At 45.9% G+C, this 144,179-nt stretch overlaps 2 protein-coding genes across 4 annotated transcripts; one reads left to right on the top strand and one right to left on the bottom strand.

Moving 5' to 3' along the window:
• The first annotated feature begins 23,328 nt into the window (after positions 1–23,328).
• Rassf8 (Ras association domain family member 8) lies at positions 23,329–99,667 on the top strand. 2 transcript variants are annotated; one of them, XM_021165006.3, is made up of 5 exons: positions 23,329–23,633; positions 87,081–87,259; positions 93,641–94,530; positions 95,111–95,255; positions 95,682–99,667. In XM_021165006.3, the coding sequence occupies exons 2-5, from the start codon at positions 87,157–87,159 to the stop codon at positions 95,801–95,803; spliced, it is 1,260 nt and encodes a 419-aa protein (XP_021020665.1). In that variant the 5' UTR covers positions 23,329–23,633; positions 87,081–87,156; the 3' UTR covers positions 95,804–99,667. The 2 variants fall into 2 exon arrangements, with proteins under 2 accessions (XP_021020665.1, XP_021020666.2); XM_021165007.3 differs by lacking the exons at positions 23,329–23,633; positions 87,081–87,259 and adding an exon at positions 89,134–89,316.
• A 7,172-nt stretch (positions 99,668–106,839) lies between these two features.
• Bhlhe41 (basic helix-loop-helix family member e41) lies at positions 106,840–138,488 on the bottom strand. Of its 2 annotated transcripts, XR_015047544.1 has the most exons (6): positions 138,145–138,488; positions 137,937–138,000; positions 137,516–137,623; positions 137,071–137,182; positions 135,652–136,676; positions 106,840–107,118 (listed from the first exon to the last, which is right to left on the bottom strand). XR_015047544.1 is itself a non-coding variant. In XM_021165517.3 (5 exons), exons 1-5 carry the CDS (start codon positions 138,204–138,206, stop codon positions 135,790–135,792), a joined length of 1,233 nt encoding a protein of 410 aa, XP_021021176.1. In that variant the 5' UTR covers positions 138,207–138,488; the 3' UTR covers positions 132,612–135,789. The 2 variants fall into 2 exon arrangements, 1 of the variants encoding a protein (XP_021021176.1); XM_021165517.3 differs by lacking the exon at positions 106,840–107,118 and having other exon boundaries at positions 132,612–136,676.
• Between the last annotated feature and the right edge of the window lie 5,691 nt (positions 138,489–144,179).

Genomic DNA, 144,179 nt, shown 5'->3' with positions numbered 1-144,179 from the left:
TCGATACCCTCAGGCATGGGCAGAGACGGGAGGAGTGGGGATGGCAAAACTGGTCCCCCCCGTGGTGATTGAACTTAAGTCCGGGGCCACCCCTATAGGGGTCCGACAATATCCCATGAGCAGAGAAGCTCAAGAGGGTATACGCCCCCAAATCAACAAACTGCTCCAACAAGGGATTTTGGTTCCATGCAAATCCCCTTGGAACACTCCTCTACTTCCAGTAAAAAAACCAGGGACCAGTGATTACCGTCCAGTCCAGGACCTTAGAGAAGTCAATAAGAGAGTTCAGGACATACACCCCACGGTGCCAAATCCTTATAACCTCCTCAGCACCTTGCCACCTGGTCGGACATGGTACACAGTCCTGGATCTCAAAGACGCTTTTTTCTGTTTGAGGTTACACCCCAACAGCCAGCCCTTGTTCGCTTTCGAATGGCGAGACTCCGAGAGTGGACAAGCCGGACAGCTCACATGGACGAGGCTGCCTCAGGGATTCAAGAACTCGCCCACTTTGTTTGATGAAGCCCTACACCGAGATCTTGCTCTTTTCCGAGCCAATAACCCACAGGTGACTCTTTTGCAATATGTAGATGACCTGCTCCTAGCTGCAGAAACACGCGAGGACTGTGAAATTGGGACCCATAACCTCCTGGGCGAGTTAGGTAAGCTGGGGTATCGGGCCTCTGCTAAAAAGGCTCAGTTATGCCAGATAGAAGTGACCTACCTAGGATATGTCCTGAGAGATGGACAACGGTGGCTCACAGAAGCCAGAAAGCAAGCTGTTATGCAGATCCCGGCCCCAACTACTGCTCGCCAGGTAAGAGAGTTCCTGGGGACTGCCGGGTTTTGCAGACTCTGGATTCCCGGATTTGCCTCACTGGCAGCTCCCTTGTATCCACTAACCAAAGAGAAAGGGGAATTCACCTGGACCAGGGAACATCAGCTAGCCTTTGAAACTCTCAAAAAGGCACTGCTGCAGGCTCCAGCATTGGCCCTGCCAGATTTAAACAAACCTTTCACCCTATACATTGATGAAAGAAATGGAGTGGCAAGGGGAGTCCTTACCCAGGTTTTGGGACCATGGAAGCGCCCGGTAGCCTACTTATCAAAGAAACTGGACTCTGTGGCCAGTGGATGGCCCTCCTGCCTGCGAGCGATAGCAGCCATGGCTGTGCTAGTACTATGGGCCAAAATGTTACCATAGTGGCCCCACACTCTCTTGAGAGCATCGTCAGGCAACCACCGGACCGCTGGTTGACCAACGCCCGAATGACGCATTACCAGAGCCTATTGCTGACAGAGCGAGTAAGTTTCGCACCCCCAGCCATTCTCAACCCTGCCTCCTTACTACCTGAGGCTGACGAGGCCCCTGCACATAAGTGTGAAGAGATACTGGCAGAAGAGACTGGAATCCGGCCAGACCTCACAGACCAACCTTGGCCAGGGGCGATGACTTGGTTCACAGACGGAAGCAGCTTTGTGGTAGAAGGTAAGCGGAGGGCTGGGGCAGCAGTAGTAGATGGAAAGTCTGTCATATGGGCCAGCAGCCTGCCGGAGGGTACATCAGCTCAAAAAGCAGAACTAATCGCACTAATTCAAGCCTTAAGGCTGGCAGAAGGAAGGACTCTTAATGTCTATACTGACAGCCGGTACGCTTTTGCCACGGCTCATGTTCACGGAGCAATATACCGACACCGTGGACTGCTGACATCTGCCGGCAAAGATATCAAAAATAAAGAAGAAATTCTCAGCTTATTAGAAGCTGTTCATCTGCCCCGTAGGGTGGCAATTATCCATTGCCCAGGACACCAGAAGGGAACTGGGCCCGTTGAAAAGGGAAATCAAATGGCAGACCAAGAAGCTAAAAAAGCAGCCCAAGGGCCAATGACTCTGGTGGTGAGAACCCAACTGCCCGCTGCTGAGGAAATAAATAAAAGAACCCTCACAGAAGAAGAGGGGCGAGATTACTTAGCTAACATACACCATCTGACTCATTTAGGAACTAAAAAAATACTAAAATTGGTTAGTAAGTCCCCCTATTACATTCCTGGATTAAAGAGAATTGTGCAGGAGATAGTAAAAAACTGCCGTGCTTGTGCACTTACCAATGCTGGGTCTAGCAGGCTCCAGGAAGGAAAACGACTGCGAGGAGACAGGCCTGGAGCCTACTGGGAAACCGACTTCACTGAGGTGAAACCGGCTAGGTATGGAAATAAATATCTCCTAGTTTTTATAGACACCTTCTCGGGATGGGTCGAAGCGTTCCCCACCAAGAAAGAAACAGCTAATGTAGTGGTCAAGAAGATACTTGAAGAAATCCTTCCCCGCTTTGGGATACCTAAGGTAATGGGGTCAGACAACGGACCTGCCTTCGTCTCCCAGGTAAGTCAGGGATTGGCCAGGCAACTGGGGACAAATTGGAAATTACATTGTGCATACAGACCCCAGAGTTCAGGACAGGTAGAGAGGATGAACAGGACGCTAAAGGAGACTCTGACTAAAATAGCCTTAGAATCCGGCGGAAGCGATTGGACAGCCGTTCTCCCTTATGCCTTGTTCAGGGTTCGGAATACACCAGGACCCCTTGGCCTAACTCCATTTGAATTAATGTATGGGGCACCCCCACCCATTTTTATGACTGTAGGGGATAGGAATCACCCGGATGTGTCTTTCTCTCCTTCTTCTAGTCTTTTGGCTCGATTAAAAGCTCTCGAAATAGTAAGAAAAGAGGTCTGGGAACAGCTAAAAGAAACCTATGTTGCTGGTGACACACAGGTGCCGCACCAGTTTGAAGTAGGAGACGCAGTCCTGGTGAGGAGACACCGAGCGGGAAACCTAGAACCGAGGTGGAAGGGACCCTACTTGGTGCTACTGACAACGCCCACCGCGGTCAAAGTGGAAGGAATCCCCACTTGGGTCCACGCATCCCACGTCAAGAGAGCACCCCCTGGAGTCAGCCATGATGAGTGGACTTTGGAGAAGACTACTAACCCTTTTAAGTTGCGCCTGCTTCGTAAGAGCGATCCCAAAGGACTTCAACCCCCACAGTCCTGTTCAACAAACGTGGGAGGTACTCAATGAGGGGGGTAGGGCTGTATGGACAATCGCCGAGGTACACCCTCTGTGGACTTGGTGGCCTGATCTTTTCCCTGACATCTGTAAGTTGGCTATAGGAGCCCCTCCTGGATGGGACTTGGAGGGGTACTCTGACATTCAGAGGGCACCTTTAACACCCCCTCCGTACGTAGAAAAACATTCGAGAGACCCATGGGGTGGTTGCTCTAACCAAAGGGATAGAAGTATGCTTCGAACCCATCCCTTCTATGTCTGTCCCGGGCCCCACCGAAGTCAATCCCTTAATCCAACATGTGGAGGTAAGGCTGACTTCTATTGCAAGAGCTGGGGTTGCGAGACTTCAGGTACAGCCCACTGGAAGCCCTCCTCAAGCTGGGACTATATTAGAGTAACAGCCAACTATTCCCTAGCGTCTTATGTACCTGGAGGATTCGACCTAGACGAGTGTACTGACTGGTGCCATCCGCTCCGTGTCACCTTTACTGAACCAGGGAAAAGAGCTCTGGGATGGACAAAAGGGTATACCTGGGGTCTTAGGATTTACAAGGAAAGATATGATGAGGGATTATTGTTCACCATCAGACTAAAAATAGAGACCCCCTACAATCCTTTAGGCCCCCCAACCAAGTCCACACCCCTCACCCATACTATTCCTCAGCCTACTCCGGTGATTGCGGACCCTCTTAGTATGGCTGCTATCACCCAACCTCCCACTCCTCAGGTACCTCTAATTATTACCCCTGAGATTCCTTCAACAAGACAGAGGATGTTTAACCTAGTGAGAGGAGCCTTTTATGCCCTTAATAGAACTGATCCAAGGGCTACTGAGGACTGCTGGCTATGCCTGACCTCGGGTCCGCCTTATTATGAAGGAATTGCTTTCAATGGAGATTTCAACAGAACCAGCAGCCATACTTCCTGCTCTTGGGGAACAGGACAAAAACTGACCCTGACTGAAGTATCTGCGAGGAGTCCAGGTCTCTGTATAGGCACCCCACCTTCCACTCACAAACACCTATGCGGACAAATTCAGTCCGTGTCCAGAACGGAAGCTAATTACTATCTTGTACCTTCCCCGGTTGGATGGTGGGCTTGCAATACAGGACTTACTCCCTGTGTATCAACTAAGGTTTTTAATTCATCTCATGATTTTTGTGTCATGATCCAGCTGTTACCCCGCGTATATTATCACCCTGCATCCAGTTTAGAAGAAAGCTATGCTGGCCGGCGGTCTAAAAGAGAACCAATTACTTTAACCCTGGCTGCATTCTTGGGAATAGGTATGGCAGTAGGAGTGGGGACAGGAGTGTCAGCTTTGATAGAAGGAAGACAGGGAATTCAGTCTTTGAGGGATGCTGTCAATGAAGACCTAGCGGCAATAGAGAAGTCCATTGACGCTTTAGAAAAATCTTTGACCTCCCTGTCTGAGGTAGTTTTGCAGAACAGGAGAGGTCTTGATTTGTTGTTCCTAAAGGAAGGAGGACTGTGTGCTGCCCTTAAAGAAGAGTGCTGCTTCTATGCAGATCATACAGGAATAGTTAGAGACTCTATGCAGAAACTGAGAGAAAGATTAGAGCGAAGAAAACGGGAACGGGATGCTCAACGGGGGTGGTTTGAGTCGTGGTTTGAATCACGACCATCTTGGATAACTTCTTTGATTTCCGCTGTAGCTGGACCAATCCTTATGATATGCTTAGCTTTAGTTTTCGGCCCCTGTATAATAAATAGAGGAATGGCTTTTATCCAGAGTAGAATTGATACAGTAAAACTCATGGTTCTTCAAAGGTAATATCAACCTATAGTTCAGGTAGATGAAGAGTTAGGGGACACCAATCTCTAAAATTCTATGATTAGAATTAGTCTAAACAGAAGAAGAGGGGAATGAAAGGAAATAAAACTTGAGACCTGTGATTCATGTAATGTATGTCAAATAGCCCAAAGAGTTGTTTGTGAGCTTTGAAACCTGGGGCTGAGAACATAGCAGAACAGACCAGGACATGCCCGGGCAGGCCCATCGCTTCCCTATCTCCCACCCCTCTGACCTCAGGCTGCTGATGTTTAAATGGACCAATCATGTAAAACCGCGCCAATTCCTCCCCCAGCCCCACTCCTTTTCTATAAAAACCCCTAGCTTCCAAGCCTCGTGGTCGAATCCACTGTCTCCTGTGTGAGATACGTTTCGACCCGGAGCTCCGCCATTAAAATACCTCGTGTTGTTACATCAAGGTGTTGTGTTCTATTCGTGATTCTTGGGTGCACGCTGAATCGGGAGTTGGGTGGGGGTTTCCCCACTAGGTTCTTTCACCTATAAGTTGTCTTCTGGTTTCCACACATGCCCCATATGTACCGACAAAATAAACAAGTGCAAAACAATTCAAAAGCAAGATGAATTGTCATTACAATATACGAGGAATCATTTTTTTTTATTCTTGATGCTTATTTTATCCACAGAAATGCATTTTCTTAGATCTCATTAAGAATTCAGAGTTCCATTAAGAATATTCAAGTATTCACTTGGCTTTTATGAGCTTATTAGAGACAGATTCCCCTGTTCCCCTTCCTTCCCCTTAGAACTTAAGGCTATGAGAATGAACTCAGTCCTCACTCAGCCAAAGCCTGCATGTACACCCTTTGATCCTGGACCAACTTGGGCTGTGTGTTTTAATCCTCATTTGCTATATTGTTTTGATCTTATCTATTTTAATTTTTAAAAAAAGTTACGAGAAATTAACAGCTATGTTATTTTGATGTGTGAGAAAACCAAAGCAAACCAATAATTATATAAGCAAAATGTTCAGCTGTCTCTAAGACAAACCATCAGCCACAACCAAGTGTGAATGTAAATAAACCCACAAATTTGCCTTCATTCCAATTTATACTTCATTTTGAGAAAAATCCCTGAGCCCCCAATGGAGAAGCTAGAGAAAGCACCCAAGGAGCACCTATACAACCCTATAGGTGGAACAACAAATGAACTAACAAGTACCCCCAGAGCTCGTATCTCTAGCTGCATATGTATCAGAAGACAGCCTAGTCTGCCATCACTGGGAAGAGAGGCCCCTTGGTATTGCAAACTTTATATGCCCCAGTACAGAGGAATGCCAGGGCCAAAAAGCGGGAGTGGGTGGATAGGGAAGCAGGGCAGAGGGAGGGTATAGGGAACTTTCGGGATAGCATTTGAAATGTATATAAAGAAAATATCTAATAATAAATAAATGAATAAACCCTATGAGATGCCTTTATTTTTAATTTTAAATTGATTTTATTTACATTATCTCTCTGTGTGCTTATGCCTGTGAACATGTGTATATGCCTATGTGCATGCATGCCACGGCCTGTGTGTGGAGAGCTGAGCACAGTTTTGGGGAGTTGTTCCTCTCCTTCCATTGTTGGTTCTGAGTATCAGACTCAAGTGGTCAGTCAAGGAGTCTTTTACCAGTCAAGGAGTCTTGCTAGCCCTACATGCTAGCTTCTTAGACTCACTGGAATCAGTCTTGCTTTCTGTGTCTTTTTGCTACTCGGTTTATATGTGATCTGTTATGAATGTTGTTTCAGGAGGGCACATTTTATCCTAAGGAGAATCTCACCCTAATTAAACCAGGATTCTTATGGGACGCTATGGCTGAGAAATGAGACTCGAAGTGTATTTTGTGCCTTTCAGAGACACAGGGAATGGCAGAGGAGGTACCCATGCAGATTCCAACTCCTTGGAAAATATTCCTGGCTCTGGTAAACATGCCTTTATGTCTGGATACAACCTTAAATTAATCTTCAGTGTTAATTTAATTAATAATTAGTTAATTATTAATTAATTATTCTTAGAATTATTATTAATAATATATTAATATATTCTTAGAATGATTAATATATTCTTAGAATAATTAATTATTAATTAATTATTAATTAATTATTAATTAATTAATCTTAGAGAAAATCACTCTCAGAACCAAAGCCAAGTAGCTGGTTATATCCAGAGTTCTGTTTTCTTTTTCTTTCTTTCTTGTTTTTTTTAAAGAGCTTTTAAAAATTATTCTTATATTTAGTTTTATTTCTCTGTGTGTGAATAAAGGCCATGCGTGTGCTGGTGCCTGAGGTGGCCAAAACAGGATCATAGAACACCTGGAGTTGTAGCTACAGGCAGTTGTGAGCCACTTAACATGGGTGCTGGGGACTGAACGCAAGTCCTCTGGAAGAACGGTAAGAACGTTTAATATCCAGGAATTAGAGACAGGAGACTCTCTTCAGTCCTGTGGAGTTCTATTTTCTGGAAATTAATTTTTTGCTTATATAGTTTGACCATTCTTATTGAGATAAAAATACAAGATATTTCATAAACTATTTTTGCAGTAGTAGTGTGGATTAGGCCAAGGTTTTGTAAGAGCACTCCAAAAGCTAATGGCTCAAAAAAATAGAGTCAAACAAGTCACATGATGTCACCCACTAAAATGTGATGTCATCCATCTAAGTGTAAAATAGGTCTCAGGAGAGAGGGGGAAGGGCATGGGGAGGAGCCAGAGCGATGCTGGTTCATCAGGAGAAGGAGGGAGGTCCTCAGGGGTTGTCTCTGGTTAGTAGTAGCTCATTGTGCATCTCACAACGGTTAGATGAGAGCAACAGAATCTCACCACATAGGCATGGTAACTGTTTGAGGCATCACATATGCTATCAAGCCAATCTGATCATTACATAGTATATTCGTATATGAAAATGCCCCAGGAATGTGATAACTATTATGTAGTAACTAAAAATAGAATATTTTCTAAACAATGAAGTTTACTTGTCTCCTTGGTAACAGCCCCAGTTAAGTCTGGCAGCTGTAGTCCATGGAAACCCAGGCTGGTCCTACCTCTGCTTTACCATAGCTGGCTTCTAGGCTGGCTCTGGTGGTTAGACATCATAAGAGCTGACTGGCACTATGAGCTGCTGGCTGGGGGCTTGCTTTACACAAAGATGAGGCACAAGATCCTTAAATTACTCACATTCTAGCGACAAATATCTGGTCACATGACCACGCCAGGTCTCTAGAGGGAATCCTGAAGGTAGCTTTTTATGTCCGCACAAGAGAGGACAGGCAGAATGGAACCTGCTGGGCCCTTATGCTTGACTGTGAGCGACTATCAATAACCAACCTGCAGGTTGCCAAGTATCGGAGAAGCTGTGCCAACATAGTGAGATACAAGAAACAAACCGGTCCATTTCTCTCCATAATGAAAATATTCAGCAAGGCAAAGCCTGAGGCAGGCCTGTCTGATTTAATGTCACTACATCAAAAGATTTTAGTTACCAAACGCTCAGAGGATATAGCCGACTTTAAAACGGACCATGTTCCAAAGGCTGGGAATTCATTTTCTCATAGAAAACTGGCTGGGTTCCAAAGTTGTTTCAAACAGACTCCTTTACCTCGTGTGGTTCATCCTCAATGTAAAATAAAAGACAATGTTGCGCTTTAGTGCCCCAAATGGAAAAGCTGTTAAGTAGTAATCATTGCACTATGTTTTTTAGTACTTGAAGATCAGAGAACTACAGAGGGCTGTGAGGAGGCAATAAGGCGCAGTGACTCTTCAGAGAGCTGAGGCAGAGCCCGTGAAACCAGAACATATGGCTCCCTCCTTTAGAGTTAATCACAAGTCCAAAGTGGTTGCTTCTATACCAACTGCCTTCTTAAATGTTTATCCTTGTACCCATCCATAGAGCAAGGTACTGTTGACACTCTCATCAGACGACCTTCTTGTGGAGCCGAAGATGGTTAATGCAGAGGCTCACAACTAGCCAAAGTGCAGAGAGTAAGCGACCATGGAGGGCTCTGCACTAAAGTTACCTCTGTATCACCCCAGCCCCTGCCGCATTGCAGGAGGGACCATTGCAGAAGAAGGGGCTAGAAGAATGTGAGAGCCAGAGGTGGGGCAAGACTTGTGAAACAATGTTTTCTAGACAGGGCAGTTGGACCGACTGATGGGCTGCAGGGAGGAGAGGAGAAAGGTTCATCAGACCCCACCCTAGCTGAGCAGCCATTGGCAGATACCAGCTACTGAGGAGAGAGGGTCAGTTTTTCTCAACTACGTGACCCCTGATAGGTTCCCCATATGCCAGTGGATGGACCAGCACCTGAGCAGCACTAATTAGATGCAGAGGGGTTTGGGGCATGAAGTAGGGAGTGGGACTTGTGCAGTAGAGTTGAAGGGAGAGCAATATGGTATAAATGTATATTGTATTCATGTACCAAAGACTATTTTAGGTTTGTTTGTTTGTTTGTTTGTTCGCTTGCTTGTTTTTTGTTTTTTGTTTTTTTGTTTTTGTTTTGTTTTGTTTTGTTTTGTTTTTAATGTGATTGCTTCTAATAACAAGTAGAGCTGAGAAACGAAATGCAGGAGGTGACTGGAGAGATCCCAGCTGCCCGGCTGCCTTTTCTATGTGTCCATGTGAAGAAAGAAGAAAGGACAGAGTTCAGAGTGGGGAAAGGGAGCCAAGACTGATGCAAATGACCTCTTTCAGGCAAAGATGAGACAGCGGTGGGACTGAGCTTTTCCTAGTCTGGGACCACAGGGAGTCTGATTACTGCCTACACAAATTGGGCAAGGCAGCATGTGAGGGGTGTGGAGAGGGAATGGCCATCTGGGAGAGCAGTTCAGACAAACAGCCTCTTTCCTTTCTCAATCAGCTCCCAGAACATTCATAGAACAACGTTAGGGGAAGAGAAATACCTCAGCACTCCAACTGGAAGACTTCTCACTGTACTGGTTTATAAAATCAGTTAGGGAAAGCAAAACTCCCTCTTCCACAGGCCAACAATGTACAGAACGTCTTTGCATCTTTCAAACATACTTTGGTGCCCTTCCCGTGGTTTTGCTTCAGTTCACTGGGTAATCCCTCTACTGCTTTCAACATGATTTCTGAAGATGCCCGTGCTTGAGGAAAAAGCTTCCTGGGGACCTCAGGGGGGTGAGTCCTGCCTTAATTACTGCACTACGGACGGCTGTTCTCTGTTGAAGCTGGCTGCAACAGACTCCGGCTTCTCTCTTGACAATTGAGCCTTCTATAATCAGGGACTTAACAGTTGGGCTCCTCAGAAAATGGCCTCCAATTGCTTTCAAAGCTGTGCTCAATCTAACCATGCATGGAAACCCACCAAGTGTCGTCAGGGTCAGAAACAGTCAACCTCTGAACCCCAAGGATGGAACAAAGATTCCTTTACATGTAAAAATAAACACTAACTTTCCCATTGGCTGCAAATTACTTAATCATATGCTCTCTATGGATACAGAGAATGCTAAGATATCCCAGATTCTCCAGGCAACGTCTCTCATTTGAGCTGTTATAACATTATTTTGCAAAAGAGATAAAAGTTAGTAAGACAAGGCATAAAAGTTGTATGAATTGAGAGAAAACAGTAAAGAAGTTTTTAATTTTTTATTTTTTTAATTTTTATGTGTATGAATGTTTTACATACATATATATGTATGTGTATATATATGTATATGTGTATATGTATATGTGTATATGTGTATATGTATATGTATATGATGTATATGAATATGTGTATATATATGCCATGTATAGCCCTGGTGCCTGCGGAAGTTACAAGACAGTGTCAGATCCCCTGGAACTGAAGTTAGAGAGCCACTGCGTGGGTTCTAGGAACTGAACCTGGGTCCGAATTGAACCTGTGTCCTCCGCGGGAGCAGCTAGTACTCTTTAGCTGCTGGGCTCTTTCCAGCCCCAGGCTGGGTTTTTGGTTATTTCCATTCCCTCTTAGGTAAATTCAACTCCTAATTAGAAGATGTATGTTGAACAGATTACTATACAGTTGCTAGAACAATCTGAGGACACTGTTTATCAATGGAATGCCCTCCTCCCTAGAGAATGAAGAAGTGGGTGCCATGGGCTCTAAATGTCTTCCCCAAATAACATTTGATCCCAATGTTCCCAGCTTAGGGTTGTGCTGTTACAAGGAACGTTATTGTCAGCTTCTGGCGTCTCAGGAGCAGAGCACATGCATGGTCCCTGTCTCTGTGGTCCTTTGCTTTTATTCCCCACTTAGCTGCTCCACTTCGTGATCATGGCTACATAGGCCAATCTTTGAAATTCCATACTGCTAGGCCTCAGCCTGTTCATATGTCTAGAAATGAGCTCAAGCTGGACTATAGAAGGATTTATGGCAGTTGGATGAAAGTCAGCGTTTCTTAGGAACTTGCGAAACCAAATAATTTTCCATCTGCCAAAGGAGCAATTTCTCTAACCTCTGAAAGGGGCACATGGCTACCTGTGGCGCCTGTTAACATAGCAAAGCCAATTCTGGCCTCCAGGCTCTCTCTCAGTCCCTACTCACAAGCACATCTTATAAGTTATACATTTCAAAGTCCACCATTAGCCTGTGGCCCGGCCCTCCCCTCACCCTCCCGGAAGCTACTCCTCTCCTTACAATCCAGCTACTCTTGAGACTTTCTGTGTCCCCTGTGCCCCCCGGCCCCCCACCGTATGTATCCCTTGCTATCTCCATACCCCCACTAACCTTCCCCCTCTGCCTGCCTGTCCTGGTCATGTCCAGTTTGCTTCTCTTTCTCTTCGCTCTGGACTCACTCGGACACCTTTGGATAGCTTCTCTCACTTATTTTGTTAATAAAAACCTTTCCCCAACAGCGGAGCACCATGTCAGACATTCTTCACTGTGCTCACACACATACACACTCTCACCGGCTCTGATTTTTTTTCATTTTCAGTATGACTTTTCAAGTTTCCCCATATGATCTGACACCCTAAGCCAACCTGACACAAGGAGAAAGAGGCCTTCCTCTCTTCAAGGAGAGGAACCCTCCCTCATCACCCTTGCCCAGCAACTGTCCTGCCACACAGAACTCTTGCTCAGAATAGTGGTGACACATCTGAGCTTAGATTCCTCGGAAAGCATTGTTTTTCACAATATGGGTGATGACACACAGCAGAACTCGCTAGCTGGTTTTTCACTTTTCATTGAAATGAACCAAAAAGAAAAAGAACCCCAAACAAGCACATACAATGTTTCAGTCTAATTGATACAACATGGCTGCTCTGGAGAATGGAGGTGGAAATGACAAACATCTGCACTGCTGTTCCCCTGTCACCAGGGTGTGAGTCTGTTCTCCCTGGTCCTCACTAAGATGCTTGATCTCTGGTCTTGCCTCCAGCCCCTTGTCCCACCATTAAGTAAGGGACAGTACCTCTATAAAAGTACAGCTTTCAACCAGAAATTACAGGCTGCAGTTGATAGACTGAGGACATGCTGGGCTCTTTGTCTTTGTGCCTGGCTTGAAGAGCTTGGAACCACCTGGGAGATTCACCTTTGTGTGACTCTGTGAGGATGTTACCAGGGAGGATTGATTGAGGATGGAGATCCACCCTAAATATACGCTGCAGCCTCCCACAGGCTGGGGCCTCCCCTGAATTAAAAGGGGTAAAGGAAGTGAACTGAGTGCGAGCAATGAGCTCTCTCTCTCTGCTTCCTGACTTCAGAAGCAATGTGAGCAGCTGCCTTACATTCCTGCTGCCATACCTCCTTGCCATGATGGCTCTGTCTGCTCACACTGGGAGCCATGTTAGACCACCCCTCTCTACAACTACCTAATGTCAGTATTTAGTTGTAGGACTGAGGGATGACTCACATGCACACACCAGAAGCACCAGTTACCCTTCCCAGTACCCTCTGCTCATTTCCATCATCCACTTTGCAGAAACCCAGGCCCAACCAGATCAAATTGCTCAGAGTCGGCACGGGAGCTTCCAGGATAAGCATGCACTGTCCAGTCTGGTGGTATCTTCCTCCTTCAAGGATGGGCTTCGGGTAGCTGGGAGGGACGGAGGGATAAAAGATGACAAACAGCATCCTCAGATGCCAGAAGTTTTCATCCTCAGACATTCTGTCCTCCTGCTGTCCATCTTGCTCAGGCTGGGGTCTCTGGAGAGAGCTCTGAAATATTCATGGACTTGCTTTTATCTATTTAGCCAAAAATCTTACTGAGGCACCTCTCATTCTTATCACCCCTCTGGGTATTGGAAAGTCAGTTGGAAAGAACAGTAGTATGCCCATGCTTAGGAGCGATGACGGTCCAATGCTCACGGCCTTCCGACCTCTTCTGAGCTCATGTGCTCTCCTCATTCATGCCCTCGTCTTTGTACATGCCTGTGTCTGCTAGCAACTTGGGGGATCAAATGCAATCAGTTTTCCTTCACATCTGGAGGTTTATGTTCTATTCATCCATATTAACCCTACACAATATCTAAAATACATGCTAAATGCATTCATGGGTTCATGTAGTAAGATGCCTATATGCAAAAACTTCTCTTTCCACTTCCAGTGATCCTGAAATACCTCAATTCAAGCCCTCTTCCTGAACAGCACAAACCATCAGTCTCCCAGGTTTTCCTCTGCACAGGGTTGAAGATATTCAAGCCTGAAATTTCAGGTCCCTTGTTATATTTTATCTCTCTCTTTTTTAACTTACAAAACTTTTCTATAGCTGCTTCTTATCCCCTTATTTGCATCTGCATAGTGTGACCTGTTGGTCAGGATTCAATCTCACTCATAGGGGTTTCTGGAGCCTGGATATAAGTGCTCTCTTGTTACAAAAGAGAAGAGGAAGAGACACCTGTCCCACTCTCTTTGTTTTCTGAGACTTGCATCCCAATAAATAATGGGTTTGTTTGAACTATGATGTCCCCTGAGAATATCAAGTGGCAACAATTTTGAAGGCAAAAATGAAAACTGTTTTTCTTTGCCTTGAGAAAAAAAAAAAATGTTTCCTTTGCTTGGCTCCCTTCCTGAAATCCCACTGGGCAGAGGTGACTTTGCCTCCATCGAGAGCCAAGCAGAAGTGTTCTGTTCTGCCTCTGCTTCTTATGCTCTCATGACCTGCAAGTCTGTGAGTGTCCCAGGATTTCTTTTGTAAACTGCTTGTTTTTATTTGATGTGAATGTATGTATGTATGTATGTATGTATGTATGTATGTATACTGCATGTCTGCATTGCACGAGCTGGCCAGTAAGAGGGTGTCAAATCCCCTGGAACTAGAGTTAAAGGCTGATGTGAGTGGTCCTGCTGGTGCTGGGCCTCTGAAAGAGCACCAAGTTCTCCTAACCTCTGAGCCAGCTCTCCAGCTCCACTTTCCTATTTGCACTGCCCAGGTCAACATGCAACACGAGGCAGCTGTGTCTTGGGCTTTTGGCTTCCTTCCTTCATCTGCTGTAAAGCTCTAGTGGCTGTTAGAACTCAGAAGTTAATGTCGTTGTTGGAAAGAAATGCTCAGCAACTACCACAGAGGCAGCACCCCCAGTCCGAGATGAGGACCCCGAGACCAGAGCTTCCTAAGCTTAATGTGATTATAGAAGGGATGTTTCCTGATTTTTCAGTTACACAGACTGTCTCTCGTTCAAAGCTGTTCACAGTACTGTCTATGGTTGTCTCCAGGCCAATGCACCTCATGTTAGCATGTGGGTTCCCCCCCCCAAGATGATATGCTATTATATACATGCAAATATTACAGATTTCCCCAAACCTGAAATAGGAAACACACAAGAAATTCACTCACTCTGTCCAGGAAGTGAACGGCAGGAGTGAACTATGTAACAGAATCAGAAACTGTGTGTGTTATGTGCCTACGGCAGGTCTGTCCTAAAGCCTTATGTAAATGCCCCTGATCATTGTGATGGGAGACTTCTTAGGAGACAACACACAGCTCTACTCATCCAAGAAAGGGAACCCGGGACAGATCGAGGTAATGACTGCACCAAAGTCCCACTTGGCAAACCATTGAGTTTTTATTGGGGTGCTTACAGGAGCAGGCTGGCTCCAAAAAGCTGCATCACCACCCGGCATGGTCAAAGCACTGTGCGCATGGTCAGAGCACCATAGGCGTGGTCAAAGCACTGTGCGCATGGTCAGGGCACCATAGGCGTGGTCAAAGCACTGTGCACATGGTCAGGGCACCATAGGCGTGGTCAAAGCACTGGGCGCATGGTCAGAGCACCATAGGCGTGGTCAAAGCACTGGGCGCATGGTCAGAGCACCATAGGCGTGGTCAAAGCACTGTGCGCATGGTCAGAGCACCATAGGCGTGGTCAAAGCACTGGGCGCATGGTCAGAGCACCATAGGCGTGGTCAAAGCACTGGGCGCATGGTCAGAGCACCATAGGTGTGGTCAAAGCACTGGGCGCATGGTCAGAGCACCATAGGTGTGGTCAAAGCACTGGGCGCATGGTCAGAGCACCATAGGCGTGGTCAAAGCACTGTGCGCATGGTCAGGGCACCATAGGCGTGGTCAAAGCACTGTCGTAAGGCTGTTCGAGCATTTGGAAAAGGCTAAGCACAGAATGTACTGAAATAGCAGACTTTAGTCACTCTCATCGGTAAAGACATCTCACTTAAGAGCATCCAGATAGTAGTGATTCTTGTGACAGGAAAGTGGACGCTCCAGGTCTCGCTTTCCCCACATCCCTACAGCCCATCTTCCCAGTCAACTGTTTTACTCTTCTATCTCTGCGTTTATTAAGGGTTTTAACGTTTTTACCCATGTGTCTATGTCTGTGTGACTGCTTACAAAACATGTGCATTTAAAGTGCATTTTAAAAAATGTTCCTGTTGTCCCTCATGACAACACATGACATGTTATAGTTATTAAAGCAATCTGCTACCTGACACGCTACTAACAAACACACCAGTGACAATTCCTTAAAAATGTGGTGGGACGATTATGTCCAGATAATGGCTCTTGTCAGAATAATGCTCAGATTTTAAAATCTGTTGTGCTGTCCTGGCTTTTTGCTTTTTCCCTCCATGATCTGTAGACGTGGCTGGTGGAGACGGCTGGGCTTCTGACAAGAAGGCTCTGGTCAGTCTAGCAGTGCTATAAGACAGATGGATTTCCTAGCTTGCAACTAATAAAACTATAATTAAATACACGAAGGCAAAGCAGAACATAATTCAATCTTCCTGCTGTGACTCAGAAGTCATACCAGGGCCATCATTATGAAACTACAGTTACAGTATTGCAGAGGTGCAGGGAGATTTGAGAGTGGCATCTGGCTTGAAAGAATGCGGCAGAGCTCAGATTTGACCATGTGTGCTTACGAGGATGCAACTTCATAAACATCTGGTCCCTGCTTTACTGTTTCCCAGTATTCTGATCCTAAAATAAGCTCTGGCACAATCTTAATCTCAGCTGCCCAAATCATTCTCCAGCTCGTAATGAAAGAATCAAGACCTTTTAATTTTCATGGGATTATCTTCTTTAGTAACTTCCATCTAAGGAAGGGCCCACTATTTTAAATCCTATTTTTTTTTATTATATTTGAACAGGTTCCTCCTTTTAGTTTAAGCTGCTACAGTTTCCACTTGTAGCTTATGCTTTCTTCCCGTGTCGTACTTAATTGATTGACAAAATACATATTGATTATCTTTCTGTCCTACTATTAGTGGGGGAGGGGTCATTAAAACTATTGTAATTTTGTAATTAAGAAAATTCTCTTGAGACAGAGTCTTCCTATGTATCTCTGGTTGGCCTAGAACTGACTATCTAGACCAGGTTGGCCTTGAACTCTTAGACATCTGCCTCCCTCAGACTCCTGAGTGCCAAGATCAAAGGCATTTGCCATCATGCCCAGCACTGAACTTCTAAGAAAACAAAACAAAACAAAACAAAAAAAAAAACCCTACTTTTCAATGTTAAAGTCCTAGATATGAGAGCTATTGGTTTTTCTCCAAAGAGTTTACATTGGTTACGTACACAACAACAGTCAGAGGTTACTGCAGCCCACCAGGGAGGCTTTCCTGAGGGCTGGTAAGATGCCACAGTTACTCGTTTAACACATTGACAAATGTAGGAGATGTGATTCCTTTCTCTTCTTAGTTACAATCACTGTTTAGAAGGCATAGCAGTTCTGGCTGAGGACCGAGGATCTCTGAATGTCCCCATTTATGCTCTCTGAACAAAATGACTTGATTAATTGAATTAATCAAATTCATACAGAAAAAAAAAACTATTATTTTCTTTTCAAAGCAGGAAGAACATATAGGAAGGCAAAAATTTACAACTGGCTCCCCAGCTAGAGTGCTGACCTAACATGTCTTAAACCCTGGGTTTGAGCCTCAGCACCATATCAAATCAAATATTACACACGCCTGTGTCCCCCACACAGGAGGCAGGGTCTGAAGGACCCTCTTTAGTCTTTAGCAACACAGCTGAAGCTCCATGAAGCCATACAGAGCGTTATTAACACTGCTCCAGATTTCAAAGCTTTCCATAATTTATCAAGCTTAATGTCTTTCTAAATCAAAACCAGGAACTTTTAAGCTACCGTCCATCTTCCCAGACTCCTCAGCTTCACCTCAGGCATTTACAGAGCATAAGACTTCGTCCTCCTTTGCCAGCCTGTTGAACACCACTCAGCTCTTCAGTTATGTCCTCTGGGAATCCCTTTCCATCTTCCCCTTTCCAGACAACAATCCATCTTTCTTTAAACTGTCTGTACTTCTTATGCCCCTAATGCCAACACATTGTAATTAGCTGTAGTATCTGTTGGAAGCTTGGCTAATAACAAGAGACCTGATAGTTCTCTCTCACATACCACCCAGAGATAAGTAGTTTGGGATTCTTAGATCGGCTCTTCTTTTCATCCTCTGTTGTCTTCTTTAGCAGGACTTTGAGACTCTATGATGCCACAAGACTGTCAGGTAGCCACAGCTATCACATCCATGTTTTGGTCCGTAACAAAGCCCGAGGCAGCCAGCGGACCACTACCAGAATGCAAAGGAGTTGTTTTTCTAGACAACTCTCGTCTCATCTACACATCACAGGGCTAACCAACTATGCACATCTATAAAGGATATAAAAATGAAAACATTTCAGCTAAGCACATGTGGAGAGCTCTTGGGGCCATTTATATATATACTTGGCAAGAATTTGACATTGGGCTAGGACAAAGAAGTAAGCTCAGGCAAGAATTTGACTTTGGGCTAGGACAAGGAAGTAGGCTCAAGATCTTGATCATCTTGATAAATCCCTGGGTACCACAGGACTTTGTTTATTGCCTTGTTTGTTCCTTGACCTAGAACTGACCTTATCCTTGCATGTACTTAGAATGGTATAAAAGCAGACTGGAAAAAAAAATAAACCCACTTCAGCCTAAGCCCTGGCTGGAGTCCTGTTATAGTGTTGTCGAATTGTCTTTTTCTTTTCAATCCTTACTCCTTCCCTTGAGACCTGGTTGGTTGACTGACTGAGCTGGCTTCGTCAAGCACAAAACCAAGTTTGGGTTGTCAAGATAGAAAGTAAAAAAGGAGAATAAAATAGACAGCCACCAGCATCTGCCTCACTTTCCTTAAAAATTGTTTTAAAGATTTTATTTTTAATTATGTGTATGTATGTGTGAGTCTGTGCACATGTGTGCAATGCCCATGGAGGACAGAAGAGGGCAGAAGATCTCTCAGAGCTGTAGTTAAGAGTCTGTAGTCCACCAGTGTTAGTGCTGGGAACAGAATTTGGGCTCAGTGCAAGAGTAATATACTCTCTTAAGTGCTGAGCTCCCAATCTTCAGCCCCCAAGTCTCTTTTAAAAGCGTGTTTCCTTAGACGGCGTATGAGTTCCTGAAAGCTTGCCATCATATAGTGTTCATTTTGTAATCTCGGTACCACGATTTACTTAATGACTAATTGAAAGAATGTATATCTCACATGTTAGGGGGAGACCAAAGAAAGGAGCAGAGGGAAGAGATGTTACTAGTTACTTGGTTTAAATCACCATTTACTCATTTGTTACTGGTTGAGCTCCCAGTCTGAGTGAAGCATGGGATGATGGAAGAACATGCCAGGATCCTGGCGTTAAGATGGAGCTAGGCTCAGGATGGCAGGGGACCCTGGGGTTCCTTAGGCAAACGATTTGAGGGATATGAATGAACCATGATCTGAGGTTGGAAAGTTGGAAGTTTACTCTGCCTTGGAGTAAAAGTTGAGGGAAAGGAAGAAAGAAACCTGTACGTTACACTCAGTTAGGTAACTGTCTCCTGACAGTGCTACATACAATTTCATAAGTTACACTCAGTTACATAACTGATTCCTGACAGTGCTACATACAAGTTTCACTTCTCAAATGCTACCTAGAGTCCCTCACAAAGGGATTTCCTAGGGATTTGCCTGTAGTGGATTCTGACCCACTGATACCCCTGTTTAGGTGTATGAATACGACTGCCAGTTTAGAATGGTTTCACAACTGTGTCACCTCGATGACTGTCTTGGTTAACTGTCAATTTGACATAGCTTAGTGTTATCTGGGGACGGGGGGTACTAGATTGAGGAATTGCCTAGATCAGATTGGATGTGTGCATATCTGTGATGACATTGTGCCGATTGTTAATTGACATAGGAAGGCTCAGTCTACTGTGGGTGGCACCACTCTCTGGGCAGGTGGTCCTGCACTGTATCAGAAAGCCTGTAAATGAGCCAGCAAGCAGCATTCCTCTATGGTGCCTGCTTTCAATTTCACACTTAAGTTCCTGCCTTGACTTCCCTCAACGATAGACTGTGTCTTGGAAGTGTAAGTCAAATAAGCCCATTTCTCCCCTAGGTTCCTTTTGGCAGAGTAGTTTATCATATCAACAGAGAAGTAATGTGTGGACAAGTGACTTCCTAGAACCCTGTCTTACAGGTTGCTGTTTTCTGGTGGGCTAATTTGGGAAATGCTGTTTAGGCTTGTACCATGTAAACTTGGCAAAAGGACTCCACTAGCCACAGTTCCCAGGGCTTTCTCAAGAGAGGTGAACGTTCTCTAAGAACTGGGTATAAGTCTCCTGCTCCAACCTTTAGAAGGAACATAGGAACCATACCCTGTTAAGATTTCTAAGCTTCAGGACTGTAAGATTATACATTCTTCTTGTTTTAAGCCATCAAGTTTGTGACTGTTTCCTATAGTAGCATTAGGAAACTGTCCACAGAGATGGAGGCAGGGCCATTGTTTCAGGCTACCAGCCAACAAAAGCTGTAGAGGTTGGAGAATTCACTCAGGTAAAGCCAGAACCCTGACTTTGACACAGGAAAGAATTTCAGGACAAGCTAATATAAAGCAGAAATGGAATTTTTTATTAAAACATATTTTGACATAGATTTTAGACAGGAAGGGGGTGGTCAACAGAGGGGCATCCAGGAAAACAGTGAGGCACACTTGGGACAGCATGGGTGTGGACAGATCAAAGGAGATTTGTAATTCATTGTCTGTACAATAGGATATTGTACAAATCTCTGAAGTTTTCATTGGCAAAGGGCTGCTAAGAAATTTAAAGGAGATGGCAATGAGGTTCCTAAGGTGACCCTGATAGGCTTACGTTTAGCCACACACTGGATGTCAGGAATGTAGAAAGTTGAGCTATCTTATGATCGCTGTGAATAAAAGTTGGTAGTTTTGCTCATGAGAGTCCCCAAAAATGTCTGGGAGAAAAGTGAGGGCCTGTCCAAGGTCATACGGATCCATGCCTGAAGCCTGATTTATTGGCATTTTAACATTTTTACTTGAAAGTGTTGTGTGTAAGATAAATATGGACCCTGTGTCAACAACATTCACAATATTAATTGTGTCAGAATTATTGATTCTCAGCTGTTGTGAGGCTTCACAGACTGCAAACTGTGGGGCTCCTTTGTTAGCCGTGTCCCTTATCCTTCCTTCCTGCCTTCCTTCAGAATGACTGAGTTTTCGATAATGAATCTCCAGGGGTAGCCCCTCTCTTCTTCCCACTGTTCTTCTTCCTGTTGGCTGCTCTTCCCTATCCGCAGTTGCCTGTTTTCTGAAGTCTTCCTCTCAAGTTGTTTTGTACAATCAGACTGTGTCACAGAGTTTCAAGTGTTCTCTCCCGTCTGGCTGGGTGCTTTTCCAGGAATAGAATCAGAAGCGGGAAGTATGGGAGGTTTATCAATCCTCCCAAAGGCATTTGGTGGCATCCCAGGAAATCCTAACAGGTACACGATCCTGGCTAAGAAAGCTTAAAACAATCTGTATTACACACAGGAGAGGAAAACTGGGGCTAAATGGGGCTGACGCAGGGAATGGCTCTCTCTGTTTATCTAGAACTGGGAAAAAAAATCTGACTTTGTAAGCTATCCATAAGGCTGTGTTCTAGTGTGGGGATAAGATGCCTCACTGGGTACCTGGATCTTAAGAAAGACTTCTCTACATGGCTACTCATAATACACTAAATTCTATTCACTTCTGGTCACAGGAGCACAGTCGCAGTTAACTTATTTATAGTTAAAAAAAAAAAAGAATAGGTCAAGACTGGCAAATTCTGCAAAAGGCACAAACTGGGCATTAAGATTTTCCATTAGCTTTGGCAATCAGGCAGGCGGCTGATCCTGTTCAGTGGTTGAGTAGAGGATTGACAGGGGGAAGAGATGTTAGAGCTAGTCTACCTCAAGGCCAGAAAACCCCTCTGATAAGATCCTATTAGGGTTACAGGAGGACTCCCCTGAAATCCTATTTCCTTGGATTGTGCCTTTGACTCCCAGAGAAAGCCTCTCACCAAATTCGTCAAATGTTGCTTCTTTGCATTTATGTCTTAGCTAGCATTCTCTTCTTGGTTTCTACTTAGTGGTGAAGGAGCTAGTGAGCTGAGGAGAAACTACAGGTTAAAACCGGAGGAAACAAATGTCTAAACAAGAAAGTCTCTTGAACAGAAGTGAGAAACTGGAAGTCCTTTTTCATATCCTTATTTTGATGATAAGAAGCAAGTGCCTAGGCAGTAAAGGGATCATTTTACAACTGGAATGCATTCTTGCCTCTCTCTCACTGTATGCCACACCATCTCTTTCCAAATTAATAACTACTACTGAGCTTCGGGCATGTGTGAGCATTTCTAGCCCAAAGACTGAATTTTGTCCACTTCAGGCACTGCATGACAGAAAAATAGTGAAACAACATACGAATCTGCACTTCCAGGTCAATGTTTCGATGTCCTTTGCTGATTAAAAGCTATTTTTAAAGGTGTGTGGGTGCATTTTTTTGAATCTGAGCCCAGTTCTTTCTAAACTTTTGTTACTCACCTCTGATTCATTTGCCTTTTTTCCCCTCGTTGTCTGTTGCCTCTATCATGGCCTGCTGCTCAGGGAGGTGGGGGTGCTGTTGCTGAATCACAGCTACTCAGGAAAAGCAATCCAAACTATGCCTTGGAGAATGCTCGACTTAGACTTCTTTCTCTTTTTTGACAGTCACATTCTGTAGCCCAGGCTGCCCTGGAACCAAAGAATGTAGCCCAGGCTGTTCTTGAATTTCTGGCAAAATTCCTGCCTCTCTCTCTCTCTCTAGCTCTTTCTCTCTCTCTTTCTCTTTATGTGTGTAATATATGATTCACTCTTTGGGGTCTGATAATGCTTGTTGCTAGGGTAACATATACTGACCTCGAAATTGTGACAATCCTTTTTCCAGTGATCCCAGCTCTTTTAAAACCTTTGTTACATTCGATTCATTCACTTCATTTTTTTAATTTCTCCTCACTTGCAAAGGTCATCACGGGTTGCTGCGGTGGACATCAATTCACAGTTATTCTACAGGAAAAGCCATTCAAACCAATCCTTGGACAGGCTGGGCCGTTTCTCCTTTCTTTCCTGTCAGCAGACGCAGAGCGGTCAGCTGCAAGGTCTCACTGGCCTGGCGACCCCAAGCCTGTGAGTGACTGGAGGAAATGTTAACCTCAGCCAGGCTCCGGCCCACCGGCCTCAGCGCCTCCCACAAAGCCGCACCGCGCCGTCCCGAGCCTTGTCTGCAGGCGGGGCCGGCCGCTGTAACCGGAGCTGGTGAAGGGTCTAACACCGCTCCTCTCTCCAGGCCTCGACCAGAAAAGGGGCGGAGCCTCTGGCTCTTGGCCCTCCTTCCTGGCCCTCGGCCCGCCCCACTCCCCAGCCCTGTGTCCGGCTCTCTCCAGCTCTGCACCCTGCTCTCCCTTGCCCACCTGCAATCACGGCCCTAGGCCCCGCCTCCTCGGCTTCCGCCCCGCCTCCTCGGCCCTCCGCCCCTCCCTCCCTGGCCCTTGGCCCCGCCTCCTAGGCCTTCGCCCCGCCCTCCCTGGCCGTCCGCCCTGCCTCTTTGGCCCTCCGCCCCTCCCTTCCTGGCCCTTGGTCCCTCCTCCTCGGCCTCCGCCCCTCCCGCCCTGGCCCTCCGCCCCGCCTCCTCGGCCCCCCACCACGCCTCCCAGACCTCGTCCTCCCTGCCCCGGCGCGGCCTCCCTGGCTGGCTCGCTTTCGCGGCCCTCATCCCGCCCCTGTGCGGGGCTCCGCGGCCCTCTCGGTCCCGCCCTCCTTCCTCCGCCCTTCCTCCTCTGCGCCGCTGCGCACCGCCCTCCCTGCCGGGCCAGGCCGGCGTGCGCCCTCCCCGAGCGTCTCTCTGCCCGCTCAGCCCTCTGCGCGCCGCCCTGCGGCCCGGCCTCCTCAGCCCCGGCCCGCCGCTCGCCCTCCGCCGCCGCCGGCCGCGGCCGTCTCAGCCGCCGCCTCAGCCCGGGCGGGCCGGGCCTCCGCCGAGGGCCGTGCACCGGGACTACGAGGACGGGCTGCGAGCGCAGTAAGTACAACTTTCCCGGCCCGCGCCCCCCGCGGCGCCGCTGTCACCCCCCGCGCCCTCACCTCGCCGCCCGAAAGTTGGCCCTGCCCGGGGTCGCCTCCTTCCCGGTGTCCTTGGCGAGCGACTTTAGAGGCCACTTTTGTGGGCGAGGGGAATGCGCGGTCGGCCCTCTCCCTCTCCAGATGGAAATCGGATGCTCGCCTGGAGGGAGAGCTTCCCCTCTGGAAAAGGAAAAGTGGCGGTTGGAAGGCTTCTGCATTTTGTCTGAACCGTAGCCGCCCTGCCTCCCCGGTGGCCAGCCCCTCCGGGGAAGCGAGTCGCCCAGAGGCGGCTTGCAAAGTTGGCTGCGTCCTGCACCCTGGAAACTTGCAGAGGGCAATCATAGGGAGGCTGAACTTTAAGGGTCGGGGGCTTGGCGTGCGAGGCCGCTGCGGCCCGGTGGTGGGCGGCGGAGACCAGCTTGGGGCTGGGTTGCTCATTTCAGCATCGCCGAGCTGCCCGGGGTTGCGGAACCACTACTTTCCCAGCATCGAACGGCATCAAGGGCTCAAGCCCTTGGATCCTAGGTAGGATTTAATCGCAGTCAGTTCTGGTCCTGATCTTTGGAGGCACAGAAGGAAATATGCAGGACACGTTTCCTAGCCGACTCCAGCTTGTCAGGTCAGCCCTGCCAACACATCAAAGCCTTGCGTTAGGAAAAAAAAAAATCCCTCCAACCCGCTGACAGCAGGGACGAACACTTAGATACCTAACTGTAGATTGGGGCTCAGCCATTTTTCATGAGATACGTTTTGTCCCAGGGACGTATATTAAATATGTGGTGATCTCTGCGTTTCTGGACAGTTTTGGGATGTGTGTGTGTGTGTGTGTGTATGTGTGTGGGGGTGTAGGTAGTTTTTCTTTCTTCTTTAAAAGTCTTTAATCCGTGGTTGCCAGGGGTTGTGATCATACCTTGGAGGCACAGAAAACCGGCACCTTTCCTGTTTTGTTTTTTAAACCCAAAAACCTGTTCTTTGCTGGAGGCAATCGGGAATGTCAGCCCACTGCAGGGGGGGGGGGTGCTGATAAACCCAGGAATCAGGGCTCCGGACAACTGCGCTAGCAGTTTGGGAAGTGGTTTGTGCTTTATCCTCTAGTGGTCATGTTAATGGTTCTTGTGATCGTATATATTTCCATGGGGAGCTACCCCTAAACCTCAAAATTACACACGGCCAATACTCCATTTAAGAAGACTGGACACGCTTTGATGATTCTTCTACTGAAGGATCAGATTCAACACAGCGTAATTTGCAGTGTAGGTAATTAAATCTTTTCTAAAAATCCTCCCAATCAGTCACCCCTCCCTTGAAGAGTCTCAAGATGGTACTTTCCGTACCGGGCTCAATTTGCCATTGATCTTTGATCTTTACGATCAAGCCCTGTTTCTGGGCTACAGGAGCTTTGGGGGACAGCAGAGAGCCCCTAGAGGGAGCCAAGTCGGGGCTGACTGTGCAGATAGGAAAGGTTTTCAGTTAGTGTGAGTGTCCTGGAGAGACTCAGTTCCGAAGGTGCCCATGCCATTCCTAGGGTCACACTACCTGAATTCTGCATTTTTTAAGAGCTGTTTGGAAATTGTAGATTTAGCATCATGCAGGGCTTTTGTGTTGCTTTTCTTTGCATTTTTGTCTTTAGAGTTTTAAAGCTTATGACTTTTAAAATCCTAATCCTCCGTGCTCACTTTTATAGCCTTTGTATTTGGTGGCATATGTTAGTGCTTGACCTGAGTGCCTTGCTTTCTGAGAAATGGTTAATTTCTTAAGAAAAGGTTTCCTGTTTCTTATTAGACCGTCTGTTGTTTCATAGAATTTGGGAGTAAAACTATTGTTTACTGCAGGGTATCATTGTTCTTTTTGTTGGAATTAATTTTGGCAGACCGGCTTTGTCCATTTATAAAATGTTGAGGTCCCAGAAAAATTTGCAAGTGTTCGAAACTTGGCAAAGTTCATTCTAGGTGGAGGTGGAATGGGGTTGAGGTGTGGATAGGGAACATTGGAAATTATAAATACAGGATTCGAATTAAAGAGTAATGTATCAACTACTGGCTCTTCTTGGCTGTTACTTTGTTTCAGTCCTAAATATCTTAATGTAGAAGTAGTTCCCAGTGTTCTATAGGCTTGGGAGGGGTGCCTCCTAGCAGCTAGCCAGACTTGTCAGCATCTAGGGAGCCAAGAATGGTCCCTGTTTCTCTAGCTTTGTGATCTAAATTCACTGCCTTTAAGATGGGGATACTACTGTTATCAGGAAAGCTATGATGGACAGGCACCTCAGGCGTGCCTGGCACATCTTCTTCTACAACGGCAGCATCTCCCATTTCTCTAGAACTTTGTCTGTGCCATCCAGACTTGCAAACTCTTCCTTGCCTTTTCTGAACTCATCTATCCAAACAAGGTGTCTTGCTTACTCAGCACTCTCTTCTGTCCATCAGCTCTCAGAAACAGTTGACCACAAAGTACTGGCTATTTTTCCAGCAAAGTATCTCTCAAACCTGTTTGATTTTCAGGCTCTGCCATGTTGTCCTTTAGTTTAAGCCACTCTGACCTTTCTTAAGTTCACTGGTCTCCTTTGCCCCTTCCTGCTTGTTTTCTTGACAATAGCCTGAAAAAGAAAGCCACTTCTTCAGGCCTTCAAGATTCCCAAGAATCCTTGGAGTATGGTACAGAATCCCCAGCAGGCCTTCCTGTCCTGTTTCTTGAGGCCCCAGCTCCTCACCCACATCTCCCAGCATATAGGTCAGTTCCCCAGCAGCCAGGCCTCAGGGCCATTTTCCCAGCTCCTGAGTAACTCCTCATCTTTTGAGGACTAGCTCCAGTATGCTTCCTTATGGAAGTCTTCTCTGTCCACTGTTTTCACATCTGTTAGACCCATCTTACTTCTCCCACAATGACAGTCATTCTTAATTTGTCAAAATGTATAATTATACTGTATTTTATTGTTTTCTCCATCCTTTGTGGGCAGTAGTGCCTGCTTTACTCTCCAGTCCCTAGCGTACGCAGCTGTGCTCAGTAGAGAAAGTGGTGTAGTATCCACTTTTCATATATACCCTTGTTTGAAACTGCATAGAGCAGGCTGTCTTCAAACTCACAGAGATCTGCCTGCTTCTGCCTACTGAGTGCTGGGATTAAAGCACTCAGGCACTTTTCGGCACACCCAGGACACTTATGCTCTGTGGTATTTGTGTTTTGTGTCAGAAAAGCCAAACTAGCCCTTCTGTGTTCTAATTTTGTGAATGATCTGGAACAGCCTTTAAGTATCAGGTAAAACCAATGCAGTTTTGGTCTGTGGAAAATGCATGCTAATGAGACACTTTTAATTAGTGTTGCTCTTGTGATACTCTACGGTACACATTCTGCTTTCCTAACTACATACAGCATTAAATCAACTGTGTTTTATTAGCCCAGGATTACAGGATGGAAATATGAATTCTGCTGTGCCTGATGTTTTGTAGTGTCACGTGGTTGTGGGCCAGACAGATGGTGTGACTGCTCAGTGCCAGATGCCCAAGGAGGTTGGGGAAGCTGCCACAGGCCAAGGAGGGAAGGGACTAAGGATGCCTAGTGGTGCTCCCACAAAGTGTGATTTCCATCACCAAGTGCCATCTGAGCCGACACTAGAGAGGAGCAACAGGAGCCACCTAGAGGTGGGGACGTTCCTTTTCCGTTCTCACTAAGGTCTTTTTTAGCAGAAGTAGGCATGACCTTCCATGGCCAAGCAAGTGTAAACCAGTGTCGGCTGTTTCTGTAGTGTGGTTGCCCCACATAAAGCCCTGACTCAGTGTCTCATGGCTCAGCGATGCCTCTGCTGCTCATGCTGCAGGTGCTCTCTGTTTTTACAGTCTTCTGCATTGTCTCCTGACTTTTTCTTAAGTCAGTGTGTTTCCTTCAGTATCTCCTCCCCCTTGGAGCACATGTGACCCAGCTTCTTTCTTGTTGGTCAGAGAATGCACCAAGGACTTTGGATCTACTGCTGTCTTCCGAAGGGAGTCCTCTGCACACGGCCTCTAGGTCCCCCTCTGTGCTGGGATGGTGAACTAGAGTGATTAAAGATACCTCTGAGCTCCTGCGGCATGCCCAGCCCCATGCTGGCCCAAGAGGAGGGCATGGTTGACCAGGACGTGGTCAGGAAAAGGCTGCTTAGATCTCCATGCCTTCATTTTATTCAGAGAAACTAGTCCCCTTCTTCGCTCTTCTTCCCACTGAAGATAGAACTTTACCTTCTACAAGGCCTCAGACTTTCCTGTGTGAAACAATAGGAATGGTTTTAGGAAGGCATCTGGCATGTGACTTGCTTTGTGCAGGATCTCTGGGCCCCAGGACATTTATATCACCACTGTAGACGTTATTGTGGTTGGGTACCCTTGTAAGTTTTTGGTCTCTTAGGTGTATATGCCTACTGGCTACCTAGAACTTGGACAGTTGCCTGGAGTGTCTTGGCACCAATACCATTTATTACCTTTTATTTCCAGCCCAAATGTCAGATGCAGGTTGGTTTTAATTGTTTGTATGTTTTATACATTCAGGTTTTATCATCAAGTTCAACATAATTAATTTTAGAGCTGTCCAGGTTTTATGCATTGTAGCTTACTTTCAGTAAGCATTCAGTTTATATATATATATATATATATATATATATATATATATATACATATATACACACACACACACATACACACACACACATATATACACACGTAGGTTGTAACAAGAGGGAAGTTAAAATCACTTTCTTCCATATTTTATTCATGTAGACATATGCATTGTCTTTCTTGCTGATTATCACTGGCTTCTGAGTGCTAAATCAAATTTATCATTAACTGTAGTAATTTTATCATTGGAAAATCAGTTAAAGTGAAATGATCCTTTCAAATATAAATATATATTCTATACTCTTACTGGGTAGACATTAGTCAGCAAAGTAAAGTAAGAATTTATTTATTTATTTATTTTGGTTTTTTGAGACAGGGTTTCTCTGTATAGCCCTTGGCTGTCCTGAAACTCACTTTGTAGACCAGGCTGGCCTTGAACTCAGAAATCCTCCTGCCTCTGCCTCCCGAGTGCTGGGATTAAAGGCGTGTACCACCATGCCCAGCTATGAATTTTAGCCATCTCACCAGCCCTTATTCTTATTTATATAAGAATATAAATAATATTCTTACTATAGTTGAATAGATTTATAGTATATGCAGCTCTGTTGTAGAAATACCAATGTGGAATAGGTTAGGCATAGTGTCAGACTCTTGAGTTAAAACTCAGCCATTTAGGCAAGAGATTGTATTACTGGATGAATTAGGATCTGTTTTGTATTTTAGCTTCCTTACTTTGATGTGTATGGTGACTTTTCTTGCATGTATTTACTTATTTTAAATGTTACTATTGACTGCTTTGTGTAAATGTGTGAATCGCACATGTGGAGATGAGAGGACAGTTTGTGCGAGTCCTCGTTCTCCTCCTCAGTAGGTCCACAGACTTGGTAGTGAACTGGGCTGGCTGAGCTGTCTTGCCAGCCTTATACTTTACTCAGATAAAACTGCAGTGAACTAAGCTGTGCATGCCTGACTGCAGTTTTACAGGCTTTGGTTCAGGTATGTGAAGTCCTTGCCACCGCCAGCACACAGCCTATCCATCGTCCTCCTCCCCAAGTGTCTCTCTGATAGTGCATCCTCTTCCCAGCCTCCCCTCCTTCAAACTCCCCTCTGCTCTGTGTCCGGTAGAAGCCTGCCTTTTCTAGGATGTGAGCTGAGTGGGATCATGGCTGTGCTGTCTTACTCTTGCTGGTATTTATTTGTCTCACTCGTGTTGGTATTTGTAGCAGTGGGGCCGGGGGCGGGGGTAGCAAGGTGGTAGAGTGCTTCTGGCCTTCATACACAAGAGCCTGACTTAATCTCCAGCGTTGTAGAAGCAGGATGATTAGAAATTCAAGGTCAGCTTCCATTGCTTTTGAGCCTGGGACACCAAGGACAGTTCTTAAAAACAAACAAACAAACATTCCATATGCATGCCTGCTGTTCAAATGTATCTCAACTTGCTAATCTGCTGATAGACTTCTGGGCTATTGCCTTTGCTTGTGAGATTAGCTTTTAAAGAAAATGCCAAAATGTTTTCTAAGCACACTCTACCATTTTACATTTGTTTTGCTTCTTTGCAGTGTTTGCCTGGCCTTAAACTGGCCTTCCTGCCTCCCTCCACCTCCAGAGCTGGGGGAAGGGGCAGTGGGAGGGTGTTTATAAGCAAGTGTGCACCACCATTGCACCTTCTCTGCTGTATGTGAGCACACTCATGTCTTGCTGCTGTACTTGGTATAATCAGTCTCTTTAGTAAGCGTTTGGGTGTCCATTGGTGCATTTCATTGACACATGTCTAATGATTGATGTTGAGCATCTCTAAATTCATTTTTATTTTATTTTATGTGTATCGATGTTTTGCTGGCTCGTGTGTCTGTGCAGCATACACATGCCTGGTGTCCTCTGAGGCCAGAAGAGGGTGTTGGGTCCTCTGAGACTGGAGTTACAGATGGTTTCGAGACACCATACGGGTGCTGGGAATTGAACCCTGCTCTTTTGTGAGAGTAGAAAGTATTCTTACTGCTGAACCATCTCTCCAGCCCTGTTCATATTCTTTCTGGGTTTTAAGACTGAATTTTGAGAGGTTTTGTGTATTGGGGTGCAGTTATTCATCAAATAGATCTTCTGCCAAAGTGTCTCGGTCCAAGGCCTGCCGTTGACTACAGTGTGGGGACTTTCTAAGAGAGAGAGTTTTACATTTCAGTGAAATCTAACCTATGAGGTTTTTTTTTCTCTTTCTTATATTGGTGGTACTTCTATAATGTGGTACTCAAGACTTATTTGTTAACCCAAACTCATAACTGTATGTCCCTATGTTTTCTTCTAAGTGTTATAGCACCAGGTTTTAGATTTAGACCCATGATCTGTCTTGAGTTAATGTTTACACAATCGTGCCTTACGAGTCCAGGCTCATTTTCTACATATAGAAATTCAGTTGTTCTCACATTGTTTATTAGAGTGCTTTTGTCTGATAAATTCTCCCTTGTCCCATCTCTAAAGTCAGTTGTCTGTTAGTCAGTGGCTATTCTTAGCTGAATGGAAGCTGAATCTAGTTCTTGATTATATGTTTGGGGCATGTTTAAGAACACTTTTGGTCTCTTTACTGTGACCATATGGAAACCTTTCCTTCTCAAAGCTTCTTTTATATTGTATTTGATTTGATTTGATTTAGGATGTGGTTCAGCAGTGAGAAGCTGTTGTTACAATGATGCAGTCACAGCAGGTCACAGATCTGTTATTGCTTGTCAGTCGGAGTCTGCAACCTCTGTATTCCATCCTAAATCCATGCCTTTCTCTTCTCTTCTCTTCTCTTCTCTTCTCTTCTCTTCTCTTCTCTTCTCTTCTCTTCTCTTCTCTTCTCTTCTCTTCTCTTCTCTTCTCCTCTCCTCTCCTCTCCTCTCCTCTCCTCTCCTCTCCTCTCCTCTCCTCTCCTCTCCTCTCCTCTCCTCTCCTCTTCTTTTCTTTTCTTTTCTTTTCTTTTCTTTTCTTTTCTTTTTCTAGCTTTATCTTTCCTTTCCTCTGTTGTATTTTACTGAGCTCAAGGCAGATGCTAGAGAAAGTGTGCACTTCAGTTGGAATCCCAGGGCAGGGTAAGGAGATGGCCCGGCTGTTAAGAGGCTCCACGCCAAGACCTGTGAAGGTGTTGTCAGCCCAAATGGGGCCAACTTTTGGCAACATTCACAGTCTGACCTGTCTTTGGTCTTAAAATAGCTCTTCTTAGCTGGCACTGTGCTGCCCACCTGTAGTCCAGAGGCAGGTGGATCTCTGTGAGTTTGAGGCCAGCCCAGTCTACCTGGCAAGTTTCAGACCAGCCAGGACTACACTTGAGTCCTTGTCTTAACAAACAAGCTTCAAACCATTCTTCATAGTTGCTGTCCTCCCTGCATTTGTTCGTTTATCTAAACAAACCACACACCTTCCATGTTGGAGATATAGCAGAGAAAATGCAGAGAGTACCTGCTGCTGTGGACTAGTGGGGGAGGTGGGTGGTGAAGGAGGGAGTCTTTCTCCATGTTTCTGAAGGTTTTAGCCTCTTCTCTTTGTAGGCAGTAGGTTGCCCATGGGCTCTCTGAGCTCCTCTCAAGATGCCTATTCTTGAGCCTTTTCTCTTTGTGTTTGCGTTCCTGAGAAGTCCAGAACTTACCCGGTTCTGAGGTTTAACCCAAGAGGGACAGTCTGTGCTCTACATTGCCTTTGCTCTGACATTCAAACATGGCTGTTCTTCCTCATCTGTTCCTCCAGAGCTCCAGGTCCCGCCTGCCTAGCCACATGGCGGGCCTTCAGGCTCAACATGGCCACTTCTTCCTTAGTTCCCTCCCGGGCCCACGGCACACTGTGCCTCATGTTCCTGATTCCTTGTCTCTGCCACCCCGCTCTGACTACCTTATGCACAGCATAAGGGTCCTTCTCCTTTCCCCACAGTCCAAATTTGCCGTCTCTCACACAGACGGTGACCACTCACCTCATGTCACCCTGCAGGCATTGCTGACTGGTGAAAGCCCTGCTCCGTGGGTGCCTGCAGGGTTAACTCAAACTTTGGGATGTACATAGGACTTGTTCTTTATAAGCCAGCGTATTTAATGTTACCTCTCCAATAGTAACACTGGTGTACTTTGTAGAAAGCACAGCCTCATATGACTGGTGCCAGGTGAAGTGCAGCATTGTCCCCTTGCTTGTCACACAGCGAGTGTCCTTCAGCTGAGGACAGACAGTGCATGGAGCCTGACAGATAAAGAAAGCAAGAGACTCTGGGCACTGTGAAGCGGGCAGCTCCTCACCAGCTGGCCCGGTGGTCAGAACATTCAGGGATCATTTCTATAGGTTGTCACCTAGGACCTACCTGTCTCTGGTCTTGCTCTTACTCTAGGCTCTGATCTCCTGCCCTAGCATGGGCAGGTGACTGTCCTGCCTCCCTGCTTCATCTTCCTTCCACACCTCACCCATCCTGTGTACCTAACAGCTGGAGCAGGACCAAATGAAGGTGTCTTGCAGTGATGCCTAATAAGACACCCTGTTTGTTCGTGTGAATAAAAGGTTCTACCCCTCAGTAGCCTTAAAACCGCCCAGCTGTGCTTGTCCCTTGTAGGGGTGCTCACTTCCCTGGGAGCTAGTCTTTCTTCCATGCCATAGGTATGCCTGCTTCTATTTCTTTGTGTGGTAATTTTGGAGCACTCTGCTTCAAACAGGTGAGCTTCTGAGGGGCTCTTGTTGGCTCATTTGTTCCTCAGTTCAAAGTGACTAAGCAGGCTGTGAGCTCACTCGCAGTCAGTCCCCCTTTGCAGTTCAAGGAGTGGAAGTAGGCTCTTTGAAGCTTCATAGCCAGTAATGCCCTTGCTGTGGGAGTTCTGTGGGGTGTCTTTTTCAAAAGTGGAGCAGCTTTGTCTGCATGAAAGTCTCCCGAGACCAGAGGCATCTTCATAATATTTTTGTGGCCTTGCAGGACCCCTAAGTGGTCCCTGGTGTCCAGACTCACTCCTGGCCGTGCTTCAAGGCTTTGGTGCGTTCGTCTGTGGCCTGCCTTTCTGTTCTTCGCAGTCTCCTGGCCCCTGAGCTCACCTGGGCCATGCTTTGTTCAGCGTGCTCTTCATCCCACACATTCCGATGAGAGAGTTCCTGAGTCTCTCCCTCTGTGCCCTGGCTCACCATTGCTGTTTGGCCTTCATCCCTGACCCTGGGAGGGTCAGACCCTTCTAGGTGAGGGGTAGTGGCTTAGGGAATGAAGAAAATAAAAGGAACTTTCACTGCTCAGCTGCTTTTATTAGTTCTTTTGTTTCTGCAATCATGTCTGTGTTAGCACTTGAGCGGCACTGAGGTTTTCATGTTCAGAGATGATGGATTAACAGTATTTGTATAACACTTCAGAACGATGTTTTAAATGCAGCAGACATAGACTAGTGAGTGTGAAAAGCACCCACACAGGGGAGTTTTCCATCTTCTCAGAGTAGCATCTGTTCTTCTGCAGCTGAGATGGGAGAGCTCAGGAGCGAGGCTTCCTGGTCTGGTTCATGCTGTCTTTCCTGCAAGTAGATCATGGGACTTCTAGAAAGCAGCATCCCACCATGTTGGATATCTACTGGGTATGCATGCAGGGCAACTGTTTTTCCTTGGATTTTTGATGTAGTTGTCTGTTGAAGGAATTCACTGTCTTGTCTCAAGCAGAACATGAAGCAAGTGCCAGATGGAGAACTAGAAAGTGTAACCCCAGGCTTCAGCTTCTAAGGTGTCCCATTGTTCTGACCATTTGGTTTTTTCTCATAAAAATCTTACCTGCACTCACTCCTTAGTGCCAGATCGCTCACTCGGGGTCATGTGGTGTGCTCAGGTGTGATTATAGACTGCACAGTCATGTTATTGGTGACTTTGAGTCCTGTTCCTTCATTGCTTGTTTTCCAGTTTTTTCTGTGATGAATGTATATTTTATAACTAAAGAAAGATGCTATTTGCGGGATTGTTTTATTGTTTGTTTGTTTGTTTGTGTTTATTTTATGTGCTTGGAGTTGAACCTAGGGCCTTCTGAATGATAAACATGTTCTCTACCACCCCATTATAATCCTGGCTCAGAAGAGACAGCGGCAGGCTTATCCATGCCTGGGCAGTTGCCTGCCAATTAGATTAGACCATGGGACATAGGAAAGGGAATTGAGCAAGCAGTTGGGGCCATACCAAAACTGCTGTGCCTGTGGCCCATGTCTGCTGGGGTCAGAGGACAAGGTTCGGCCTTGTTGGTTTAGTCTGTCATGGGCTGACCCTTTGGTCCCCAGATTCGTTCATTCCTGAGGCAGTTAAATACAATGTTATCTTCCAAGCAGACTGACTAAGGATTAATTTCAGGTAATGAGTCTGAGTGAAACTGTTCTCAGTGAGGCCTAAACTTCATTTGAAAATCAGTGTTCCTCAGTGTGGCTGCTGGAGGGGAGGGATGACCTGCTAGGACTTGAACAGTTCACACTCACACACTCCCCCCCCCTTACACACACACTCTCCGCCCCCCCTCTTACACACACACTCTCCGCCCCCCCTCTTACACACACACTCTCCGCCCCCCCTCTTACACACACACTCTCCGCCCCCCCTATTACACACACACTCTCCGCCCCCCCTATTACACACACACTCTCCTCCCCCCCTTACACACACACTCTCCTCCCCCCCTTACACACACACTCTCCGCCCCCCCTCTTACACACACACTCTCCTCCCCCCCTACACACACACTCTCCGCCCCCCCCTTACACACACACTCTCCGCCCCCCTCTTACACACACACTCTCCTCCCCCCCTTACACACACACTCTCCTCCCCCCCTTACACACACACTCTCCGCCCCCCCTCTTACACACACTCTCCTCCCCCCCTACACACACACTCTCCTCCCCCCCTTACACACACACTCTCCGCCCCCCCTCTTACACACACACTCTCCTCCCCCCCTACACACACACTCTCCACCCCCCCTTACACACACACTCTCCGCCCCCCCTCTTACACACACACTCTCCGCCCCCCCTTACACACACACTCTCCTCCCCCTCTTACACACACACTCTCCTCCCCCCCTTACACACACACTCCCCCCTCTTACACACACACTCTCTGCCCCCCCTTACACACACACTCTCCTCCCCCCTTACACACACACTCTCCTCCCCCCTTACACACACACTCCCCCCCCTTACACACACACTCTCCTCCCCCCTCTTACACACACACTCCCCCCCTTACACACACTCTCCCCCCCCCATGGTGTGTATGAGGAGGTGAAGTCTGGGAGGTGATTAAGCTGTGAAGGCAGATCCAGATCCCTCATGCTCTTCCATGAGAGTTAACTGTCTAACTACAGGAGAGGAATCTAGTTAACTATTCCTCTACGGTGTGAAGACGTGGCACAGGAGGACCCCCGAGAGGCAGAAAGTGGCTCCCACCTGACCTCCAGCCATATTTCTAGCCCATGGAAATCTAACTTTTTTTTTTTTTTTTTTTATTGGTTTCTCTCTACAATTTTTTTCTGTTGACAATGTCTATACTGAGCACAGATTAATCAAACTGGTGCTTACCTATATAGCCTTCAACCCTTTTGACTAATTTTAATGGTACTGAAAGGAATTCTGCATGCTGCCAGAGGAGAAAAGACAATCCAACCCTGCTTCAAACCCTTCAGTCTACAATGGTGGCTTGCCTGCATAACATGATGGAACAATAGTTGCACAAAAATGAGAGTAACTAACCAACATGTAGTTCACTCCAAGTTATAGAACTGCTTGATACTGCTCTTGTGCTTAAGGACTTAAAGCTAGATAGGTCAGGGACCCAGGGGAAAATAAAATACTGTTGTTCCACTAAAGCATCTTAACACTAAAATGACTCTTAATGATATCTGCTATATTCATAGATTAGTGTCCTAGCTTTCTCCTGCACTAGATGGGATCTCACACAGATATCAACAAGTGAAAAATGTACAGAGAGTAAGAGATCTTCAAACACTCAGTCTGAAGCTTGATGCCTCATTCAAATCCCTCCTTTTATGACACAGGAAACTCTGGCAGCCAGAGGGCATGGATTGTATCAAGGAGATAGCATCTTCCAGACCCAGCAAGAGTGACATACATATAAAGTCTCAGAGACTGTGGCAGCAAGCACAGGGCCTGCATAAGTGTAAGCCAGGTGGAATATCAGTGCTGACGTGGGGAGGCTGACATGAGCTCTCATTCCCAAACATGAAGCTATTTTTAATGAGAGACCTCTTGCCCAGGAAAGATTAGTTTCCCCAAAGGAGTCTCCTAGGGTATACCAAATACTCTTGAGGGAAGGCCCCATGTCCTACAGTTGATGACCAACACAAAACAAATTCAAGGGCATTTTTGGAGATTTCTTTTTGGTTTCATGTTCCTTTGTTTGAGCTTTTCTTTTCCATGAAAATCTTTTGCTTATATATATATTACTATTTCCAATGTAGAGTTATTTTGTGGGATGGGGCAGGGAGGTTGTGTGTATATGTGTGTGGCATTTAACAAGTAAACTATAATTAATATCAAGTTTAGATGTTCGGGTAAGAGAAAGAGGAAATCAATTTAACAGGATGGGATTCATGAGAATACTGCAGGACTGTAGTCCCGAATCTAGCTACACTTTGAGAAAATCATTACAAATTACTCAGTTAACATTTTCATCATTGTAAATGACTTCTTTATTTTTTAAGGTTACAAAATAATCAAATCACTTCCTCTCTTCTTTCTCTGTCCAAACCTTTTCATATAGTCCTCCTTACTCTCTTTCAATTCCATGAACAATGGGTTTTCATTAGTTACTATGATGTACACACATATTTGTATATATATATATATATATATATATATATATATATTCCTAAATACATCATTACAACATTCTCAGTCTCTGTTATCACACTTTACATGCATTTTCAGGGATGTCTTCTGGAAATATACAATGCCATTAAAAAAAGCAGCAAATCAGCATGTAATTCAGGACTCCTATCTAATTTTGAACCACCTGACTGTGGAAAACATATCTATTTTCCCCAAACCCATCAAATATATTATCTCCAAATCTCAAACTAAACAAGTATCCCTTTGAAATGCTTTGTTAAGTGGAATAACAAAGAACTAAAAATTTATTGTCGTGAAAACAAATCTGTAGTTTAGTAGCATGAGTAAATGTGCGTCTGAAAGAAATGTGAGCATCCCTGTTTTTATTGTAATTCCCCCAAAGCAATCTAAATATCCATTTACATATTTCATAGATACAAATGTGATATGTGCATATAGAACACTATTCTGCCTTAGAGATGAAAAGCCTCTGCATTTTGTTTGTGTAGCCAGTTTGTTAGTCTATGTCTTTTTATCGGGGAGTTGAGTCCATTGATATTAAGAGATATTAAGGAAAAGTAATTGTTGTTTCCTGTTATTTTTGTTGTTAAAGTTGGCATTCTGTTCTTGTGGCTGTCTTCTTTTAGGTTTGTTGAGGGATTACCTTCTTGTAGTTTCTAGGGCGTGGTTCCTGTCCTTGTATTGGTTTTTTTCTGTTATTATGCTTTGAAGGGCTGGATTTGTGGAGAGATAATGTGTGAATTTGGTTTTGTCGTGGAATACTTTGGTTTCTCCATCTATGTTAATTGAGAGTTTGGCTGGGTATAGTAGCCTGGGCTGGAATTTGTGTTTTTTTAGTGTCTGTATAACATCCGTCCAGGATCTTCTGGCTTTCATAGTCTCTGGTGAAAAATCTGGTGTAATTCTGATAGGCTTGCCTTTATATGTTACTTGGCCTTTTTCTCTTACTGCTTTTAGTATTCTATCTTTATTTAGAGCATTTGTTGCTCTGATTATTATGTGTCGGGAGGTATTTCTTTTCTGGTCCAGTCTATTTGGAGTTCTGTAGGCTTCTTGTATGTTCATGGGCATCTCTTTCTTTAGATTTGGGAAGTTTTCTTCTATAATTTTGTTGAAGATGTTTGCTGGTCCTTTGAGTTGAAAATCTTCATTCTCATCCACTCCTATTATCCGTAGGTTTGGTCTTCTCATTGTGTCCTGTATTTCTTGGATGTTTTGAGTTAGGATCTTTTTGCATTTTACATTTTCCTTGATTGTTGTGCCGATGTTCTCTATGGAATCTTCTGCACCTGAGATTCTCTCTTCCATCTCTTGTATTCTGTTGCTGATGCTGGTATCTATGGTTCCAGATTTCTTTCCTAGGGTTTCTATCTCCAGTGTTGCCTCATTTTGGGTTTTCTTTATTGTGTCTACTTCCCTTTTTAGGTCTAGTATGGTTTTGTTCATTTCCATCATCTGTTTGGATGTGTTTTCCTGTTTTTCATTAAGGACTTCTACCGGTTTGATTAGGTTATCCTGTTTTTCTTTAAGGATTTGTAACTCTTTAGCAGTGTTCTCCTGCAATTCTTTAAGGGATTTTTGTGCTTCCTCTTTATTGTCTTCTACCTGTTTACCAGTGTTCCTTTGTATTTCTTTAAGTGTGTTATTAAAGTCCTTCTTGAAGTCCTCTACCATCATCAGGAGATATGCTTTTAGATCCGTGTCTAGCTTTTCCGGTGTGTTGGGGTGCCCTGGACTGGGCGAAGTGGGAGTGCTGGGTTCTGATGATGGTGAGTGGTCTTGGTTTCTGTTAGTAAGATTATTACGTTTACCTTTCGCCATCTGGTAATCTCTGGGGTTAGTTGTTGTCGTTGTCACTGTTTAAAGATTGGAGCAGAAGCTGTGTTCCACTCACCAGCAGTATCAAAATCCTGTGGCGGGGGTCGTGGGTAGCTGGCGGGTGTCAGCAGACCCTGCGCTCTAGCTACACCGGTGCTGTTCCGGCCGGATGAGGCCTGTGGCCCTACTCAGGCTGGTTTCTGCTTCCCTAACTAATGCAGTCTCAGGTCCCGCGCGCAATTGGATTAGAGCAGAAACTGTGTTCCACTCACCAGAAGTCTTAAGATCCTGTGGCGGGTGTTGTGGGTAGCTGGCGAGTGTCAGCCGACTCTGCGCCCTTGCTACCCCGGTGCTTTTCTGACCGGAAGAGCGAAATCTAACTTTCTGTTGTTAATACGCCAGCAGCCTATAGTGTGCCCCACAGGAGCACTAAGGGACTAAAACAGAGCTCCTATTCCATTGGCTTAGCTGCTTCTCTGAATGAGGGTGAGAAAAGGCATCACCTGGAGGTGAAACCATGCGATTCCAAGGTCTGGGTGCAAATAAACCCAACACTGTGGGACCTGCAGCCCCAGGGTGGTCAGCACGCTTCGGGGACCTGCAGCCCCAGGGTGGTCAGCACGCTTCGGGGACCTGCAGCCCCAGGGTGGTCAGCCCGCTTCGGGGACCTGCAGCCCCAGGGTGGTCAGCACGCTTCGGGGCAGGGAAACGTTCCTGCCGCACAGCGCACACCGCTGCCAGGCGCTGCACACGCCCTCTGACTCATGGTTTCCCTGGATGGTACAGGTGGGCAGGTGAGCAGCAGGAGGAAGAGGGCGAGGAATTGCCCAGCTGTGAGGTGGGCAGTGTGCTGCCAGCCCACAGAGCAAGGGCCTGTTTGAAGGAAGCCTGACACAGCTGCGGTGGGCTGAAGTGATTTGTGATGTCTTCTCTGAAGCGTTTTCCCTAGAAGAGAGGCCTGAGGTTTAAGTGTAGTCCATAAGGTCTGAAAGGCAGGGACTGCTCCTGCACACCTTCCACAACTATCCTTCCTAAGCCAGTGCAGGCATGGAGGACACAAGACAATCCTCGATGAGCACAGCAATTCTAAAGCCACCCTTACTTCCCTAGTGTCAAGTCCACACATGCACAAGTCACAGCTTCTCCCTGGGTCAGCTCTGTACCCTGGCTGCCTCTGTGAGATAGTGCACGTGAGCTCAGGAACACAATCTTAACGTGTGCTGATGGTGTTGGTGGATTGGGCAGTGCTGTAGCTCACCACAGGTCCACTCAGTCTGTCTGAGTGCTGTGAAAACCCGTCTTCTCTCCCAAGTGCTCTTTTAGGAGGAGGGGCCAGGCATCTGAGCAATTCTAGGATCATGGAGCCAGAACTAAATGCTTGAGGAAAGATAAGTTAGCCTGGGGAAAATTGAGAGTTCCCTCAAGTTTAAAAGGAACATCTACTCAAGATAGGCCTGATGGGAGAAGTCTCATCCAAGTAGAACTGCAGGGTGGAGGCACAGTGTTCAGAGATCACAGTCCCTAGAAAACTACAGGTGGCTGTGTTGTTTTCTGGTTCCATGTACCTTGGGGCTGGGAAGAGTGGCATGAACAGGGTGAGCTATAATATTCCAGCCCTAGGGTGAAGACGGCCTTCTAAACTTTGTCCACCTTTGTTTGCTAGCAAGCTTATTTATGAAAACCGCAGGTGGTGGTTGTTTCTGCTTGCATTGTTTTAAACTAAAATTTCTGATTATTCAGATTGTACCCTGGAAGTGTTGAGATTGAATTAGAGTTAACTTGGTCTTGCTCAGTGTTTCAATACAGTTTATCAGAGCCTTGCCTGTTTATGTTTACTCAACAGACACCACAGCATTCATGTGATGGTGAGTAAGCTATTTGTGTAGTGATTGACAAAGAGAAGGACCTCTGCATCTTAGAAAGCTTATCATTTAGCAAAAGCTAAACTTTAAACACCCTCCACCCCCCACCCCCGCCAAGACTGACCTGGGTATGTGCACACACACCAGTAATACCATCACTGAGGAGACTAAGAGGTTAGCACTTCTGTGCTTGTCCACCTGAACTGTCTAGTGTGTTCATGCCCACCTTGGGCTACAGAGAAAGACCCTGCCCAAAAATGAAGGCTTGGGGTGGGTGTGCAGCTCAGTGGTAGAACACTTGCTCAGGTATCGTGTGCAAGGCCCCAGTTCAGCTCCATAAAGTATAGGAAATACTTAAGTGTGTGCCACTTGCTAAATTAAGAGGTAGAGGAGTGTCTTAGAAGACATCACACACCCAAAACCAAGTTAGAGGAGGAGGGGGGATGTCAGGTAGTGGTGCAGAGGTAGATGTGGTGGGAAGCTGGGGAAAGACCACTGCAGCCTGAGGATGTGGTAGAGGCTGGTCCAGGACACACCCTGCCTCCCCTCTCCTCCTTGAGGACACTGAACAGGTTGAGCCCGGCTATAACCTGCCTCTAATCTGCGGTGCTTATCACTGATAGTTTTCTCTGTCACTTCTATGTTCTGAACTTACTTCCCTAACTCGCAGTGGCTGGGTCTGCAATTGACCAGAGCAGTTAAGAATCAAATTAGATATCTACACAAAACTGGATGGGTGGAGAATCTTGGGAGATAGCATAGTAGAGTCACAGAACTGGTCCAGGTGCCCTGATGGGTGTGGGCTTTGTTGCAAAGCAGTAGGCTTGGTTCAGGCTGTTGCATTCCCTTCCACCTGCTGTGGTGGCACAAGCTGGGTGGCTGTGCCTCCCACTGACAGTGCACACCTGGAAGACCTCTGGCTTGGCAGCATTGCCTGGGAGAGCTGTGATTTCCAGATTGCCCACTGTCTCCCTGCTGGTTGTTCCTCATGAGCTGATTCTCCCCACTGGGGTTCTTCAGAGCAGCAGCTCTTTTGCCACATTTGTGTCTGCACCTAACTTGGTTCTTAACTTTCATAGGCAATAATCAGATCTGCTTGTTTATAGTTAGAAGTAGCTCAAAGCTGAAGTGAGCAGGCCATGGTCATCAGCAATGAGTGTTGGAAACCAGATTGAGAGACCTTTCCTTTCCAGCCTGCTTATCAGGGTCCTTCTGTGGAGCTCCTCAGAGCCTTTCACATGAGGGATTCTCAGTTCCTACCAGTCAGCAAGCACAGCAGCCTCGAGGTGACCTCACTTGAAAGGGCTGCAGTTGTGGCCACACCATGTCAGTTGCACAGAGAGCAGCTGCCTGGCTTTTGTGAGCCTTGCCGTGAGCATCTTGTCTTTTGCCTCTCCTCTGTGCTAGAAATCATGAGCTCTTAGTAATCTCTCTCATTTGATTTTATTTTCTGGGAAAAACTAGCCCAGGATAACTGCAGTTCATATTGGTGGCCTTTTTATCTTGCAGAATCTGTTCCACTGAATGCTAGCTAGCAAATTAGGTGTGTTGTTTTAGTGAATTTAACTGGCAGTGTGACTTGCCAACTTAAGTGCACAAATTAAAATATGTATATGACAAAAGACTGAGACTCTTCCGTTACAAACACATTTCCTGCTCTTTCCAGAAGTTACACAGTTGGTCCTTCACAGATTGTCTGAAAACCATCTGGGGTCTGTACTGACTGTAAAGTCAGGACCACTGGCCTCTTTGAGCCCTGGGATTCATGATGAGTCACTATCTAAAGTCCAAAAGTACTTTAAGTAAAATGAGGACTCAGCTTTGTGTAGGCTTGGCACATTGGTGACAGTGTTGACAAAGTCCCAACTCTCCTTTCAGTCTGGGAGTCATAGGTGTGGTAAACAATGTAGATGTTTCTGGGGCTAGAAGGAAGGATTTTGTTTTTCAGGACAGGGTTTCTCTGTGTAGCCCTGCCTGTCCTGAACTTGCTCTGTAGACTAGGCTGGCCTTGAACTCACAGAGATCTGCCTGCTGAATGCTGGAATTAAAGGTGTTATTTCAGTTCTGATAGAGATTCCCTAGAAAGAGGTTAGAAATAAAGATTATAAGTTTGCCCAGCAGTGCAGCAGCCCAGCCACCCTTCCAGGCATGAATTCAGCATTGTCTGCCGGCTGACCGCACATGTGTGGCAGTTGAGGACCAACTAGCTTGTCCTGGAGCATGTGGGTGAGAGGGGAGTCAAACAGTAGGGAGCTCTAGCAGTTGGCTCAACTAGAAGCAAAACAAGGAGACTCCACAACTCCCTAGAAACAGGGAGAAGAGTCTTAGCACAGAGACAGCCATGGCATCACAGAGGAAATCGCCTAAGGAGAGAATCATTGATGGTGAACAAATTAACACTAATCTTCCCAGAAAAACTGAAGAATTTAAGTAATGGAAAAGTTTTTATTTTAAAATATTTTTATTTATGAGCCTGTGTGTGTGTGTGTGTGTGTGTGCACGCATGCACTTGTGTATACACTTGTGTGCATGCTTTTATGTGTGTGCACAATTATGTGTACATGTACATGCATAATTGTGTGTGCATGTATGCACATTTGTGTGTGCATATGTGTATGTATGTGTGTGCACGCTTGTGTGTGTGTGTGTGTGCGCGCGCGCGTGTGCCCAATCGCCCCATCCCTTGGAACTGGAGTTGGAGACGTTTGCGGTTTGTGAGTCACTCAGCATTGGTGCTTGGATCTGATCTCTGATAGTCATGATTGAGCTCCAAGTGTTGTAACCACTGAGCTCTCTCTAACCCCTAGTACCTTTTTTTTCCCCAATAAATGGTCATTTTATTCATGATACCATATGAGTGGGCTGCTAAGAATCTATATTGAATTATAAAAACTTCTGTAAAACTATATCCACATTATTTGTCCAAGCCCATAGTGACAGGCAAAGGTGGGGCAGAGCCAGGATTCTAAGTCAAGGGCAGCTCCTGGTTTTAAACACTGTTCATGCTGCAGCTTTTCTGCTACCAGGGCTGGGCACCTAGTGTTCTGGGTGCCATGTGAGTGATGGGCAGAGGCCATCCTGGAGACCAGGCAGACAGAGGCAGAAATGGGACAAGGCTATAAACCTTCAAACCTGCCCATGCAAGGTACTTTCACTAGCAATGTTGTGCCCCTAAAAGTTCCACAACCTCCCCAAAGAGCACTGCCTACTGGGGACCAAGGTTTCCAATACTTAGCCTATGGGCAGCATTTCATATTCAATTCGCAATGGTCTATACAGATAATAGTTAATGAGAGCAGCTTGAAACAACATCCTAAACACTAAAAAACAGAAAGACTAAATGTAATTGGTCAGAATCAGGTTAAATCTTTAGCTGTAGGCATGACTTATCCAGCCCTGACAGTTATGGAATGTGGGTAGATGGAATCAGTTCCTTTGGCTCTCTTGCTCGACTTGGCTAGATGCAGTGTTGTTGAGTGGTTAGGGGTATAGCTCAGGTAGACACGGCTTCAATACAGGCTGTGTACTTACTGGGAGATTTGGCTTTAAGTCACTTAACCACTCTGCTCCTGCATAAAGGCTGTCACTTGCCACATCAAAAGAGCTATAGGAGCTTTCTCTTGAGTCTGGAGACAGCCCAGCGTTACAGATACCATCGTATGATTTCAAGCTGAAGCAAGTATAGCAAAATGGACCCCAAACTGTTGGGTGTTGTAATTCCAGGAAGGTCCTAGTTAGTGAGTGAACCTTCATTCATTCGGGCACTATGACAGGTGATAAGGTTTCAGAAGCAGGTCACATAAAATCCTTGGCTTAAATGGCATCAAAACCTAGAGACACCCAGCTCTTCAAGCTGAGTGCTTTACTGAGATGCATTTTATTTTCGATTGGAAACTGGGCATCGCTTCAAGATTTGCATGTAGCCGGTCTAGGAAATTAGTTAATTGTTTAAACAAGCTTGAACATGCCAACATCCTAAAGTAATTTTGTGTTCACCAGTGGAATATCTTTATTGTTATCCCTTGATAGCAATATTGAATGTATACTAGAGTCTCTGTCAGCACCTTTTGTCAGCTGCAAGGCTGATGGTGAGAACCACTCTCCTGTGTGAGAGGCAAGCTCCTCCCACCTACATTCCCAGCCAGCTTCTCTGCAAGACTCTCAGCTGTGGTCCTTCAGAAGAGGAACTCTCCTCAGCATTTGATTGTACTCTCCCTGCTTCTTAAGTTCATGTTCTTAGACCATTAGAAAAGAAAGACAGACACTAGCTGGGAAAGTTTCCACCCCGCTTAGAGACCAGCAGGCCATCTTGGGCTTCCTTCTGGAAGCAGCATTATGAGCAGGTGGCTAGTTCAAATCGTGGAGTAGTCAATCTGAGTGAAGGGGTTAGCTACAGCATCTCTGGCATTTGGGAGGATTTTTGGGGTGATTAGGGAGTGTTCTCTCCGCCAATGTTTAGGACGTCATTTGTGTTAGTATAAAAATCCAGCAGAGCTGGGGCTTGTTCTGATTAGAATATTTTCTTCGATTTGAAAACTAATCGCACCTACACCCTCAGTTTCTGCTTGCAGGGAAAAAGAGAGTTTTTCTGCTCAGCTACCCCCTCCCCCCCCCAAACACACTTCAGTATACCAGGTTCCTGTGTTTGTCAGGCCTCCTCTTGTCCTTCTCTGATCCTTCAGCGTTGTTCACATTCCATGAGGTGAGGGCTCCATGGTACAGAAGAGGCGTGGGTGCAAGGCACAGCGCAGGGTGGAAGCCTGTGGGAGCCCTGGTGTGCTCTGAGGAGGTCCTGCGCTCACCTGTGAGAGCCCTAAGTTCATTAAGAAGGCATTCTTCTCTCTTGGTAGGGTTTCTCTGTGCACTTGGACCCCTTTGTAAGCCAGCCTGGGTCAGAGAGCTGCGCTGTGTTGTGCTGTGGGGTGACAGGACAGCTTTGGGATGTCTCCTCAGTGCTGGCCTGCTTCCTTAACTGTTCTTCAGGTTTCTTTGTCCTGTAAAATTCCCATCAACTTGAATATTTGCTCTAAAAAAATCTGAGCTGACCTTGTGCTGTTTGCCTTGCTTTTTGTTTTGCTTGTTTGCTTTGTTTCCGTACCTTCTGGATCACACCGTGGATAGCTATGCTATTCTGTTCTCAGGGCTCACTTCGGTTTTAAACATTTAACCCTTTATGTTCCACTATCACACTAGATGTGTGTTCTGGAGTAAAAACAGTTTCTACTCATGTGGTTGTGGTTACTTCCCAATCTCTGCATACTTGATGGTGTATGTTCCCTCCCTCAAATTGGGGTCCTAAATCTTTCATGAATTTGGGTGAATTATGATCTAGCCTGGGGAAGTAGACCCTGTCCAAATAACGATCCTACAGCTTAGCTGCTAAACTTTGTGAGACTCATTTTGGATGAGTTTAAGCAGATCAGTGGCTGAACTGTTTAAAAGAGCCAACCACATTCTGTTCTTAGTCTGTGCTATGCGGCTTTTCTGGTTCCCTATGCATTTAGCAGATTGTGAAGCTGTTGGGGTGAATTTCAGTTCTTTAGGGCATGTGGGTCGGTGCTTGAGGTTAGAGGGTCAGGGTGTAGAAGAGTGCACATATCTCCTGAGAGCAGCGTGGGTTGAGGAGGGGTAGCCTTGGGTGGAAGCACACAGCTCTCAGCAAGCACTGTCTGGCTGCACCGAGCCCTGCATGCTGCTTCCTTGCTAAGCGCTTGCTGCTTAGCACTGACAGCTGCATGCTCACCAAGCTGCTGGTCTTCTGCTCTGTGTGGCTGACCCTTTCTGCTGGCTGTATGATAGCATTAATATTTGGAAGAAGTTAGAATCTATGGCCACATACAAGGAGGGACTTGATTCCTAAAGATTTCCTACATCTGTCCACAGGTTTTAAGTGATCTCTCATGTTAGTTTTGTTGTAGCTTTTGTTGTCTACTTGGGACTTAGCAAACCTTTACTTTATATTATTTCTCTAGATCAGTGGTTCCAATCATTCCTAACGCGGTGGCCCTTTAATACAGTTCCTTATGTTGTGATGACCCCCAACCATAAAATTATTTTTGTTGCTACTTTATAACTGTCATTTTGTTACTGTTATGAATCACAATGTAAATATCTGTTTTATATGGTCTTAGATGACATCTGTGGAGGTTCACAGGTTGAGAGCTGTTGCTCTAGACATTGGTTATGTCTCACAAGCTTTGCACAGTGAGCAGAAAAAAATCCATACCAGTCTCTTTAGTGCCTACCCTACTTTAGATAAGGCAAGAGTTTAGCAAGTGGTTATTATGTAGTTTTGTTGTATCATTGTCTGTTGACCAGTGATCATTGGAGCTCACAGCAGATAGTTCCACAAGTTTATTCTCTCTGTAGTCATTTTGTTGCCTTACCATTTCATATGGAATATGGAGCAGAAGGTCCTTTTCTTACCAACATTGCTTTTAGCAGAACTGAGCTGCATGTGAAGAAGAAAAATGAAAACACCCAAAGGGCTCCTATCCTTTCCTTTATCTTTGTGACAAAAACCCAAACTTAGGGATATTTCAGGTTTGTGTGCTTATTTATGACTTTATTCTTATTTTGTGGGTTCAAGGGTATATCACTTATGAAAAAACAAGCTGGCACATTCTTGTTTTTATTTATTCATTTTTGAAAATTTCATACATGAGTATTGCACTTGAGTCATTTCTATCCCCTTCTGTCCTCTCTCTGTCTCCTTTCATGTTATGTTCCCCAACTCCCTCTCAAATCTATGGCCTCTTATTCTTTAATTATTATTGTTTCATACACACACACACACCCCTGCTGAGTCCCTTTAGTGTGCATTGTTTATGTATATGTGTTTGTTTTGGGGCTAACCAGTTGAAGTTGGGTATCTGTCAGGGGCTGTTCCCCAGAGAAGACTGATTCCCCCCCTCTTAGCAGCCAGTGATTGCCTGCAGCTCTTCATCTTGTATTGGGGCTTGTGACATTTCCCTTGTCAACATTGGTATGCCAACTGGTTGTTTTCATTGTTCAGTTATATAGACCGTGTGTGTGTGTGTGTGTGTGTGTCGGGGGGAGGATCACAGCAGGTGTCTTGGTCTGGCTCTTTAAGATTTTAAATCTTCTCACACTGTAGAAATCTTTCCTCTTCTATGATGTTTACTGAGCCCCAAGTATGGAGTTGAGTTATAGGTGTACCATCTCAGGTGTGGGTTGTGTTGTAGGTGTACCGTCCCAGGTGTGGGTTGTGTTGTAAGTGTACCATCCCAGGTGTGGGTTGTGTTGTAGGTGTACCATCTCAGGTGTGGGTTGTGTTGTAAGTGTACCGTCCCAGGTGTGGGTTGTGTTGTAGGTGTACCGTCCCAGGTGTGGGTTGTGTTGTAGGTGTACCGTCCCAGGTGTGGGTTGTGTTGTAGGTGTACCGTCCCAGGTGTGGGTTGTGTTGTAGGTGTACCGTCCCAGGTGTGGGTTGTGTTGTAGGTGTACCGTCCCAGGTGTGGGTTGTGTTGTAGGTGTACCATCTCAGGTGTGGGTTGTGTTGTAGGTGTACCATCTCAGGTGTGGGTTGTGTTGTAGGTGTACCGTCCCAGGTGTGGGTTGTGTTGTAGGTGTACCGTCCCAGGTGTGGGTTGTGTTGTAGGTGTACCATCCCAGCCAGGGTCCCCATAGTCACCTGTTCTCTACGTTTTAACCAGTTGTAGATCTCTAAAATAGCCCACATCTCTTACAAAAAGAAGCTCCTTTGCCGAGGGGTGAGAACTATGCTTATTTGTAGATGTGAGGATAATTCTTTCCATGGTTGGCAGGAAGACATTGACTTGCCTACTGGTGTGTGAGGTGGTGTTTGGCCACTACAGAGAGTTGGTGGAGCCTGAGCATGGGATGCTAACATGGAGTAGAACTGGAAGCAAGGAAGCTTCTGGTTGGCTGATGCATCCTCTTTGGCGGCTCCTGGAAAGGAAGTGGGAAAGAGCTTAGACAGTGTCCTGTTGCGAAAGACTCATGGGAGACGCACTGCGCCCTACGTTTCCTGGGATCCTCCTCTTTGCTTTCTTATTTCTTACAGTCACACAGTTGCCAGACCTTCAGTTTGTCTTGGAGAAGTGTTATCAGTGCAATTGCAAAAGATGTTACAAAAAGATTGAGAAGCAGTGGCATGATGGGATTTGATCTTTCTGTTTGTGTCTGGGAAGTGGATGGCTGAAGGAGAGCAGTGGGCAGGAAGGTAGAACAGTTGGAGTGATCACAGGAGAGATGGCTGATTCTTCCAGGAACTGGAAGAAAGATGCCCAGGGCTGTGTGTTAAAGCACATTCCCATGGCACCTGCTCCATCCCAGACAACCTGGACTTGGTGAGAATTTCACAACGAAGCCCTGCTAATCTGAGCATGTGTGTGTAAGGAGATAGATCTCTTTGGATTTTAAATGCCTGGCTCTGGTAATGAGCTGGTTGTAAACAAAAAAAAAAAGATGATGTAAGTTTTAGAAATTCTTCAACGGCTCACTTCCCACTTGGGCAAGTTTTCTTGAAAACAATACTAAAAACAGAGGAAGCTTCAAAAAGGAGAAGGTGTGTAGGAAGAGTTTGCTTTGGGTAAGAAAACTGCTCTCCATGGACAGTGGATCCAGGGAGCTTCAGAGCCTGTGCGGCCAAGTTAGGGTGGGTGTTAGTTTATGTAGTTAGTTGCTTCCCACGTGATAGTTTCTTCCCACGTGGTTCTACTTCCAGTTTTCATTGACCTTCCTTGGCATTTTGAACCTATCAAGTCACTTCATCCCAAGGTGTCATCTCCTGGAGGAGAGTGTCAGTGGGCCTTGTGGAAGAAAGGCTTCCTCTGATGTCTGGCACCACTCAGGACACAGGAATCCCACGATGCTTTAGAGCCTGCTATTCTTCTTTAACAATTGGACACAGGCAGTACTGTACCTTAGTGTTGCAATGATAACAGTGTTTAAAAAATAACCAGGGGCAGGTGAGATGGCTCAGTAAGAAAAGATGCTTGCCACCAAGCCTGGCGACCCAAGTTCAATCCCCGAGACTCATATTTTAGATGGAGAGAACCAATTGCTGTCAGTCAGTTGTCTTGTGACTTACACTCACCCTCCAAGGCATATGTAAACACACACGCTTGAGTGCACACACACACACAAGAAACGCATGTGCACACACATACACGGAGTAAATATGCGAAACTAATGCCTTTTTAAAAACCAGGAAATCAATGACATTTGTGAAACAACTATGAAGTTCTAGGCAGTCCCTGACTTCTGGAGAGGGTGGCCTTGCGGCCGGAGCTAGCCAGACGGGCGCCTGAGGCTCACGCTTTCTTCTGTCATTGGAACATACATATTTTTTCCAATCTTGTATCGTACCTGGGCGCTACAATTTCTTATTGTACTACTTCTAATGTACTATTTCATGTAATTTTATGACTAAGACTTTTAAGAGTTGAGTTTTGTTGAGGGATGAGGGGTGGGAGTGTCTTTTATTCATAAGGAAGATAGTTTGTGTATGAGTCTGTTATGAGAATGGTAAAATGGCGGACGGTAACTGGCCTGGCCCTAAACGTCCTATAAATAGATGCAGAGACATCTGTGAAGGGCACAGTGTGAGTGTGGCAGACACGGACTGCGTCAGCTCTCATCCTGTAGCCAAGGCTTCTCCGACTCCCTCGCGCCTCACATTCTCCAAGCATTAGGCAATGGAGTGCTCAGTGCTGCCAGGCGCTCCCTTCTCAAGGAGCCAGAGGCTCATTCGTTCTCCCAAGGAGAAGTGTGGCAGGGTTTTGTTTTTATTCTCTAAAACTAACTCTCCAGGTCTCCTTCAGCATTTTTAGCCCTCACTTTAGGCAGTTTTCCAAATGCCTAACTGGTAACTAACTGTACAGGCAATTCCTGTGCTGTTGCAGGGAGCTCTGGGCAGCAGGGAAGGGGGGTGAGGAACCCTTCATGGAGCACTCTGGGCTGTTAAGTGGTCTTTCAAGAAACAACTGAATTCCTTTTCCAAAGACACAAAGTGTTAGGTAAAACTACAGGAACCCACCCCTCCCAAGTGACTGGGATCAGAGGACAGAGTGGTAAGAGCCCACAGAGCACTGTCAGGAGAACAGCTTGTGTGTCTTGCTTTTTTAGGAGAGTTAAGTTAAAGTGGGGGAATTCATTATTTTTAAGGTAGAAATTGGCCACCACTCTAAACACTGTGCATGTTTTCAGCCTGTGTTATCCCCGCAGGATAGCAGTGTGGTTCTGCCTTGCCGCACACTACCTCACAAGGCTGGCCCTGCTCAAGAGCCCTGCAGGGAGAGTCAGAAGCTAGGCCAGCCTGTGTGTCTGGCCAGTTACTCAGAAACCTTTCAGAGTTTCAGGAGGCGTGTGTAGTTATGTTCAGTGGGGACTCAGGGACTGTCCTTTGCAACATGCTGATTTAAAGAACTACAGTGTTAGGTGGCACCACGCCACTGCGTTAGGATGCCCAGCCAAGCTTGCATTGACAAATACATCTCCAAACAAGTTTGGTTTTGAGAATGGCACTGCCAGTCCAGGGCCTTCTGAGCACTGCCTGCCTGCACTTCCCATTGCTGCCTCTGAGAGCAGAGGAGCCACAGGCGCAGCTAGGAAGGCATGTGGCTTTGTCCTTAGTTGTCTGTGACATCCTCGGTGGCACTGAACCGTCCTGAGAGGCCTTTTAAGTGCAAAGATCCCAGCAATCTCCTTTAGTGCACACAACCAAGTTATGAATTAGGTTGCTTTTGGTATACCTGCTCCATCATCTCGGCTCCGTCTCTCAAACATGACTTACTGGTCTCAGGAGAAAAATCAGCCTGACCTTGTTTGTGGCAAGTGAATCACTTATGAGTGAGCTGTTCATATTTTACAGGTGAATAAACTCTTTAAGGACACCAATCAGTGTACCGTGCCATAAATTCCTTAGCCCTTCATTCATTAGAGATTACATGACCTTCAGAGGTCTCATTTAAATTAATCTTCTGAAAAAAATACATAGCCTCAGAACCTTCTAGTAGAGCTCATAAGTCTACAGTTCTTCCTTGCTGGTTCGGTTCTCATGCAGAACCTGCTACGGTGTTTTGCATTAGAGGAAACCCTAGTACCACAAGTGTTGAGAGTGAGGCAGTGATTGCAACAGGGCCGCTGATCACATCCACGTGATCACCGAAGCCTGTGGAGTCCTGTCCACAGCTGCTTCCTGGGTAGCAGGACGAGAGTGTGGGTTCTGTGCAGAGGGCTGTGGTTGAGGCTTCATGCATGGGGATTTGAACAAATGAGGGATGGGTTTATTTGCATCCCTCAGGTTATGCAGGGGAGGATTAGATGGCTTACTTGGAATTTGCTGCTGAAGAGCTTTCCATTATTGCTGTTTTCTGTAATTCTTGACTAAATACCTTGAGATTCCTTTGACTTTTGCCTTTCTCCCCTTCTTTATAAGATGCAGCTTTGCCTGTTGATACATGGACGGCTCCACAGAGCTGGGGTGTAGCTGTACACTCACCAGCCTGCCTGGTAGCCAGCTAGGACATATTCACTGTGGAGAGCATGGCCTCCCTGTGTCTTTCAGGGGCAGAAGCATCCCCCCCCCTTTCTTTTAAATTCATTTTTTTGCACTCCATATTCCATCCCCCCATCCACCCTCTGACTACTCCATATCCCACCCCTCCCCCCACCCCTCCTGACCTCTAAACTCCCTGGGGCCTCCAGTCTCTTGAGGGTTAGGTGCATCATCTCTGAATGAACACAGATCCAGAAGGCCTCTACTGTATGTGTGTTGGGGGCCTCATATCAGCTTGTGTGTGCTGTCATTTTGGTGGTCCAGTGTTGGAGAGATCTCTGGGGTCCAGATTGAGACTGCCGGTCCTCCTACAGGATCGCCTTTCTCCTCAGCTTCTTTCAGCCTTCCCCAATTCAACAACAGGGGTCAGCTGCTTCTGTCCATTGGTTGGGTACAAATATCAGCATCTGACGCTTTCAGCTGCTTGTTGGGTCTTTCAGAGAGCAGTCATGCTAGGTCCCTTTTTTGAGAGCTTCATAGCCTCAGTAATAGTGTGAGGCCTGGGACCTCCCCTTGAGCTTGGGAATACACCCAAAAGATGCCCACCATGCCACAGGGGTACATGTTCCACTATGTTCATAGAGGCTTAATTTGTGATAGCCAGAAGCTGGAAACGATCCAGATGTTCCATGACAGAAGAATGGATACAGAAAATGTGGTTCATTTACACAATGGAATACTACTCAGCTATTAAGAATGAGGACATTCTGAGTTTGCAGGCAAATGGATGGAACTAGAAAATATCATCCTGAGTGAGGTAACTCAGATCCAAAAGGACATGCATGGTATATACTCACTAATAAGTGAATATTAGCCAAAATAAATAAATAAATAAATAAAGTTAAAAATACCCAAGATAGAGTCCACAGAAGTCAAAAAGGTCAACAAGCTGAAGTGCTCAAGTGAGGACACCTCAGTCCCACTTGGGAGAGAGAAGAAAGTAATCATAAGTGTGGAGGGAGGGACCTGGGAGGGAAAGTGGACAGGGAGGGAGAAGTAGAGGGGAGAGGGGAACCTGCTCTGGTATTGGGTGAGGGAAAATGACTGAAGCCCTGAGGGCCAGCAGAAAGAATGGAAACAGGTAACTTCAGGAAATGAATATACCAGAGTCCTGGGAGGTGAGAGACTCCCAGGACTCAAAGGGAGGACCCTAGATGAAATGCCCGACAGTGGGGAGAGGGACTTATAGAGCCACCTCCAGCAGGAAGACAGGGCATTGAGTGAGGGATGGGGTTGCCATCCCAGTCACAACTCTGACCCATAATTGTTCCTGTCTGAAAGAATTACAGGGATGGAAATGGAGAGGAGCCTGAGGAAAAGAAGGTCCAGTGGCAGGCCCAAAGTGAGATCCATGTTTTTGTTTTTGTTTTTTTTTTTAGATTTATTTATTTTATATGTGTGAGTACACTGTAGCTGTCTTCAGACATACCAGAAGAGGGCATCAGATCCCATTATAAATGGTTGTGAGCTACCATGTGGTGGCTGGGAATTGAACTCAGAACCTCTGTAAGAACATTCATTGCTTTTAACCTCTGAGCCACCTCTTCAGCCCCTGCAGAAGCATCTAATTTTACTGTTACCTTTGATGGACAACAGAATAGCTTTGCAGTCTCACAACTCGCTGTAACACTGTTTATGTTTTCATAGGGCTGTTTTTTTAAATATTATTGTCTTATAGTCAGAATATCTATTAAATCAGGTTTTCTCCATGAAGACATAATTTTAAAGTCATTTTCCTTTCTGAGGGTGATGATAGAGAAGAATTTTCACTTTGTCACAAGTCAGCTTGTTAGGTTTCTACATTTGAAACAGTGATAACAAACTTCATGTCCTATATTTTCTTTTTAAAAAGAGATATATTACTTTTTATTTTACATGTACGTGTGTGTGCCTAAGTATATGTATGTGTACCACATGTGTACAGTGCTTGTAGAGGCAGAAGCAGGTGCTGGATTCCCCAAAACTATAATTGCAGGTGGTTGGAAGCTGCCTGATATGAGTACTGGCACCTGAAGTTGGTTCCTCTGCAAGAACAGTTTGCACTCTTTGTCACTGAGCCATCTCCAGCTCTTGAAGCATGTAATTTCTATGAAAAGACAGATCTGGTAAAATAGTGTACATTTTACAGATTGTCTTTCCCTCCGTTCTGAATGGGGCTGCAGGCCTTCCCCAGACCATCCTATAGGGGGCGTTAGTGAGAAGGGAGGGCTCAGTCTTCTACCCTTCACAGCTGTTGTGCAAGAAACCTATGGATGAAGGGTTTAGTGGTGATATCCCGAGCCTCTGGTAATGAGAAATGGTTTTGGAATAGTCTGTGTGTCTGTGTGTATGTGTGTCTGTGTATAAGCCCACACACGTGTGTATGTTCAGTCCAGTTCTACTTCCTAATCCATGTTGCTTTAATGGAAAATATTTTTTTATTCTTGTACTTGGTTTAAAGGGTTATTTGATGAAGTTATTTTCAATAAAGCTTGTAGAGAAGTGTGTGGTTACAGTTTGAATGGCAGATTTTAAAGGACCGGTTGTGATACTCCATAGGAAATGGCATGGGAGAACAGGGCATTTTCTGCAGTTCAAGTTGCCACAGTAACTTGCAGCAAGACACACTTGACTTGGCATCCAGGCCTAGAGAATTTCAGTGACAATAAGTGTCCTGATTGCATTCATCATCTTTATTTTCTCCAAGAAATGAGCTTTTGTGACCTAATTATGTTATTTCTGGTTTTAGAAGACCAGGAACAGTTTGTCTGTTTTAGCACTTTGAAACTTCATTCATTGAGTAAAGCTGAGGAGAGGGGACTCTCTGAGGAGCTGGGACTTAGAGATTTCAGTGTGACTGCTGCTATACGACTTAATGAAATGTGAAAGAAACAAGATGTGATGGGAAATGGAGGAATTGTCATACCCATTTGTTAATGTGAATTTCTAATATTTAAATACTGGAATCTGGTTTTCATGGATCACTGGTCTAGGCACGCCATTACTTAATGTCAGCTCGTTACTATTTCTCAGTTGTGCTATGCTGTGCTGGAGTCCTACTTGGGAACAAGTGTGTGGGAACAGAGGGTGGAGGTTTTACTTGTACAGTCAGGCTAACCTGACCCTATCTATCCCAGAGAGGTGCCTATATACAGTAGGATAGGATTTCAGAAAAGAAAAGTTTTTCTTCTGATTTTCTTCTGCACTACATTCTACAAGATGGTAATCACTAGCAAGATCATTTTGAGTAAAACATAGATGCTTTAGAAGAGGTGTTGGAGCTTATGGGTGTGCAGGTATTCGAACCCCACATGTACATAGTCACCTACTTTAGAATATGTGGAAAATGGATGAGTCCATGGCCTGAGTGTTCACAAATAGCAGAGTTGAGGGATCAGCCTTGGTGCCCATCAGTGGAGGGATGAATGCAGGGATGGATGAAGAAAAATTCACACACACACACACACACACTCTCATGCATTCAGACACACATATACACTGACACACATACACACTGACATACATGCACATAGGCACACACACAGATACACACATGCACACATACACTCATACATCTACACACACTGACAAACATACATGCACATATACATATGTACATACATACATGCACACATGTACACACATACACTGGCACACATGCACACAATACACATACATGTATGCACATTCATGCACATACTGACATACATACATACATGTGCATGTATACAAATACATGTGTGCACACATGCAGGATGAGGTTTTATTCTGCCATAAACAAGAATGAAATGATGTCATTTTCAGGAAAATATAAAGAACTGAAAATCATCGTGTTAAGTAACAAAACTCACAAAGACTATGACATCTTTGTCTCCTGTGGGATTTAGGGGAGGAGAGACATGAGGAGGTCTCTTCCTTAGGATGGACAAAAAGGGTCATAAGGGGGTGGATGTGCTCAAAGAACACTATATGCATCTATTGAAATGTCACAGGAACACCCAGTAATTAGTACAATTAATGCACCATAATTAAAAGCCAAGAATCTATGGCTAGGAGAATTCTTTTAAGTTATATACAGAATCCATTGCTGAGAAATAGAGTTCACCCATCCTGAGCCACTTAGCATTTTTGAGAAGCCCCTGTATTGAAATGTCACTCTGTACCCTACACATGCATTCAGTTGCTTTAAAAAAGAACACAGCATGTAAGGTTGATCAGACCTCCCAAATTTTATTATATGATTTTTGAAAAACTGTTTTTTCATGGAGATAAATTTATTGATGTGAGCTGTTTATGAAAATGAAATTCTCAGAGTTTCTATGGGGCCAAACAGACTGAACTCCTGAGCTTAGACTAATATGGAGTTGAAGTTTTTCATCTTAATATTGCAATGCATGCCTGTGTGTGATGGAGCCCTGCTTTGGGGGGGGGGGGCAGGGACCCAGGTGCCCCAGCAGCACCCGTGGTGTGTTTGGTCTTGTGTTGCTGTAGTAGCCCTGGCTGTCCTGGAACTCACTTTGTAGACCAGGCTGGCCTCAAACTCAGAAATCCACCTGCCTCTGCCTCCCGAGTGCTGGGATTAAAGGCGTGCGCCACCAAGGCCCGGTTGTTTTGGCTTTTTGAGACAGGGTTTCTCTGTATAGCCGTGGCTATCCTGGCACTCACTCTGTAGACCAGACTGGCCTTGAACTCAGAAATCCACCTGCCTCTGCCTCTCAAGTGCTGGGATTAAAGGCGTGCTCCGCTACTGCCCGGCTTAGGTCAAGCTTCTATAAGCATCTTCTGTCTGCGTAATTACATGGTAACTAGGAGGCACCAGGACCGAAAAGAAAAGGGAGACCCTGTGTAAGGAGTCCACTTCTGAGACAGACAATGGCATGAATCCATGCGTGAGGGTCGTTCTCTCTCAGAGGCCCACCTCTTGATGCTCTGTAAATGGCAGTTGAATTTTAGTGTATTAAATTGAGTTGAAGGCATTTTGGAGAGAACGTACCTTCAGATCCTAGCCGTCTTTGTTTTAGACTCTTCCCTTTCCCTGTACCCATGACTTCCTGTGGTGTAAGTGTTCACATGTTGCCATTGATGTGAATGGAACAGTCTTCATGGATTACATGCCAGTCAGGAGAACTGTTTCAGTCCCATAACCATATTAACTTGCTATTCACTGCACCCCTCCCCCACTAGTGTTTTGGTTAGTGGATGCACCTGAGCTTGCCAGGCAGGAGATTTTCAGGAATGCTTTGGAACCTAGTTGTGTAAATGGATTAGAGACCTTTAACTTCCTTCTGTGACTAGAGTTAGCTGTGGTCTCTGTGGGGTGTACGAGCCTGGAGAGGTCAGACTGTGTTGTCCTGACACAGCCTTGGATGGGGTTCCTACGAGGAAGAGCCTCCTGGCTGCCTTTCATGAGGTGAAGTTACTCACAAGCGCTTACTCACTCTAAGTTGAAGTAAAACTTGGCTTTATAGCACTTAAAAGAGTTTTTAGTTTAGTTTTGCTCAATTATATTCTCTAAGGCAAAAAATTGGTCACTGCAGATGGATCTTTCCCAACACACTGCCTGCTCTTTATTTTCCCTAAATTCTGGAAAAGTACTTTTCCCCTCAAAGGCAAACATTAGTTGTATTTTTTTTAATTTCTCATTAAAAAAAAACCTGTAGTTTAAAGTATATAGGAAGTGTAAAGTATAAACTGATATAAGAGTTCCAACCATCTAGAAAGTCTAAAATAGAATATAGGAGCTCTGAGCCTATGGAAACACTGCAGTGTGGATGAATATGGCAGTTCAATGCATATCTGAGGAGTGCAGTGCGCACTGACACAGTAGGGTGGAGCACATAGGAGCAGGCAGCTCTAGGGTGTCTGTGTAGTACCCACAGTCACACTGCCCTGCCTCTTTCAGAGCCCAGGGGGGTTGTACTTGCTCCTTGGGAAGGTTAGGGAAACATTTTAAACCTCTCATTTCAACACTTGGACTGATACTCCAAACCTTGTAAGTCCAGCATTCTCCATTTTTAGTGATCACCTATTTTTCTTTGAAGTCATCAGTGTGGTCTTCAAACACACACAACCAATCAAAGATCTGAGAATTAGAAGAAAATCACACCTTGAGGAAGGGCAGTCTTGATTGTTTCCTGACTTTCACCCCCTTCCCCTCTCTTCCTCCCTCCCTTTCTCTCCTCTCCCTCTCTTTTTATTCTTTCCCTTCAAGATGTCTCAAGAGGTGTCCATTCTGTCATTTCAAACATTGTCCTGTCATATGAAATTATTAGTCTGAGTGAAGTCACATTTCATGTTAACGAATGAAGTGCCCTTTATTGGCAGACCTGAGTCTTCCCACTCAACATATTGGATATAGGAACATCAGTTTCATTGAAAATTAAATTATATATGTGTGTACAATATATGACTTGGTTTATAAACAATTCAATGTCTGAGAATTATTGTTATTTTTATTAACCCAAATCTCATTCTTGTTCTAGAAATAGTCTGTGCATATGTTTATGCTAGAAGACTTCCATTCTCTTACCCTAAAGGATCTGACCAAGCACTCCGTAGGTAGAAAGAGGTGTAAGCCATTGCTTTTGTAGGTAAACCAGGACTCACAGAGAGAGCAGGGACTGTGGAGTGCTGCTGAGCAGTAGAGGGTGGGGTGAATTAGGCCTGGCCTTCTTCCTCTCCCTCACTGTACCTGTCTGCAGGCTGACCACATAAAACACAGTGTAGTTCTGGAAACGAGACACCTTAATCCCCTCCCGTGCTGCACTGGTACTGAGCTGTCTGCAGATAGTTCTGCGTGTTCTGTACTGCATAGGCTTCGTCTGTCCAGCTCCGCAGTGTGCTCTGTGGACAGACAGTAATTCTGACAAGCAGTCCCCAGAACCACTCGCACAGGAGACAGACCCCCCAGTTCACCCCAGTTCTCCACACTGGAAGGCAGGAGTCAGGGTTTTCACTGCCCGGCTTCCCTTGCACACTCTTGTTGGATGTACTTTCTCTGTGCTTGCCTGTTCTTTGGGTAAGTTGATGTCTAAATGGATGAAGTATTATTTTGTAAGATTTAAGCATGGTGTTTACATGCATTTAATCACGAGACTTCATGTCACTCAGAGAGACTAGTTTTGCACACAAGCTTCCTAAACTTTTAAAAATTATAATTGGTGACGTACATGCTGGATTTTTATCTTTTTATGTTTACTAATATTGTATATATGCATGTGCGTGAGAGTTTTTTTGTGTTAATAATTTCTTTAATCTTAAAATTAAACATTTAGCAATTCTCATTCTCAAAAGGGTCTTAGTATTTTAAATTGTTCTTTGAAATAGCAGATAGGTACTTTACATTAAACACTACACTGCAAACCACTTAATATTTCTCTTGTTACAAAGGAAATTTCATAGAAGATAAATTATTGTAGATCATTAAATACTACCACCTTCAGACAAATGGGGCAGTAATTAATTATTGCTATTTCTATTCTGTTTCACCCCAAAGAACATTTGAATCATCCTCTCCAGAGCATAGTGGGATTTTTATAGCCAGTGAAGTAGAATTCTGTATAGCACTGTCTCCAGTCTTAGGGAGGCTGAGCCCTCTAGCACAGTAGCCTTCTTCTGTGTTTTCTCACTGTGGCACATTGTTAGCATCGACACAGAAGCTGAACTGTTTTTGCTTGAGGGCATTTTGAGACTCAGATTTAATGCTGAAGAAATCATTGCATGATATGGGACTGGAGAATTCCTTCTAGACTTTTCTTCTGGATTAAAACCAACTATCTTCATGTGTCAGGAGTGAGTGAAGGTCTGTGGAGTGGTTACCATCTTTCTTCACAGACCCCTCTGCTTCCATTCTGTGTAGTGTTCTCCTGTGGAGCCATCCTTCCTCATCTTCTCTCCTACTGCAGCAATCCAAGGCCTCAAGTTAGCGAAAGATGTCACCAGCATCACAACTCCACCCTGCACTCCAGGAACAAAAGCTTGGTAGAAATGAGCCTCAAGCTAGAAGATTTTCACTCTCTAAGGCTTGTTATTTCATGAGAAGATTGGTTCAGACACCCATCAAGACATGAACTTTAGCCAAAAGTCAAATTAAACATTCATGAGAAATTAGGAAGGAAGGTAGAGCCAATCACCTCTTCTCCATGAGCAGGTTCTTAGAACAGCTAAGGCTCCCTCCTCTGTGCTGCCTCAGCTCTGTGGAAGGGCAGAGGCAGGCGGGGCAGGAGAGGGGTGTGTTCTCAAGCCTCACCGGTCCTGCCTGGGTGTCTGGGGGAGGAGCCACTTCTCGTTGTAGAGCACAGTGGTTCCCTCACTTGCCAAGAGTCCAGTTCCCTGTGCCTGGGAATGGGCGCTGCACTTCCTGCTTGTAACGTTCTATTTCCTAATGATCTCCTCTCGTATTATCAGTTGAAGAGTGGCTTAATTTGCTCAGGCTTAATCCAATACCCACACTCCCTCATTAGCTAATGTTTGGCTTTTAAAGCTTTCATTACTGACTTCTTACCACCTGAGAAAGTTTACACCACTGTGACTAAAAAGGAAGGTAAAATAGATGCAGAAATTAACCTTAATGAAAAGAAACTATAGTTCTTTCTTAAATGATTCTTGAATAAATGTAATTTTACCATTTATTAAAGACTAAAGAAAATGTATATGTGAATGATATGGGTGTGCTGTCTGTGCTGTTTAAAACACAATACACAGAATAAGCATGTTATAAATGATGGTCAGAAAGCATGAAAGGCCTTTGTTTTCTATGGTTAAGCCATTGTTTTCTGTGAGAAGTGTTTCTGCATGGTGAGAACACTTAATATAACTGTCTTGCATCTGAGGCATGTGCACTGCTGTGTGTGTGTGTTGTATGTTTAGAACTTTGGCTGCAGTGAAGTCATATGACACAACATGAACAAGCACTTCCAGAAACAACTCACCCTCATGCATTTGACATGAAGCTAACTTGTCATCATAGTGCATCCACAGACTTTGATTATGGTCAAAATTTTCATGAACCCTACATTCAATTACACAACACCATATGGACTTTAGCCAGCATCAAGTTAAAAATATTGGGTCATAGCCCACTGCTTAATGAGCTTTGGTTTAGTCCAATTCAGCTATTCCCAAGTGTCCACAGGAATACATCACCATTGAAAAGAGTGAGTACTGGCTCTAGCTGGTTCAGAAAGCTTAGTCATCCTCTTCCCTGAAGACTTTTCCTCTCCCTGATGTGCAGTGCTCTCAATAGGAATAGATTGTTCTGCCACACCCCCTTCTTATCTGCCTTCCATCCCACGCTCACTCTCGGAGTCCAGTCCGCAGACTTTAATCTAGACTGTTCACTGATCCAGTAATCTGGCCTGACTGGCACTGCCTGATTAAGCACCACGCCTCTCCCTCCCCATCCATCCCTGGTCTCAGGAGGCAGGGTCTTCGGGAAGTGATTAGGTTTTTAGAAGTCATGGTAGAATTAGCACTCTTATGAGATGTACCACAGAGAGCTGCCTTGCCTGTTTTACCATGTGACAGCATAGCGGGAAGGCAGCATCCATAAGCAGGAGGCAGGTTGTCACCGTACAGCACATCCGGTGGCCTGTTCTGCACTGGCAGCCTTTAGAACTTACTACATTTGTGTTATTAGTAAACCACCCATTTGTTGGCATTTGTTATATAGGTCAATACATGAACTTCCCGTTAGGATCCTTAAAGTGCCTGTCATAGGCTCAGTGCACAGCAGGCCTTTAGTGAACGCCTTCTTTTTATTTACTTAGTATTTTGGGGTCAGAAGACTACTTTTTTTTTTTTTTTTTTTTTTTATACAGGGTTTCTCTGTATAGCCCTGGCTGTCCTGGAACTCACTTTGTAGACCAGGCTGGCCTCGAACTCAGAAATTCACCTGCTTCTGCCTCTTGCCTCCCGAGTGCTTGGATTAAAGGCGTGCACCACCACGCCCGGCAGAAGACTACTTTTTGAAGCTGATTCTTTTCTTCCAACTTTACCTAGCCCTGGGGATTGAACAGAGGCTGCCAGGCCTGTGCAGCAGCCACTGAGCCGTCTCGACGAGTGACTGCTCTTTAAATAATTTGGTGCCACATTCATTCTTTTCGAAAGTAGTGGAGCACGTTAGCTACATGCCTGGCTCCAGGATGTCTGGATTCAAGTCCTGGCTGTCTTGCAGTTAAGTGTGACTGTGGGCATCTGCTCTGAGAAGGTGGCAATGATAGTTGTCTAGAAGAGCTTTTGGGAATTAAATGCATCTGCACATTTGGAGCACTTAGAGGGAGCCTGGCACGGTGAGCACGGTGAGCACGGTGAGCACAAGAGCTAGCTGCCAGGCGCCCAGTACCGGAAAACGAGAAGCTGCCCTTCACAGCTGCCCTTCACAGCGCTGAAGCTGGCAGTGAGTGAGCGAGCGAGCACTGGGTCTGGGAGCTCTACCTGGCTGCACATCCATGTTCACTTGGACATAATAGTGCTCACGCGTGTCTTACACACAGTGATAGTGAGTTGAGTTTTAAAAAGCCGTGGACTGTGATGAACATCCTGGTTTGTTTTCTTCTGGATATTGTGAGTTTGTGACATTTCTTTCCATAGTAGTTTAAGATCTGTGCAGTCTGTCCCCTCTTGGCTCCTGGACCCAGAAGAGGAGACCCCTGTAAAGTGAAGGTTTCCCTGTAAAGTGAAGGAAGGTTGGGGCATGTTCTCCACAGGGCCTGCTGTCATCTTGGGCTCCCACAGATGGGTAAAGGAGCAGAGTTCTTGTGGCCCAGTGTGCCAGAGACTGCACCCTAGCCCCTCACATGTTCTCAGTTCCTAGTTCCGTCTGTACTGGTTACCACCTGCGGAACAGCATTTGACTTCCTGAAACTTTTAAGTCATGTCTGTGCCATGCAGACAAAGCCATGAGCCACCACGTCATTCCAAACCCACAGTTAGAGTACACTGTGAACCCAGCCTGCTGACTGTTAATCCTGCCTCCCAGTTCACTGCCTCCCATCACTGACCCAGCTCAGAAACACTGCAGTGATAGGGCATGGAGCTGTGATCTGGCCTGTTAATTAGAATCATACTCAGGGAGTGACATTTTCTAGCAGTGTGGGAGGAATTGGTACTTACTAGCTGTGGAAACATTTTTTAAAACAACAAAGGCATGTGTCTCTCTTTAGCTGTGCTCATTCTTGCTGGCTATGACATGTGATAGCATTTCCCAACATCTCAGTTTTTAAAGTGTTTTCTGATATACACGTTGTTACTACAGTAAGTTTCATATGTTAGAAGTCATTAATGTATTGAATAGGCTCGCAGTAAGACTCAGAAATTCTTAGCAGAATGTAATTACCAGTTTTTATGCCATGTTTGGTAGGTCAGTGAGTAGTTCTTGGAAGAAGAAAATGGTTTTATTTCTGTACCCATCATTTCTCATCTGAGTGAATGGCACATGCTTCTGCGCTCAGGATGGTAGCTGAGTGCATGGTGTGGCCCTGTGGCTATGTGCAGTGTGCTCCTGTGCACAGCAGCAGTGGCTTCCTGGGAGGACTGAGCATCCACAGCAGCCTATAAGCAGAAACCCCGTCTCCAGACGTCTCAGCGATTAATCAGTAATCAGCTCTGAGAAACGCAAATTACAATGGGAATACTAAGAAGGATGGTCACTTGTGGTGGTTGCGTGATAAGCCCTGCTATAAGCATTCATATTGTTATTTGGTGTTGACAAATTTAAGGATTATTCCTGTTCTAGAGCCAAGGAAACTAATCGAAAGCTACCTGGCCCGTGAGTAGCAGGGCCAGGCGATGTCAGATGTCCTAGGTGCTCCTTTCACCCTTGCAGGCATCACTAATCGATGGTGTTGTATGCTCATGCTGATCCTGATCAATGGGCCTTTCCCACATCCATTGTGACATCTGTAGCTCAATAGTCTTACTAGGTCATAGAAAACATGTGGCATGTTGGCTATAGAGGTGTCTATATTTAACTTTCTCTTGAATTATCCTGAGGTGCTAAATTGAGCCAGTATATTTGGAAAATAACAAATGAGACAAATCATTGCTTCAATCTAGAGGGAGAATGAACACACAGAATTTTCTATTGTAAATCTTGACTGGTGTGGATAGTTGGGATTAATACAAGTTATTTCCATTTTAATAGCCTTTAAAGTCACTTCTATGTGGAAAATATTTTCATTGGTTATAAATATATATAATCAAATTATTTTAAATCATAATATATATATTTGAGTTTATATATATATATATATATATATATTTGAAAATTATTTTCAAATGGATATTTGAACTAAATTTTGCATAAGCAGTAGTGATTGGGTAATAAGGCTGCAAGATAAAAATAAAAGTAAAATATAAAATCTTGTTAGGATTAAGATTACAATTCTTTGGCAGCTCTACTCAGATTATAGGCAGAATTTTAAAATTCTAAGTTAAAAAAAAATCCATGTGTAGTCAAAAAGATGCTGTAGTCACTCCCCTGACCTCTTGTAAGGTCCTGCATGCCCATATGACCATGAGAGAGCACTTAGCAGGACTCAAGACCAGAGCTGGGGCAGAGGCTGGAACACCCACAGTACAGGAACACCCACAGTGCAGGAAACACCACAGTGCAGGAACACCCACAGTGCAGGAACACCCACAGTACAGGAACACCCACAGTACAGGAACACCACAGTACAGGAACACCCACAGTGCAAGAACACCCACAGTACAGGAACACCCACAGTACAGGAACACCACAGTACAGGAACACCCACAGTGCAGGAATATCACAAATACCCACAGTGCAGGAACACCCACAGTGTAGCAACACCCACAGTGCAGGAACACCCACAGTACAGGAACACCCACAGTACAGGAACACCCACAGTACAGGAACACCCACAGTGCAGGAAACACCACAGTGCAGGAACACCCACAGTGCAGGAACACCCACAGTACAGGAACACCCACAGTACAGGAACACCACAGTACAGGAACACCCACAGTGCAAGAACACCCACAGTACAGGAACACCCACAGTACAGGAACACCACAGTACAGGAACACCCACAGTGCAGGAATATCACAAATACCCACAGTGCAGGAACACCCACAGTGTAGCAACACCCACAGTGCAGGAACACCCACAGTACAGGAACACCCACAGTACAGGAACACCCACAGTACAGGAACACCCACAGTACAGGAATACCCACAGTACAGGAACACCCACGATACAAATGTCTCCCTCTGTTTACTGCTCAGTGTTTAAGATACTCTGTAATTTTAAGTCTTAAGTCAGGGACAGACAAACTTAGAAATAGAAAATAATTGATATCAAGTCCATTGATAGGCCACTTGGCCATAAAGACACTGAAATGACAAGGCACATAAATATGCCAGGATGCATAAATTGGCTTTCCTGTAACTCTCATCTGTGTTCTCTAGTGTGCTGTTACTCATCTCAGTTTGCCAAGATGTGGACAGTTTCTTCATTTTTGTAAAGATGTTGCTGAGCTTGTGAGTGCAGGTGTGTGTGTGTGTGTGTGTGTGTATGTGTGTATTGTGTGATGTAATATTAAACTGTAATTGTAAGAAATACTGACTTGTAAAATAATTGAACTTATTTTGTTTGAATATTCTTTGTAAAAATAAATGAGATTGAGATAAATAACATGCTAGTGGTGTTCTGAAGTTTTCCTCTGCCTGTTCTCAGTCATAGTTCGTCTTTTCCTCTTTCAATAAGGACCTGGCTGTACTTGCCGCAGAAGCAGGGGCCATGACTGACCACACTCCGGCTGCTTGCAAGGCTGGTGTTAGCTGGTGTTTGCTAAGTTCTTGTCAGTACTAATTATTTTTCTTTTCACCATGGGCTTTGCCTGTTAGGCAATCCCAGTATTCAAGGCTGGATTCTCTGCTTTTAGTTTAGATCTTCACCAGAGCCAAGAGGTTTTCTTTTGAGGGAATATCCATCCATTGTTTGTTTCAACATTTGAAAACTTGGAAGATATCACAGGCTGATTTAGTGGTCTTGTTGTCGTTTAGTTAGGTTTTTGTTTTGTTGTGTTTCCTCCTTTGGCTTTGTTTTGGGTTATCTAACTAATCTCTGATTCTAAGATCTAGTGCTTTGTTTTGTCTTTTAGGTAAGGATTTGCTTCTGTTGGGCCTGAGATCTTAAGATCTCCTAATAATCCCTCACTGCAGTCCTCATGTCTCAATTGTATTCTTTAGATGTCCTCTGAGCTAATCTGAAGGTTGTTACTCTGTCTTGTTACAGAGGACCTGGCAGAGGAGTCTGTTTAGATGCTGTAGTTGTCTACACGTGGAGATCTTGGGATGCCTCATGAACTGCAGAATCCTGGGTAGGCTTTTATCCTGAGTGAGCACACTGTTCTTGGGCAATTATAAAGTTTAACATCTCTGAACATTACCACAGTTTCTCTCTAGAGTCTGGGTTGCTTGTAAGAGAGTTGTTTGAGAGCAGCTCGATGTGTCTGTCCACATAACTCAGTGTGACAGTATCTTCTTCCTTTTAAATTCTGCACTATATTAGTGTCCATCCTATTGTACTGAGGTCAAGGTCCCGCAGCAGAGGAAAATCCCAGCCGGATGGAATTTACCAGAATGCTAGAGACACCTCATGAACACACTGCCCCAGGTGCTTTCTGTGGACTCCGTGCTAGAGAGCTGTCCTTGCTGTAGGGCTCACACACCCAGGACACCACCTTGCTTCATGAGCTGCTGAACAGGTCAGAAAGCAGAGCCTCCCCTGTCTTCACCAGGGTTCCTTTGCCAGAACTTCACCTGTTGAACCATCCACAAAAATATTTAGGAGCCTGGACCTAATTTCATAGAAGAGGCAAGAGGGTGAAGTCGGAGCACAGAAAGCAGTGTCCACTACTAAACACAGCCCAGATGGTTCATGATGCAGAGACCTTCACTCTGATCTCATTGCTGTTGACGCATCTGTAAAGGGCGTGCACATTGCTAAACTGTGGTTTACTCTGGATCTAAGGAACGTACTAATGCTTTCCAGTTGGAGTGTGTCTGTAGACTTGAGACTGCACCTTGGAGAAGAACCTTGTTACAAACAAACAGATCTTGCTAACACACAAAGGAACACAGGATTAAAGAGAAGGTGGCTCAGCGAGGGAATTTCTTTTTACCAAGAAGAGTGCAACAAGCCCCAGGGTATGCTAACACACAGGACAGGAAGCGCACTTTGTTTTATTTTAACCCAGAGAGTAACTGTCTTTACCCACTGGCTGGGGTCCAACCTCAGTCTCTTGCAATTATCTCATTTTTAATGACTCAAGTAAAGCAAATGAAGGATGGAAAGAAAGAGGTCGACCATGTAAGTCGCTTATGTGCCTTTGTGTAAGCAGAAGTTTTACTGACTGGGGATTAAAACATTTGCATAAGAGTTTTACAAGGTGGGGGAGATAAAAAGATTGGAATTCCTATCATAAACAAAAGTATAGTGTTTGAGAGAAAAGAATAATATTTAATATTTCTTACAACTTTTTATTCTTTTAAATGTTTATGTTTTAAAGGCATTATATTATTTCATCCTGTTATTTGTGGTAGTTATTAAAGCAAAATCATAAATACCACACAAGCCTCAGGAATGGGCATGGCCAAGCTGGGACTTCATTCTTGGTGAAATAGAAGCAGCTCTAGAGATTGTTCACCTTTAGGAAATGTGTCTTTTAATTTAAAAATAATTAAACGTATGTGAGTGTATGGAGTTAAAAAATCCTACTATAACATCTCTTACTAGAAGAAATAAAATCGAGGCTGGAGAGATGGTCAGCTGTAGAAGCACTTAGCTCTTCTTCCAGAGGACCCCAGTTCAGCTCCTAGCACCCACACCAACTTCAGCTTCAGGGATCCAATGCCTGCAGCTTCCTAAGGCTCCTGCACTCACTCACATGCATGTGTCTATGCATGGCACACATGCACATAATAAAAATAAAAAACAAAACAGCAAAAACTGAAAAAACCTGTAAGTCGTGTGCTAAAATATAATAAAACCAAAACCATTTGGTAAGACCAAATATATTTCTTCTTTACTGGGAGTAGAAGTCAAACAGTGTATCTTTAAAAATAAAAAACAAAACAGCAAAAACTGAAAAAACCTGTAAGTCGTGTGCTAAAATATAATAAAACCAAAACCATTTGGTAAGACCAAATATATTTCTTCTTTACTGGGAGTAGAAGTCAAACAGTGTATCTATCTTTAATGTCTTAGTAAAACTTGGAATCACAGAAAGATTACACCGCTCAGCAGGATGTGGCTGTGGCTGGCTCCAGCTATTATTCTGATGGCCCATGCCTCTCTGAAGAAACCAGGCCTTGGGTGGACACTGGGTCAAGCCTAGGTGGCAACCTGCCTACCAGAAGGCTCTTCCAGTGCACTAGCAGGCTGAGCATGGCCCCCGTTCAGATGACTGCCTTTGACCTCCTTGCAGACAGTTCAGTCTTTTAAAATATGGCTTCATGAGTGGCTTGAGCTGCCTGCCCCAGTTTTCCCGAAGCCTTTTTCCTCTCCGGGCCTTTCACCTGCACCCTGGCAGATTTAGGCCTGCCATGCATGAGGCAAGGGAGGGAGAAAGAGGAAGGATCGAGCTGCCACTGGAAAACAGGGTGTAGAAAATCCCAAGTGATCCACTGCCAGACTGCTGTTACATACAGATCAGGACCCTACTGAGGAACCATCACAGAATAAATTTAAAATGTTTGCATAAAGCACTATGAAAAAGAATAAAATGATTAGGGATGTATTTCCACAAAAATTATAGAAGCTAGACAGAAAATGCCATTAAACATTATTGGAACAAACTAAGGCCTAATAAGGACAGAGCATGGTGTCCCTGTGCAAAAGAAAGAAGGTGGCCTAATTCTCACCTCATCGACTGAATGGAAGTAATAACAGATTTAAAGTAAAGAAGAAAAATAAAAACCTCTTCAGCTAAGGTGTGAATCCTCGGGAACCAGATAGCAGCTCCTTGTATATAACACTAAGTTCTAGAGCAACTTAAGAATACACTAGATATCAGAAATAAACTTGGGTGCCATCAAAAAAGGGACAAGAAACTCTTCTGAAATGGAAAATATTTGCAAATAGTTTATTTGATAAAGGACTTATTTCTTACAACCAGTTAGTTTTTAAAAACAGTTAGCTCAAGACTAATTGCTCAAGCAGAAGACTTGGAGTGATCACTTCTTTAGAGACAGATGTTTGACATTGCTTCTCAAGGAAGTGTAAAACAAAACCAGAGTAAACTACCTATAATTTAAAAAAAAAAAAAAAAAAGGCAAGCCGGGTAGTGGTGGTGCACGCCTTTAATCCCAGCACTTGGGAGGCAGAGGCAGGTGGATTTCTGAGTTCGAGGCCAGTCTGGTCTACAGAGTGAGTTCCAGGACAGCCAGGGCTACACAGAGAAACCCTGTCTTGAAAAACAACAAAAAATAAACAAACAAAAAACAAGAGCAGACACTCACTATGATACAACGATAAACTAATGAAAACCATCATCACCACTGATAGGCACATAGAAGTGACTCAGCCACTTTGTAAAACAGTCTGACAGTTCCTCAGTGTGGGAGTGTAAGGCCCTGCCGTGCTCCTGACTGTGTCCAAGTGCAGCACACAGTCCCATGTAAAACTGCACAGAGGTGCTCCTGACAGCCACACAGTGCCAGTGTGGAACACTTAGTGGTGAATGGGAACAGGATTTCTATGTGTTGTAGCACAGACGAACATGGCAAGTGTTGAGCCAAGTCACAGAAGCTGGTCACGGAAAGCACATGCTGGTAGATCTGTTTCCATCCGGATGGCCCTTATGACACAGGAGGCAGTGCAGCACTGTGAGCTATTATTGCTAAGATGGAGATGAATCAAGTTGTATGTTTTAAAATGTTTCAGCCCCTACTTCATCCCACTACCCCCAAATTCAGCAGGTTGTGGCTATTTTCACCTTTGCAAAGCCTCGTTTAGGGCTGTCATGGCAAGTGGCGAGAGGGTATTAATAGGTTTGAGGCTTTGGGGCCCAGGGAATGAGGACAGTCCCAAACTGATTGTGGCAATTGTTACACAATCAACGTATGCTGATTACATGAAATGTTAGTGAACCTGAGGAACTGTTAATGAGACAACTAGATAATGCAGACAATTTACCGCGCTACACTTTAAGCAAGAAAGACTGAAGGGCTGCAGACCCCCAAGGAGGATCCTGGGACACGAACAAACATTGGTTATGTTTTTAGGATTCACAGCTTAAGCCCACTTAAATGACTAACTTGCCAGTTAGGAGTTCAGACCTTCACAGATAAGAGGCTGCTGCTGAGGGTTCTGATGGCCTTGGAGCAGAGAACTTCCTGGAAATCAGATTTATAAGTCATTAATTATTAGTAAAAATCTAACTTTTATCAAGGACCTATTGTACATTAATTAGGGTTTATCAGCCACATCCCTATCAGCGACCACATCCCTAGTAGTGGATGCCACCAGAAAGGACAGAGGGTAGGTAGACCTGGCAATTCAGTAGACATGCCTAACCCTTGAGGGAGCATCCTCAAGTGGAGGCTGGGGAGGACCAGACAGATGGGAGAAGGCATAGGAGGAGGGATGAGCAGTCAGGACAGAAGAGCACAGAGGAGAGGCCAGAACATTGATGCTGTGGGGTCATCCCAGGAGGAAGGTACTTCAGGAAACGTGAGGAAAGGGGACACAGGAGGCACAGCCTGCAGTACACAGTTCTTGGTGACACTGTCAGCTGTGTTATCTGAGGAGAGATGGAGATAAATTATGAGGCAGAACTGTCGATGGGAATTGTGTGTTTAAAGTGTTTTGTGCTGCACTCTGCTCCATTCCCCACAGTCAGCAATGATTTTATTTCCTCAAAGCCTCTCCTATTTTCTGGATGTTTTCAGTGAACATACTTTACTTTTGCAGTAGAGGAAGTTGTTTTAGGAATCCAAGGTTACGCTGATGTGCCATACCCTTGTCAATGTCCCGGATACAATACTCCAAACATGGCTTCATGAAGAAAGGGCTCACTCTCTATCACACTCCTTCTTTATGTTTTTGTGGTGAAGCACGGAACTGTTGTCAGGGTTTAGCCCCTTGCTAACCACGGCGTCTTTCCTGAATTGTTCCTTGTCATCGAGAAGCACCGTGGATCGTCCTTGAGCTTCCTGCTCGCGGCCAGATCTAGGCCTCCCCTGAATCAGTGCAGTAGACTTGTCTCACCCTTCGTAAGATGGGTGGAATATTTGGTTGAAGGCGCAGTGATAGACTAAGCTGGCTTTTGTTTTGCTTTGGTTTGGTTTTGAGATGGGGTTTAGCTATTCAACTCAGGCTGCCTTCAGAAATGTGAATTGTCTCAGCTTACATCCCACACTGCTGTGCTCTGAATCACACCACCAGTGCCCACCATTGCCCACCAGTGCCCACCAGTGCCCACCAGTGCAGGCTCTTCCTTCTATTTGGTTTCATATATGTGGAGCCCTGAAGTAGCCCTGACTACTTCACACTTCTATGAAGCAATAGAAAACATCACTGCAGTCTTTAGCTGAGGAATGCCTGGGAGTGGCCATATTTATACAGTAAGAACTCTGGATAGCCCTTCCAGCTCTGCCTTACAATCTTACCAGCTTGGTAGCTATTCCACAGATCTATTGCCAGGGAAATATTCCACAGTCTCTCCTCTGCCCTCAGTGATGGACTGAACTCTGCCTGTGGTAAGGGGTGGGGCTATCTACCCTCACATCTTTCTTTCATTCCTCTAACCAGCGGCGGAAGAGCCTTGCCAGTGCTCTTGCATCTTTCTAATAGGGAAGAGTGACCTCTGGTGGCTAAAACCATAAGCCCCAAAGTAATGAGAAAGCTCAGGTCACCTCTGCTTAATGTCCCCTCACTTCAGACTGTGTCAGGCACACATTCCACATCCATGAACGTCTCTGGCTACATGTTTACAGGCTGTATCTCTTGTTACTACCACACATGCCGTGCATGCATAGTCCACCTTAACTCCAGACCCCAGATAGTATTCAGCTGGCACTCCTGTTGAGTAATAAAACCTTAAACCTCACTAACTTAACATGTCTGTTGGTTTGTTTGTTTTACCTGTTGGCTAGAGAGCTACACTGTCTGATTCATACTCCTGCTGCTGCCTGTCTGCCCCAGCTGTCTGGCAGGTACCGGGCGGCGTCCTCAGCTTGGTTGGTCTGCCATTAATGCAGCCTGGTTGTCTGGCAGTTGTGGGCTCATATCAGCCTTTCAATGTCTAATTTCTTGTGGCTCACTTTTTAAATGAGTGGTGTTAGTAACTTACAAGGAGGCCCAGACTGCTGAAAACAGAGATGAAAATAAATTCAAGCAGCAACAAAGTAAAGGGCAGCATTGCCTGTGGGTTACAGATTATCCTATAGAATGTGTGAATGGCTCATCCTTTTGTGAGAATGAAGGTCAGTGGTATGGGTGATTTAATGTGGTGGTTTATACTTAATGTTAAAATCATTCTTAGTTTTTCCCTATGATTAAAAGACTGTCTTATTCAAAAGATGAGAAAAACATCTTTGATTAAAAGCCACGGGGTCTAAGACATTTCTGTGGAAATATAAATCCACATTGTTTCCATTTCACAGTCCTAGAGGGGGACTCAGGGCCCGCATGCTTACACTTTATTTCTGTTTTAAGAAAGCTCTAGCAGGGTTCAGGAACTGGCTTTTAAAATTTACCAGTCTAGGTAAGATACAGCATTGGGTGTTTCTCACACACAGGTTGTCTGTGCAGACTGCGACTCTCATGGGACAGTGCTGACCCCAGGCTGTCACTGAGAAACAGAAACTCCCATGGTACCTGCTTCCAATAGAATAGCATCATTTGAGTGAGAAATATTTCTTTTAAAAGCTAGTGGTGATTCTGAATTTGAATTTCCTCTAAAATTCAGTTCCAGTAGGTAAGTAGCTCTGGAGTTGAGCCTGGAACAAAACCTCAAGAGTTCATTTCATCCTCATGAAGCATGGGTGGTTATCAGGATCAGCTGTGTATCATAAAATACAACCAAAGATTACCACAAAAAGGTGGCCATCCAAGACGCCAGGACATACTTACTATGTTATTGGACCATTAACCACTCCTCTGATACCTAAGACATATTAACTTCGTAAGTGTGTTTTCAGTATTTTAATAGTGTTTTGTAGAAATACAGTATTTCAGTGCCCTTTTGTCACCTAATAGAGAAAGACTGCAGTTTCCGGTGCGGCCAGAAGAGGGCGCCAGTCTCCTGCTACTGGAGTTAGAGGCAGTGTGAGACACAGAGCATGGGTGCTGGGAACCAAAGGATTCTCTGAAGAGCAGCAAGTATCCTTAACCACCGAGCCATGGCTCCAGCTCCTCCCTCCTCCGAGTGTCTGTATAAAGGTTCAGTGCGACAGAAGTGATCTGTAAGGTGCCAGGATGAGAGAGCAATAGTGTCAGATACATCACAGAGGCAACAGCAGCTATAATTGTGTACAGGTAATGCAATTTAGAACCTTGATGTTGCCAGGAAGGATGGTCAGAGGTGTTGTAAACTAAAAGACAGTCTGCAGGTACCTACCCAGTGAGAATGAGAGGTCAGATATGGGGTGGGAAAACTTCAACAAGTACAGAGTACTTCACTTCAGCAGCAGCCACAAGCCTGAGTTCAAAAGGGTTTGGAGTTCTTGAAACGTTCTTACTCAGCAATATTGAGAAACCCTGGGGATGCGCTTTGGGACCTTCACCTGCCTTACGCACCTTCCCCTAAACATTCCTTATGGGCCTCATGCGTGTAATCACATGCAAGTTGTTTTTAGTGAGACATGTTTCTCTGTTTAATTTAAATACCTTGGTCCTGTGTGAGCAGCCATAGGAAGTTTGTGATGGAGCCTTCTCATGTCATGGGAAAAGAGTGACCAACACACAGTTTTAGGATATTTGGACATTTTATATGTGGAAACCATCTAGATGAAGTTTTCCAGTCCATTGCTTCTTTGTAATGCCCTTCTTCTGGCACAATATCTGGCTGTATCAGTCTGAGCATCCTTTCTTGTGAAGGTGTCTGACATAGCCTCTGGCTCTATCAGTCTGAGCATCCCTTGTGATGGTGTGCTCATTGTCATGTGCTGACTTCTAAAGTCTTTCAGGAAGTTTGATATTGTGTATGTTATCTTTCATAAAAGAAAGTAGGAGAAATTTGGGTTATTGCTGTACCTGAGGACTATTAAGTCTGCATCAGGTACATTTATAGAAGATTGTTGAAAATCGTGCAGGAAGGAAGTGTTCATACAAAACAAGCTGCTTGCATTGAGTGTGTCCCAAGGCCAGGGTCTGGGACTCTTGGTACTTTTCTGTGACTGTCTAAATGTTCTCAGATACATAATTTTTAGAAAGGAAAATAATTTAAAAAATGGAAATTTCTACATTTATGTGCAGCAAAGACTCAAACATTTCCTTCCCTAGCAGGTCTTATTTTTATTTCCATTTGTTTGTTTTTGAGACACTAGAGTCTCTCTGTGTAGCCCTGGTTGTCCACTACAGAGTGAATTCAGAGATCCCCCTGCTTCTGACACTCAAGTGCTGGAACTAAAAGCAGGAGCCACCTGACCCTGCTTCCCAGCAGTTTTTAGTGTACTTTTTCCTGCTAGTCATAGCCTCAGAAACTTTTAATCCATAAAACATAGAGACTTACTACAATTGATAGAGCTAGATGAACCAACCCATCAGCACCCAATCCCTTTGCCCTTCTCTGCTTATTCCAAGCAGGCTCCACATGGGAACGTCAGCTGAGGAATTCTGTTAATGTTTGAGATGCCTGGAGTACCAGCATAATCTGACAGCATACGAACACTCTTTGGCCATGCTCCAAAACCAATGATTACGCGTCTAACATTAATCCTATGTGTCTGCAGAAGCTGTTAGAGCAAACATCTAGATTCCTGTACTACCAAGGCTGAGATATCACATACCGAGTTAAAAGAAAAAGCTGCAGAGCTGCACCACAGAGACCCGGTTGTGTATGGTTTTCCTTTAAAGAAGCTAAATATGTGAACTATGTCAGCTGTCCTTCAATTGTAACTTTCCCAAGATAAAAATTAAATATGCTTTAAATGTTGCTGAAGAGTTTAGACATTGCATGCTTTTGTTACTGTGACAAAATGCCCAGATAAACATTTACAAAGAAGCAATCTGTACTTAGGGATAACTTTGCAGGTTGCATTCCTGATGCGCTGCTTGCTGTGGCCTGTGGAGGCAGAGCACAGACGTGGTAGGAGCTTGAAGCAGCCAGGAAGCAGAGAAAGCATGCTGGCTGGCAGCGCTCGCTCCTTCCACTTCGGGCTGTCCTTCTGTCCAGGCTCCCAGGCCACTGACTGATGCCATCCACATTCAGGGTCTGTCTTAACCCTTCATGCTGTCCAGTATTCCAATCATCTCTAATCATATCCTTAAAAATACACTCAGACATTTCTAGATCCAGCCAAGACTTATCCTTATTACACTGGAGGCTTTGTAATAAATTGGGTTTTATTAATTGGAGACAAATTTCATATCTAAATGCTGTGGCCCAGCCTCAGGCCATTACAGAAACAGTGTGTGGTGCTGCTCCTTTGGCTTAGATAATTTGGAAGGACTTCATCCAGGAGTTTTAATTATTCTTATGTTAAACAACCTATTGTCTGTCCACTGTGTTAAATCAGCGCTGTTGGCTGGTGGTTTTCAAGGACTCTTCTACCGACTTAAACTTTTTTTTTGTTTTGTTTTGTTTTGGTTTTTGGTTTTTCAAGACAGGGTTTCTCGGTAGCCCTGGCTGTCCTGGAGTCCTGGAACTCACTCTGTAGACCAGGCTGGCCTGGAACTCAGAAATATGCCTGCCTCTGCCTTCCAAGTGCTGGGATTAAAGGCGTGCACCACCACGCCCGGCTTAAACATTTTTTTAAGACAAGGTCTCACTGTGTATCTGTGAGACCCTGTTCTAGGACCATGGCAGTCCCAGAACTGTCTGTAGACAAATGGCCTTGAACTTGTAGAGATGTGTCTGCTTCTGCCTCTTGAGTGCTTCCATTAAGTGAGTGTGCTACCACGGTTGGCACAACAGCGCCTGTGATACAAGTTTTCATTCAACATTCTACCCTGTTACTCTGAAGGAAACAACCCTGACCTGGAGACAAAGGTTTGGCTTTGTGTTATCTTCATATTTAATTCAGAAGAGGGTTTATTTAAATACACTTATAACTAATAGTTCAATTTAGAGAAATCAGGTGATCTACCTATTTTATTAAATGATTATAGAAAGAATGTGTTTGTCACTTGTATCTTCATGACATAGCAACATCACAGAATGTCTGAGTGTCTGACCTTGTGGTGGTGTAATTAGCAGAGTTCATGAGTCAGGTCATTGATTGAAAGTCAGATCCTGCCAGGTGGAGATGGATGAATCCCAGCATTCTGAAGGCAGAGCAGATATATCTCTGAGTTCGAGGCCAGCCTAGACTACAGAGCAAGTTCCAGGACACCTAGGGCTACACAAAGAAGCCATTTTGAAAACCCCAAAAAGAAAAAAGAGAGAGTAAGAGGATGAGTGGGAAGGAAAAGGGATGGAGGGAAGGAGGAAAGGAAGGGAGGGAGGGAGGGAGGGAGGAAGGAAGGAAAGTTAGCTTCTAAGCGTCTCTGATCTGCTTGAACATTCATGTGCTTACTCAAAACAGACTGTATTTTATTTCGTTGGTATTCTGTTTGGGCTTCTTTAATTCTTACTATAAGGTAGTAGATGTTAGCTGTCCCCAGCCCCCAGAGTCCATTTATAAAGGCCAGATCTCTGGAGGGGGCTGTAGGCCGTGAGGTACAGGTGCTCCCGCTCTGTCCCCTTGCATCATCAGCATCTGCCACAGATGGGCAGAAGCACTGGGTTTGCCAAGTCACATGATGGAATCATTAAAGCCATAGCCTGCTCTCTGTATGGTTAATTATCTTGGTATTCTGGAGTGGAGTGGGAGGCTAACGGTTGTTTTCATAATGTAAATATGTTGTTACTCTTGGTTTCATTTTTTGCTCTGTGTGTGTGTGTGTTGTGACTTGCATGTGTGTATAGCTGCACACTCACTGGGTGTCCTGTCTGTCACTGTCTTATTCCTTTGAGACACAGTCTGTCACTGAGCTTGGAGCTAGCTGGTGACAAGCAAGCTCCGCAGCCACACTACCCTGTGCACCCCACTGGAGTTATAGGCACGAATGGCCACGACAGGCCTCTGTAAGGGGCTAGGGATTCCCATGTTGGCACAGTGAGTGCTCTTACACACCCAGCCCCCAGCTCCAGTAGTCTTGGTGTTTAAAAAAGAAATTGGAAAATTGTTGTGTCCTACTATAACATTTCTGACTAGTAGCTAAACATAAATAACTGTTTCTTTGCATTTGAGCCCAAAATGTGACCAATTTAATTTTCCCAGATGCTCTGCCAGTGCTGAGTATATTTGGAAAATAGGTTAGCATCCCCGAGGGAGATGACAGGGTGTGTGGTGACCTCTTATCTATAGGAGGAGATGCCTGTTGGCCTGAAGTTCCCTGAAGAGCAAAAGGCAAGAAAAGGAGGAAATGGCTTTTTACTGTTGGACTTGTGCGGGGCGGTGGTGGGGGTGGGGCAGGGGGTAGTAGGAAGCTTCTACAGCACTTCAGGGGCCAGCAGCAGCAAGAGCTGACTTCCTGACTGGGAAGGACTGCAGGAGGGCTCTGCGGTGGGTTCAAGGCCAAGGCCGAGGCCACTGTGGAACCTTCCCCAACCTTCTCGCTGCTGACCCCTCACAGACCTGCTTCTTATGGTTTAGAATGGCAAATGTATTTACATATAGCTGACATGCATGGGTGAGTTCACTTTGTTAGATTGTGGTTTCCAAAGTTGTGCTCTGTGTGACTTTTTCCCTATAGTCTAAAATTTATTATTCAATCTGTGTCTTTATCCTGAATATTAATCAAACTGAAATACATGCCATGTTCTTTTGAGAATTGTTCACAGTTGCCAAATGTGCAGCTTCTGCAGTTTTACATTTGGTTTGTTTTCTAGAGGCTGTACTTTTCCTTGGGATCTTGGGTGGACTGTTATTGTGAATATGTGAAAATTTAGGTGATCAGAAGGCAGTGTCTATTTAAATTGGATGACTTTATGAACTTGCAGTGTTTCCATTGGGCGACACATTTTTAAGCATGTGCTGAGGATACAAGCTCCTCTTCCTTGTGGAAGGTAATGGAAGCCCAGTCTCCAGTTTAAGTGATAACTAAGAAAGCAGAGAGCATGTGTGCACACGCATGTCTCCACATATGCACACAACACATACATGCATGTATACACACAGTAGAGTGCAGTGAGGAGCTAAACTGAGTCCAGCTGGATCTCCATGGGGATGGACAGTCTGACAGCATCATCCATAACACCTTGTGTCTAGTATTTTCTTATAAGTACATATTTCTAAGTTTTCTGCATAGCTCTACAGGAATACTTGTGAAATTGAAAATATGCAAATTTAATGTACTGTTTGTCTTTAGTGCAGACTCTTACTGAGACAGTAAGCTTTTGGCTGCTGCAAATGTTTTGAAATGTTTTTTTTTTTTAATTTCCATTGGTTAATTTATTTATTTATTCACTTACATTAATTGCAGCCCCTGCTAGTACCCCCTTCACATAGCCCTCCCCCCTACCCTCTCCCCTTCTCCTCTGAAAAGGGGGAGGCCCCCCTGGCTATCACCCCACCCTGGCACATCAGTCACTGCAGGTCTAGGCACATCACTAAGGCCAGACAAGGCCACCCAGTTAGGGGTATAGGATCCACAGGCAGGCAACAGAGTCCAGGTAAGCCTCCCCTGACCCTGCTCCAGTTGTTGGGGGACCCACATGAATACCAAGCTGCACATCTGCTATCTATGTACCTAGGTCCAGCCCATGTATGTTCTTGTGGTTCTGTCTCTGAGAGCCCCCAGGGGTCCAGGTTAGTTGATCTTCCTGTGGAGTCCCTGTCCTCTCTGGGTCCCTCAATCCTTCCTCTAGCTCTTCCACAAGACTCCCCAAGCTCCATCTAATGTTTGACTATGCGTCTCTGCATCTGTTTCAATCAACTACTGGGTGGAGCCTCTCAGAGGATAGTTATGCTAGACTCTTGTAGGCAAGCATAACAGAGTATCATTAATAGTGTCAAGGGATTGGTTCTTGCCCATGAGATGGATCTCAGGTTGGACTAGTCATTGGTTGGTCATTCCCTTAGTCTCTGCTCCATCTTTGTCCCTGCAGTTCTTGTAGGTAAGGCAAGTTTTGGGTCGAAGGTTTTGTGGGTGGGTTGGTGGCCTTATCCCTCCACTGGAAGTCCTGCCTGGTTACAGGACATGGTCACTTCAGGATCCATATTCCCCACTGTTAGGAGTCTCAGCTAGAGTCACCCTCTTAGACTCGCTGGAGCCTCCCTAATCCCAGGTCTCTCACACATCCTAGAAATGCACCCCCATTTCTGTTCACTCTCCCCTGTTCACCCTACACCCGATTTGCCCTTCCTTCCCCTCCCCCACTCCCCCTACCCATTTTCCTTCTCCAACAAGTTCCATCCCTGCCTCCACCTCAATGATTGTTTCCCCTTCTGAGTGAGATTCAAGCATCCTCCCTTGGGTCCTCTTTATTATTTAGCTTCTTTGGGTTTGTGGGTTATAGCATAGGTACTGTTCTTTATGACTAATATTCACTTATAAGTGAGTAGATACCATGCATGCCATTTTGGGTCTGGGTTACCTCACTTAGGATCATATTTTTCTATTTCCATCCATTTGCCTGCAGATAAGCTGATGGTCTTGTTTTTATAGCTGAGTAGTATTCCATTGTGTGGATTAACCACATTTTCTTTATTCATTCTTCTGTTAAGGGACATCTGGGTTGTTTCCAGTTTTTCTGGCTATTGTGAATGAAGATGCTATGTACATAGTTGAGCAAGTGGGTAAGGTTTGTGTGGGTCACTGTCTCTTCCTTTGTTTAGATTTTGTCGCATTCCTTGGATTATCTTTATTGAGCCTGAGGTTTTGAGGCAGAGCTCTGTTTGCTACCTCACTAGTGACATTTGCTCTATTTTGATTAACTTATTTTTAGGGAAGACATTTGTTTATGTCATGTGAAACACCTGCTAAGACATACAATAATAGTTAATTTTTTTCACTTCTAAATGAAGTTAGCATAGTGTTTATAGTTGTTTCTCTGTTTCCTCTTACATAAATGCGATTTGCATCAGTTAATGATATGGCTTAAAACATTGGTCCCAGGAATTTGAGTCTAAGGAAGGATTCCGTGGTGCAAAACACCTGCCCGCCACCTTTATGCAGAACTCAGGGTTCTCAGTGCACCTGAGCTTTGTCGCTGGTGTCTACCTGTAGAGTTCGTGTCTTGGTTCTACTTGTGTCAGTCACTGTGGTGAGGGACTCAGAAGGATTAGGAGGCAAAGAATCAGAAACATTCCCAGGGTTAGAAAACAGCAAGTGCGGCCTGGGGATGCTGCAGAGAGGCCTGTGCTGAACAACTGCTTGAGTACAATTGCTGTCTGAAAAATGGGTTTCCTGTGCTTGTTGTGTCCACTGTAGATGTCTGGGTGGAGAGTAGAGTGGGCAGAGGCGGGCCGGCAGCCACCCCTGGCAATGTCCGCAGCAGCATGTTTGTAGTAGTGTTGATCTAGAAGCCCAAGTTCCCATCAGTTAAGACAGCACACGTCTATTTACATGGACATCTCCACTGCAGCTGCAGTGAGCTGCTCACAGTAACATGAGCTGGGTTTGGAAGCAGACTGCATGACAACTGTTTGCTCACAGGTGTCATGGTAGTTGCCTATGCAGGGGTCAGGGCTAGGAGGACGCTTCTTGGTCTTGGAGGTGAGTAGGCAGATATACTCACCCTGCCAAAATTCATGCTTAAGATTCCTGAATTTTTCTGTTATACTTCGATAATGTTTTAATTTCAGTCCTTTGAACTGCTAAGCATGTGTACATTGTTAGACACTTTGTCCAGCCTTCTGCCATCTGAGTAGTCACTGTCACATGCTGCCTGCCATCTGCCCCTTCCAGTTTGTCACTCACTGAGGCAGGGCAGAGAGTCTAATGGGCACTGCCGGCACCTGGGCCTTTCAGTCTGTCAGTAAACTTGCTCTGGCATGAGCTGTATTCTTCCCTCTGAAACCCTAGGGTTGATGAACCCTTCCAAGACAGACCAATGAAAGGAAGCATGTTCATTTCAACAAAAACTCCTCCCTGTGTGCAAGCAGTCCATTTTGTAAAGTGCACTGGGATCTTAAACAGTTCCTTGATTCAGTAGCTGTTGTCTACACTGAGCTGTGGTTTGTTTTTTGCTTTTTCCTGTGCTGTAGGTTAGGGGTGTGGCCTTCCTCCTTCAGTCTGGCTGTTGACAGACAAGTCAGGTCTGTCAACATTGCACTTCACTGAAGGGAGAGGGAGTCCCAAGCCCAATTCTAAAAGTTCCTTCATTTGTTTGTTTATTTACAGGTCTAGGTATGTTAACACAGAAAGTCGAAGTCACTTACACACTATGAAAAATAAAACTGATGGCAGAGTTGTTACCAGGAAAAAAAAAAAAGCTTTGTCACCTTCTCCATGACCCATGTGTCCTTTGCTTACATTTGTCAGCTTCTCTATAGCCCGGGTCCTTTGCTTACATCCAGCCCTTCCTTGTGTAGCATTTTAATAACTACGTAACTACAGTACTAAAACATCCACACAGCTTTAAACAGTTCTGCTTTCTGGGCTGCTGATCAGGGTGAAACCTGATAGGATTTTGTAGTCCAGCAGCAGCTTTGACCCCAGAGTCAGGGGCCCAAATCTCCTTAAATTAGGGATATGTTTTCTTAGTAGATCCCTATGAGTTTGCTTTATTTCAGCTTTGAATATTTGTCTTCTCATAAGTTCAAGATTTATGCCTTCAAGGAAGCACGTGTCAGCACATGACATTTGGGTGTCTGAGGTCAGCAGTCTAAAGATAAGAGTGCTCCCTTTGGTCTCGTGGTCACGTTGTAATGATTAGAATGGGCTTGTTTGTCAGAGTTCTTAGGCCCCATGTTTGTGATGCCATGAACAGAAAGCCCTTAGCAAGCAGCAGGTCTGACTGTAAGTAGCAGGTCTGACAGCAGTGCCTGTAAGCACTGGAGGTCCTTGTATTTATGAATGGGGCTGAGATGCTCACAAGGGCACGTGCTTGCTAGCAGGTGAGTCTGGGTGAATATTGTCTGCCTCAGTTTCCTCATTTGTCTAATAATCCATGCCATGTAATACTCAGAGTGGGTGACAAATGGTTAGAGACAGACAGACAGACAGACAGACACAGAGTTTCTGTCACACAGTAAGACTTTAGTTCTAACTCTTACTGTTGATTGATTCAGTAAACACCAAGAACACATTGTCATTTGGTTGGCTTTTTATCTCCAGATGATAAAAGATCTTGATGGTCTCACTCAAGGAGAACTGCCACAGTGTGCTTGTCCCTAAATCCGCCTTTCAGATCCCACCATCTCAGCAGACTTTTCAGTAGAAGTTTGTTGTAATATTTGCTCACTGCCGTCACTGTGACTGGTAAATGAGAGCCCTGCAGTAGTGTGTGCCGTAGTATGTGCAGTCCTGTGTTCAGTCCTGTGTGCAATCCTGGGTGCAGTCCTGTGTGCAGTAGCATGTACAGTAGTGTGTTAGAAGTCTGTGCAGTCATGTGTGTAAATAGTGTGTGCAATAGTGTGTGTGGTCCTGTGTGCAGTAGTATGTACAGTAGCATGTGTAGAAGTGTGTGCAGTTCTGTGTGCAATAGTGTGTGCAGTTTTGTATGCAGTAGTATGTGGTGTAGTGTGTGCAGTTGTGTGTGCAGAAGTGTGTGTACTCCTGTGTGTAGTCCTGTGTGCAATAGTGTGTACAGTAGTGTGTGCAGTTGTGTGTTCAGACGTGTGTGCAGGAGAAACCTGATGCTTGAGTTTAGGGCTCTTCACAGGTTGTGGTCCCTCATTTCATTTCTGAAAGTGTGAGAGTCTGCCCATTCATGCGATAGAGTCCTAAGACCAAGACAGATGGCACTCCTGTTAGAGCTGACCCCTACAGAGACAGGGCTGGCATGAACCTTGCTCTGTAGGCTGTGGGCAAGGCCCACTGTGTTCCCATTGCTTGGAGGGAAGTGGTCCCAGTCCCATGGCGGTGCTGTGCTGTTCTCTTCTCCCACTGCCTTCTGTGGGGTTTGATGTCAGGCTCAGGGTCCCAAGCAGAGTACTTGCTGTGGCAGTGATCCCTGACATCCAGAAGTCTGGAGTCTCGTCTGACAGTGGCTCTTGTGCTTCCTTAGGGCACTAGTATGATTTCCAGAAGTGCCCAGGGGCAGTTGGGGATAACGATACTGGGTGTGACAGTCAGGATATGTAGATGATACTGAGAAGAAGAGCTGCTTTAAAGCAGAGCTAATTTTGTAGACAAGCCTCAGTTATTACAAACATCTGTTTTCTAAAATGGAGAAGTATAAAGATTTTGCTCATTCTTGAATTATAGTTATTACATGAATATCCTACATTTGTACTTAGACCCTATTTTTGAAAAAAAAATTTACTCATTAAAAAAATGTTTGTGAGTGTCTGTGTGTGTGTGTGTCTATCTGAGTAAGTATATGCACACATATCTCTGGGGGTGCCCATGGAGGCCAGAACAGGGGATTGGATTATAGGTGTTTGCAAGCTGTATAACATGGTGCAGGGATCTAAATTCCAGCTTTAATGGTGGAGTCGAAATCCATTGTAATCCTGAGCCACCTCTCTGCAGCCCAACATGGGCTGAAGCACAACACTTACAACTCGGGCAGAAGATGTACAGGCAAGCGTCACTCTTCAGCCACGTAAGCCCTGGGCTCCCAGAGACCTTAGGTGCTGATTGAGAGGCTCTGGTTAGTACCACCAGTTATAGAGTTACTCTCAGTGGGTATGAGTGAGCATCATAAGTGCGTGGCTTAGGAGAATGGACGTGTCAGTACACTATCCAGGAGGAGCTTGTCAAAAGAGAAAAAGAAATGATCCTCATGGTGCTAAAGGAAGAGATAAAATTAAAAACAAATTTCTGGTTAAATTCATCAGAAAAGGAGAAGAAGGGAGCCATCAAGACAGCTCAGTAGGTAAAGGAGCTGGCGGCCGACTTCCAACCTGAGTCTGGGGCCTGTGGTAGATAAAGAGAACTAACTCCTACAAGTTGTCCTTTGACCTCCACACATATGTGCTTCCACAGACACACACACACACTCACACACACACTCAATATAATAGGAACTTTTTAAAATTTTAAGATAAAATGGCCTTCTTAATAAAAGGATTGATATTTTCATTCCAATAGCTTTATCTGAACCCAGAGTGATTTATACTAAGTGTGATAGAAATTTTAAATATGAATCCTTTAAAAGAATTAAGATTGATGTCTGTTCTTCCACACATGATACAATAACCTAAAATGTCCCTTATTTTCAATGGTCTTACTATTTTTTTTCCATTTTTTATTGCTATCTACTTTCTGACTTTATGGCAGGAGTTTCTATTCTTAAAAGACAGAATTTTCATTTCCAGCTACAGAAATAATTTAAATTCATAATTCAGAAGTGACTCGAGCATGCAGTACCTGACGATAGTACATCATTCTGACCTGTAAAGCCCCTGTCGTTAGAGAGATGGGCATCAGCAGTGCAGCCCTGAACAGAGGAAGGAAAGCCAGCTTCTTCCAAGCAAACCTCGAAAGACCAGCACCATTCGAGGGAGCCTCATGCCTCAGTGCTGCACACACTTCCATCTTAGGCAGGCACAGCCTCCACAGGAGGTAGCTCCTGCCCTGTATTTCTGCAGGAGGGTTTCTAGGGATTTCTGTCATTTGTGAAGTGACATCCACAGTTCCATGTGTCTGAACATTGTCCCTAACTGGCAGCACTGGAGAGATGACAGGACCGTTTTACATGAGGCCTGGCTAGTACCCATGGAGTCTCCCTGGGGCAGAGCTAGCTCCAGTCCTCCCTAGATGGAGTTCCTGACCCACTGAGATGTGAGCTCCCATGGAGCCGCCATGCCTCCCTCCATAGTGGACTTAAACTGCGCCAAAGCAAATCCTTACTCTCTTGAGTTGCCTACTGTGGGTCTTCTGTCATTCATGGTGGTGGAAAACACTGGTACCAGACACTCTTCCCATGCCACATTGCTGATTTACATTTAATACAAGTTACCCCATCCTCCATTGTGGGATATCAGAACCATTATCTTTTATTTTGCCCCAAACTTAGCTATAAGCTCTTTGTATGCTTGCTTCTTGTGTACCAGAGGTTACATTTGCTCAACAGTGCACAAAGATGCTGCCTCTGCAAACACACAGCTAGTTGTCAATAATGCCTGCCCTCTGTGAAGTCCATATGCACACTCATCTAGAAAGTGACATTTTTCTAGGCTCGGTGCTCTCTTAGTCTGTCACAATAGTTTGTTAATCAGTCCATGATCACCATTAATACTGAGCCTGTGTCTGACTGTCATCTGTTCAGGGTGTTTCTCAGTCACATCCAACTCTACATAGCACGTCACTGCTGTGCCCCAGGGCAGTTCAACTGGAGAACCAACACAGAAGCCAAAACAGCACAGCAGCAAGTTGCCCGAGGAAGGGTGCTTACTGCCTGTGTCTGAGTTGAAAAGGAGCGGATGCGGGCATGGTTCCAGGTTCCATCTCTGCTCAGACTTTCTTGGTACACCTCCACATATTTTCCTGTCTAAGTAAGAATTGTGTCACTTTGAACTTTTAATCATTAAGAGAATACAAATGAACATGCACAGCAGAGGCACTTCTTAGAATGCAAACTCGAGGTGTAGCCACATGCAGAGCAGAGGACTCCTGTCCAGGCTGGAGGGACCAGTGGAACAGAGGCATCCTCCTGTCAGGGCTGGTGTGGGCTCGGTTAACTGAGTAAAGTTTTCTGGTTGGCACTTAATATGGACAGGTTATTTTTTTAAGAGAGTGTGTTTTATATTATTGGAATGACTCTTCTGACAATTAAATCAACAAACCAGCAGTGAGACCAGACAGACAGACAGACGTAAGGGATCGATGTCCTTCAGCTCATTCTTATAGCATTGGTATGGGCAGCTCAGGGGAGGGGGTGAGGCAGGCCAGAGGGTGTGATCCAGGATGGACACTGGTTAGTGGGGGCCTGGGGAGGCTGAGGGTGTATCACAAGGGTGGACACTGGCCAGCGGGGACCTGGGGAGGCTGAGGGTGTATCACAAGTGTGGACACTGGCCAGCAGGGACCTAGGGAGGCTGAGGGTGTTTCACAAGGATGGACACTGGTTAGTGGGGGCCTGGGGAGGCTGAGGGTGTATCACAAGGGTGGACACTGGCCAGCGGGGACCTGGGGAGGCTGAGGGTGTATCACAAGAATGGACACTGGTCAGCAGGATAGCACAGCAAGTAAGTTTAGTCAGTGGTGGTTTCTGAAATGATAGGAATGGGAAAGACTCTGACACTATCCTAATGGAAAGGCCACAGAGAGAGACAGAGCACATGCGCTGAACACGTAGACAAGAGTCTTCAGACCTGGGACACAGATTAAAGTCACTGTGGAAGTGTAGAATGCTATCCAGGGTCGGCGTGTGTGGCCAGCCACTTATCCTGCTGAGTCCCCTCTGTAAAGTCGGCGTGGACGCTATCACAGTGGGGTGCTTCTTGTTGTGTTATAGTTTACATAACACAGGGAGAAGTTTACTTTATTTTAAACAAACATTTTACCTTTTTTAGTGTTTCTGAAGCCAGAGCCATGACCTGACACCCTGATGCCTACTGCCAGGGCCTTTGTGGGACTGGCACATGCACCATGGAACTTAAAGTGTGGGTGGATGGCGTTCAGAGGATCGTCTGTGGCGTCACGGAAGTCACAACTTGCCAGGAGGTTGTAATAGCCTTAGCCCAAGCTATAGGTAAGTAAAAATCGGCAAGTCAAGAAAAATGGCACTTCACACTTGTCTGGAGTGTGGCGGGACTGTGTGTGTGTGAGTGTGTGTGTGTGTGTGTGTGTTAACTACCTCAGCATCCTGATGAAGGTGTCCGAAAGATAACGTTTGGACTCAGAATTTCAAAGGGCTCAGCCCATCGTTTCTTGGCCTAAGACACCTGGGCAGAGTACATCAAGGGGTGGGGAGGGATGGGCGAGAAGGGGGAGGGAGGGGGGAGAGAAGGAGAGGAAGGGCGGGCACACAGAGGCAGACAGTGAGAACATGCCAGGGGCAAGATATCTTTAAAAATCCCACCCCAGTAACTTGCTTCTTGTAGCTGGGTCCCATCTCCTAAAGTTTCTAGAACCTCCCAAAATAGTATCACCATCTTGGGACCAAGCAATAAACACAGGAGCCTTTGGAAGGACACTTTATGACTAAGCTGTAGCGTTCTGACTGTAGCATTCCTCAAAAGTCTGAATGTGTACCTTGTAGTTCACAGTGCAGAGTCTGCCTCAGTGGTCTTTACAGGTCAACATTGTTCAAAAGCCCCAGTTAAAGTCTCTCAGACACTCAGTGGACTCCTGGCTATGAGGCATTGTAGAAGTGAAAGACACGTTATAAAATCACAGCATACAGTGCCGCAGACTAAACATTCCTGTTAAAAGGAAAAGAGGAATAGGAAAATACCAAGAAAGTATTGGACTAAGGCTAGAGAGATGGCTCAGTGGCTAGAGAGGACCCAATTCAGTTCCAAGCACTCCTGTCATAAAGCTCAACCACATGTGACTGCAGTGCTAGGGTGCCAGACACCCTCTTCTAGTCCCAAAGGTACACGCATGCGTGTGGCGCACACATACACACACACACACACACACACACACACACATATATAAAATAATATGATCAGAAACGATTGGATCAAGGCATGACTGAACCCAGTAGGACAACATGGGATCCTGTAGTTGAGCTACAGCGGGCTTGGGTAGTCATGTGACCTCACTGCCTTCCCAGTGGCAGCTCACATTTCTAGCCTCCCCAGGAGCCTTCAGTGCAGGCTCCTCTTCACCCGCACAGCTTCACACGTTGACCTGCGAGTGCTCTTCAGGACTCTGACCCTGACACATGCTGCCTGGCTTCCCAGGCTTCTCCTTTGAAACCTGAGTGGGCGTTTCCATCACTCCACAACTCTACCCTCTGCATGCCTGTGAAGCCAGCACCACACGGATGATGCCAAACCTGCTGCCTGCAGCTGCTCTGCCCTATGAGTCCTTGGGCAGCTGTGCACAGTGGAAAGAAAACCTGAGGAGAGTACTTCCTAGGCAGCTCTTTGTCCATGAGGCACCCAAAGGCTATGTCCTTCCAAGGGAGACCCCTTTGAAGGGATGCTACTGGGTCACACTCTTCAGTCTGTGAGGGTGCAGTGTGGCCACTTTCCATCAGGTACCCCCTGTCATCACGGTAGACTACTTCTGCACGCTCTGGCAGCCACGCCTCTGTCTGCAGCACAGTCCTTTTCTAACCACTACACTGTTTTCAAAGCTTGCTCAGCTTTGTCCTTCCAGGTCTTACTGTAAGCCTGGCTCAGGGCCACTGGCACTACCTATGAATAGCTGGATACTGTGCCATCCTAAACCGCTCTCCACCAGATTAATTATTCTACCTGTTTAAATCAGCCTCCCACGACTTCTCAAATTAGGAACAAAATATAGACATTATTTGCCACAACAGAACACAAATGACTTCTCTCCCAGTTCCCAATTGAGTTGTTCCTATCTGAAACTTCGTGAGCCAAGCTTTCATTGCCCACATTCTCACTGGAACTCTGCTCCCCTGAGCTCCAAGCAAAATCACCCATTAACTCACAGCATTGTAAGGGTTTCCTAGCCTGTTTCTCCAAAGTCTCCCGAGTTCATCCCACAACCTGGTTCCAAAGGGCGTACAAACCATGTGGTCAGACACCACAGCAGCCTCTACCCTCCAGTTCTCTACATCACGGGTTTTACCTCGTTACCACCAAATGCCTGACAGAACAACTTCACGTGAGTGTTACCGGGCTGCTTCATAGGTTCAGGAGAATCCCTGTATGGTGGCGGTGGTGGTCATATGGCACAGCTCACTCTTGGCTTACAGTTTCAGAAGCTTAGTCCATTGTCATCCTGGCAGGGAGCATGGTGGCACACAGGCTGGCATGGTTCTGGAGAAATAGTTGAGAGACACATCATGATGCACAGGTAGAGAAACTGGGCCTGGCATTGGTTTTGGAAACCTCAAAGCCCATTCCCCGTGATGCAATTCCTCCAATAAGGCCACACTTCCTTCAAGAAGGATACACCTCCTAATCTTCAAATAGTGCCACTCCCTGGTCACTAAGAATTTAATATATGGGCCTATGGGGCCGTTCTTATTCAAACCATCATAGTGACCAAGTTTTAGAAAGACTACAGGAAGAGGCTAGGGCAGTTAGTCATCCCAAAGGACATGGTACCATAGACCAACTTCCTCCAGTTAGGATGTATTTCCTGTCTCTCACCACTTCCCAATAATACAGTCATAAATCTGTCAAAGGATGAATCCATCCATTTGGTCAGGGCCCTGAGTATCACCTCTAGAAATACTGTCACAGACACCGCCAATCTGTACTCTGCTGCTGTGGGCATTTCCTAATCCGTCAAATGGACTTTAACCAGTGTTTGTGAGTACACACTGCATTCTTTCATAGTGGGCTGGGCAACCCAGCTCTCAGGTGCACTTTGCCTGTGGTGTGTCATGTTATGATGAGCTTGCTCTCTGAACCTACCCCATGTCATTGATCTTGAACCTAGAGTCTGCACTGTCTGCTCCTCATGCTTATCTTGAATAGTTATTTTTTTCTTCTAATTTTGGATGTTTGCTTAAACCAGAACAGACTCCTAGTTCCCAGAACCCCCCTCTTACTGTCAAATTCTGAATACATTTAAAATTAAAGAATAAAGTAAATTAAATAGTATGGTTCTTTATTAAACAGAAATGTATACTTAAAAAAATTGTTGTAATAAAATGAAGTTGAACATAAGTGGATGCTCATAGTCAGCTATTGGATAGATCACAGGGCCCCCAATGGAGGAGCTAGAGAAAGTACCCAAGGAGCTAAAGGGATCTGCAACCCTATATGTGGAACAACAATATGAACTAACCAGTACCCCAGAGCTCTTGTCTCTAGCTGCATATGTATCAGAAGATGGCCTAGTCAGCCATCACTGGAAAGAGAGGCCCATTGGACACACAAACTTTATATGCCCCAGTACAGGGGAATGCCAGGGCCAAAAAGTGGGAGTGGGTGGGTAGAGGGGTGGGGGGATAGGGTATGGGGGACTTTTGGGATAGCATTAGAAATGTAAATGAGGAAAATACCTAATAAAAAAAATATATATATAAAATAAAATAAAATAAAATGAAGTTGAACTTGCCACATCTGAGGTTACACACACACACACACACACACACACACATGATGTATTTGCATCATAAACCTGTTACTCAGTAAATACACATGAAGAAGAAGCTGCCCCGGCACTGTACCAGGTGCTCAGGTGCCCTTTGTCTTGAGCTCCTAGTCAAAAAGTTTACCTTACATCTTGCCAGTTCATATTGGAAGCATATGAAGTCAGCTCAGGATTGAAATAGGTCGATGCTTTCTTCTCATCCTGACACCTTTGGTTTCACTGAGGCACTGCAGGATATGAAAGCCATGCTGGACACACACACACACACACACACACACACACACCCATCCAGGGAGCACCTTCGTCCCATTTGAGCTTAATAGTGGAAGAGGAAATTAAGGCATTTTCTTTTCTGTCAACATATTAAGTATTCATCCTACATGATCTGTTGGATCAAAACAAGCCAAGATTCAGTGATGATTAAAACTCAAAATGTCATCTGGGCAGTGGTGGCGCACACCTTTAATCCCAGCACTTGGGAGGCAGAGGCAGGTGGATTTCTGAGTTCGAGGCCAGCCTGGTGTACAGAGTGAGTTCCAGGACAGCCTGGACAGAGAAACCCTGTCTTGAAAAACAAAAACAAACAAACAAACAAACAAACAACAACAGAAAAAAACCTCAAAATTTCCCTTGAATGGTGTTTTTTTAAAGTAATTACTTTTCTTATTTTTTGAAAGGACTTATTTATGTAAATGAGTTTTGTGTCTGCATGTACACATGCACACCAGAAGAGGGCGTCAGATTGCATTACAGACAGTTATGGGCCAGCGGTTGCTGGGATTTGAACTCAGGACCTCTAAAAGAGCAGCCAATGCTCTTAACCACCGAACCATCTCTCCGGCCCTTTTCTTCTGTTGCTTTTTGGTTTGTTTGGTTTTGGGCTTTTGTTGTTGTTGTTTTCATAGATTTACTTGATTGCTTTTAAAGACAAGTCTGACTATACAGATCAGCAGCCTTGGCTGTGGCAACCCTCCTGTCTTGCTTGTCCGGGTGCTGAGAAATAGGCGTGCATCAGCACACCTGGTAGAAGAGTAAGTGTGTAGAGGTCGAGTGTGTAGAGGCTGGGCAGGGGCCACAGCTGCACCTCGCCCTACCATAGCCACACTGTCTGCATAGAATTCCATGGAGAAAGCGTGTCCTGTTCTTCACCAGATGCATATGTCTTGGTTTATGATAACTATTGTAGTTAACCCGTGACCACCTGTGTTAACTGAACCATACCCTTCTTTTCCTTTCTTAATAACTCAGTTCAAGGCCTGCTTTGAAAAGTTGAAAGCTTGAATATAGATGCTTTATGATGCCGTTTCAGATTGGACCTAAAAGCCTTTCCCTGTATCATCAGTACTTGAGGAGCGCCAGCTGGTGACTCCTGTGGCTGATGATCCTTCCCGTCTGCCATTAGGCCTCTCAGCTACGTTCTAACTGCTCAACTATTTATACATGTAACCAGTACTTTATCTGTGATTATTTACTTATGCCACACTTATTTAGCAGACAGCTTAAATGGTCAGTGTCAGAGAAAGCTGGCTGAGTAGATACAGACCGATGGACATTCAGGCATTCTTCATGCTCTGCTTCCGAATTGCTGGGTGAGTGTTCACGTCTGCACGTCCGGATGCCCCAGTAACGGAGAAGATGCTGCTGTCTGTTCAGAAGCTCATGTGCACTTCCTGTGCCACTCCAGTTGTGACATGGTGGGGTCAGGCATTCTAATTTTCTGTGCTGTGTGTGTGTGTTTGTGTGTTACCCGTGTGCACGAAGGTCAGAGGACAGCCTCGGTTGCCATTTCTCACACACTCTCTACCTTCTGTTTGAGTCAGTCTCTTCTCTTACTGCCCCGCAGGGATCGCAGGCATGTCCTGTTGTCCGTGACGCTGAGTTCTGGGCTCTGAGCTCAGGGCTGTTCATGCCTGTGAGGAAGGCTGACTGACGTCTCTTCTCACTCCCTAACTAACATATGTGTTTAACAAACTCCAAATAGCACCTACCTTAAATGACAGTGTCCACGGAGTGTGTTCACACTTATGACATAGTCTCTTTTTTCCTTTTTGTACTACATCTGTTTGTTTGTTTTGGAAGCCATAGACATACCAAAGCTAGAGTCAGTCTTTTGTTTCCCAGGGTCCCAGGATCACCAGGCTTGGTGGCAAGCATTTTTACCCACTAGCCATTTTACTGGCCCTATATTGTCTTTGGAAAGTTTATTTCAATTCTGTAATTAGTAGGTACTGTACTTTTTATTTATTTTATGGCGTTTTGTCTTTAATAATAAAGTCTAAATTTCGTCCTCTTTTTTTTTTTTTAGAAGAAACTTTGAAACTATTAATATCAACATTCCTCAGACACTTTTCACAGAAGGTTACTTTAAAGAGTCAGCCTCATGGGGCAATGCCCAGCTGTGTGAGCTATAGGGAGCTCTGAGGCCTGGGCACTGCAGTGAGCTGCGTCAGGTTCTGGACTGACCCTGCGTCTCTCCTGAGGAAGCTCAGACTGTTCAAATCTATGCAGGTTTAGAAGTTCAGGTCAGCACCTGGGGCCACCACTCTTTGCTGTGGGGAACACATTTTCAGTGTTTTTTCTTTGCTTCATCTATCCCCAGAAGTTCTGAACACTTATACATTTGACCAGAGTGTAAATTGTCTCAGTTGGGGGAAATGGAAAGTAGGATTTCTAAGCAAGCCAGAAGGGTGCTTATAATTCAGATCTGAACAGTATGCTGCCACAGCTTTGAGAGGTTTGCTATCTTCTGAGGCTGCCACAGGCGGCCTGGACTGGGCGACATTCTGATGCTAACCAAGAACAATTTTCAGCCATCTCCTCCGCTGCATTACTGATGGTTACATGTCCTGAGTGACAGTGCTCTCTGATCTTTTCTGTCTAGGTCGAACTGGAAGGTACACCCTTATAGAGAAATGGAGAGACACTGAGCGGCACTTGGCACCGCATGAAAACCCCATCGTGTCTTTAAACAAGTGGGGGCAGTATGCTAGTGACGTGCAGCTCATCTTGCGTCGGACTGGGCCATCTCTCAGTGAGCGACCCACCTCGGACAGTGTGGCCCGCATTCCTGAAAGAACTTTGTATCGACAGAGCCTTCCCCCCTTAGCCAAGCTCAGGCCTCAGGCAGACAAGTCCATCAGAAGGAGGGAGCCTAAACGAAAGTCTCTCACCTTCACAGGGGGCGCCAAAGGGCTGACAGACATTTTTGGAAAAGGCAAAGAGACTGAGTTCAGGCAGAAGGTGCTGAGTAACTGCAGGGCAACAGCAGAGGAGCTGAAGAGGCTGATCCGGCTGCAGACTGGGAAGCTGCAGGCCATCGAGAAGCAGCTGGAGTCCAGTGAGGCAGAGATCCGGTTCTGGGAGCAGAAGTACAGCTGTAGTCTGGAGGAGGAGATTGTCCGCCTGGAGCAGAGGATCAAGAGAAACGACGTGGAGATCGAGGAGGAAGAGTTCTGGGAAAACGAATTACAGATCGAACAAGAGAACGAGAAGCAGCTGCAGGATCGGCTGGAGGAGATACGGCAGAAGGTGACAGACTGTGAAGGCAGGCTGAAGGACTACCTGGCTCAGATCCACACCATGGAGAGTGGTCTCCAGGCAGAAAAACTGCACCGGGAAGTTCAGGAGGCACAGGTCAATGAGGAGGAGGTGAAAGGAAAGATCGAAAAGGTCAAGGGGGAGATGGACCTTCAAGGGCAGCAGAGCCTGAGGCTGGAGAATGGCATTAGAGCTGTGGAGAGGTCTCTGGGGCAGGCCACCAAGCGGCTACAGGTAAGGGCATCTTAGTGAGCAGGGTGCCACACCCATAGAAGGGGATGTTTAATTAACAGGACCCAGGGATGGCTCTGTAGCTTGGGCCTGTTCGTCACAGCACTAAGAGCCTCAGTCTGAGAATTTTGTGATGATCTTGCTTTCCTTGGGTTATAAAATGAATATCAGTAGATAAAACTCCAACATCTGGTCAAAACTAAGAACTCTTAACTCTTGTGAACCAAATTGCTATTAATTTGCAGTCAGTTATAAAGTATACAAGAAGGAAGTTTGTGACCAGATCAGCAGATTGTCACACCTGGGTATATAGAAACTATATACTTGTCATATATTTTCTATGACAGAGTAAGAATATGCATTTATTTTATAAGAATCTGTGGCACTGTCCAGAAGGGAAGCCTCATATCTAAGAGGATGGGATAGTATTGTCTTTGGCCACTGTATCCACATAAACCATGTGTGTCAAATGAATCCTTCTGAATGTGGGCCCCATCTCCCACCCCTGTAGCAGGAGGTTTGTCCCCAGAACAGCCCTGCCCACCCAGCCTCAGGTATAGAATAACTGGTGTTTTCCAACCAGGACAAGGAGCAGGAGCTAGAGCAGTTGACCAAAGAGCTGCGGCAGGTCAACCTCCAGCAGTTCATCCAGCAGACAGGGACCAAAGTCACCGTGCTGCCAGCCGAGCCCACGGAGATCGAGGCCTCGCAGGCAGACATAGAGACAGGTAAGGCCAATCACCTAAAATGGCACCCTTGTTTACATTAGGGTAATCTGCTCACTGGCATGGCCTTATTGTTCATTTTAATCTGCTTCTTTATGAGCCTGTTTACCAAAGTACAAATATAAATATGAATATTGGCTGTGAAAATTTGCATCCTAGAATCTCCTGATTTCCCCTCCTCTCTGAGTCATGTTTCTCATCTCTTCTGTTGTTGAGACTTCCCACCTGTGGGCTGTGGCCTCAGCGGCTGGCAGACAGAGCCAGGCAAGGTGCTCTCGCCTTAGTAACTGAGTTACCACCAAAGACCTGCCTTCTCCTTCCTGGGTCTCCACTGCACTTACCAATGCAGTCTGCTCTCTCTGGTTCTTTGGGGAAGTTGACCATTTTCTGGTTGTCCAGTTCACCAGATGGTTTCTGTTTCCTGTTTAGAGGCACCATTCCAGTCTGGGTCCCTGAAGCGACCTGGTTCATCTCGGCAGCTCCCCAGTAATCTTCGTATTCTACAGAACCCTGTCTCCTCTGGTTTTAATCCTGAAGGCATCTATGTATAACACTGCCTTTGGGGGTAGGATCCAGCAAAGGTACCACGGACAGGAAAATCCTCCAGTTTGTGCCAACTGAACAGAGGGTCTGTTCCCACGCCGAATCCTCTCCCAACCACACACCACTCGGAGCCATGCCCTGTGCACTGATGCTGAACATGGAGCCTTTCACTCTTCGCAGTATTGACATGTTGTCCAGCAGCTGGAATGCAAAGCCTGTGTTTGTATTTGTAGCATTTTGAGAGCATCAGGAAAGCGTTGATCTACGTTTATACACGAATACACCCTGAATTAAGAGTAAAGAAGTTATGTGACTGCTTGGTTTAATTTATTCCACGTAATTGATTAATGTATGAATGTTGCTCTTTAATGTTTTATTAATACTTATCCTGTGACTTAATTCTGTTAAGTGTTGTGGGACTCTGACTGTGTGCATGTTGGCAGACTCCATCCGAGCTTTGCTCATGTACAGCTGCGGAGCCTCCTGGGGCGCTCCACCATCCAGACTGACTCCACGGAACTCACCGCACTTATCTGGAGCCTCTCTTAGCCCTTGCTTAAGTGAGATAATTCAGCTTGCTTTCTAGTCTGGAAGTTAATTGTTCCTTTACAGTATTCCAAACATGACATCACAGAAATATCGTAAATGAAGTAAATTGTTTGTGTAAAATGTTTGTGATCTCAGAAGGTCCTGGTGCACTCTGTGAGGCTCTCCTGCCTTCCTGCCTCCTCCTGTGGGTCCCCATGAGAAGGTCCCACGAGAAGGAGAAGTCCCTGGGGGTCTGATTGCTGTGCTTTGGGAATCACACGCAGGTGATGTACTTGAGAACAACCCACTTCCTCTGTGGACTTTATGCCATGCACAGCAGGGTGAGTGTTGCTTGCCAAGACGTCGACGTGGACAGGGTGCTTGCTCTAGACATGGAGACAGAGGAGAGAGCACCGAGGTCAGGTATTTTTTTACCAAGGAAATAAAATTAAATTCAGAGTATGTTTTTTATTTTTAAGTTTGACTTTATAGGATATTAGTCTCCATTTATATTTGTATCATTTGTGTATAACGCCAAAAATGAGTCAGTACTTTGCTCGCAAGCAGTGACTTCACTGCAGTCAACAGTAATATTTAGATAGGTGCTGCCAGGTGCCTCAGCCCTTCCCATTCTCCAGTACATTTGGTACAGTGTAACTAAGACTCTAATCTGAAATTTAAAGTAGCTTTTAATCCTGAAGAGAATGCATCCTCTGTATTATTTACATGCAATAATATGAAAGTGGGTTAGCATAGTGATGCTGAAACCACAGTCAAGGTGAGCTGAGGTGGGTGACCACACCCAACTTACTTCTGGTTTGATGAATGTCCAATGAAGCCGAGAATGCTGCTTTATTTTAGTTTCCAATGACAAGATTTAAGAATGGCTGTGAAGTAGTAGACACTCGTAGAGAACTGAAATTTGTGCAGTGTTGCCTTCTACCCAAGTGAATTGCAGACCTCAGCTGAACGCCGACTTACCCAGTGGGTCTTGCTGTCACTGCCTCACAGGTGACTTGAGAAATAAATTATTCTTTCTGAAATAACCATTGCCTGAACGCATTTGCTCCAGATTTGTAGCAACTGTTTCATATCTATATACATTTAGAAAGAATAATTCAAAGTCAAAGTAACTTGCAGCCCAGGGCCTGCCTTACTCTCAGACTCTTCCTCTGTTGAGTCATTGCGTTGTTCAGATAAATTGAAACCTTGCTCATAAAGGCAGACACTGTACAAATGGATTATCTTCCATTTAAACCAAAATGTTGGTGGTAGGTAGGTTAAACTCTATGAAAAATGAAAGATAAAGCTGGGTGTGGCGGCTCATGACCGAGACTCCAGCACTCTGAAGGCTGAGGCAGGACAGTTGCCATGAATCCCAGGCTATCCTAAGTTACAGGGGAAGTTCTAGGATAGCCTGAGGTCTGGTGTGAGGCCCTGTGGAAAGAAAGAGAATTGCACAGATCCTCTGGCACACTCAGTTGTGAACTGTCTGCTTCCTGAGGCACCTAGAGAAGGGCGGCCTCCCACCAGCTCGCAGCAGTCCTGGCTCTCCACCACCATCACCTCTGAACTTGGAAGCTGCCAGCTACTCTCCCGGCCTCCCAGCCTCCCCGACTGGTGGGGTGCAGCCATGAGAGTTAACAAGCACGTTGAGAAGCTGTGCTGTGTCACGAGTCACAGGGCCTTCACAGGCTCATCACTGTCCAGTGTTTTCTAAAGCTTTTTTAGCTTGGGGTGGGGAGGGGGGAACAACTAATTTGTGTAGGAACATCTGAAAATATTTTAATCTGCTGTCACAGTTTTTACCTATTGTGACTATAATTGAAGTGGCTTATGAACCCTACCTTTGGCTACATGTCAGAGGGGTACAGCCAATGGTATTCAAAAACTACCAAATGCAAAATTTTGCATATGGAGAAGTATACAGGTTCTAAATAATAAATTAGATCACAAATTTTTGTGTCTTTTTAATTAGTACTACAGGTTACATTATGTGGTTTTTCTACAGGTATTAAATATATTACAAGTTTTTTTCTTACCAATGAATAATTCGAGTATCATTGGTCTATTTGACCTATAGAGTATCCTCTTTCTCAGAGAATCACCCACAGTGGGTTACCTCACTTTTGTGTTTATTTTTTTCATTTCCTTTATATTTTGGCTGTTAGTGTTCCTTTTTTGTCTCCGTGAAGAGGGAATTTTATATGTGAGGCTTCAGTTGGTGTTGATAGAAGTTGCCCTCTGGCTGTGCAGATTGGCATAACTATTAGGGGGCAGTTGAGCAGAGCTCCACCCAGCAGAGCCTGCACAGTGAAGATGCAGCTCATGGTACTCGCTGTGGAGTGTGGCAGCACAGACCGACAGATCAGCACTGCTCCACAGCTAAGACAGCGCAGTCCTGTGGCAGGCAACACAGCTGCTTGTAAGTGCAAAAAGGTCTGCAGAGACAAGAAGTCTTCACTTAGAGCAACATCTGGGAACATCTTTGCAAGTTAGGACCTTGATAGATTGAGGAAATCATGTGAAAAAGACAAAGGCCTGATGGCAGGCGGGCACAGGAAGACAGGCAGTTAGCATTGGACATTGCCTCTGACAGGTTAGGCCTTAATGTATATTAAAAGATGCTCTGTGTGCTTCTCAGACACAAGCCTGTTTGATCGGTAGATACTGTGGCGAGGCCAGCTCGTGAGTATTCCTTTTGCATCACGCCAGTGTTTTTAAGTTGTGTGTTCGTATGTCTGCTGTGGTATTTTTAAGTTCTGGGAGAAGCCTGCTGGCTGTGTCAGCTCACGGCCATCAGTAGTTACTCAGTATTGCTGCTCCACGTTTCCCAGTGCACCTTCCATGCCAGGGCAGTGGCTGCGTGCGTGCAAGCTGTGGGAGCGCCTTCCCGCTCATTTTATATATATTTATAGAAACCAAATGACCGCAGATGGCTATATAGTGTAGTGTTAAACCAGTGGAACTCCAATGGCAATAAATATATGCATCTGTGTGGGGGAGGGGAAAAGTGGAAATACAGGTTTACAGCCAGACATGGTGGGTGGTAGCCCTTCAGTGTATTTCTCTTTCCCTTCACTGACCTAGAAGGATTTGAGCTGCTGCAGCTTTAGACAGAAAATGTCCACATTTGCTGATTGTGGGCCATAAATATGCTTTTAGTACTGCTTTGCTGATGTATAAATAAGAAATCTGTAATATGTACTATATGTAATTATTTTCTTTTGACTTTATTTCAAAATGTATATTTTCTGATTATTATCATGAGCTATAAAGCAAAAAGATCAATATCTGATATTCTCCCAAATAATAAATTTTCAAGATTCATTGGGGCAATACAATTGTTGCTTGCTTTCTTATATACTTAATATTTAAAGATATAATATTGTTTCCTTTGAAAGATGCCAAAGAAAGTAGGTCTATGTATCAGTGATTTAAAAAAAGAAAAAGACCTTTCTCTGAACGTACTGCTAACCCTCAGAATGGTGTCTTACTCAGAGGTACAGCTAGGCCTGGGGCGCTCAGCAGGTAAATAAGAACGTGACACACAAGCACAGGTCCCATGTTCATGTCCTCAGCATCCCTGTGTAACATGTCACACCACTAGCATCAATACTAGCGAATCAAAGACACGTGGACGGACGGCTTGGGCTCATTGGCCAGCCAGCCGAGCCGAAACAAGTTCAGTGGGGATGGAGGGCCGTTGAGACCGGTACCTACAGTTGACCTCTGGCCTCCAAACACGATGTGCAAATGTGCTGGGGCTTGCAGAAGACAGCATCTGCATCCTGCCACCTCTGATGTGCAAGTGGATCCATGTTTGCAGGAGTGTTTTTAAGTAGAGCTAAGCCTAGGTTAAGAAAATATACATGAGTAACATCAAGCTATAAAAATAAAGAGAAAATGAGGAGACTTACTCAGTTCTGACTCCTAGTTGGAAGCTTTAGACTTTTAATGATCCACCCTGCCCTCTCTAAAGCATGTGTTAATGGCTGAACAAAACAGTGCCCTCTGTTTATACAGTTCCTCCCTGGCCGCTTACATTCTTCATGTGGGGTGACATAGGAAATGCCAGTGGGGTATGTATGTAGTAAGCCCTACTTATGGCCATACTGGGCTGAACTTGACATGGGTCCCCCACTTCAAGGATTTTATCCTCTCATGAAGAAGGTGAACCTCACTACCACATGTTAAGCTCAGTTAAATGGGCAAGGGTTCCAGTGTCATGGGACCATGGCCAGAAGGGCTTCCCCATCAGCCCAAGCATCAGGACCCTAGAGCAGGAGATAGGAATCAGAAGGGCATCTGGCACTGTCTAGGAGCTAGAACTATGAAGGACTGAATAGCTGTGGTTAGATAGTAATAAGCAGGAGGGAACAGAGGGTGGGCAGACATCATGGTTATAAAGGCCTTGGTTGCCCTGTAAGGAGCTGGGGAATGGACCCACAGGTTCTCCTGTTTGGACATTTGGTCCTGTTTTAGAAAACGATAGAACCTTAGGGACATGGGCCTAACTGGGAGAAGTGGGCCAGAGGGAGATGGGCCAGGAGGGTATATATTGCAGCCCACTTCCCACTGGCTTCTTGCTTCCTGGTCCTCTGGGATTCATGCAGTCAGCTGCTGCACACGGCCACAGAACCACTGATCTCCCCACCGTGAAAAGCTGCATAAGCGATTTCCTGATTGAGTCACTGAGGAGTCATGTGGTAAGGTACCATGTTAGAAGCACAGAAGAGACAGTCAAAGGTGAGGGGCTGAGGGGGCAGGCAGCTGTGGGGGCTTAGGCATTAAAAAGTCCACACAGAACGCCTACTGGCTACCAGGAAATAAGGACTCAACAGGATAAGAGAGCTCAATGGGGCAGCTTCCTGAGCAAGCACTCATGGGAACCTCTCTGATGTGAGTGGGCTTTGGAATACTGTTGCATCTTCTTGAGAATATTTTAGGGTGGCAAGGTTGCACGTAAGGGCACTTGTTACTAAGTGAAATAAGATAGCCTTTTAAAATATATTTATATATTTTATATATTATATATTTTTATTTATATAAATGTTTATATAATATATATTTGTGTATTTTATATAATATATTTGATATATATTTAATTTTATGTGTATGAATTTTGTGCCTGCATGTATGTATATACACCATGTGTGTGCCTGATGCCAACAGAGGCTAGAGAGGAACACGTGTTAGATCCCCTGGAACTGGAGTTACAGATGGTTTTAAGTTGCCAGGTGAACAGGGAGGGCTTCGTGTTGCTTTTCTCGTCCCTGTTTTGGGCATGGGTACATATATGTACCTTGGAGAGAGGTAAGTTGTATTAAAAGACAGATCTGTGGGTGCATCCTGTCCTCTGAAAAAGAGAAAGTGAGTCCTCGCCCACGTCAGATCACATGGTATGAGACCACAGGTTGCACATTCTCACTTCCGCACTGCATTCCGTGTGGCCTGGCCCCCTCTTCAGTCTCCTGGCAACAGCACAGTGTGTGTGTGTGGGGGGGGGGGATGTAAGGAGAGGCCAGCCAGCAGCAGACTGAGACCTGGTCCCTTCTCATCCACACTCCTCCCACTTGTTTTCTGACGCTTTGTCATCTCACTGGTGCAAGCAATCGGCCTATCCACAGAAGGTCCTGCTTGGCCTATGACCCTGTGGCCTTGCCTCAGAGCCAGGATCAGGAATCAGCATACTCAAAGATCTGACCTCTGCCTTTTCCTGCTTGCATATCTGACATAAATGTTAGACACAGACACTCAAGTTGGACGTGGGTGAGTTTTTATTTCTCAATAGACTCACTTCAGAATTAGCTCCCATTCCTAAGTTGGATTTCCATCTTTGGCCCAGATACATGGGAAATACACTCTAATGTAAAGTAAGATTAAATACTCTTGTCCAAATATTAGTCTAAGGTCATCTTCTCTGCCTCCTAAGAGCACCAATGCAGATTGCCAGATGGTAGTTTAGTCTGTGATGACTCTCCATGGTTGCTGTTTGCCACAACTTGGACTATGTGCATGCCTGATTGCTGTCACACAGAGATTGCATATACGAAGAGCTGGGACTTGTCAGCATGGAGCTTGCAGGGAAAGACTGAGTCCGTGTGTCGTTTCCCCCACCCCCAGTCTGGATCTTCAACTTCCACAAGTCTCCAGTATGTTCACAGAGCTCTTTCCCAGGACTTCCTGCTACAGAGCAGCAAGGTTTCACTGCCTAGTCATCTGGTGCCCTCTACAGGAAGACACTTTGTTGGCTATGTTTCAACCTAAATGTCCCCAGGATTGTCTTTATGGGCCCAATGCTTGATCCTGCGGCTCTGTGAAGATTAGCTGTTCTTGTAACCATCCTGGAAGGGCTGAAGATAGTCTAAGGACATGTCTGTGCCCCTTGCTTGGCTACTGGACTATTGATGTCTATGCTCCTTGCTTGGCTACTGGACTATTGATGTCTGTGCTCCTTGCTCTGGCTAGTGGACTATTGAAGAAGTGCAAGAAATCAGAACCCCTCCCACCCCCAGAAATCTCAAGCTGGGAGAAAAGAACCCCTTAGAGCCCGGGCCAGCCAGCAAGGAAACTTGAGCCCGGGCCAGCCAGCAAGGAAACTTTTCTTCTAAGATTCACAATTGTGTTGACCACCTTACAGAAAGGAGAACAAAGGGTCAGAGGCAGCTGCACCACCCCTGGACCAGAGCTGCCTCTGTGTGCACAGCCTGCTACTTTATTTCAAACTTAACCTGAAATCAAGACCCTGGGGCTGCTAAAACCCTCTTCCCAGTGTAGCATATCAAGTGCACTCCTTTTTTCTGTTTCTCACAATTAGTCTGCCTGTCTTGAGTGCTCACTCAAGACTAATAGCTGAACCTGGTTTGTCCTGACCTGACAGAGGCCATCTCCCTGAGTCCAAAGCATGATCATCCACAGATCCTATCATCCTAAAGTCTAACATGTCTTCATGCTCTAAATTTCACTTAAAAGTCTTTTCTCTTTAATTTATATATAAGGATCATATTGGGAGAAGTTCCGCTATGGGTGTAAGTATTCTAGTTTTAATTTACATATCTTCAAAAACTCTTTCTGTATCCAATGTGTAGCCTTCTTGCTTTTTCTTTACCTGTCTTGCCAGTCTTTGTTTTTACTTAGTTCCCTTGAGAGAAACATTGGACCCGGAGCTCCACAGGACCTATATATGCACGCATGTTCACAAACACATGTACATACACAAGGGCTCTCATACTCGCATACACACACACACACATACACACAGACACATACACACACACACACATGTTCACAAACACATGTACATACACAAGGGCTCGTTCACAAACACATGTACATACACAAGGGCTCGTTCACAAACACATGTATATACACAAGGGCTCTCATACTCGCGCGCACACACACACACACACACAGACACATACACACACATACACATGAATAGAGCTGGGGTGCAAACACCACCAGGCTCTAGGATGACTTCTGCTGTTGGTAGAGCCTTGAATGGTCAGCTGCTCCCCAGGGCTTTGCATCGGCATTTAGTTCCGATTCTCCCAGGTCTGAAAATGAGTCCCATTCTGAGTATTTCCAAGGCACCCATCCCTACTGATATGTATTGTTGTTTTAAAAGTGTGTAGTTAGCTTAGCTTCCTGCTTCAGTATCATGCTCTCTGGTCCCATCTGTGACTCCATGGCACTTGCTACATCTTTACAGAGATCAGTTACTGTATACACAGACCTTCCATGAAAGACGGTATTTTGATCACATTTTAAAACACACAAACCCCCTGTTCTCTCCTCCTCATTCTTGATTTCTCTTAAAACTTGCCCAATCAACATGCCCTACACAGGAAGGTGGTCTCTGCACGTGTTATCTTGTGACTGTAAAATATCCTGAGTGAGGTAACACAATCACAAAGGAACTCACACAATATGTACTCACTGATAAGTGGATATTAGCCCAAAACTTAGGATACCCAAGATAGAAGATACAATTTGCTAAACGCATGAAACTCAAGAAGAATGAAGACCAAAGTGTGGACACTGTGCCCCTTCTTAGAATTAGGAACAAAACACTCATGGAAGGAGTTACAGAGACAAAGTTTGGAGCTGTGACAAAAAGATGGACCATCTAGAGACTGCCATATCCGGGGATCCATCCCATAATCAGCTTCCAAATGCTGACACCATTGCACACACTAGCAAGATTTTGCTGAAAGGACCCAGATATAGCTGTCTCTTGTGAGACTATGCCAGGGCCTAGAAAACACAGAAGTGGATGCTCACAGTCAGCTATTGGATGGATCACAGGGCTCCCAATGGAGGAGCTAGAGAAAGTACCCAAGGAGCTAAAGGGATCTGCAACCCTATAGGTGGAACAACAATATGAACTAACCAGTACCCCGGAGCTCGTGTCTCTAGCTGCATATGTATCAAAAGATGGCCTAGTCGGCCATCACTGGAAAGAGAGGCCCATTGGACACACAAACTTTATATGCCCCAGTACAGGGGAACGCCAGGGCCAAAAAGGGGGAGTGGGTGGGTAGGGAAGTAGGGGGGAGGGTATGGGGGACTTTTGGGATAGCATTGGAAATGTAATTGAGGAAAATACGTAATAAAAAATATTAAAAATTTTAAAAAAATGGCCCCTCTAGGCTCATGCAGTTCAATAAGGGGCTCCCTGGCTGGTGGAACTGCTTTGGGAGGCTGCAGAGAGTTAGGAGGTGGAGCTCCACAGTAGGAAGTGGATCGCTAGAAGAGAGCCGCTAGGTTTTATACCTGGTTCTATTTCCTGTCCATTCTTTGCTTCTTGCTTGGGGTGCAATGTGACCAGTACCTCATACCCCTTCCCTACATGTGGCTCTCCCACTTTGATGAGCTGTATCCCTGACAACTGTAAACTAAAATAGGCTTTAGTTGCTGGATAAACTGATGCCGTCTGTAAGCTGTGGCTTCTGTAGTATCCACCTGGCTAATAAGCTTACTTCTCAGATTGCTGACAGGATGTCCTCTCCTGTGAAATATGATACATGCCCGTGCAGAGAGCAATGACGTCACTGCAAAGTTCCATCGTTTCTAACTCCTGTAGGTCTGGTATGGGATTACACTTTTACCGTAATTTTTTTATTGTGGAGAAACCGTGTTGTTATTTCTTCCTAAAGACCAATATGTCTGTAGCAAACCCCACCAAAGCTTCCATGGTAAAGAGACTTCCACAGTATGACAGCTCCCTCTGTAAGAAAGTCACACATAGGCAGCCATATCTAATGGCCAGTAGTCAAGAATATATAGGGGTAAAGTAAAAACTCCCTTCATTAAACAGGGTCACAGCATAAGACCTACTGGTGATGGTTAAGGGCTATTCATCGGTGGAGCTTGGGGAATTGAGGCAGGAGGATTATACATTGAAGGCCTGTCTAAGCTAAGAAGGAGTTCAGAGACACCCTGAGAAACGTGGTGAAACCTTCTTCAGAAAGAAAAAAGGGAGACTGGGATTTTAGCTCAGTGGTAGAACTTTTGCTGGAATACATGAGGCCTTGGAGTCAATCCCCAGTGTTAACAAAAGAAAAAGTAGAGAGATTGTCTGGGCATGGTAGTACCTACCTAAAACCACAGCATGAAGGGGTCTAAGAGAAGGGTCAAGAGTTTGAAGCCACACTGGGCTGCATGATGAGACCTTGGTCCAGGGTCCACAGACCCAGCTGAAGCTGAATCTGACTCCTGGATGACTGTGAGGTTTGTTGTTAATTTTCAACAACAGTGGAATAAGCAAAACCAAAAGAATTCGTCACCTGAGACCTGCAGTACAAGAAATTCTTCAGATAGGAAGAGACACCACCTGGAAATACAGACCCACCTAAAAGAATAAAAAAATAAATAAATAATCGAAGACATAGATTACAAATGATTGGTCAATAGATTACTGATAGAGCATTGATGATTGACATTTATAAATATTATAGATTAATATATATGTGTATTAACAAATGATAGGTAGTCACTAGATGGGCAATCAGTAGATAAATGATGGACAAGTGGACAGACAGATTTCTCTGGAACAAAGACCTAGAAAAAGGAACTGCTCCGCGTGATTATGGATGCTGAGAAACTTCACAACCTACAAAGAGAAGCTGAGGCCCCAGGAAGCTGTTGTGTGGCCCAGTGTAAATCCAGTATCTAAGAGCCAAGAGTAGTCACTGTGAGGCCTGTGTGAGAGACAGGAGACGGCGTCTCTGGATCCTAAGAGTGTCCCCCAGGCTCACGTGTAGACAGGTGCAGGCAGTCACAGGTGGGGCCTTTGGGGTTGACTGACTGTGGGGCTGCAGCCTGCTGACAAATCCATATATGAATGGGCTACTGGGAGGCTTCGGAAACTTTAGAAGGTGGGAGAAAGTAGGTGGCTGGAGGCATAGATGGATGAGGTGTATTTTGCCACCATCTCTTCCCCTTGTTACCGTGAGAGCAGCCTGACGTCATGACGTTCAGTCTTGACTCTGGCCTATAAGCAAGCACCAACTGAAACCTCAGGAGCTGTGAGTCAGACATGAAACCTTTCCTTGCAAGTTGTTTCTCTCAGGAAGTTTGTTGTCACGATAGAAAACCAATGTTCAGGGCCAAGCAGTTAGGCAAAGTAGAATTCTCCCTAACTCTTCCTGTTTCTGTTCAGACATTCAAAATATTAAATGGCGGCCATCTGCGATGGAGAGAACCACCAACCCAAATGCTACAACCGGGAGCGCTCTCCCAGACACACTTGGAGAAGCCGGGCACCCATGAGCCAGTCAAGATGACTAAACTGCACAGGGAAGGGAAACAGAGCAGAGAGAGAGAGTGATTTCAGAGTGAATGAGCTGATGGCAATCAGTGTTATTTATCAAGAACCAACTAAATGAGCCTCAGCCTTTGGAGACGACACGGGAAGCCAAGATGGGACTTTTACAAACAAACAAAACAATTAAACTGTGCCTGTTGTGTGGTTAATCTCGGTTGTCAGTTTGATGAGCTCTAGACTCCTCCGTGAGATGAACCTCTGGGTGGGTTTGAGGAGGTTATCTTGATTCTACTACAAAGTACTAAAAGATCTGCCCACCGATGGCGCCATTCCCTCCATTCGAGTCTCAGACTGAATACAAAGAAGAAAGGCAGCTGAGCCCAGACACCCACCATTCTGCTTCCTGATTGCTGCACTGTGACCAGCCACCTCAAGCCCCGGATGGACTGCTCCCTGGAACTGTGAGACAAGACAAACCCTTCCACAGCTGCTTTCCTTGGGACAGCAGATGACACGGTTCTTGTTTTCTGTATGTTATTTGCTTCTCCAAACTCAGTGGGAAGGAGACAGCTCCATCCCACACCCTCAGCTCCCCCTCCCTGCGTTCACAGCAATCCTCAGGGTTCTAGCCACTGCGCACACGCGTGCCCAGTGAATCTTTGATAATATTAGCCACAGTTTTTCCATGAATATCCTCCTTGCTCATATAGGGTGTGTGGAGTTACGCTTGCTAGGAAGTTAAGCTGAACAAACCCTGGAGCTTTTCTCTTCTCGCTAACCAGTGAACTTTGACGGTGACCTCCCATTTGCCTCATAGTGTGTCTGAGCTAAAGAGTCTTTTGGGCTTCTGTGCAGTAGGGGACTCTGCAGTAAAATGCGGGCATGGTGGTGTACAATGTTAAATCCAGGCACTTAGCAAGCACAGACAGGCAGATCTCAGAGTAGGCAAGCCTGATCTACATTGTGTCCACCCCCACTAAATAAATAAATAAATAAATAAATAAATAAATAAATAATAACTAAAACTATGGCAAGCATTTAGTCACTTTTCCTCCGCCTGAACGTGGCGACACTACTTGAGCCAGAACACACTCAGGGTGTTGTGGAGTCCAGGACACAGTCTTATGGCTCCAGCCACAGAGTGAGTTCCTCTATGCCTGCCTTTGCCTGGCACGTGAGTAACTTCTGACCATTAGCTGGACAGGGACAAAACCCCCACCGCCCTGTCCCAGCCAGCTATAGTCAGTATTCCTGTTTGGAATGGATGGACACCAAGCGAAGGGCATCAGCTATTGATTGTATTTCACGGAACTGACTCGGCTCCCTGGGATCCGGGTCACAGACACACAACCTCTACCCCTAGGCAAGGCCCTCAGAAGGCCCTGCTCTGGCGTCACTAATCACCCACCACCATCACAGGACTCTTCATCATCCCATCTGTACTTTGTAAGGGAAGTCTCTTGGGACCCAGGGACATGAGCAAGAGCAGAGGTGACCTTCATGACCAGCACACGTCTGCTATTCCTTACTGCTTGTCCACATGCTGAATTCTCGATGTCCCAGCATCACAGAACAGCAGGCTTCAGGCATGAGGTCACTGTGGGAAAGCCATCGGCTCCCATAGAACCTGGACTCACAGTGACACAACACCCTGGCCCGGGAAACAGGAGGCTGAGAGGTCCTGACATGCCCTCCATTACTCCCATCTCTTTGCCAGCCATGTATGCTGAAGCTATTGAGCGAGGCCAAAGGTGAAGGGGGTGGAGCCCCCTCTGGCCCCCTTCTCTCTGTTTGTCATGAGAGTTCATTTTCTGTGCTTTTCACATTGATTGGCACTATATAAGATGGGTAAATTGATTTAATATTTAATTTTTTCCCTAGATTCGCATTTGAAACTGCCAATATTTAAACGTGGTGAGCAGAGAGAAGCCAGGGCAATTCACACTGTCACTGTTACAATTTCCTCTTCCATCAGCACTGAGTCCTGACAATTACATGGCTGACTAGAACTGGAAAAAAAGCTAGGAGGGGAGAGGACAGACAGAAACAGAGAGGAGAGACAGGCAGGCAGGTAGGCAGGCAGGCAGAGCGACAGACAGATTTAACAGCCATTCTTCTCAGAAATTGCTGGGAAAATGTTCTAAGCACTCATTCTGAAACACTAAGACATTGTAAATGTCTCCATTATTTTTATTACTTCATTTATTTTCCATTCATAAGGTTCCCTGGGTGATTCAAGAACTCAGTGCCTGCAGTAGCTAATAACTATACACTAGGGGGCAGCAGCCACCGCCAGTCTACTGGCCGGTGCTGTGAAGCTAGGTGACCGGATCAGAGCAAAGGCGGGCCTTGTACCCACAAAGGGAACTGCTGCTTGCAAGAATCTTTGATTCTGAAAGAGGATGTTCTTCTTATGCCAAGGACCTAAGTGGGTCCTTTACCAGCGAAGAAACAGCAGTGAGAGTGTTTTATAGGCTAACATGTCACAGAGTGTCTCTGTGGCAACGGGAAGTCACATTTTGTAGAATCTTCAAATGTAAAATTAGTGTTTCTGTAAGGTCTTGTAGTAATTGGTGGTTTCTTTTTTCTTTTTCTTTTTCTTTTTTTTTTAACCTACTATGAATTTGACCCATGCTGCCGAGGTCACTATAATCAAGTGTGAACACTTTGGTAGTAGAGGCTTTGAGGGAAACTGCCAGGATTAGGGTGACAGACACCGACTGGCTAGGAGCACTGGCGCATCAGAGTGTCACGCGAGAATGTTTACAAAGGCAGGGCTGTCTGTTACTTCCCTGGTTGCTATGAGAAAATGTCTGGCAAGAGCAACTTATGGAAGGCAAGGCGGGTCGAGTCTGTCACGGTGGGGTGGGGTGGGCACGGAGCATATGAGCTCCTGTTCACACTGTATCTGCAGTCAGGAATCTGAGCCAGATGAACGCTGGTACTCAGCTCACGTCCTCCTTTTTATCTGGTCTAGGACCCAAAGCACAGCATGGTGCTAACCATGGTTGAGGTGAGTCTATCCCTTAACGCTACCCAGAAACTCCCTTATAGACACACCCAGAAGTTTATCTCCCAGATCCTGTAAAGATGGCAATATTAACCACCACAGGGGGTTACTTACAAAGCTAGGGCAGAGGGCAGCATTACCCAGGGCTCGAGTGTTCCCAAAGACAGCTTGGAATACTGTACTCATGTGATCCAACAAAATACCCAAGTAAGAATTTTATTAAAAGTAGATTTAAAGTTCCATAAAACAGCACAATAAGAAACCACTTCTGAATCCAGACTCTGAGACAACACTTAAGAGAGAGCATCTTTCTACCCGAGTTAGTGGCTCTCAAATAGAGCAGTTCCATAATACAGGGGATATGCAGAAATTCCCAGAGCTGTCTTTGATAGTCCCAGAAACTGGAGGCATTATTTCCCTTTAATATGGTGGTGAGATAACTCAGTGGCAAGAAGACAGCATTGCCATTTTTAAAGTGGGCCAAGGACTCAGACAATTTGCAAATCATGTGAGCAGTCTCCAGGTTCATGAAAAACAAAAACAACAAAAACAAAAACAAAAGCAAAAACAAAAAAAACAAAAAAAAACCAACCCCGACAAATTAAAGGCACAGTGAGACATTGCCTCACATAGTGCAGTGGCCACTGCGAACAAGACAGAAGTGACATTAGTGAGTGTGGAGAAAGGGGCTCCTGGCACACACTGGTGAGCATGAAAGTCATACAGACATCCTGGATAACAGCATGGGAATCCCACATGGAGCCAGCCTGCCTCTTCTGGGTCTACACCAAAGGTGAATGTCACTGTGTCAAAGGGATAACCACACCCATGCCTACTGCAACACACTTCACAACAGCCATGTGGGATCACACACACACACACACACACTTGCAATGTGCACATGCATGCACATACACATGATGACCTATTACTCTGTTCTACAAAGGAAGAAATTCGTTATTTGTGACAACACAAATGAACCTGGAAGACATTATACTTAATAATAATAATAATTCAGACAAAAAGACAAATATCCATATTCTTATTTAGGAGTGGTGTGTATGTATGTGTGTTTATGTGTATATGAGTGTGTATATGTGTGAATGTGTGAGTGTGTATATGTCTGAGTGTATATATGTGTGTGCATGTGTGTGTGTATGTGTGTATGTATGTATGTGTGCATGTGTGTATATGTGTGTGTTTATATGTGTGTGTGCATGTGTATATGTGTGTGAGTATGTGTATGTAAGTGCTTGTTTCTGTGTGTGTGTGTCTTCAGATTCAGGGGTGCAGACTTGCATAGCGGCTGGGAGGAGGCAGAGAGGATTGGGGTAAGGGTTAAGATTTGGGCCAAGTGCATAGCATGAGCTTGGCATCAGGAATACTCCTGACAATTCAGGGGACAGCAGGGCAGTCAGAGGTAAACAGCTGAGGAGCGTGCTTCAAATGTCTCACTGTACACTCTGATGTGATAGGTCAACAGACAGGTTATTAGTTAATGTCATCACCTCACATACAACAAATATCAGCACTCTACAAACACAACCGTGTGATGATCTGCTCATCAGACTCATTTGTTGGTCAGATGTGATTAATTTAAAGACACGGAGGGAGCAGGTTTGTTAAGCTTCTATGGTACATGGATCAGACCTTAAAACGAAGAATTATTGAATGTGACACTTGCCTATAATCTCAGCATTCGGAATTGAGAATTGAAGGCTAGCCTTGGCTACATGGGGTCCTGCCTCAAACAAGAAAGGAAGTAAAATTATTGTCTTCAGCCTCTCCTGACCTTTAACAATCCCTCACTACTCTACATGTAAGCATGAAGTATTTTCAGCGTGGTTTGAATAGATTTGAGAAGTTCTGGAACACAACTACAGGTGAGCTGGGGAGAGAGTGTGATGTCAGGGTGTCAGACATCACATGCTCACACGTACCCACCAGAAGCTGTATCCCTGGTCCTTGGATTCTGGGGACACTGTCACTCAGTTTTCCGGGTGCTCCGCTCTGCCAGGTTAGCTGTTGAGCACCGTTGCTGTTTCTCTTGCCATCCACAGCTCAGCTGGTGGGACTGAGTCGGCTCTGGCTCCCGGAGATTCTGAGCACACATGTCGCACATCTCTCTGGAGCAGTTTCCCCAGGAGCAGCAACTGTGAACAGGAACCAAGGAGACGTCTCTCTCTGTGTCTTAAGCTCCAGCGTGCTCTCATTGTCACCTCTGAGAATGTCACTGTGTCTGAGCTCCACATTCTCTGCTCATTGCTATACTTAGATCTCGCTCTTCCCTCTCATTTCTTCTCTGTTTGCACATTCTTTGTGTTGTTCTGTTTGTCTGGCTCTCCGGTGCTGGGAGATCTACTCAGATGGCAGATATTCTGCAGGGGCTCTTGGAGCAGCACAGAGATGCATCTGCATGTCTCTCCTTACTTCTTATTTTTCAGACAGGATTTCACTAAGCTGCCATGGTTGGCTTTGAACTCACCCTAGCCCAGGCAGGCCCTGAAGTCCTGCCTCAGCATCTTAGGTAGATTAAATGACTGTCCTACATCACAGGCCTGGCCTAGCTTGCTGCTTTTTATGAAGTTCTAGAGATACACACACACACATATATAATATATATATATATATGTATATATATATATTATACACATATATGCATATATATTATACATACATATATCATTATATATGATATATATTCAGTTGTATATATTATACATATATATTATATATGATATATTCAGTTATATATATAATACATATATACATATAATACATATATATCATTATATATATATGATCAGATTAAGAGAGATATATTATTTATACACACACATTTTCTATGGATTTCTAAATTTCTAGCTAGTAAAGTATCATACCAAAATATTTCTTATATAAAGAGTATACTGATTCTCCCAGGTTTGAGAGAGGCAGTTGTAGGAATACCCCTCCCTGTGTAAATTCCTCATTACTGCACCCAGCCTGGAAATGGTCGGTCAGCAATAATAAATAATTACTAAGCTGGACATTGGGCCCAAACCTTAAATCCCAGCACTCAGAAGGCAGAGACAGGAGGATCACAGTAAGTCTGAGGTTGGTCTGGTCTACTTAGAGAGTTCCAGGCCAGTCAGGACTACATAGTGAAACCCTGTCTCGAAACAGCAATAGCAGAAGATACTGTTTCTCTGTGAGGCAGGAATGTGTTGGTTTAAAATTTTACTCCATCAATTCAATGAATGTGCACTTGTTACTAGCTCAGACCTTCCCTCAGCACAGAGCAAGCAACAGGGGCAGATAATGGCAGTTAGCACATTTCTTTCCATACTAGAAACATGAACAGCATTTGTAGCAACTGGTGCCCAAGGTTACAGGGCAGCCTTGACCTCCCTGCTCCCTCAGAGGACCTGCCTCATGCCCTTGATCTCCAAGGGTACAGGGGACACCAGCCAGTGGCAGCATAGTTAAGACTGGGTGACAGCCCTGAAGAACTAAGATGTCCCCAGCAGAGCTGTCACTTGGGAGCTCTCCATATAAAAAGCGAAGAAGACAGTGTGGCCTTCAGACCTTGGTGTCTGTTACTAGGGAGCCTACCAAGGTTCCTGAAGCCTTGCTGAATGACCTCATGCAGAGCAAAGCCACCTCCTGATAGACAGATAGTGACCCACTGCTGCATGAGCCTCTGACCCAGAAAAAAAAAAATGTGCAGGTGAGAACTGACTAGATGGAGAGATAGCGAGGAACCATGGTTTGCAACAGTCAGGTGAGGGGTGCAAGTGGTGGCTAAGGGCCAATCACACCAGGGAGAACAGGAAGCTGGGGCTGTGGTACTTGAGGGGGTGAGCAGGGAGCACCGTCACAGACAGGGGAAGCACTCCATTATGCTAATGAAACCTCCCCACTCCCCGTTTACCTTGTCTCTTCCTACCACTTTCATGACCAATAAACTGGGGCAGGAAGACACTCCAGTACCAGTAGTTCTGACGTGTCATGTAATCCCGGCAACTATTCTCAAAGGAGTTATGCATCTCTTTACAGAGACACATAAATACTGAGAAGCAATTTGCTTATGGTCACCCAGCTAGAGTGAGACTCAAACCAGCAGTATCTGTCTCCTGTCTGCCTGGAACCAATTACAGATAGGGGCCGACGGCTCTCAAAGCTGAGAACCCACAATGCTCCACTGTGCGTCTTTGACCCCACCATCATTCTAACGCACCAGGAAGAGACAGACTGGTGAGCACAAGGCTTGCACAGCTGATCCAGGTAGCTGGCGGACACAGAATTTGCATGAGAATTTACTGGAATATCCAAACAGAGCACAGGATGCCCTGTGCTGAACACAAGGCTTAAGGAGGCAGAGTTCTGTGGTCCAGCCCTTAGCCTCGATGGTCTCATCTGCCCGGACATGCACAGACTATGTGGAAAGCAGCTTCCATCCATGCAGAGATGACATAATCACCTAGCCAGCAAGTCGCCTGGAGCTTCCTGCATTAGCACCTCTGTCTAGATGGTATGGAAGGCTAGATAATCAGAATTCCCTGAAGATGGGGGCATTTTGGAAATAGCATGTTTGAATTTAAACAGTGTCTCTAGGGTACCATGTCAACTACATGTGGGGAGCCGCTGAGATTTAACAGACTAGCACTATCTGTCTAATGCACTAAGTATCCCAGGAAGAGGCCAAAAGGTAAGACCTGTTCTCCCTTCTATACACTGAATGCTTGCCCTGCCTCCAAATTCATATGTGGAAATCTGACCCAACAGCAGTGTTTGTTGATGGTGCCTTTGGGAAACAATTCATCCATGAAGATTGAGCCCTCACTAATGGGACAGTGCCTATGATTCTATGAGAAGATTCTAGAAGGCTAGCTCATCCTCCTCCAGCCCAAAATATGGCCCTCAGAGGAGGCCTCATCAAACCCCAGCCCTGCAGGCACCTCTTCTGGTCTCCACCTTATAGAGCTGTTGGGGAGGGGTGTCTGGTGCTTCCAGTTCTGGCCATAGACTGGGCAGACTCCAGGAAGACACACAGCCTGAACGGGGAATGACACTGTGACAGGAGCTTCTGCCTGTTGTCCCTGAGGTGGCCTGAGGATGGTGGGATTTCAAAATCTTAGGTGACCAGGTTGGGTAAGAAAGGAAATAATGAATTGGAAAGATAGCTCGAAAAGTGTCTGCCATGCAGGCAAGAAGCTCTGAGTGTGGCTGTCCAGACCCCATGTGGAAAACCTGACATGGCAGCCAGTGCCAAGGGATAGAGACCGGAGCCGCACAGATCCCTGAAGCTCAGAGTTCTGTCAGGCTAAGCAAGTCAGTGGCTTGAAGTTCAGTAAGTCCCTGTCCCCACCCCAAATAAAGATGGCAAGATACCAAAGAAAGACACTCAGTGATAACCTCTGGGCTCCACATGGGCACACACACACATGCATGTGTACACACACATGCACACACGTGTACCTGTGCACATACCACATACTGAATATAACACACACGTGTACACGTACACAGGAGAGGGAGCAGAAATAACCTGTAGTGACCTCTGGTAAAGTTCACTCCTCTGACTTGACCTTCAGAGCCCTGTGGTATTGTCACAGTATGTCTGGAGGTGGTAGGGAGAACTGTGTCTGCAGACACTCAGAGGTCATAGCTGCTGCATGAAGAGGGTTTCTGGGACCTGTCACTTCACACCTGCTCTACCACACTCCCTCCACCCCAAAGTTGCTCCATACACACAAGCTCACACATACACAAGCTCACACATAAACACACATATACAAGCTCACATACATATATACACACATACACACACAAGTTCATACACACACATACAAGCTTATATATACACATAAACACACAAGCTCACACACACACACACACATACACACATAAGCTCACACACACACACACACACACACACACACACACACCTCTTAAATGCTTACTGAATTCTAGGCAAGATCCTAAGAAGCACTATGGATATTCAGATTAATATTTTTAACCCAAACCCAATAACCTAGCTATTGATTATTAATACAATAATGTTTCAGGAGGGCACTGTTGGGGCAGAACTCAGAACTCCCAGTTGGAGATTCCTTTTACCCACATGCGGATTCTGTGTGCTGGGAGAGCTCAAGTTCTCTACTGTGAGAGCAAAACAGGGCCACAGTCTGCAAAATGGCCACATGTTCATCTTCATTGTTAGCAGGCTTAGAGTTAAATTTCAGCACTGCACAAAACTGAGTATACAGAATGTGCCTGGAAGCCTAGCACTTGGGAGGCAGGAGGGTAAAACTTCAGAGCTATCCTTTTGTTGTGAGGTTATGAATTCACGACCTTTCTCTTGGTTGGGCTGATTGAAAGAGTTCTTTATCCAAAGGACATCTGTGATGGTTAGTTTTAGATATCAGCAAATCACCTGGGAAGAGAGCCTCAACAAGGGATTGCCTAGGTATGTATGGGAGGGGAGGGGTTGTTTTGACTGTTCATAGATGTAGGAGGACCCAGCCCACTGTGGGCAACACCATTCCTTAAGCTGAACCAAACAGAGAAAGCTAGATAACGACAATCAGGCAACATGGGTGAGCTTGATTCTCTCTCCTTGTCTGTGGATGTGCTGTAGTTAGCTGCTTCAGTTTTTGCCTCAACTACCCTTCAAACAAACAAAAACAAAGACAGTTGGCATTCTGAAACTGTAAGCTAAAAGAAACTCCTTTTCCTCTGAATCTACCTTCCATCAGGGTGTCTGTCACAGCACTAGGAGCGAAAGGCTAGCACCAACAGCCTAGCGAGTCTCTGGAGAGATTAAACACACCAGGAGTAACAACAGGCAGTGCAATGAGCTACTGCTGTCCAGAATCAGTGGGGTGTCAGGCTTCAAGCGCTTCCCGTGAGCCCTCTAATCTGTAGGTGGTTTCCTGTGTGTGCCTGACATCCCAGAACCATTTTAATTTTTAGAGACAGGGATTACACGTGTGTGCATGAAATGTGTCTAAATGCAATACATATTAAATGTCCCTTGAAGACCGAGTGGTATCCAGTCACACCAGCAATTATGCTTAATATTGTACATTAAAACCCTCCTACAGCTATTCTGAGGCATGAAAGTAAAAACTCCAAATATAACAATTGTACTTCCCTGGAGATAGACGATTCTTTCGACATAGAAACAAAAGGAAATGGTCATATCCACCCAACTTGAAGGGTATTTAAAGAAAGACACATGAAGGACACATATCACTTATGGAAGACTCTTTTGCTGTGTGTGTGTGTGTGTGTGTGTGTGTGTGTGTGTGTGTGTGTGTCTGCATATATTGAGGCAGGGTCTCATGTTTTCTAGGCTGGCCCAGAACTCAGTATGTGTCTAAGGATAGCTCTGAAGTTTTACCCTCCTGCCTCCCAAGTGCTAGGCTTCCAGGCACATTCTGTATAATCAGTTTTGTGCAGTGCTGAAATTTAACTCCGACTTCAGCATGGTAGATGTGAAGGCTGATCTTGGTTGTCAACTTGACACACTTTGAAATGGAAAATTCTAGTAAAGAATGGACTCCATCATGTTGGTCCATGGGCGTCTGTGGGATACGATTAACTTTATTATTTTATGTGTATAAGCATCTGCCTGCATTATGTCTGTGCACCACATGCAAGGCTCTTACCCATGAAAACCAGAAGATGGCATCTGATCCCCTGGAACTGGAGTTACAAATGGTTGTGAGCCTGCCACATGGGTGCTCATCTGTATCCTCTGGAAGAGCAGCCAATGCTCTTAGCCACAGAGCTATTTTGCTAGGCCCTAGCCCATTTTCTTGATTACCAAATTGAAGTAGGAGGGACCAGCACACTGTGGGCTGTGCATCCTTGAGCAGGTGAGCCAGGGTTGTATAAGAAAGGCAGCTGGACAACCCAGTGGAAGCAAGCCAGTAAGTGGCATTTCTCCATGGCCTCTGCCTCAATTCCTGCCTCTGGGTTCCTACTTCTGCTTCCCATGCTGGTGGCCTATAACTTGTAAGCTGGGAAAAAAAAACAAAAAACAACAAAAAAAACCCCCTTACCTTCCCAAGTTGGTTTTGGCTAAGTCTTTTATCACGGCAACAGAAAGCTAACTAGGACATTAGGCAAGCACTATACTAAGCCACATTCCCAACCCTTGTACACACATCAATCAGTTCTTAATTTGGGTTAAGAATTTGAGTGGGCAAATTAAGGTGGTGAAATGGCCTTCACCTTACACAATCCGCTGTGTGCCTGAAATCCATGCAGTTTATCGTGGGTGACGGGGACCATAAACTCATAACTATGGTTGGAGCCTGCTGGGCTTCTCCACAGCAAGATTGTTCTTTCTCTTTTTCTATACTCTTACTTTCAGGAGGGAATCCCTCAAAAGGTTGCTTAAGTTTGTTTTGCTTTTTGTTTTTGGAAATTTGCATAAACCTAGCCAGATCAAGGAAGAGGGAACCTTAAATGAGAAAATACTTCCATCAGATTGCCTATAGGCATGCCTGTAAGGCATTTCTTAAATTTATTATTAGTTTGGGAGGGCCCAATGCACTGTGGGGAGAGAGAGATAGATAGAGAGAGAGAGAGAGAGAGAGAGAGAGAGAGAGAAAGAGAGAGAGAGAGAGAGAGGTAGTATTACTATTTGTGTTAACGTTTTGACTGAGTCTTTGGAAGTGAGTTGATAACCATTGACCCCAAATACATTAATATCCCTGAAAGTCCTCTCACACCCATAACAAGTTGATCAGTTTCAGGAAATTTAACATTAACATCAGTTCTGTGTCAGAGTACCCGGTGGTAGCCTCCTTTCCTTGACTGAAAGCTACACAAACTATTTAAGGCACGTGTCATGACACACTGGAGAAAAAAAGCAAGGCTGTAACATGTTCTCAAGGTCTTGGACCCCAAAGCGGTGATCCTGACAGACCTGGCTCTCTGCCGAGTAGACTTTCATGACTGCTTTGTGGCCACGCAGGAGGACGAGACCCAGGGTGCAGCAAGAAAGGGTCCTTCCAAGACAGAGCTATGTCAGTCCATACTGATCCCTCTAGTGCTGTCCCACTGCCTCCAGGTTTCCCCTCACCCACCCCTTGTTGAAACCTCCTTTTAGAAATTCAGTTTGAGATCAGGCTAGCCCATCCATTTTTTTTTTAGCTTGAGAGCAGGCTAGCCCATCCATTTTCAGGGTTGAGAGCAGGCTAGCCCATCCATTTTCAGGGCTGAGACACCTGACTGGTGGGAAGTTTATCAACTGTGGGCTGTGAGACAGGGGACAGAGAGAGGAGAACCAACACTTTGTATCTAGAAGAGATGCACATGAGGAACTCTGCTAATAACAGAGTGGGTGAGCAAGTGCCCCAACCACAAACAGAAACACACAGTGCAGACAGTAGCCCCATGTACCCTGGTTATTGTACAGTTTCAACAACATCTGCAGTTATGTATTTTTAGGTGGACTCATGAAGCTGGAGATTCAGTTCAGTGGCTAGCACCTTGCATGCACAAGGCTCTGGATTCATCCCCCAGCACCACTGAAACCAGGTGTGGTTGTGCATGCCTCTAACCCCAGCCCTAGAGAAGGGCAGGAAGACTGGAGACTCAAGTCATCCTTAGCTACGTCGGGAGTCTGGAAGCTAGCCAAGGCTACACGAGATTATCTTTATAAATAGAATCAATAATTAACCTTTAAAACAGCTTCTTCCTTCCTGAATCCATTTTTTTTTTTGTGGTTCCCCACCCCCACCCCCATACAGCGATTCTCCGTTGACTGCATTCAGGAAACACTAGACAAGATCTAGAGACCTTGAGCGCCCACCAAGGCTCAGATGGATTCTCCGAGGGTGGAAGCCATGTGACATCATCAAAGAAAAAAGCCCTACAAAACTCTGATTACAAATGACCATGGTCTCCGGGACGTCTAAGGGATCTTGGCTCAGGGCCTGTGGGCTGAGCTGGGAACTGAGAGCTGGGCTGAGCATTGGGCCCTGGGCCCTGGGAGATGGCTGCTGAGTGCTGGGGAGCATTAGGCATTGGGGGCTGGGAGATGGCTGGTGGGGGATGGAGAACACTGGGCACTGGATGCTGGGGAGCACTATGAGATGGACCTGGGGGGCATTGGGAGATGGAATCTGGGGAGTACTGAGAAATGAGGCTGGGGAGCACTGGGAGATGGGTGCTGGGGAGCACTCAGAGATAGGTATCAGGAAGTACTGGGTACTGAGGCTGGGGAGCACTGAAGCTAGGAGCTGGGGGTGCAGTAAAAAGTCACAACAGAGCCCCAAGAAGCAGCTGGAATTATAAAGGACTCTAGTATTCTCTTCTTTTCCCTCCCTCTATCCTCCCTTTCTTCCTTCCTCTTTTTCCCTGTCCCTTTCTTCCTCCCTCCCTCCGTCCCTCCCCTCCTTTTTTCTGTGTATCGTACTGCAAATTTACATTGGGCCTAGCACATCCTACAAACCACGCAGGCTCTGGCCCACTGGCCCACATTTCCAGACCTCTTGGTACCCAGGCTGGCCTTAAACTCTTGGATAGTCCAGGCAAAGTCTTCCCATGACTGCTACTGCCCCAGCCTCTAGAATAGCTGGGACTACCAGGCTGTGCCTCTGGGCTGGCTTGCTTCAGTGACTTCCCAGTTTGAGAATGCTCACTGAACCAAATTTCTAACTGTTGGGAATTTTTCTGAACTGCATCTGAATTTTCTGTCCCTGAGAATGCTGTAGACTGGTGCTTCTTAAGCTTTTCTAGGCACCGAAATCATCTGTCCAGGTGCAGGCGGTGACTCAACAGGTTTCACAATTAATGAAATGCTGCACTTCTTTGCTGCTCATATGACACCAGAGCAGCTGGTTCTCAGACCACACTCCCGGCTCTCACCTCACCTGTCTCCCCCACCAGATACAGCTGATACAGAATCGGAGCAGCCTGAAGGGCACAGATGCCTCTCTTCTGGGGTAGCTTCCTCCTTATTCCTAGACACCCACAACGTTCTCTTCTTCAAAATTTAGATCTTGTTAAGTTACAAGTTCATTAGGAAGGGCGATGGTTGTTACCTCTAGGGCATCATGACCTAGAACCTAGAGTCTCAGTGAGAGACTGTCTGGGTCAGGTTGGCTTGAGGGCGTGTCTGTAAGGTACTGTCTTGATTGTAGGGGGTGTGGGGTGTGGTGGAGACTGCCTGTTGTTTGTGAGTTTGTTCCCTAGTGTGAACAAAGAATTGAACAACTGGGAAAGACAGAAGAGCAAGCAGCAGCCACAGGCAAAGGGAAAATAGGTCTGCTAAATAGAAGCTGGTGTTGGTGTTTCATAGGGCCCCTCTCTCCTCCTCCCTCGATGCCTGTCTCCATGCCTTTCAACCATTTCTCTTTGAAATGTTTTCTGAACAAGAAGCTGCTGTTTGGGGGGAAATCTACTTTTGCTTTCCTGGTTTACCTCTGGTTCTCCTTCATTGATTGCCTTACCTGCTCAGGGAAGATGTGGCAGCCATGCTTGACTCTGTGCCTTGGACTGCGGAGAAAGAGCAGGGTAGCTGAGCACTAGGCATGTGCATTGGTTCCTGCTCCTCTTGACTGAGGATGCCCTGGAACTAGCTGTTTCAAGTGCCACCGTGACTTCTTTGAAAGAAGAGTAAGCAAACAGAACTTTTTCTCCCCTGGGTTGCTTTCGTCAGGGAAGCAACAGAAACGAGACTAGAATCGGATGTCTGTTAGATTTCACCTCTCAACCATCAGGAATGTCTTGGAGATACTTCGTTTTGCATGGGTGTAGTTTGGTTAGAGGTTCTAGTGCCTGTGAGCCTCAACTCCTTATAAGACAATACCAGTTACTCCTGAAGGTTTGCTATAGGCCTGGTGCAAGCGCCTGGCCAACACTGTGCCTGAGCCTCTGGTTTCTTTATATTCATTACATTCATTACAACGAAAATGCCCAAATGCTTGAAGTCACTGGAATGAGTTATTCCAAAAGAAACTAATTAAAATATCTAGAGAGCATTATTTTAATCCATGCAGCAAGCAAATAAACACAGCGTGCAAGGCTCAGTCCAAATGCACCTCTACACAAAAGCTACAGTTACAGGTGAGTCTCAGGAAAGGTAGGGAAGGCAGAGGAGCCGCCTAGCTTCAGTGTGCGCCTTACGAGTCCTTATTCGGCATTATTCAATCCAGACTGATTGACAGGCACACAGATGAGAGAAAGCGTGGAGAAAGAAGGTGTTGGTTGTCAGAGGGAGGGAAATCAGGATGAAAGATTTAACTGTGTCGCAAGAGGAGGCGGGTAACTTAAAACCAAACAGAAGTTGTAAGTGAAGAAATAAGAAGTTTAGGCGGGCGAGACAGCTCAGAGGTAAAGAGAAAATACTGCTCCTGCAGGGGACCCAAGTTTGATTCTCAGCACCCACACTGGCAAGGTCCCAACCGCCTGTAACTCCAGCTCCACGGGATCTGACGCCCCCTTCTGGCTAGCACCTGCCATCACATGTACAGCAGACAGACAGACACACACACACAGAGGCACACACACACACAAAATTAAAAAATAATGTTTTTTTTTAAATAAGAATTTAAAAATCTTTAAGGAATAGTAAAGTAAAATATAAAACCAGGAGTTCTAGGAAAAGCTTATAAATTGACATACTATAAGATAAAGCTGAATAAAGATCAGAGCAAGAAGATACATTTTAAAAGAAAACTGGAAGACACGATTATTATTAACATTTAATGTTAACATTAAAGTAAAATATGAAGTCATCACCTTAGCTGGAATGCCTAACAGTAGGGAGATGGAACCTGAAGAGACCACCTACAGTAGTTAGACATGGAGGGATGGGAACACCAACCCACCTACAAAATTTTTGACCCAGAATTGTTCCTGTCTAAAAGAAAAGGAGGAACAAAAATGGAGTAGAGACTAAAGTAATGGCTGACCAGTGACAGCCCCAACTTGGGATCCACCTCATATGTGGACATCAAACCCTGACACTATTCCTGAGGCCATACTGTGCATGCAGACAGGAGCCTGGCATGGCTGTCCTCTGAGAGGTTCTACCAGCAGCTGACTAAGACAGATGCAGATACTTAAAGCCAACCGTTGGACTGAGCTTGGGGACCCCTATGGAAGAGATAGGGGAAGAACGGAAGGAGCTGAATGGGAGGCAACCCCACGGGAGAACAACAGTGTCAACTAACCCAGACCCTCCGAGCTCCCAGAGACTAAGCCATCAACCAAAGAACATACACGGCCTGGTACAAGGCCCCAGACACATATGTCCCAGAGGACTGCTTTGTCTGGCCTCAGTGGGAGAGGATGCCTAATCCTGTAGAAACTTGATGCTCCAGGGGGGTGGGACACCCTCTCAGAGGCGAAGGGGAAGGAGGATGGAGTGAAGAACTCTAGGAAGGGGTCCAGGAGGGAGGGCATTGTTTACATTTCAGATGTAAACAAAAAATAATTACTTTTAAAAATTAAATTAAAAAAATGAAGTCATTTGTGAAATAGTTTAGAACATAAAATTCCAATTAAGTAAAGAATAAAAGCCAATAGGGTAATAAGGTTAGATATGAATATGACAGGAGATGCTGATTCAAAGCCTGGGGATGGGGTTAAACATACATAATCTATATGATAAAACTGTGTGTCTTTTAACATTAACAAATATTATCAAAATGCACTTTCAGAAAGCTGTAGAGGAAGAAAAAACAGAAAAGCAAGTCTAGAATTATACAAAGAATAAGAAACCTTGGTTTTTGTCCTTCCCTAAAAGGCAGTTTTCTAAGGAACAGTGCCTTGTGAGTCGGAAGTGTCACAGCACAGCTGGATACCTTAGTCATGGAGGTTTCTCCTTGCTCCCCTCAGCCTGTCCCAGAGGGCCAGCCCCAGCCTAGGTAATCAGCTAGGACACTCTGAGCTCCCTGGGCTGCCAGCTCACAGCTGGAGGCTCCCACCTGACCAGGAGAAACTCCCTGGCCGCCAGCCAGCTGCACTCCCTTTAGCTTATCGCCTCCAGATTTAGCCCACGCTCCAGTTGGAGGAAGGGACTCTGCAGATCACTCTTCGCCAGCACTCGTCCAGGGGCAAGGTAAAAACTAGGTATAACCTTTAGGTTGTAAAAAATGTATTTACTCAAAATGTTTATTGCATGTGTCCCCTGCCTCAGCTGTGGAGTGGACTCCAGGAGTGAACCTAGGAGGTCCCTCGTGACACCTGAAAGTCCCACCGGCCAAGCTTGAACACCAAGGCTTGGTGCATGGTAATTTGCATGGATGTAAACATATCATCAAAATACACATTTAAAGGAAAAAAGTACCCACCCCCAAATAATCTAGATATATACAAAGAGAGAGACCTTGGTCTTTGTCCTTCCCCAGAAGACAGGCTTTGAAGGTCAGTGCAAAGCGGACAGGTTGGCTGGACACAGTGGGTGACCTTTCCCTGTGCTGCTGGAGGGAGAGTAGTGAGGAGGACTCATATTGGATGAGGGATGACGGTGAGGGATGGGAGACTGTGCCCAATGACCAGACTCTCTCTACAGCCTGAGTGGGCTTCTAACAGTGAGAGCTAGAGCTAAGCAGAGGTCCTGAGAAGAGTGAGGGGAAAGACCTGGGCGGGCAGGTTATCAGAGAACTAGAGCTGGAGCTGAGGTCAAGCAGTCAGACTCTTGACAGGTGACAGACAGGGTGGAGGAGACAAACAGAGGTGTAAGAAGTCCCAGCCAGCACACCGCCAGAATGGACATATACACAATTAATCATGCATCGCTCAGAGTCTCAATGGGACAGGAGTCTCACTGCACTTTTAAGAACGGCTTCCTTCAGGAACGCCTGAGGTTAAATACTCAAAATCTCTGGGCAGGCACCATATTTTTCTCCTTGAATACAGAGATCTCCTTCCTTCTCCTGGCAGAACTACAGGTTTACAGTCACATTTCGTCTGTGAGGCAGGTTCTCAAGTTTGTTGAAATGGTTGGTGACAACCGCAGAAGTAGACACACACATGATCTAAATTTCAGTTTGGCCCAGGGAAAAGTACACGGTCTCCCGGCACCAGCTGAAACAGCACCTGAACTGCCATGGGTTGAGATGCTAGGCTGCTGCTCTTGACATTTTCTAGGTCAACATTACTCACTTACACGAGCTGAGACTCTCTAAAGTCAAAGGTCATTCCAGGGAAGGAAAAGGCAGAAGCAACACGGCTTTGAGTCACAGGTGAGCAGACATCTATAGTTGCAAAGCCCCAGCTGAAAAGCAGGTAGCCAGCGTTGGCAGTGAGGAGCCGGGGCTGCTGGCATGTGCAGCAGCTGGAGTGGCCACCTACAAGACATTGCCTGGGTCATCTGAGAAGGAAGACTTTCCAAAAAATAATGTGTATGCATGCATGTAGGGAGAGGTGTGTGTGTCTGTGTGTCCATGCTTACTCATGGAGGCCAAAAGAGGGCATGTGGAGCTGAAGTTACAGGCTCCTGTGTGCTGTCCCACACAGGTGCTGGGAACAGAACTGGGGTCTACTGAGAGAGTAGGCACTATTTCACCAGCTCCTGAAGCGGTCTGGGTTCTTTCACTCTTAGACCCCAGGTCTGTGTGAGAATCCCATAGGAGCAGAGTGGGGAAGAAAAGCCACAGAGAAACCTCCTACCAGCCCTTGGGATACAGCTTTAAGTTATAATAAGTTAAGGCCGAATGGCAGACGATAATACGGTGCACTCCTTCCGCACACCGGGACCTGCAACAAGATGTTAATCACTAAGATGGGGATTTAAAAATAAGGGCTAAGCACAAAGCAGACAGTGTGTTGGGGTTTTGACTGAGACAGTTATGCAAGCGTGCACAGATGAGGTGCGATTTCTGCCGAGTCTTGTAGCATGAGTGGGAGGCCTATGAGTGGAAATTATTCTATCAATGACAAAATTCAAAGGTTGAGGGACAAGTGCTATCGATGTGTGACTCGGGCATCAAGTACACCCATCTTTCAGTTGGAGAAAGAGGGGAGAGAACGAAATGGAGTAGGACCCAGTCTGCTTGTCGAACTAAGGGCCAGTGGCCCACAAATCCTAGGCAATCTCAGAGTGCAGCTCAACACAGAACTATAGGGGCTTTGGGCAATTTTTCAGAAACGGCTTGATTGTGCAGTGTGTGACCACTAACTCTGTAGACATCAGTGTTGCAAGGTCAAAGGTTAGACACACCTGGAAGGCCTCATACCCTAGGGAGTCCCCAGCTGTCCCTCATGTATCCTTCTCTTTAGAATTTAATGACGCTGGCTGTACTGGGTTGGCAGGATTGGGTGAAAGGCACAGGAGAGTCGAGACAGTCTAGGTGAGGGATGACAAGGGTTTGAAGGACAGTGGTTGTGGGAACAGGGAGTGTTTGGCTGTCAACAGTCCTCCATTAAGTACCTGCCAAATGCCAGGCCTTGTGGCAGGTCCTGGGATCCACCAATAAATGAGGGCAAAAGTTGCAACCCCTGGCCAGCCAATCAGAGTGGTTACAGCTGTGCATGTTACCAGAGGTCACATCCAGGTCCCTCTAATCCATGAGGGATCGGGTCCACATGAGCAATGAGGTACAGCTTTTTAGGAACCCTGTCCTCTACTTAAATGTGACAGGTATCCTCAGAGGTAAACAGGGATGACAAACTTTTCAATTTCAACTTCATAGAATTTCATTAAGTTTTTGGTGAGTTTTCACATAAACATCGTTTGGAAAAGGGTGGAACAGATGTTGGTTGTGCCTGTTGGGGCTTGGGGAGGTTGCCACCAAGTCTGCGCACCCGAGTCTGTTCCTGGACCCGCATGGGAGAGGAACTGAGTCCGTGACTTTCCTCTGACCTCCCCAGGTGCAGGAACACGCACTAAGCACAAAGCATCCTGTTGCTGTGTGTGAAGGCTTTCTTCTCTCTCTTCCTTCCGACCACATCCTTTATCCCCCCAACTCTACCCTGCCCTTCTTTTTGAGACAAGGCCTAACTCTGTAACCCTCTCCAGCAGGGAGCTCTGTGTAGCTTAGGCGGACCTCAAACTTGCAACAACCCTCTTGCCTCTGGTATCCAAGAGCTGTTTGCCTAAGTGACTTTACTTCTTGTCCTGGTTTAGTTGAGGCGCTGGGATTAAACCTAGGATACGGATACGTTGCATTTCAGGACACAAGGCCAGTGCTTTACCACTGAGCTGAATCCAAAGGACCTACATGAAGTTTCTTAATGCTTTAATGTACACCCAAAGTTATAGGAAACCTCTCACTTTCTTTATCACACTGGCTCTTTCATTTGCAGGTATGAATGCTGGTGGCTTCTGACTCCTTCCCTAACTTCTTGACTTCCCCGTGTCTTTATTATTGAGCAACACAGCAGGCTGATGGCTTCACATAGGAAAGGAAGCAAAGGGTAGTGCAGGGGAAATTAATCCCTCACACTGAATGAGTTTTGAGTTTAGTGCTGTTGTTTCTGGAAGCAATCCGACTGAAATGGTTGCCTGTCCATTCATTCATCCACACACTATGAATAGGGATCAATACATACTTATAAAAGACACAGGCCGTGTTCAGGGTGATCCAAGCTAGGAAGAAAAGCAAGCTTAAGTCCCTCTTGGGCTGGTTTACCGTTGTTGTCTGCTGCAGCTTAAGAAAGGTTCTGGCAGAGTGGCATTTGAATAAAAACAGAAGGCAGGGAAGATGTTAAATGCATGTGCTTTGGTGAGAGAGGTGTGCGGCAGGCCAAAGAACTGGCAAGTGGAGACTCTATGGGAAGATGTCCTCAGGCGCAGGCAGGACAGAGGGGAGACAAGGCAGCCAGGGCCAGAGAACGGATGGAGTAGCTAGACAGACTGCACCATCGGCTAGTCGTCTTCTTAAGAGTCAGGTTAAAAAAAATCGCAGACAGACAGAGGGCATGGCTACTAACTGGCAAAAATAGCAATTGATTGGCAAAGCCAGGGGAATCTGAGGGACTCAGCTGTCAACACCAGGAGGGATCAAGTTTGTATGGGTCAGGACTGTGCCTGACACCGGAATTAAACATGTTTGCTGACTCAAGGTTAGAAAGCCTCTGTGGTTTTACTACTTCATAGTAACCATTTTAGGCCAGCAGCTTAAGAGGGGTGGGGGGTTCAAATTCAACTACAGAAAATCATGCATATAGGTCATTAGAATCAAATTCCAAGCCCCCTGCTTTGCTAATGTCTGTCTCTAGGGTGGCCATCTTGTGTCCTTCAGACCACAGCACTACCTGACTTGTTCAGATAGCACTATTACCTGAGATCATTTCCCATCACATGACTGAATCCTAATTTGCAAGGAGGTGATGATGTTAAAATAGCTTTGCAGCATCCTGGGGAGGGTTATATAAAACGCATTAACCCTCCCCCTAACACCTCCAATTCATTCATTTTGGAGCATTTATAAATGTGTTGCAGAAAATGTTATACAACCAAAGAATATGGTCACTTCAAAAGGCCAAAGTCTGAGAGCAGACAATTTTTCTTGGAGGGACTGTTAAATAACTCTATAATTTAAACAAAATAACCCCTCCTTTAGCTCGAGTGTTTTTACCCATCAGTCAAAATGCACTAATTTTACCCCCACCTCCATCATTAGGAGGAATCTGCTTTACTAATCTGCACGTGAGGCCCGGTTCAAGGGATGCCCAGGCTGCAGGATTTACTCCAGGCTCCGCCAGCCAGGAAGGCTGAGAAACTGCAGCGTCATCAGCTGCAGAAGCCTGAGTCCCTAAGGCCCGCGCAAGCGCACTGGGCCCCACCCCGCCCCCATCTCACGTGCGGCTCAGCGTGCGCAGTGACACGTGTGAAAGCACGCGACCTTTCAAGGCCCACAGAGCCGGCTGTACTGAGAATCCCGGGTGAGGGACTGGGGGGCGGGGGGATGACATCATCTCCAGCCTTGTCGCTAGGCAACCTGAGAAGGCGTCTCCCTGCCCAGACAAGCTCCTTGCTGCTCCAAAGGCTGAGACCATTGTGCTCTTTCTGACCAGCTTTCCAATGAATGAGCAAACCCAGCGCTCAGCAGTGAGGTATTATACTCAGTGTGTCTGCAGAGAACCTACGGGTGTGAGCTCGTACAATTAGGTGTCTCTGTCAGGTCACGTGAAGTTTACACAGCTGCTTTATAGTATTGCTCCAGATGGTTCAGGCATGAAAACGGAGCCCTGCCCCTCACCTCCACCCCCAACCCCTAGTTATCCTAAGGTATCTGGAGTCTGGGTAACGCCTTGGTTTCGGAGGGTTTCTGATGCACAGACCAACCCAGGCCTCTGAGAGGGGGGTTCAGGCAGAGCTACTACTGTTGGGACCTGTGAGGCGCTGGGAAGCCACACCGGGAGGTAGATTTTTATCACGGGACTGCATGAGGACCACGTCTGTTCCTAAGGAAATCGGCCTGGAATGGAAAGGGCCTGGAAATCAAACCCCAGCTAAAGTTCACCCAAAATACCCTATATAAAAACTGCAGGGGGCTGGTAAGTGACCAGTGCTTGCCTAGGATACCTCGGGCTCAGAGCTCAATCCTCGTCACCTCAAAGACAGACAGACGACAGACAGACATATTATGCTGAAAGGATGTATGTAACAGGAGTAGGCATGTTTAACATTTTAGCCAAGTAGTTCAGCAGCTTTAGTCTCATGGGAGTTTGAATCCAGCCTACATTAGAATAACAAGATAACAAACATCAAAAAAACAAGCAGCTACACAACGGTATACAAATGGTATATGTGCTCTTAACACGGGGTTCAGTTCCCAACCCTCAGGCTGGGTGGCTCACAACCACCCATAACTCCAGCTCCAGGGGATCCAGTGCCCTTTTCTGGCCCTCTGGCGGCACTGCGCACATGCGCGCGTACACACACAGAGCGAGAAAACAAAAAGTCATGTCTTTCCTATCTTTCCCTCGGGCTCAAATCCTTTCCCCAGCTCTAAATTGTTTAGTTCCCGATCCCTTTAGTCAGAAAGCTCTTAGCAGAGTGAGGGCCGCAAGGGCAGAGGGGGACAAACAGGAGCCAGATCATGTGTAGACTCGAAAACCCTCAGGCGCACATTTCTGGGTGCCCCAAAGTGAGGGGGCAAGAGAATGGAGGACTGTTACGGACTTCAGAACTGATTTCTTAGAGTTCCAGCTCATGGGTTGGTTTTTTTTGTTTTTTGTTTTTTGTTTTTGTTTGTTTGAAAAAGTAGTCCTTAGAGTGCCTGTCTTCTCTTCTGTCACTGAGTGAGAACTGGTCACCTTCACAGAAGAGACAGAAGTCACAACGGGGTATGCTTGTTTGTGCTGTGTCTGCTTGGAACACATGCCCACAGGGGGCAGGGCAGACCCGACGGTGAGGGGCAGTCTCCCTTCTGTACCACAATATCATTACACAACAATACAACTGTATCTCCCATTGCAGTGGGAAGGGTCAGAACCTCGCCAGTCTAGGGTCCATTCCCACAGAAGATGGCGAGGCTAAGAGCCAGCAGGGCAGTCAAAGGTCTCAAGAGACAGAGAAATTAGGAAATCCTCGCTCTGACCTCAAGTTTAATATTACTCATGAAACTGAAAGCGTAGCTTGAGACAGGCTGGCTCAGAAGTCTTTTCATGAACTCTTATCCACTCTGCAAAACCCCAGTTACTCCTCGAAGCCTGCCCGACTCACACAGAGGTCAGCAAACGCTGCTGTCCAGAGAGTCTGAGCATCTCACACGCCACTGCAGTCACCTCTTACGTCACTGTGTCATTTATTTTAGTATCCTTCTATAACCCCTATGACACTGAGGTCCCAAGGTTTAATATTTCATAATCCCGCACTTTCCACAGCCTCTTCTGTAAGAGCAAAATATATGCATGGTCACCCACACATACTGGCTTGAACCTGTAGGCTCAAGAGGAAAAAGGTTATGTGAAGTGGATCTGAAGCCCCTTCATAGAGCCTCTGCCATGAGTGTGTCTGAATACACAGGTGCACCCACCCAGACAGCTTCCAGAATGTTCTTGCTGGACCTGTACCCATCATGTAGGTGTTACAACCCAGAAAAAGGGTCCAGGATCACCCATGAATGGAAATGCTCCACCAGTCTTTAACACTAACGCCCTGTTCCCACTGACCTGAAAGAAAGAAGCACCCAGCCAATGTCTTAGTTCTAGAGAGAGAGAGAGAGAGAGAGAGAGAGAGAGAGAGAGAGAGAGAATATGAATGTTATTCTTACTGTCTGCTATCCTCGGAAACCATTAGCACCTGGCTTTTATTTTTACACAATAATGGAAAGCACTTGTAGATGTCAAATAATCTGATGGGGAACTCTGCTGAGAATCTAGAAGTTTTAGAAAATAGAGATAGTTTGCGGAAGAAACCATCCCTGAGAATGTAAGCGTACATGATTTGCTTACAGCAGGGCCTTTGGGGCCTCTGTCTGAACCTATTTTCTCCCATTTTAGACACATGTGAAAATGGGTGTGGTTCTGTCCGTGCCCACAGTAAACAGGCACCAAACCAGGTATGTGTTGGAGGCCTCTCTCTGACCACTGAGAAGTGACAGTTAGCAGACTGGCTAGGGAAAGAGGCTGAAACCCTGAAAAAACAGATGTAGCCAGGTGTGGCGGTGCCCTTCCTCCCAACACTCAGAAGACAGAGAGAGGCATGTGGTCTATACAGGAGTTCCAGGCCAGCCAGCGCTTCATTGTGAAACCACCTCAGTATAAATAATCTAACAACTGCTCCGAACGGGCCGGCCCAAGTGCAAACCCTGCACACACAAAACCACATCACGTTACACTGATGCTTCCATCCCTAGATCATTAGAAACATTGCATATGCATAGCGCAGCTCCTAGAACACCCCAGAGGATAGATACAATAAACTTTAGTGTGCTTTCCACTATTTTTTTTTCCCAAAGAAAAGAAAAAATAATAATAGCATTGACCTAGAAGCTTCTGCCGTTTATGGGAGTGTCTCAAGATTCAGAGTTTTAAAATACCAACTCTTTTTAAAGTACAGTTTTGTATTTGTTTTAGAGTTTGTTCCAATCGTACAAGAAATACGCTTCTAAGGCAGGCACAGAACTCTGAGACTAGCACATTTGCAGTGCAATTCCCCGTCCCTAGAAAATGAGATTTTTCTCTCAGTTCTCCACCAAATTCACTCATGAAAAGCTGGCACTTGAGGTAGGAGTGAGCATATTGTAAATCTATTTAGAACTTGCTTAAATTAACAAGAGAATAGTTGGTAGAGGGACTTAATACATTGGTGTAAAGGGTCAACGGATTAAGGAAAGAGTTTTCAGTAAGAGATGTGCTTGCTGAGACCAAAAAAAAAAAAAAAAAAAAAAAAAAAAAAAAACTGCCTCTTTCACATGAGGAGGCTTCAAATCACTCTGTCCATCCCTACCTGAAATAAAAAGCCTTTAAGGTCTGTTTGTCCAGCCCTGTCTTCCCAAGGTCTCAAGCAGTCACCTCCTATGGAGAGGACAAACACTTGACTGACCAGTGACAGAAAAGGACCAGGCTAAGGTCCTACTTACCACAGGCTAGGAATCACAAATCTCCTGGTCTCTTAAGCCAGTACTAGCATTAAGTCAAAGGACTTCCACAACCACGGGACTACAATGCCAGGGTTCACACCTGTGGTTTCCAACACCTTGAAAATGTAAATCTTAGCTGGTTAGTGAGAATATGTATAAATTCAACATAAAGTTTCCTAAGTCTATCGATGCAAAATTAATGAATACTAACTGCATTATTGAATAAAGATTTGTTTATAAAGTTGTTAAGTTGGAAGATCACATGGTGTACTAAGTTCAGCTGATGTTTCAAATCTTCTACCTCCTTAGTGGGTTCTGACTCAGCTGCTAATTCATTAAAATCAACCAATGACTCAAATAATAGCTTCCAGAGGCTGAGGGCCCAGGCCAGTGGTAGCACTCTGGCCCAGATTGTCCAAAGTCCTGCGTACCATCCCTAGAAACACACGAGATCACATGAGATGTAATACGGAAAATACTATTTTTATTTTCTGCTCTAACTTCGTAATTTTATCATGTTACTATTTATAACTTCAGACTGAATAAGCAACCTATAAACCTGGCCAAAGTAAAAAAGAAAGCTTCTATTACATGTTACAAAACCATGCAAATGTCAACTGTTGCATCTTCCTTTCAGTCGTGACAATAGTGGCAACAAAATGTAGCTCAAAATACTTATAATGCTGTTTTTTATGTAATTTTAAATTTACGGCAAGCCATCTTTCTCGTGACTGACATTATCAAGGCTCTCTACAGAGCCTCTAGCTGACAGCATTAGCTGAATTTTGTTTCCTTTGCCCCCGTGGTTGGTTTGTTCAGTTTCAGGAGCTTTATCCAATCAAAACCAGCATCCTTGGCCCAGAAAGCTGAAGTCCTCAAGTAGAGGGAGATGCTGGGCCTGGTCATGCTCTGGCCAGTGCCTCTGTGAGGGGACTGACCTAGCAGATATGAGCTGTGGCTTCCGGTTTACCATGCCTTGTCACAGTCAGCAGAGGGAGTACTTCCCCTACATCTTAGAAACTGTCACTCACACACCTTAAGTCAGGGGTTCAACACCACTACCCAAAGAAAGTGGACAGCCCTTTGTCTCCAAGCACAGGTATGATCTTACGCTTGACAAAAACCTAAAATTGTTTCCTAAACTCCAAGGCAAACTCCCAATACCAGGGCTACTTTGTAAAAGTTAAGAAGGCAAACTATTTGCATGAATGAAACATCCCTCCCCCTAGTGTGTTTCAGACCTGGGCGGAAGAGAAACACCAGACCACACAAGAGAGGGTAGCTGGGGTCACAGACCCAAACCAGGTAAATCATAAAAAAACATTAGCAAACTGGGTCTACAGTGAACGACCTCCCAGCGAGTGCTAGACTACTCCTTCTGTGGTTTTCATTAAGATAGACTGGGAGAAGTGGGGACCCAAGGCCCAAACCAGGAGTCTCCCTGGAGAAACCAGTGATTAAATATATTAAAACCAAAACCAAATGGAAAGCGTCCGAGTACGCAGATGAGCTCAGGGCCTTGTACACAGCAGTCTCTGAAAACTCATTGGGTACCCAGTATCGTTTAATTATTAGACCATCGCATATCATATATAAACATTTTATTCCTTAGTAAGAACTTTTAAATCACAAAATAGTGTGGCAATATTTAGGTAATATGGAGTGCTGAAAATACTAGAATATAAAGATAGTTTCTAGCTTATCTTTACATACTAAATTTGTCTAAACCAGCTGGTTTTTCTTGCAGATAATATTTTTATTTGTTTAATAATTTAAGACAGCGTAAGCTTGCACCAAGCAGTAAAAGCATTGTAACCAAAGTGCAAACATTTCACCAAGTCCGCCCCAAAAGATATTTTAACTCAAAATATCATTAGCAGGTATCTTCTCCCTACAAAAATAGCATGTCAGACATCATTAATTGGGAGTATTAACAGCTATGTACATACAGCCGCCTTGGTAGGCTAAGAAGTTTTAACGTTGTTTAAACACAGCGTTTGAGGCAAACAGTAGCAACAGCAGCAGCAAACGGACCGAACACTCACAGACCCAGATAACTTTCTTCACTATTGCGTCTCACCCCTTATGTAACATTCAAGTGAGATTTCTCAGTGCTACCTTGGCAACAAACTAAAAATATCTAGACAAGGTCTTGGTTTATGCCTGATTTTAAAAAGCTTTCTTCCTGATTATCTGGTATCTGGTTTTGGTCTCCCAAAAAATACATACAGCCTTGAGAGGCCTGGCAAGGCCTTCTCTATGTTCACAGCACTTCCCATCACAAGGGACTGCAAGCCCCTCTCTCCACTTCTGTCATCTAAGAATTCAACAATCAATCTGTTTGGACTTGTCTTTTCCCAGCCCAGAGCACTTTAACATCCATGCCCCCCCCTCAAAAAAAAAAAGTAATGTTACAAAAATTTGGGACCATGATGGATAAAATAATGAGGGATCAGAAACACAAATATATAACCTATGACATATACGTGTGAGCTGAGACATGGAACAAAGGGTTTGAGGTCAATTTGTCAATAAAGTGCGAGCAAAGGCGCCACGGGCTCCAACCTCCCTCTTCCAGCTCCCACCACAGTGCCTCAAGATGGCCCAACTCTCAATTTCTCCCAACAGGTGCAAGGTATAAAGACACCACTCCAGCCACTTCACAACCGGGCAACAAGCATCCTCACTTCTTTGAAAATAGGTACCTTCCAAAAAAGATGAACAATACAAAATACTGCCATGTAAATTTAACTCTCAGAGACTCTCAGGTAATGGACCACCTCCTAAGGGGACAGTTGGGAGACACAGCTACTGTTCCAGGCTTGGGTCCAGTCTCGTACCAGGCACTCTAAGTCATTCCACATGGCTCTCCCACCCAACAGACTCCTGAACCAGGGTCTGTATTTGGAAAGTGGGAATGAGAACTAAAGGTAAGGAGGGTAATAGAAGATAATCATTTCTCAGGGAGACTCCTTGACAGCAGGGACGGGGGAGGGGGTGTGAAAGGGTACAGGGTGGGGTGGCAAAAGGGTGAGAAGGACAAAACAGGAACTCCAAACATACACAAAACACCTGCTTTTGTCCTAAGCCTGTCGAGCATCGCTTACTCTTCCTCCCTGGTACGCTTTAGGGGACGTTTGAACTTGGAAACCCGGCGACTCCTCGGGAGCCCCCTGCCCTGTTCTGGAAGGAATGCTGGGTTCAGGGGGCGTCCTTGGCCGGCTGCGTGGCATCTTCCTGAGAGCTCTCCGGGTTCACAGCGCGCGGCAGGTGGGTGCGGCTATGCGCGTGCTGGGGGCGCAGCGGCCCCGGGGGCGCCACCTCGTGCGCCAGGAACGGGGCACCGGCGGTCGCGCCTGCCTTCTCCGGGGGTGGCGACAGCACGGACGACAAGCAAGGGAAAGCGGCGGCAGCAGCAGCGGCGGCCGCTGCTGGGATGCCGGGATACAGCAGCGGAAAGGGCGCGGCCGCCGCGGGGTACAGATACTTGTCCAGGCCGCTCTTGTCTAGCCAGGGCTGTACGTAGGCGGCGGCGGACGGCGACAGCAGATAGAAGGGCAGGCAGAAGGGCGCGGCAGCGGGCTGCGCGAAGGGCGCGCCCCCGCCCAGCGCCACGAGCGAGCCGAGCAGCGCGGGCTCCGGGCCCAGGAGCGCGCCGCGCGCCTCCAGCTTCGGCCTCTTGGGCGCAGGCGACGGGTCCCCGGGTGGCTCCTGCTTGACGGCCGCGCGGCCCTGCTCCGCCTCGCCTCCGTAGCCGCTGTCGGTGTCCGTGTCGTGTTCCGGCTCCGTGCCGGGCTGAGTCCGCTGGATGACGGGCACGCAGCGGGCGACGCGCTCGGGACCCGAGGCGGCCGCAGCCCCCGCGCTGCAGGGCGCGCGCCCAGAGCCCCTGCCCGAGGGCACCTGTGGCGTCAGGAGCTGGGTGGCCACGGCGTGCAGGTGGCTGACGAGCTGTGCGCAGCGCGGCTCCCTGGGTGTCCAGCTCTCAAAGCGCGCGAGGTATTGCAAGACTTCTTTGGCGCAGGTTTGAAACCCCGAGTGGAACGCATCCAAGTCGGCCTGGACCGGCGATTTCAGAGAGCGCTCCCCTAGGGTGCACGGGGGAGGGAGGCGAGAAGAAAAACCGCGGCGTTAAGACATCTGCTCATCACGTGGGCCCTGCGCTGCCTACAGAGAGCTCGGCTTTTCCTGGGCATTCCAGCGATATAATCCGCAGACTGCCGAGAGAGGAGGGGGTGGCGCGGTGAGGCGCTCTCTTCCTGGCTGAAAAACCCAACTGAAGAGGTGCAGCCGCCACTTTAAATAAAAACGGGGCTCCTCCAGCTCTGCGGAAAGCCTTTGGGATGCTCTGGGTACTTGCCACCAAAAGGAAAGAGGCGACGTTCACCAGGAGCAGGACGCAGCGGGGGGAGTCCTAGCGTTGCGCCCCCAGCGTTACCCCCTTTTGTATCAGGGCAGGCTGGCTTCCTCAGACCCACTTACCATTCTGTAAAGCAATTATCTTCTGGTGCTGCTGCTCAGTTAAGGCTGTTAGCGCTTTCAAGTGCTTTAAAGTTAATTCCAAGACTACTGCTTTCTCCAAATGCCCCAGTGTCTGCAGTGGTGCGACAAAGAGGGGGACAGGGGTTACTTTAAAACACGCATTTTTATTTGATTGGCCTTCCACGCAGCCCAGCAACTTAAGACAGGCGCACACACACACACACCCCACTGGGAAGGAAGCGCTGCTCAGCTCCCCACAGTCAGGTCCTCAATGATCTCTGCCATTAGCCCGGAGCCCCTGTTCTGAGTCTCTGGGAAACTCTTAGTTACAGCACAAGTTAGAAGGCAGGCCTCTTAATATTTACATTTATTATCCTATCTCTGGGAATTTTATCAGGTAAATACACCCCGGAGTCCATCAGGAGAATGAAAATGTGCATCTTACTGTCAATTTCAGATGTTCGGGCAGTAAATCTTTCAGCTGAGCAATGCATTCATTAATTCGGTCTCGTCTCTTCTTTTCTATTAATCTGTGCGGTAACTTGTAGGTATCCTTCATACACGAGCCAGAGAAAAGATACAGCAGTGAGCTAAACATTCATTCACTTACTGGATAGAACCCTCCCACCCCAACCCCCAAACACACTATGTAATGAACTAATGCCCAGAACTCTCTTCTCTAGACTTCTAAAATGCAATTTAAATTCAGGTGCGGTGTTGAATATCCCCCGGAGTATCCAGCAAGCCACTTAAAATTCACAGTTAGGGAAGCTCAGGGCTGGAATATATTTGCGGGCAGAGTTTCCTTGCGAAATCAATGGCCCTAATTAACTATCCAGGCAGGTTATGGGAAACTTAAGACTTACCTTGGTATCGTCTCGCTTCAAGCTCCTTTTGGGTTTACACATATACAAAGAGGAATAGTCCAGTCTGCAAAAACAGAAATCAGCATCAGGCCCCCATTCCGGGAGGGGCTCTGCCCTCACCCGCTCCATATCACTTTGTGCAGGGGACTAAAAAAAAAAAGCCAAACCGATGCCTAGACAGATATTCGCAATGGTGCGTACACCTTACCCTATAAAATCCCTATGTTCCAGTAACTGTCTCTCTTGCAAATGAGGGATTCCTTCGTCCATGTTCAATGGCTGTCCGTTTCGATTTGGAGGTTTCTGTCCTGTAATCTGTGGGACGGTCGCCTGGAGAGATTTTGGGGGATGTGTGCGTCTCCAGGCTGTCTCGCTCTCCCTCTTCAGTGCAGTATTGAAAGTGTGAAGCAGTTGGCCGCCCCTCCGCCCCGTGCTCGCTCGCTCGCAGGCTCGCTCGCCCTCTCGCACACCCGCGCGCGCACACCCGCGCGCACACACGCACTGCGCTGGTAGTTTGCTCTCACTCCGGGCAGTGTTTGGCCACAGGGCACGCGCGTCGCCGGCCAGACCAGCACCCAGCTCACGTGCGGAACGTACCATCCGCGGTCCAGCCCGGAGGGGGGCGGGGAGGAGGGGCCGGGAGGGGGCGGGGACACCTGATTGGGGCCACCTGGAAGGAGCGGCCACCCGGCGAGCTGTTCGTCTTCCCCGAGGCGCTGCAGGGCGCGGGGGCGGGGCGGGACGAGGGGCTCCCCCGGCTCGTCCAGCATCTCGGTGCAGAACCGAGGACGTGGCCTTTGGCTTTCCCACCAATTGCTGTTGGTTTGGGCCAGAGAAAGAACGCGAATTCGTGGTGGCTAAACTTGAGCGGGGAAGGAAAATTCGGAGATTTTGTTCATTGTTTACTGGCCAGGGGTGAAAGAAGGGTCGGGTAGAAAGACACCCTCTAGGTCAGGCTGAAGACCTACCCTGAAAAGGGGGTGACTTGCAATTTGCTTCTCGGATTTAAGATCAGTGAAAATGTAGACACTGATTATGAATGTCGCATACCAAGTGGTTCTGGCAACAGTGTCCCCGGGCCACCTAAACTTCCCGCAGCAGCCGGAATTGCGGTGCCACTAATCACACAGAGGCAGATGACGTTTGGGGCCTCGGGTGCTCCCGGGGGAGCGCAGGGAGGGGGAAGGGTGGCACAGGGCAGGAGGCACGCAAGGACTGTTGCGGGAAAGCCACGCAGTCCGGGTCCTGCCCGCCCCAGCCTGCGAGACACTGTGCTGCCTCCCGCCTCCCTCGTGCGATAAGCCACGCCGAGAGTGTGGCGAGCCCACGTTTACTACTGGCACCTCCGCGGCCTCCCTCCTTAATCCTGTCTCCAGCGGGTACCAGCACAGGGCCGGCAACGTGATGCGACCTGCGGCGGCTGCCACATCAGCGCGCAGGGATGCCGTGCGCGCACCCCGTGTCCTCGGGAGCTCGGTCCACACAGCTGGGGACAGCCGTCCCCAGGTGCCCAGTGTCCCCACAACTCAGGCTAAATAAGAATCTGAATTCCATCCCCGTGGGCAGGGAGACCCCAGGTTGCTCCTACACTGATTTCTCAGAATTGACAATCACGTTCACTCTCGGACATTCGCTATCGCCAGTGGCACGAGAACCGAGAAGGGACCTGGGCCCCAAATGCACGCGCACTGGAGCGCAGCAGGGCCAGGGCAGAGGCGCTTGGGTTCCGGGGACGGATCTGGGTCGCAGGCCAGGGCGGCTGGAGCGGGTCACGTGCCGCGGAGCCTCCTCCCGGCCTTGCTGCGCCGCACTGGAGCCCAAGTCCTGGGCGGAGCTGCCGGGATGAGTTCCTCCCTGGTTCCTCGAGTAGGACGACAGGGCTTGTTTTGCAGCAGGCGATTAATTAATGATTATAGTGAAAGTGATTTTTTAAAATGCAGATTTGGATTTTTATCCTAAGCCCTTACTCCCTCTCTTGTCTATAAGTGGTTGATCTTTCTGATTCCGAGGCAAGTTAGAGCTCTCAACAGCTTATTAATACAGTAAAGCATCCTGGCTTCCTCTAGTTCTTAACTGGCCAGGTTAGGTAGCAGCAGGCTAAGGTGAATAAAATAAATAAAAATACATAGCAGCAATAACAGCCCTCTGTCTACTGGATTTCTGAAAGTTCGTGCTCTCCAAACATACTTTAGGGTCAATCCCCCTTTTAAAATTATGGGATAGGAATATATAAGCCTGGGTCATTGCATCTTGGCCTTGTCCAGTCTCAGGCCAACATCTTAGAGGAACTCCTGGGCTAACTGGGGCCAGCTTTTAGCTGAAGCCAAATGGGGATGGTGGGGAATTGAAGGGGTAGAACAGGAACCATGAGGCTCAAGGGGAGGGCCAGAGGTGAACTTATAAACTCAGCACTCTGAAAAGGCTCTGTATGTAGCCCTTCAGCCTTCCCTCATAACATTTTCTCCTCCCTGGCTCCCCTGCCCCCTCACCTCCCTCCACCTGTCTTACCGAAACTATTAACTCTATAGCCAGCATTTCTGTAATCTCTTATACTTCTGATTCCAGCTCAAGGTGTAAACTGGTCTTTTGCCCATTTTATCTATATTTTTTATATACACTGCGGGTGGGTTTTTTAAATTATTATTTTAAAGATGGGGGTCTCACTGTGTAGCCTTGACAGGGCTTGCGACTCCCTGTGTAGACAAAGCTGGCCTTGAACTCAAGATACTGGCCTGCCTCTGCTTCCAGAATGCTGTAATTAAAGGTGTATGTTATCATACTTGGCTATTGCTCACATAGCTGACTTTAATGGCCAGCTACTGCCACCACAAGTCTTGCTTCTTTCTCCTGCCTTCCTTTCTCTTGGGCTCACCTTTGGGCTTTTCTTTACCTCTTCCTCCCCCCCCCCGCCCCGTTTCTTCCTGCTAACTGCTGCACATAATCATTCTTCCTATGACACTTCCTGCCTATCCTCTGCCTTAAACTTGAGTCTCTTGCCATGTCTGTTCCATACTCTTGCCTGTGGGGACCAGTCATCCTTTGATGCCACCAAATGCCCCTTGACAGCATTAAAGTTGTAGCAATAGCTAACAGCCACACAGTGTTTAGGATTAGAGTACCAGGCTCCATCCTGAGGGCTTCTCAAGTATGACTTCACTAATGCTTCCCACGACCTTATAATGTTCTAATGCTATTATTGGTGCCTCTGCAAATGAAGAGGATGTGTCCTCAGAGGAGATATGGAATGTGTCAGAGGTCCCACGATCAGCCAGACAGTGCGCTCTGGAGTCTGTGAGCTCTGCTCGTTCATGTGAGGTCTAAGTGCACACGAGCCGAGTCACAGACGTTTCTCCGTTTACCAGTCTGAGAGTGTGTGTAGGGGCACACAAGAGATGGGGGAAGAAGAGAGAGAAAGTGGGACCTCGGGTTGGAGAGATGGTTCAGTGGTTTAACAGCACTGACAAACTTCTCAGAGGACTGGGGTTTGATTCCTAGCACCCTGATATAGAACCTTATAACCGCTTCTAAATTCCATTTCCAGGGGAGTCCAACACTCTCTTCTGGCCTCCTCGGGCACCAGGCATGCATACACATAGTGCATACATAGTGCATAGGCACACAGGCAGGCAAAACATTTACACACACAAAACAAATGCAAATAGGTTTTAATTTAATATATATATTTAAGCATGGGAGCTGATGGCAGACACGGGAAAGCATGACAAAAGAGAGTGGTTTTTGGACAAGCCAGTGAGATGTAAGGTAGGCAGTTAGCCCTGAGTTGATCTGAGTCTCAGTTACCTACCCATTTAGCTTTTGTGACGCCATATAGGCGTGCCAGTGCTAGTTCAACAGTGCAAAGGTAAGGGTGATCGCCTTCATTATCTTTACTGAGCAAACCAAGCCAAGGCTGACATGCAACAGGTTAGACATGGGAGAGGGTCACCTGTGGGGAATCTAGAACTGGCAAAGGTACACCTGTCAGACGAGGAACAGAACCCAGACTGCCTTCTTTGGATGTCTCGACATTGAGTCTTACCTAATACCACCTGAAGCCAATAACACACAAAATGAGCTCAAAGCCCCCTCTTGTTTTAACTCAATCATTGAAGAGTGCCTGCTTTCAATTAAAGGTGCCCAGCTTCAGTCTTTCAGAGACAGTTTCATCAGTAGGTGATGGCTGGAGTCATTGTTATCTTTGCTGCCTCCTTGGCTGTCTCTGTCTCTTCCTCCTCCCCTCCCCATGTGTATATGGTACCTGTGGTATGTCTCTGTTTGTCTCTCTCTGCTGTGTGTGCCCTACCCAGGTGCAGGGTCCACATTAAGACTCCCTCCGTTGCACCCTGCTTTTCATCGAGAGCTCTCATTGAATCTGGAGCTCACCGTTTTGAGCAAGACAGGATGGTCGCTGGGCTCTGCACTCCTCCCTCTGGAGTTACAGGTTTTGTGTGCACATGCCTCCTAGGCAATCGGGATCTGAATTCAGGTCCTTGTGCCCAGGCGTGTTTTAACCACTGAGCCATCTCCTCGGCCCTGTGCCTTTTAATTTTTAAGTCACTCCCTGTAGGGCGTGAGGTAGAACAAAGCTCTTAGCCACATGTCCTCACTATTTTAAGCCCTAAACTACAAGCACCCACTGTGTGGCTTTAGAAGATTTTATGCCTTGTTTTCCACAGAAATCCTCCCCAGAGGATTGCGCTTCCGTTGGGATCAGAAGGTTCCTGCCTTGTCTGACTGTTCTTCAGGACAGGTGATTGTGGCTATTTCTGGATCCCAGATATGATTCAAATCAAGGGAGCCTTTCTGATGGCCTGAAGGACTGAGCTCTGCCCAGGGTGTGTACCCTGACCTGAGGGACTGAGAGCCCCTCAGGGTGTGTGCCCCGATTTGAGAGGCTAAGAAAGAAACCCACTAGGTGGGCCGATGCTTTTCCTTTGAGATGCTGGGGAGGGAAGTGAGGGCCTGACAGGCAGGCATCCACCCTCTACCCACCACGTTCCAGCCCTGGATGCACCTGTTTGGGCGACTTACCAAGTGTAGTTTATCCCTATTCTACAGGACTCCATGCTAGAAGCCAGTAGCTTATAAAGCAGAATCCACAAAACAGTTAAGAATGCTTTGCATTGGTGTTCTCATCAAAGCCTTGGCAATGTGGGCATGTGCTCCCGTGTGTGTGTGTGTGTGTGTGTGTGTGTGTGTGTCTGTGTGCATACACACACCCGTGCCTCTGTACAGGAGTTCCTTTTTCCCTAGTAGGGAAGGGTTAATCTCACAAGTCCTCTGAAGAAAGAAAGGTACCTCCAAGAAGACTCTGAGAACAGAGGGAAAGTGTCACCTCACCTCTCAGAGTCTAAATATGACTTTAAAATACCGATGATGTTATCTGCTGGGGGGGACTAGATTTTAGGTTCTAGGACAGAAGGCTGGTTTTCCCAGTTGCATATTCAGTGCATTAGCCCAACAGCGCTCACCCGCCCCCTTTTAATTTGTAAGGGGACCCAAGTCTCTCCATAGACTGCCAATGAATGTGTCTTTGTGGCTGTAAGGTGATTTAACAAATCACCTTTTATATTTAGGTAACTCTTTACAGAGAGTTGATACATTCACTGGTTTGTGCAGCACCGGGGAGATAATTGTAAAGCAGTGACTGTGATACAATGTGGTCATGTTATACTCTCTATATGATATTACATATATCATAGCTGTACAAATAGAATAGTACACTTTGTATATGGTATTACATATATCATAACTACATCTATAGATTTGTCTCCAGACATATTTCTGGAGCCCTGGCTGGCCTCAGATTCCTGCAAGGCTCCTGCTTCAACCTCCACAGCACCAGGATTACAGATGTGCCGGACCACTTCTGTCTGGGAGGAGGACGGTGCGAAGCGTAAGAGGTGAACAGTTCTTCTGCTGTGACCATTTCTGTTCATATAATTTTCCCAGGTACTCGGGCTATCCCAATTTTTGTACTTTCTTAAAATTCTGGCCTTCTTTCCTTGCAGAAGTACAGTACTAGAGAGGTAAGGTAGACCTAAGGCAATGGGGCAGGGAGGCCTCTGGCACTTTAGTTCCTAGTCTGCAGGCCTCTCTTCATGTTTGTGCCTTTCAAACTGGTTGAGACTGACCTGTAGTGAGACCTAAAAATAGAGAGAGGCAGGCCAACCGCCTGCAGGGCGCCACACAGAGTGACTGCAACCCTTCTCTGGGTTCAGCAGGCCTGCCTGGACAGAAGAA

The sequence above is a fragment of the Mus caroli genome, unplaced genomic scaffold (genome assembly GCF_978045245.1).
Source record: "Mus caroli unplaced genomic scaffold, Mus_caroli_1 scaffold_7, whole genome shotgun sequence".
In the NCBI taxonomy this organism is placed as follows: Eukaryota; Metazoa; Chordata; class Mammalia; order Rodentia; family Muridae; genus Mus; species Mus caroli.
The sequence above is the reverse complement of the archived record's forward strand: the minus strand, read 5'-3'. Positions and strand labels throughout refer to the sequence as shown.

Excerpts from the sequence above, each read along its gene's own strand:
- Rassf8 (XM_021165006.3), top strand. The coding sequence starts at position 87,157 with ATGGAACTTAAAGTGTGGGTGGATGGCGTTCAGAGGATCGTCTGTGGC. Across the intron at positions 87,260-93,640 it reads AGCCTTAGCCCAAGCTATAG|GTCGAACTGGAAGGTACACC; the intron begins GTAAGTAAAAAT and ends TTTTCTGTCTAG. Across the intron at positions 94,531-95,110 it reads AGGCCACCAAGCGGCTACAG|GACAAGGAGCAGGAGCTAGA; the intron begins GTAAGGGCATCT and ends TTTTCCAACCAG.
- Bhlhe41 (XM_021165517.3), bottom strand. The coding sequence starts at position 138,206 with ATGGACGAAGGAATCCCTCATTTGCAAGAGAGACAGTTACTGGAACAT. Across the intron at positions 137,624-137,936 it reads TGAAGCGAGACGATACCAAG|GATACCTACAAGTTACCGCA; the intron begins GTAAGTCTTAAG and ends TCGTGTATGAAG. Across the intron at positions 137,183-137,515 it reads CCGAACATCTGAAATTGACA|ACACTGGGGCATTTGGAGAA; the intron begins GTAAGATGCACA and ends GCACCACTGCAG.